The 144,179-nt window shown below is 41.1% G+C and overlaps 7 protein-coding genes across 7 annotated transcripts in view; all 7 read right to left on the bottom strand.

Moving 5' to 3' along the window:
- Positions 1–10,763: 10,763 nt before the first annotated feature.
- LOC134614951 (keratin, type I cytoskeletal 19-like) lies at positions 10,764–19,921 on the bottom strand. Its single transcript, XM_063459236.1, has 8 exons — positions 19,334–19,921; positions 16,674–16,756; positions 14,953–15,109; positions 14,340–14,501; positions 14,082–14,207; positions 13,598–13,818; positions 13,001–13,074; positions 10,764–11,308 (listed from the first exon to the last, which is right to left on the bottom strand). The coding sequence occupies exons 1-8, from the start codon at positions 19,865–19,867 to the stop codon at positions 11,214–11,216; spliced, it is 1,452 nt and encodes a 483-aa protein (XP_063315306.1). The 5' UTR covers positions 19,868–19,921; the 3' UTR covers positions 10,764–11,213.
- Positions 19,922–33,564: 13,643 nt separating this feature from the next.
- Positions 33,565–39,907, bottom strand: LOC134566180 (keratin, type I cytoskeletal 19-like). The gene is made up of 7 exons (XM_063425883.1): positions 39,350–39,907; positions 37,243–37,325; positions 35,522–35,678; positions 34,909–35,070; positions 34,651–34,776; positions 34,167–34,387; positions 33,565–33,643 (listed from the first exon to the last, which is right to left on the bottom strand). The coding sequence occupies exons 1-7, from the start codon at positions 39,881–39,883 to the stop codon at positions 33,565–33,567; spliced, it is 1,362 nt and encodes a 453-aa protein (XP_063281953.1). The 5' UTR covers positions 39,884–39,907.
- A 5,618-nt stretch (positions 39,908–45,525) lies between these two features.
- LOC134566181 (keratin, type I cytoskeletal 19-like) lies at positions 45,526–60,734 on the bottom strand. Its single transcript, XM_063425885.1, has 9 exons — positions 60,177–60,734; positions 58,069–58,151; positions 56,458–56,614; positions 55,853–56,014; positions 55,595–55,720; positions 55,111–55,331; positions 54,507–54,584; positions 48,903–49,076; positions 45,526–45,652 (listed from the first exon to the last, which is right to left on the bottom strand). The coding sequence occupies exons 1-9, from the start codon at positions 60,708–60,710 to the stop codon at positions 45,526–45,528; spliced, it is 1,662 nt and encodes a 553-aa protein (XP_063281955.1). The 5' UTR covers positions 60,711–60,734.
- Positions 60,735–66,349: 5,615 nt separating this feature from the next.
- LOC134566182 (keratin, type I cytoskeletal 19-like) lies at positions 66,350–82,164 on the bottom strand. The gene is made up of 9 exons (XM_063425886.1): positions 81,562–82,164; positions 78,894–78,976; positions 77,283–77,439; positions 76,678–76,839; positions 76,420–76,545; positions 75,936–76,156; positions 75,332–75,409; positions 69,728–69,901; positions 66,350–66,476 (listed from the first exon to the last, which is right to left on the bottom strand). The coding sequence occupies exons 1-9, from the start codon at positions 82,108–82,110 to the stop codon at positions 66,350–66,352; spliced, it is 1,677 nt and encodes a 558-aa protein (XP_063281956.1). The 5' UTR covers positions 82,111–82,164.
- A 20,227-nt stretch (positions 82,165–102,391) lies between these two features.
- Positions 102,392–109,316, bottom strand: LOC134566183 (keratin, type I cytoskeletal 19-like). Its single transcript, XM_063425887.1, has 7 exons — positions 108,728–109,316; positions 106,138–106,220; positions 104,353–104,509; positions 103,740–103,901; positions 103,481–103,606; positions 102,997–103,217; positions 102,392–102,473 (listed from the first exon to the last, which is right to left on the bottom strand). The coding sequence occupies exons 1-7, from the start codon at positions 109,259–109,261 to the stop codon at positions 102,392–102,394; spliced, it is 1,365 nt and encodes a 454-aa protein (XP_063281957.1). The 5' UTR covers positions 109,262–109,316.
- A 5,617-nt stretch (positions 109,317–114,933) lies between these two features.
- Positions 114,934–129,954, bottom strand: LOC134566184 (keratin, type I cytoskeletal 19-like). The gene is made up of 10 exons (XM_063425888.1): positions 129,366–129,954; positions 127,243–127,325; positions 125,523–125,679; positions 124,910–125,071; positions 124,652–124,777; positions 124,168–124,388; positions 123,574–123,644; positions 119,292–119,379; positions 117,992–118,165; positions 114,934–115,060 (listed from the first exon to the last, which is right to left on the bottom strand). The coding sequence occupies exons 1-10, from the start codon at positions 129,897–129,899 to the stop codon at positions 114,934–114,936; spliced, it is 1,743 nt and encodes a 580-aa protein (XP_063281958.1). The 5' UTR covers positions 129,900–129,954.
- Positions 129,955–143,595: 13,641 nt separating this feature from the next.
- Positions 143,596–144,179, bottom strand: part of LOC134566185 (keratin, type I cytoskeletal 19-like) — a 6,380-nt gene continuing 5,796 nt past the window's right edge. Inside the window, exon 7 of the mRNA XM_063425889.1 lies at positions 143,596–143,674. Coding sequence (XP_063281959.1) covers positions 143,596–143,674 — 79 coding nt within the window. The remainder of the gene's footprint in view (positions 143,675–144,179) is intronic.

Consider the following 144,179-nt stretch of genomic DNA (forward strand, 5'->3'; position numbering starts at 1 on the left):
CATGTGCGCTGGCGGGTCTGGGCCTCCTGAAGGTTTTCCCGTACCGTCTTGGTCAACGCTTCTAGGCGGTCCCGAAAGGCCAACACATATGGTAGGATGGGAGTGCCATCTGTGCTCCGGTCTCCCTCCCAATGCTCTCTAATAAGATCCAATGGGCCTCGGACCCTCCTTCCAAACAATAATTCAAACGGGGAGAACCCTGTGGATTCCTGCGGCACCTCCCGGTATGCAAATAGGAGGTGCGGCAGGAATCGTTCCCAGTCCTTGTGGGTCTCTGCGAAGGTTCGGAGCATCTGCTTCAAGGTACCATTGAATCGTTCGCAGAGCCCGTTCGTCTGGGGGTGGTAAGGGGCGCTGATAATAGGTTTAATGCCACAGATCCTCCAGAGGTGTTGGGTGAATTCTGCGGTAAACTGGGTACCCTGATCCGAGATAATCTCCCTGGGTAATCCCATCCGGGAGAATATCCGCATGAGGGCATCCGCGACCGTCTCAGCGTGGATGTTGGTCAGAGCCACTGCTTCTGGATACCTGGTGGCATAATCTACGACCGTTAAAATATACCGTTTTCCTGACGGGCTAACTTTATTGAGGGGGCCTATCAGATCCACCGCTATTCGGCTAAAAGGTTCCTCTATTATGGGTAAGGGGTGAAGTTTAACCTTCCTGCGATCCCCCCTTTTTCCCACTCTCTGGCAGGTATCGCAAGTCGTGCAATATCTGCGTACTTCCTGGCTAATCCCTGGCCAGAAGAAACTCTGGGTTAGTCTGTACCTGGTGCGACTAACCCCTAGATGTCCGGATAGCGGAATATCATGCGCTATCCGGAGTAATTCAGCCCGGTACCGCTGTGGTACCACTAATTGTCTCCTCGCTATCGGGTCTAACCCCGTAATCTGTTTGGTTGTTTCCCTGTATAAAAGTTGTTTATCCCAGATAAACTTCTCTCCCTCCGCCCCGGGGGAACCCGTGCCAACCTTGTCCCTATACACCTGAAGCGTGGGGTCTGTTGCGACTTCAGCTACAAATTCATTAGGTGGAGCCCAGGGGACACATTCTAGAGGGGGGGTAGGGTTGCTTACCTGGACCTCCGGCAGTGTGTTGTGGTCCTGGGTGCGGGCCTGTTGTCGGGTGACTACAGGGTTGACCTCTCCTGTGGTGGGTGACTGGGGCTCAAAAGCAGAAGTGAGCCTCCCCAGATCGTTCCCCAATAAAACCTCCGCCGGTAAATGTGGCATCAACCCCACCTCCACTTCCCCTGCCCCCGCTCCCCAATGTAAATGTACCCTTGCTGTAGGTAGCCGATACACTGCTCCCCCAGCTACCCGGACGGCAACAGTTTTGTTCAGTTTTGCCTGATCTGAAATCAGGTGGCTCTGTACCAAAGTGATGGTGGCTCCCGAATCTCGTAATCCCCGGACTGCTGTACCATTCAGATATACCGTCTGTCGATGGTGCCGTAGATTATCCACATTGGCCTGGACCGGATCTGCCTCGTGCAGTACCTCCCATTGTTCCACAGTAGTAATGGGGATTGCGGAACCATATGGGGTGGTGACTAGGTCCTGGTAGTGGTGGACTGCGGCCGCCCTGGGTGGAGGTGGGCCTGGACGAATCCAGGTGGAACGGTCCCGTAGCTGTGGGCATTCCCTTTTATAATGTCCCCACTTCTGGCAGTGATGACAGGGGCCAGCGGTGGGTTGTCGGAACCGGGGCTGTGCAGCGGGTGGTGGAGGTGGTGGTAGCGGTCTCGGTGGAGCTGGGGTGTAGTTGTTTCCCCCGAATGTTTTAAAGGTTGCTTTTGGAGCTGCAGGTTTTTGTGACCTGCGTGCATCCAGGTAGTCATCCGCTTTCCTAGCCGCCTCGGTAAGGGAAGTAGGGTTTCTGTCCCTTACCCATTCCTGGACCTCATTGGTTACTCCCTCATAGAACTGCTCCATCAGCAACATTTGTATTACATCCTCCATAGAACGTGCCTTGCTAGCTTGCACCCACCCGAGCGCTGCCCCCTGTAATCGGCATGCCCACTCTGCGTGCGAGTCCTTCTCTGTTTTCTTTAGATCCCGGAACCTCCGCCGGTATGCCTCGGGTGTTATAGCATACCTGGCGAGTATAATTTCTTTCACTTTACTGTAATTCCTTATTTCGTCATTAGGTACAGTCCGATATGCCTCTGCTGCCCTCCCGGTTAACCTTCCAGCCAAAATAGGTACCCAGTCCTCTGCGTTAATTTTATGCAGTGCACACAGTCTTTCAAAGTCTTGCAGGAAAGCGTCTATATCTTCCTCTGCCTCCACATATGTTTTAAAAGCCTGGTATGGTATTTTAGGCTTACCTTCCTGTGGCACATTAATTGCAGAGCTTTGTTCTGGTGCCTGTGTCCTTAGGATGAATTCTTGTACCTCGGCCATTGTCCTGGTAACAATTTCTGTTGGGGGGTTTTCCCCATAAAAGGATAGCCTGAACTGAACCTGCCTCTGGAATTCCGATCCTTGTGGTGTTCCTCCCGGCTCCCTCTGTGCCGGAACTGAATCGCCCTCCATTCTGTACTCTGCCATGAGTTCTGTAACAAGTACTGCTTTCTTCTTATTGCTGGCTTGTATACCCCTTGCCTCTAGGAGGTCCTTTAGCGTGGAGCGTTTTAGCGCAGAAAAATCAATCTCCATCCGTACTCCATTTACGCTTGTTCCTCTGTGAGTTTGGATCCCAGCGCTGCCAACCAATGTAGCGGAGAGCCGATCTTGCACAGCTATTCTCCACTAGAGATTCCAGTGAGGCTCAGGAACAAGGTGATGTTAAGTCCATAGGCAAGGTTTCCAGCAGGTAAAGTAATACAGCAGTATCCCCATCGCAATCCCAATAACTGGACGACACACAGTTTCAGGAGTAGTCTGACAAGCTTTATTCCACAGTTCCTTATAAAGCCCTCTCCCATGCAAGGGAGGAGGTTCTATCACTTAAGACATTATCCAATCTCTAAGTAGTAACCTCCCACAGATCTCCTCCCCTCCTCTAGCATCATAATCCCCTTATTGTGTACACAGTTTTCCCCGAGTTTTGGATGTACCCTAAATACTTGGGGTACATCCACAAATCCAACATCCCCAGATAGCTCTATTCTGGGGGACCAACATACTTAAAAATTAGCCCATTCGGATGAATGGTTCGTGAGATATGGGGTTCCAAAGATTTGACCGACCGCATGGGTAAAGTATCCGAAAACAGTTCCATGCATTTTGGCCCTGCGGTCGGTCACAAACAAGGGAATGAAAACAGGCGAATTGCCTGTGTTATAGAGCCTGGAGAGGGTTTGAATGAATTCCCTTGTTTATGGGGCTCTTTCTACCGAACGGCGGGTCATTCGGTAGTTTCCATACGAATTTCTGGAAGTATGGAGGTCTCAGCGGTGTTTGCCTAGTCAAGTGTCCGATTTTAGTTCCAGACACTCGACGGCAAAACACCGCTGTTCGGTAGTTTAAGATGGCCGCCGCCACGTGTTTGTTTCCCGAATGGCGGCCACCCAGAGGACAAAGACCACACTGCACTGATTGCCAATTACCTGTTTGCAACATTGTTGCAAATGGTAATTGGAGGCACACTCATTCCTGGGTGGTCTGGTTGTTCGGTAGTTTCATTCCCTTGTTTTATTTGAATGATTCTACCGAACAACTAGAGGAATACAATTCTTTACATACATTTAACTCTCATTATACCCGGATACCATGCTTTCTATACATGTACATACACATTAAACCAGCCATATGACCAAATACACTTATTCTCATACATGTCGTGGGACAGCCCGGTACCAATCCGCTACACTTCCCCTGCGCCAGCGCCCCCCAAACCCGACCCCGTTATACCGGAGTACTCACCTGCAGGAGCTGAATTGGAAGGTAGCAGCGGGACTTCAACATGCCCACCAGGCTGCAACGGCCCCAAGGCAACTGCGACCGCATGAAGCACTGCACCAGTCACAGCATCAGGGAACCGACTTGTCAGCCGACCAGGGGTGACCTGTGAAGACAGGACAGGTGAAAAAGAACCCTGCCCACCCAGCCCAGGTAATTGGGGACCCGCAGAAGTGGTAAAAACTGTGTGTGAATCTGGCATGGCAGAAAGAGCCCCAGAGGGGGCAGCATGGGCCGTAGTTAACGGTGGGGCAGCTGCAGAGGGCATCAGACCCATAGGGAGGGGTCCAAGGGGGGTAGGATGGGCAGGAGAGAGTGTTGGGAGAGCTTGATGGGCGGCTGAGGTTGATGAGAGTGCAGGATGGACGGATGAGGTTGATGGAAGTGCATGCTGGCCGGATGAGGTTGATGGGAGTGCATGCTGGCCGGATGAGGCTGATGGGAGTGCCTGCTGAACGGATGAGGCTGATGGGAGTGTGGTAGTGGCCGGGCCAGGGGAGACAGAGCGGGGAGGATGAGAAGGGGGGGGCTGTGCCCACGAGTAGCCGGACCTGGCTCTATACCCCGACCCCCCGAACTCCCCAACCCCCTACTGGTTGCCCTGCCGCCTCGCGGCCTACTCACCACTCCTGAAGAAGGGCCGGCCGCCGACCTAACTTGCTCGCGCTCCGCCTGAGATCCGCCATGAGCCGAGCGCCTGTCAGGTGCCCGGGTCGCCGCCAACGTTGTGCTGGAAAGTGATCTCGCGGCCGACCTCCTGGAGGCCCGCGAGATCACAGGAGCAGGAACCGGCGCGGGACGGCCATCACCTCCCCGAGAAGCGGCAGCCGCACGGGTAGCTCTAGACCGCCTCGGGGAGGAGGCGACAGACTGCAATGACTCGCTGCCGCCCGCGGCCGCGGGGGAACCTGGCGCGCGGGCCGGCAACGGGGCTCCTGCTCCTACCCCTCACCCGACCCTCCCGCGAGGGGCTGTAACGGGTAGGGGGACGCGCCCGGCGGCGCGGAGTACCCTGGCTGCCGACAGAGGGAGCAGCTACCAAGGAGGCACCCTGCAGCCTTACCAGCTGGGCCTGCAGGTGCCGGCCACCGTCCTGGAGGGCCTCAGCCCGAAGAGCAGCAAGGATTCCATCGATATCCATGCTCCTGGCCGTGGGGTAAGCAAAAGCAACAATAAATGATAGGAAACAGGGGAGAAATTGTCACCTTGCCGTTATTTTTAAGATGGCTGAGGTGAAGGGGACAAAATGTCCGTTATTTATACAACCCCACCCAAACCCCTAACCTAAATGCCACACCCATTTTACACCCACACCCACCACACCCACACATGCCTCCTATCCGGCTAGCTTTCAGCCCGCCTCCTCTGGGCCTCGTTTATAAATTAAACTTGTTACACCCTCCTGACTTTATCTCATCTCAGTTGAGCTAAACTCAAGAGGCAGCAACTGCCTAAAGCAACTGCTTTGCAAAGACTTCTCATTGAGCTGCATTGGGAAGTCTGTGATTGGACAGCTGCAGAAAGTCTGGGCGGGGTTAGAAGGGGAGGGCTTGCAAAGACTGCAGACAAGGGATCTGCAACTTTTGCAGACTGTTTTCACATATACAATCAATTAAAAATGCATAATTAAATGCATGCATGTTTTCATGTTTATATATATATATATATATATATATATATATATATACTAAACAGTGATTTAAAAAAAAAAAAGGGGGGTGAGGGGTGGCAGAGGAGTGTCCCTTTTAAAGTAAAAGTAGCCAAACTAAAAGCATTCCTGACTTAGACTAGTTTTCTAATTCTACTGTGTTGAACTTCAATTTTAAATTTACTTTAAATTCTCTCTTATGTGAACAACCCTGCAAATGAGACTTTGTGGTTAATTTTCATTGTTCATTGTCTTACACAGACATATATGTTATTGTGTTTGCAGAACGTCTCGTAAAGGAAAAAAAAATCATGAATCACCATCATATACGACACACAATGTGCATTCACAATTTACATTGAATCCTAACACTCAGGATTCTTAGACAGAAACAAAGTAACAGTGGACCCTATTAATACGTCAAAACAGATTCAATGCTAAAGCTAAATTTTATGGTCGTTCCACTCTCTTTTTTTCTTTTTGTGTGTGAATGAAGTTTGTGAATATTGTTTAGTTTAAGGGATTTATATGGACAGCAGTTAAATAAATAAAAGGCTGTCACTCAGAGACCTTTTCACAATTTTGCAATGGGCTTAGTTGGGAACTCTCTGTCGGATAAAATTGGAGATATTAGAGATATTGCTCTTTTCATGAGCAATGATGACTTATTCTAGTACTACACCTCCAGGGCTTTTGACAACATGATAAAACAGGTTCCACACAATCAGACACAATAGCATCTTTCATGGAATGAAATCCTATGCAAGTATGACCCGATCGCCTTTTAGCACCTCCGCCCCAACATCTAATCCCAAAATGTGTCTCCCTAAAGCGTTTTGGGTGCAAGGTTATCATTTCTGATCCTGTGCTAGCTATGAGAAAATAATTTTGAAACAAAATGTATACTTGTTGTAGATTCATACTAGACCCCACATAAAGGACAGATAATTTATTTTACTTCTCCAAACTTTGCGTCTGTATATGTGCATCGGTTGTGAAAAGGTGTATTTATTAAAGGGTATAAAGCTATTGACTTAAAATCAGGATTATTAAAAAAAATCTGCTTTATATGGCGAGGCTGCAATACAGCTGCATCATCAGCTTAAATCTATGGTGACATTCATGTAAAAAAAAATAACAATAATTGGCTTCCTTAGATATTAGCTCAATAAGATTCATGTATGAGCTAAAAATTTTGCTGTTCATCTGATGTTAATACTCATAGTCATCATGAATGTGGAAGGATTGCCCCAATTGCCCCAAAAAGTCTGTTTGAAAGCCACCTGTCACAGCTATGGAATTCCCAAAGAGACCCTCCTCTCCAAAGGGTGGGCATAGTCAAGTGAACTGTCTAATTTTTCATATATGATGCTCATCATTATTATTTTTTTTTTCACAATTTGCCTTTTTCATCCACTCGGCGCCGATCGAGCAGAGGAATCCTATTAGCGCAGCGTGTCCAGCACTCGCAGCAGATGCCTATAAATACTGGGAGGATACAATACGTCACTTCTGGTTCACGGAATCATCATCCCTGGAGCCTCATTCTCACATGTTTTGGGCTCACAGGAATGACGTGAACCAATCAGTGGATCCCATATTTTTACATAGCTTTTCCAGCCGCAGTGTCAGTGCCCTGTCGTGGTTTCCCTTAAGTTCCCAATTTGGACAGGGACATAGGACATTTAGGGTTAAAGTTAGGGTTAAAATTAGGGTTTTTTTATTTAGAAATTTGTGAAACCTAGGGAAAAAAAACATGACGTAAAATTATGTTTAGTGTTAATTTTAAACTTACTTCTAGGGCTAGGGTTAGAGCAATGAGTGAGAGAGGCTGAATTAGTTCCTAACCTCATGTAACTGTAAATGCCCCATGTCCATGTGCTTTAGTGAAGGCCCTGTGTGCAGGTAGTGGGTACCGTGTACTGCGACCAACTCTCTTTTCCATCCACCCTTCTCAAATGAAACCTGAGACATATTTGTAATATAAATAGGCCACGGCTTTATTTATAATTTAACAATTATTATTAACCAATAAATAACAAATTAATAAACATATCAACATGATGTACAATTTAACCGCAGACTTGTCCTTGCCAACCCATTCCAGCACCAATCACGAATAATCCTGGGCGCCTTCCCTCCCCCCTCGTCCTAACCACCAACTGGTCTCCAACTTGGCCTTACCTTACCACCATGCTAACCACTTGCCGGCCTTTTGGCTCGGTGGGCACGTTCACTTGTTCAAACCATTTACAAGAACTTGCGGGAGGGATCAGCCCCGTCCTTTCTTCATGTACTCTTGCTCCAACCCGGATTGGCAAGGACCTTACCCACCAGCTGCCACAAGAACAAAGAGGTAAGATGGCAAAATGCCCACCTACATATAGTACAGCCCCTATTCCCCTATCCTATCACTCCCCCCATATTACACCTACACTTCCCCACACCCACACATGCCCTTTATCCGGCTAGCTTTCCGCCTGCCTCCTCAGGATCTTAACTATAATCTGAGTGTGACACTAGCTTTACTTAACTTGCTGGACCTCGCTAAGCAGCGTTTTCAGACCCAGAGATCCTGAGGGAGGAGGAGTTACAATGCCAACAAAACAGATTTCTGGACATATCACTGGACATGATGTGGCTGCACAGGACAGGACAAGGGTCTTGATTACTGACGTCCAGATTTCTAAGAGAACACCGGCCACCGGGTTATGACATCATGCTATATCACAGCGGCCATAATCTCTGAAAATTACAAGGAACGACTGCTGCTTCTAGCGATGTATCCCCATTGCCCAGCCAGCTCTAGGCTATGGCGGACAGTCCTTTCACCACAAAAAGTACCCCTTTGCAACCCTGCCACTAGCTCGCAGCAGGATACAAGAATAGAAAAAGTGCATGTCCTGGTGGTCGGGCGATTCCACATCCCTTTTTACATTTTTATAAGTTGGATAGCGGTGTGCATAGAGATGATTGGGTCACAGCACTTTTTGTCTGGGTTGAAATATATTGTTTAAATATAATATTATTGTCAGGATTATGAGTAGATCCAGCACACAGAATTATATCACACCTAGGACTAAAGGTAACGTCTTTCCCGGGCCTTAACGTCCCAGAGAATAGTCAGAATACTTGCCGAGGTCAGGGACACAGAAGGAGACACAACGATAAGGGAAAGCCAAAAGTCAAGGATACCAGAATTTTGGAAAGTCAAAACCAGAAATAAACGCTCAGGAATACACTCTTGGATAACCTATTAAGGGAAACCACGACAGGGCAATGAGTAGAAGTAAAAATGCGTTTAAATAAGCCTTCGATTGGCCGTAGCTGGCCTTTGACCCCAGAACATGCGTGCGCGTCTCTTGCACGATGTCACGCACGTTGACATCGTCATTACCGTGGGCGGACGTAGGGCTATCATTTGGTGTGGATCCGCAGCCGGCGTCCACCTACATGTTGCAGGAGTCAGGTATACTGGCGTACTTCCGTTATTGTCAGGAAGGCTATTATCACTGCAGATACCACAAGGTGAGGATGAATATGTTATAATTATCATTGGTCACATTAAAGTTTTCTGCAGTTAGGCCACTGAAATCAGCACCTGAAGTGTTCATATCTTGTTAAATTCTTTAAATATATAGGAATCTTTCTGAGAAGAATGGTCTTGTAATGGGTCCACAACAGTAAAGGTTCTTGCAGGAAATGTGCAGTGAACTTAACACAGTGTAACACCTGAAGGTATGTCAAGGATAGACAACCTAACTCACTAACAGTGAGGCAAGTACACAGAAAAAACGTATTGCCAGACCTTAGAGTGACCGGGCTTAGCGTGTATAGGAGGTATAGGATATAGAATAGTCAGATACAGGCCTAGATCAGCAGTGGAGACAGACGGATAAACTAGTATAACAAAGCTAAGGGTCAGAAATACCAGAATACAGAATAAACAATGAAACAAAGCCAAGTCAGGTTCTAGAAATACTAAATATAAAGGAACGCACTTTCTGGCTACGTCATGTTTGACGCCAAAATGAACACAACCCCTGCTGTGTGGGTTAGAAGTACTGGCAGGGTTCCCATACAAGACGCGTTCCGCAACTTGAATAAAGGAAGAGATAGGTGGAGCATTTGCGCGCCATCACCGACGTCGGCACAAAAAACAACATTGCCTGTTGCTAGTCACATGTGCTAGCCAATGCAATTTCTGTAAGATGTGTTCGACACCTGGTCTGTACATCTACATTTTTTATTATAATTATACTATGGTATTATTACAATTGTAATTCCCACCCCTCCTCTCCTGCGGGTTATCTGGCAGCATAACCTTTGTTAGTATTTTAGTCTCCTGGAGGGGGATGAGCCCTTAGTGAGCCTACTACTCAAAGAGTGCATTTCTATTTTATGCTGTAACCTCATGCCCAGGAGGGGAAAGCTAGTTACGTAGTTATTATTTTTGACTACTCTTTTGTTTTTTATTTTATTTTATTTCTCCAACCAATAATGTGTTACCCTTGCAGGACCTATCTGCGTATTTAATATCATCTTGAAAAACTTTGTAATACTCTCACACGTTATGACCTAAATAAAGATATATTTTTTTTCAATTTGTAGTTTCGGAGAAACTGTAATTTTTACATTGCAGGGTTAAATCCACCTCTCGTTGCTGTCTTCCGTGGTACTGTTAGAGTAAAACTTAATCATGTGATGCGGAAGCATTGATTCATCAGGTTCCCAAAGTTCCTCTAGGCAGAGTATTGGAGTATTGGATTAGACCATCTCCAGAGGAGACCATGCCTCCTCCATGTCTTCATGGAAGGAGGAAAAGCCAACAGCGCTGAGTAAAAACGTAAGTAAAACGCTGTATGTTAAAATTTATTAGAAAATGGGGGGAGCTCTAAATCTATGGACATGGACACTAAAGTGTTAAGAACACACATTTATATTTCTAGTGCTTAAGTGTTTCTTTAATAAACCTCATTAGACTTTCTCAATATCCCCAGTGGATAAAACTTGGCTAAAAAAAAAACCTCTCTCTTGAACTGTCATAGCTGCGGAAGAATTAGATTAGTAGCTGCTTCTTCCAAAGTTGTCAGTATTTCTCCCACAAGGAATCTCCTAATTTCCACCATAGATGGATTTATGAAGACAGATGAATGACATGAACGAATGATATTCACACAGCGAAATAATGTCAGACAACCACATTTGCAATAAAAGTCATGTAGCTAAGCTTTAATAAAGACTTCAAATAGACCAGCGTTCGCTGACAGATAAAGTAAGCAAAAAAGAATGTTATACTGGGCACATGTTCTGAATGAAGCTTTTTACAATCCCAATTAAAAGGAAGTACAGGATTCAAGTAATATATCATATAGGTCTTCTGATAGCTAGCGATTGAATTGGATGGTTATTTTATTCTCTTGTTTTCTGTATCTGTTGCACTGGATGGCTATTTATCAGTTCTAAAATGTATTTTTTTTATCTAAACATATTTATAGACAACAGTGAGATCATAAAATTAAGACATATGGTGCAACCAGTATAGCATTTTAATTTAAACAGCAGGAGAAGGGAGGTCCGGTCATGAGACACTGTGCAAGAATATGTATCCACCGAACATTGAGCAAAAGAGTGCGTTCGAAGTTCTTAGACGCTCACTTTCTTTGAATAGAATGATATTGGTGGTCGCGGGAAGAGACCACTCGCCCATCATTGTCTTGTACTTGAGTTTTGACATAATAAGCTCCACCTATTGGTAAACCAAAAATAAAAATATATATATATATATTATAAGACAGAAAAAAAAACAGATAGGTAGATAGAGATAAATGGATAGATAGATAGATAGATTAGTACAGGGGTCCTCAAACTCCGGCACCCCAGATGTTGCTAAACTACAACTCCCATGATTCTCTGGCTATCTATGTATTTCAAAGAATCATGGGAGTTGTAGTTCAGCAACATCTGGGGGGGGCAGAGTTTGAGGACCCATGCACTAGTATTAAAGCATGGCAACGCACAATAATTCAGACCTGTCCGAGTATTCATCAAATTATTTTTTTTTCATTAAAGCTTAGCAAATTAATCAGGGAAACGAGAAAAAAAAATAACAATAGTTTGTCTCTGCGATCTCTGCGATCACTGCCCCTCCCTCCCTACACTGACAGATATTTCATTTTTCTATCCGGAAGGTATTTGAGAAAGACACAATTTTAAGAGATAGTTTTCTTTTCTTTTTCCATTTATAATTTGTCTTTCAAAATCCAGTTTTTTTTTTCCAAAGCCAGTTGCAAGAGGACATGTCAGAAAAAAAACCAAATATTGAGAAGAGGATGAATATGACACAAGCAGCTCCTTGTTGTTACTGTGCTGCTTTATCTGTTTTCAATATATATGTGTGTGCTATAAAATAGTATGCTTATGCTAACTGTGCTTGCTGATACAAATAGAATGCTCATTGGTGACACTATCATAAACTAAAGCCTGATTGGCTACCGGCAGATTAGTTCCTTCCATACCCTCTTTAAACAGTTAGCCATTTTTGTTAACCATTATTCAAACATACTATATTGTTAGCTTAGGCAATGGAAACATACCGTGGCTTGTTGTATATGATAGACAAATTTTAGTAACATTTGTTAGCCCTGACATTTCTTATATCCCAGTATTTATTCTTTTGATGAGCCTCTGTCAGCCATATCCTGTAAAAGCAGTGGTCTGCAACCCAGTCCTCATGGACCACAACCAGTTCAGGTTTTGTCAGTATCTCCGTTGGATTAAAACAGGGAGATACAGAAATCCTGGACTCTTTGTGGTCCATGAGGACTGGGTTGGAGACCACTGATGTAAAGGATTCCCAGCAGTGACAACCACCAGTTCTAGGCCACATTGTCTTACTGTATATTTTCATATAATAAGTTACCATGGCACACCACTTGTTCAGACATGTTGGTGATAGTTTGTGCCCAAAAGATAGATCCCCACATGTTTTGAAAACTACATCTTCCATGATGCTTTGCCATTCTTAAGGCATGCAAAGCATCATGGGAGTTGTGGTTGTAGTTCTACAACATATGTGGATCAACCTTTTGGGCACCCTTGGTGTAGGGGATATGTGCCATAGTGTCACTGGTGGATATACATTGATTATGGTGTATATTGGTGTTAGTTTTTGTGTGTACCGCTGTCAGTGTATGGAGAATAGCAGAAGGCAAAAAAATATAGAAATATCAGAGAGGTTGGGAACAGGGCAGAAGAGATGGGACAGAGCCTTTAAAAACATATTTCCTCCTATTATTTTAATGATGAGTAAGTATCCTGGCATCCTTATAAAAGCAGAACATACAAATAGTTGTTAGTTTACTTTGGCTCGTTTCCCTCCTACATCAAAGTTACAAAGTTACTGAACACCCACATATTATTACAGCGGACTATTACTTACCACCTTGCTTATCAGTCTGAGATCCTGATGCGCAATTGGACGAGTACGATTGATCACAGGACCCACTTGATATTCTGCAGTAAAAAGAAGGATAAATCGTCTTAAATCCATGTGCTAATGTGAGTCACAGTCAGCAAGTCAGTGTGAATAATTTCTTAATCTCATTGTAGAAGGTGTAGAAACTGAATAATGCCAATTGGGTTAATTTAATATTTTAAAGTTCAATATTATTTTTTAAAACTTTTGGAAATGTTAAAAACTTGTAAAAACCCTGTAAATTACAACAGAATTTATGAACGCATCTGAGAACTTTATAAGAATTAATTTGCACTGACTAGAGATGTCAATTAAAGAATATGAAAAAGTCCCCAATATTGATAAATGGAAAACTACTTACTGGACAGAGAGACAAATTAATATGCGGATATAAAAAAGAATTGAAATTCAAACATCCACAGAAGGATATAAAATCAAATAAGCTATGTGGGTTGGATGAATAAATTAGACAACTGCACAATTAAAAATATATATTGAGAATTATCAAAGCAGTCTCATCTCTTTCAAGACAAGTAAAGGGTTCAGATATTGTTGACTTACTGGGTTCCTGAGCCGTCCAGTAGGGTGCGGTAAGTGCAGATCTCCTGCTCCAGGCGTGATTTTATATCAAGAAGTGTCTTATATTCCTGGCTCTGGTTTTCCATTTCACAACGGATCTCTGACAGCTCAGCTTCAACTTTCTGGATCAAGGCCTGGAGCTGAGCGAGCTGACAACAATACCGTCCCTCTGTCTCTGCTAGACTTCCTTCTAGAGCAGCTTTCTGAAATTAAAAGTCACACCATGGAGATCAAATAGCAATGAATGAAACTGTTTTACTGAGTTGCAATGCTTCTCAAATTAAAAATAACCCCTTTCTGTGCCAATGGGGGTGTTAATAAAAAAAATGGATCAAAGATGGTCCTTCAGAGATAGCATGAGCAGCGCTGTTCTATAGTATTAGTGAAACATTTGTATTATTCGAATAGGTTAAATTAAGGTTCACAAAAGAAAACAATATGGAAAAGAAGAAGAAATCATATGTACCATGCTCAACTGAGACTGCAGGTCGATCTCTAAGGTCTGAATGGTACGCCTTAACTCAATAATTTCTGTCTGGACACACTGGAACTCCTGACTGCTAGAGCACATCTGCTTGGTCACCTCTTCTGTCTGAAAAAGAAAAAACACAATAACACACTATCCTCGTGCCCATCAAGGCTTACATACATTTCAAAGTATACATCCTCAGATGAAGATATTTTAATACATTTTTGTTCTCAACATTTAGCTTCACCATCTCACCTGTTCCTGGAATCTCCTTTCAATCTCCCTTTGGTTCTTGGTTACAAGTTGCTCATATTCACATCTCATTTCATCCAGAACCTTCTGCAAGTCAATGCTAGGTGCTGCATTCATATCTACATTGACTGTACCAGCCACCTGTCCTCTCAGCACCTTCATCTCCTGCACATTGAGAACAATTTATATGTTAATATTTTATAAACATGACTATGCAATCCTTCCACTAGGTGGCGCTGTTAATTTACATGTATATGAGTCACATAGCACCTCCTAGTGGTAAACTGAAGTGCCACATTTATATTTCCACGGTTCTTTCACTTTAAATAACTATAGTACGAAATGGACACAGAAGCTCTACAATGGAAAGTTTATGCAAACCAATACAGGAGAGGTTTTCACTAAACAACGAGTTATGGAAAATGCTGATTTGACATCCTTATTGTAAAATACAAGCAAAAAAACAAGTTGGAAAAATTGTGCGAGTTGGGACATTTTTGCAGCTCATATATTTTGGGTTAAATTGTGCAATTACTTGGTCATCTTACCACAACTCATAATTTAATAAAGTCTTTAGATGGTTTGTTTCAGCAGTTGCACATTTCAGTGCTCTTACCTCTTCGTGGTTTTTCTTTAGAGCAGCTAATTCCTCCCTCAGGCATTCCAGCTGCATCTCCAGGTCACATCTCCTGAGGTTCAGATCGTCCATCACTCTTCTTAAGCCGTTGATATCACTTTCTACTGACTGGCGGAGGCAGAGCTCAGTTTCATACCTATGCAACATAAGAAACGTTAGAACCCATTGAACATCTACATATATTTAGATATATATGATGAAAGCCCTTATGAAAGTTCCGTTGAGGAACTGCAACGTTGATGTTTCTGACAATAAAAGAACAACATTAATTATAAAGCCAGGAGTGACGGTATTTTCTAAATAAGGTATTTGCAATGTTATTTGGCACTGGGTTTATTTCTCTGACTGGAAGTTGGAGTGCAAAAGTTTGGATTTATTTATATATATATAATAGTTTTAATACATTGCTAAACACAAAGACACACACCAGTCAAGCCATAAGACTTGCTTTTCCCACAGAAATCTCACATTAACAGTTCTCTCACTACTGCAAGGGATTCTGGGTAGGCATATGCAAATGAGCTCAACAAAGAACCACATTTTTGCCTCAAAATAATAATAAATGTGGTTCTTTGTTGAGCACATTTGCATATGCCTACCCAGAATCCCTTGCAGTAGTAAGAGCACTGTTAAAGTGAGATTTCTGTGTATTTGTGTTTAGCAATGTATTAACTATCCACTTACTTCAGGTGGAAGGGGTTTTTATCCACCCTTTTTTGACCACCACAACTCTTTTGGTATGTATATATATATATTCCCTTCTATCAGTAGATCAATTGATCTCAACTATTTTTTCCTGCATCATCACCTAAAGGATTGTTCTTATACTTCCACTAAGAATGGAACTCATAGTTCTTCGTTCCATTGGGTATATTTGATCATGTTCTTGAAGAGCGTACTTATATATTTTGGAATGTGCTTATTTATTCACTAAGTACAATGTTTTGGTCACACTAGGTCCTATAGCAGTGGCTAATCAAGGCATCACAGATGTCTGTAGACTGCATTTCCCATGATGCCCTGCCATCCTCTAGACATGGTCTACTTGGGTTTACCATCACTGTAAGAAATGTTCCATTTACTAAGATAACTATATCTGGAATTCTCATTGAAGTTTTGCATTAATTTATCTTATCTTACTATGTTTATGAATAACTATTAACTTTTAATAATTATTAATAATTACAATTGCTCTCTGGGGGCCACCATTTTTTACTCCTCTTTGCGAGGAAGCACAATTTTCTACTAAGACCATGCATCATTTAAGTTTTGAAACCATCCCCGATTGCACTTGCTAAGTGCCCTGCTTTCATGCTGTTCGAATTCATGAGCACATATTGACTCTTGGTGTGTTTTTTGCCTGGATAAGCTGTGCTTGTGACCAAAAAGCACTTAAATATGGCTGCCACCACGGAGTAAGGATAAGCCAGGAGATGCGCTTTAAAGAGCTATTTACTTATATGTATTCAGTAAAAAATAATAAACAAACAGATTATAATACATGTGATTTTTAATTAACGAAATAATAAACAATAATGACAAATTCCCCTTTAAATTACCGAAAAAACATTTATGGATCTAATGAGAACGTCTTATAATAACATTGTGTTTGACATTTCTGACCCCCTTGATGTGTTTGTTCTCGAAGTATTGATACTGAAATAAACATTCTATCAATAGCTCAGGTTACCAGCACTCACTTGATTTTGAAATCATCTGCCGCCAACCTAGCATTGTCAATCTGCAAGACGATGCAGGCATTGTCCCGAGAGGCGTCAGCGATCTGAAAATAAAGAAGAGAGAAATATTTCTTACACTGTGCAGGTTAATGTTTTTTTTCTGGGCAATAGGAATGTGAGCTCTATCAGGCTATTTTATTTCAAATGAACTATTTAAACAATTAGCAATATAATAAAACAAGGTATTATTCAGAGACTCCATATGGTCAATACAAGTCTGACCACAGAGAAGGAGAGAGACTATATTCATGGATTTAAAAAAAAAATGTTTAAAAGCTCCTTATTTATAGAAACAAAGACATTTCCTGGAAATAAAAGATAGGCTTATATACTTTTTCCATTTCCCATTTCCAATGCAAAAGCACATGTCTTCATCTTGATTTTATGCAAATGCCATTGTAACTTTTCAAAGTTTTCTTAAACTCTTTGAATATTTTAGTTTAATAGTTTGTTTCTACCATAACTGCTGGTAGACTGTTCCATGTGTCTGTGACTCTTTCTGTAAATCCCAAGTTACTGTGAAGAAATTAGAATTCTCTAGAATTGATGGCCTTCTGTTAGACCATATCATTATTTTTGTGTATCAGTAGTGTTACAAAGATTCTCCTTACGGTAAATGTATATTATAATGCCAAATTCACTTTTAGTCATGTCTGTGTCTTTAACCCCTTAAGGACACATGACATGTGTGACATGTCATGATTCCCTTTTATTCCAGAAGTTTGGTCCTTAAGGGGTTAAAGGGACACTATAGTCACCTGAACAGCTTTAGCTTAATGAAGCAGTTTTGGTGTATAGAACATGCCCCTGCAGCCTTACTGCTCAATCTTCTGCCATTTAGGAGTTAAATCCCTTTGTTTACGAACCCTAGTCACACCTCCCTGCATGTGACTTGCACAGCCTTCCATAAACACTTCCTGTAAAGAGAGCCCTATTTAGGCTTTCTTTATTGCAAGTTCTGTTTAATTAAGATTTTCTTATCCCCTGCTATGTTAATAGCTTGCTAGACCCTGCAAGAGCCTCCTGTGTGTGATTAAAGTTCAATTTAGAGATTGAGATACAATTATTTAAGGTAAATTACATCTGTTAGAAAGTGAAACCAGTTTTTTTTTTCATGCAGGCTCTGTCAATCATAGCCAGGGGAGGTGTGGCTAGGGCTGCATAAACAGAAACAAAGTGATTTAACTCCTAAATGACAGTGAATTGAGCAGTGAAATTGCAGGGGAATGATCTATACACTAAAACTGTTTTATTTAGCTATAGTAATTTAGGTGACTATAGTGTTCCTTTAAGGGGTTAATTATTTAAAGTACAAGAAAAAAGAGAAAGGAACAAAATTGAACGAGTATTGTTGGTGGCTGGGGCTGTGTAGTTTTTTTTTTTTTTTTTTTTAAAGATTAGGAAAGATTAGTTGTGAATCAGACTGAAAGGTAGAACGATACTGCCATCTCTCGCACATCGCCTCTTACTTCAAGCCTCAGAATTAAATATAATATTTAGGTGTTTCCAAAAATGACATCAAGTAAGATTGTTAAGTTTATTTACCAAGTGTAAAACTGGCAACTGTATAATGTAAAAATGCGATTGGAAAACTAGGGCGGGGTATAGAGAATTTAGATACAGAGAACACAGCACCGATATTCTTTTAATTCTACTTGAATCTATGTTAGATGTAACGTTTATTAGAGCAATTAAAGTTTTAATAGCACTGTACCTTTAAGAAAAGACATGCCTCCATTTTGGATTTATCTAATCACCTGTTACTGTATTTAGTATGCATTAAGACTCTAAGACAAAGATAGACAATATGAGGCCTAATATTTTTGAGATTTATAATCCAGTCTTATATTTATGTCCCTAAGCATAGAATGCTGCTCTCTATCACGCGCTATTATTTGGGAGGGGGGAGGGGGGGGGGGAACCTAAGCTGTAGAAATCAAAAGTGGTACTTCGATTTTTAGACTGCTTTAAAAAATGACTGCTAAGTCATAGTATGGTGAAAGAAAAAGGCCTCTTCCTAAATTCCTACCATCAGCAGATATATATGTTTAAAACATCTTCTATGGATGAGATTGTAAACACTTTTTTAAGGGGTACAATGGGTTTTCTATAGAAAATACCTAGACAGTTAGAATTATTCACCAAACTCGCAATTTTCACATATTAAATACGAATGTAAAAACTGAGTTAAAAAAGCCGATATAGAAAAATTCTCCAACTCAACTATAGCCTCAACTTGGATATTTTGCCTCATTTTGTTCAATCAAAATTAATTCATGGAAATTCTGATCTTCTGGCTCGTATATCCTGCAGACAGAATCTCACAGGGACAGTTACATTAATTTAGTTAATGAGAATACGACAGTGCGTCTGTATCGCTTGACCACCAATATTTTTCTATACTGTTAGTCTAGCTGAACAAGAAAAAATGATTAGGATTAGAATAGGGTGTAAAATCTCTCTTTTGGAGGTACTTTACATGGACAATACAGTGGGACTTGGTCTTTTTGATGTAAAGATTACTTTTTGTGTGACTTGGAATACTTTGTAAAAAATACTTTCAAAAGTTGTTTTTGCAAAATGAAGCATATACATGTGTGCATATAGAGTTGCTATCTCACCTTTTTCTGTAAATCCTCAATTGTTCTGTAGTAGTGACTGTAGTCTTGGGCTGGCTTGGGGCAATGTGTCTCATACCAATGTCGGATCTTTTTCTCCAGTTCAGCATTCTGTTCCTCCAATTCACGTACTTTGTGTAGGTATGATGCCAAACGATCATTGAGATTCTGCATTGTTACCTTCTCATTGCCTGAGAGCAATCCATGGTCATCTCCAAATCCAAAGCCTCCTCCATGGCCAGAGTAACCACCGACACAACCACCAGTATAACATGCACCACCACCAAAGCTAGACCCACCACCAAAGCCAGACCCACCTCCAATGCAATATTCTCCACCAATACCAGCACCCACACTTCCACTACTTCCAACATGGCAACGTGTCATGCTTCCACCATAGTTACCACATGATGCTCCACCACCATACACTCCACCAGAGCTGTGCTTTCCAGAAGACACCCTAATAGTTGAAGATGAGCTAACACCCCCAACGCATCCCTTCCCCTTGCCTGATCCAGATCCGTGTCGTAAACTCATATTGAGAAGCAGTAAAAGGCTGTATGTTGTAGGCAGAGAACTCTCAAGCTAGATCTTACACAGGTCCACAGATGTACTGGCTCACTGATTCCTTTTTATATCGGTGATACTTTGGGTGTCACCACTTAATTGGAGTTCTTCTGCTTGTGCCAGCAATCTTTTAACACTTTTTTTATTTTATTTTTATGATAATGGTCACTCATTGTATGTATGTAGCATCTGGGTGTTATCTTATGTTCAGCAATAAAATGAAGTGTTTGACATCCAATATATGCACGATGAATTGTCTATAAACTAAAAGTAACCTTGTAGATCCTCAGGCAAAATTATGATAAATATTACACACATTAGGGCACTGCTAAGTATATTTTCACACAATATATTGTATTGTGGTTTATATGGTGTTATACTAGATTAGTAATTGGATTATGATAGTCAGGTATCACCAAATGCACTAACCTGAGACAGATGATAACAGAGGACAGAGCATATCACCAGTCCATAGGATGGCCAGGATGATTGCTGAATTACTAAGGAAAATAAGGAAAGGTAATAAGCCAATAAGGATCCAGAAAGCTCTACAGAAAGCAGAATAGTCAAAACAGGCCAAATGTCAATACCAAGGATGAACATGGATAAATATAAACACACTTTTGGGCACAGAAACACAGGTTAATTTCACCCCTTAAGGACGGAGCCAAATGTACAAGGTTATCAAAACTAACCTTACTTCTGATAACTTTGCATGTTACTTCACTGACAAGATTGAACAGCTGAGGAAAGAATTCTCCCCTCCTTGCCTTTCTGTTTCTCAATCACACATAGATCATGCCTTTCCTACCCTTCAGACATTCTCCCCAGTTACTGACCAAGAGGTGGCTGCTCTTCTTTGCTCCTCTCGCCCCACCACTTGCCCGCACGATCCTGTCCCATCTCACCTTATCAGATCTGTCTCCACTTGTCTCGTGCCTTCTCTAACACACATCTTCAACTGCTCGCTCTCTTCTGGCATCGTCCCTGCTGACCTTAAACATGCCACTGTAGTACCTATACTAAAAAAAACATCCCTCGACCCATCCACCCTCTCTAACTACCGTCCCATATTCCTGCTCCCTTTTTCCTCAAAGCTTCTGGAAAGACTTGTCTTTACCCGTGTGTCTCATTTCCTCAATTCCAACTCTCTCCTTGACCCCCTTCAATCTGGCTTCCACCCCACTCTACAGAGACTGCCCTTATCAAAGTCACTAACGACCTAATCGCAGCTAAATCCAAAGGCCACTACTCCATACTAATTCTTCTTGACCTCTCAGCGGCCTTTGACACCGTTGATCATGCTCTCCTTCTTCAAACTCTTCAATCGCTTGGTCTCTGTGACTCTGTCCTCTCGTGGTTTTCCTCTTATCTCTCCCAGCGCTCATTCAGTGTCTCCTTTTCTAATGATACCTCCTCCCCTCGCCCTGTCTCGGTTGGAGTCCCCCAAGGCTCCGTCCTTGGTCCCCTTCTATTTTCTCTTTATACTGCCTCTCTTGGCAAACTTATTACCTCTTTTGGATTCCACTACCACCTGTACGCTGATGACACCCAGCTATATCTCTCCTCCCCGGACCTCTCCCCTGCCATCCTGCAACGTGTCACTGCTTGCCTTTCTTCCATCTCTGACTGGATGTCCTCCCGCTTTCTGAAACTCAATCTCTCAAAAACTGAGCTCCTTGTCTTTCCTCCTCCTAATACTGATCCTCCTCTTTCGCTCTCCCTTTCATGTTTGTGGTACCAACATCAGTCCATACTTGCAAGCGCGCTGTCTTGGCGTCATACTTGACTCTGGTCTCACCTTTGAGCCTCACATCCAGCATGTTGCCAAATCCTGTAGATTCCATCTTAAAAACATAGCCCGCATCCGCCCCTTTCTTACACCAGATACTACCAAGGAGCTTGTCCATGCTCTAGTAATTTCCCGCATGGATTACTGTAACCCTCTCCTGATTGGTCTTCCCAAAAGCCGTACTGCACCCCTACAGTCCGTAATGAACGCTGCTGCTAGACTGATTTTCATCTCTAGTCGTTTCTCTCACACCTCACCCCTCTGCCAGTCCTTACATTGGCTTCCTGTATGCTATAGGAGTCAATTCAAGGTACTAACTCACACCTATAAAGCACTGAACAACTCTAGCCCCTCTTATATCTCCTCACAGATCCATAGGTATGTCCCTTCTCGGTCTCTCCGCTCTGCCCGTGACCACCTCCTGTCCATTGTCCGCACTCGTACGGCCAACTCGCGCTTGCAGGACTTCTCGCGGGCGGCTCCCTTCCTATGGAATAGCCTGCCTACCGCCATCAGACTCTCCCCTAGTCTTGCATCTTTTAAGAAGTGCCTTAAAACCCATCTCTTTAGGAAAGCTTATGGCCTCCAAGACTAACCAATACCTCACATACCTGTCTCTTGCCCTCTCCTAAAGGGCAGTCCACCTTATTTGATTGCAAATTCCTGTCCTAATGTGTTTTACACCCCACCTCCTATAGAATGTAAGCTTGATCAAGCAGGGTCCTCTTCAACCTATTGTTCCTGTAAGTTTATTTGTAATTGTCCTATTTATAGTTAAATCCCCTCTCATAATATTGTAAAGCGCTACGGAATCTGTTGGCGCTATATAAATTGCAATAATAATAATAATAATAATAAGTTGTGATCAAAACAAAACGTAAACAAACCACAGAATTTGGCTCTATGTCTGTTCAACAGTAATTTACCTCTTTCATACTAAGTGCACCCACACTTATTATATATCAGTTTGTTCAGGGGAAACAGGACTTTCATTCCATATCAAACATTCATATATAGAACTCCATTTTATATGAATAAAATCTAAAAACGTTTTAAAAATTAAGACATTTTGATATTTTTCAATTTCTGCATGTCAATTTAACTGTTAATGTCACAATACTGTTTGGTTTTACTGCAATAAAACATACATATTGGCTTCCGGTTGACGGATCGAGGTGAACAGTCGCACAACTCAGGAGCTCCGTGCTGAAATCGAAAAACCACACTTAAACCGACAAAAAACTTAACACTGCTGACTGCAGCCTGCACGCAGGTATCCCACACGACAAATGGGACGCAAACACAAAAAGAAGGCGACAGAAATGACAGCCCCGGGACTCACAATCGGGGAGATGTGGAGGCGAGCACGCGGCCCGAGCGAAGCCAATATGGCGGCGCTCCACGGAGGCTGCACGGACTTCTCGGACGAATATTCCGATGAAGCAGAAGAAGACTACTCCCTAACTCCTGACCCGAAGCCAAAGCAAACTCCAAGCACTGCAAGGAAGGACCCTGATGCCGAGCTCGTGACCACTGGGGTGCTAAAAGCCCTGCTGGCGGATCTACAACACAATATCCTCACTGATACCGCGGCCTTAAGGGGCGAACTACAAGGCCTGACAGGCCGCATCACGGTGCTAGAGGCCTCCACCCAAAAGCACGAGAGCACTATCGCCACGCTGCAGGGCGAACTGAGGGAGCTGCACCACAAACACGCATTGCTGGAACGGCGCTTAGATGTCCAGGAGGACGCGAAAAGGCGATGCAATGTTAAGATCAGAGGGCTCCCAGACGAGCTGCCGGAGACAGAAGACCCGCGCAAGATCGATCGCCTTCTAACCAGCATACTCCCTTCAGGTAACCATATCTCTGTCGTACCCACAAATATCTTCCGGATCCCAAAACCAACCAAAGCCCCTAAATCAGCCACCAGAGACACTATACTTACCTTTAAAAACGGAGCAGACAAGGCAACGGTCCTAACCGCCCTCCGGGGAAAACCCCCCTTACAATTTGAGAGCGCAAAGCTGACATTCTTCGAAGATCTGTCAGGGGGCACCCTGGCGTGGCGAAGGTCACTCCGACCCCTCACCACCACACTCTAGCAACATAACATTTCATATCGCTGGCGGTCCCCCAACTCGCTCCATGTGCAGCGTGGGGAAACAACCCACCAAATCCACGACCCACAGGATGCGGCAGACCTGCTACAGACTTTGGGCCTAACATGGGACTCACTTCTCCAGGCGGGCCCCAAAGCCACTACCACTCCGACTCACAGTTGGAACCCGGCAGCCAGCGACCCGCTCTGCGCTTCCCTCCTGCCGGTCACTCAAACCCGGCCGCCCTCACACAGCAGTGCTGCGCCGCCTGAGGCTTGCTAAAGCGCTCAGGCGGCGCAGCATGAAGAGGCGCACCGGGGACAGGGATCCGGCGCCCCCTAGTAAGTTGCGCCCTAGGCGGCTGCCTAGGTCGCCTTACAGGTGGCGCCGGCCCTGCCCGTGTGGGGTGCAATCTACCAGGGTATTAAGCAGCTTACTGCATAAGACGACCCACACCCTAGCCCACAATTCCCAGGCCGACGAGCACTTCCCAGGAACCACGGGGCCGCTGTCAATATTGCTCTCTTAGTCGTTTTAAAATTAGCATGTCACACTTATAGACACCCTCAACATACATGTCATTGGGGGTCAGTTTCCTAGGTGTTAGTTCAATAGTCACCTAGCAGGATATCTGAAGTGACTTAAACTAGCTAATGACAGTATATAATTTTCTTTTGTGACACTGGCTCTATGGCACTGTTTGGTTTGGCATGCTAGAAGAGAATAGTTTTATGCCTCACACAAGCCTGCCAACGAGCAAAGCCACAATAAACGGTAACTCGAGCCACGCTAGAAACCTGACTCGTAGCCATGCCGCAGCTCTATTAGAATATACTGAAATGTTTTAAATGATATGTGCCTTTATACGAAGAGCCAGCCGCAGTAAGACGTACAAGCTAGCAATGTACAGCTCTGCTAAACGATTGTTTTTATTGTTATATACCACCATATTGTTATTTACTGTTGTATACCTACAAAACATAAAAATGCTGATACGGTGAGAACCCTATACTGGACTATCCATGCACTTCCCACCCTTTATCTTGTATCCTACTTATTAGCCTGGATAAAAAGAGCATATTTGAGCAGGCTTACACGTTTAATGACACAACCCTAATATTCTTATGCGCATCACTACTTTAGACACAATTACTCAGCCGGTACCACACCTGATTGCTTAATACATTGCCTGACAATGCTGTATTATTATGCACACGACACATGCTGATCGAGCAATCTTTAACTACCTCCCGTAGACACACTGCATGGAACACGCTCAACCCCTTGACTATCACCTCAGCTAGTTGACAATACGCTGTCGGTCATCGATATATAATACTATAAAATGAGGCATTCATGCTATGGAAATGTATATGTCCACTGTTAGCACTGTTTTGACCCTACTATGTACAACATTTATGCATCTCCCACTCTTTCTTCTGTACCCCTCAAGTATGCCTTAATAAAAGAAAGATTGACAAAAAAAAAACAAAAAAACATACATATTTGTATTCAGAAATGTCTCATGAGTAAAACAGTAACCTCCATGTATAGGTTTTATGATGTTTTGGAAAGTTACAGGGTCAAATATACGTCTTGTCTATTTATTTATTTTTTACATAGACATTTCACAGATTGGTTTGCTGGGCCTAGGGTGCCTTTGAGACTGTATGGTAGCCAAGAAATGTAAGTTACCACATCATGGCATACCATTTGAAAAAGTAGACATCCCAAGGTATTCAAAATGGGGTATGCCCAGTCTTTTGTAGTAGCCACTTGGGCATAAACGCTAGCCAAAGTTAGTGTTCGTTTTTTTTTTTCATTTTTCAAATAAAAACTGTACTGTTACTGATAATATTATTGTCAGTGTATAGTTTATTGCCCTGAAACACTCCTAGTTCTATTCAGTGATGTCTCACTATGGTTTTTGAAAGTTACAGGGTCATATATACGGCTTATCCATATATGCTTTTTCACAATGAAATTTGTCAGATTGGCTTGCTGTGTCTAGGCTGCCTTTGAGACCGTATGGAAGCCAAGAAATGAAAATTACCATTTAATGGCATACCATTTGAAAAAGTAGACATCCCAAGGTATTCAAAATGGGGTATGGCCAATCTTTTTTAGTAGCCACTTGGGCGCAAATGCTCGCCAAAGTTAGTGTTAGGTTTTGTTTTGTTTTGCCATTTTTCACATAAAAACTGTACTTTTACTGATAATATTAACATCATTATATAGTTTACTGCCCTGAAACACTCCCAGTTCTGTTCAGTGATGTCTCACGAGCGCCACAGTACCCCCCATGTATAGGTTTTATGTTTTTTTTTTAAGTTACAGGGTCATATATACGGCTTATCCATTTATGTTTTTTCACAATGGAATTTGTCAGATTAGTTTGCTGTGTCTAGGCTGCCTTTGAGACCGTATGGCAGTCAATAAAAAAAAATTACCCCCATCATGGCATACCATTTGAAAAAGAAGACATCCCAAAGTATTCAAAATGGGGTATGGCCAGTCTTTTGTAGTAGCCACTTGGTCACAAATGCTAGCCAAAGTTAGTGTTCTTTTTTTTTTTTTTGCATTTTTCACATAAAAACTGTACTTTTACTGATAATATTATTGTCAGTGTATAGTTTACTGCCCTGATACACTCCTAGTTCTATTCATTACATGTCTCACAAGCGCCACGGTACCCCCCATGTATAGGTTTTATGGTTTTTTTTGAAAGTTACAGGGTCATATATACGGCTTATCCATATATGCTTTTATTACAATGAGATTTGTCAGATTGGTTTGCTGTGTATAGGCTTCCTTTGAGACCGTATGGAAGCCAAGAAATGAAAATTACCACTTAATGGCATACCATTTGAAAAAGTAGACATCCCAGGGTATTCAAAATGGGGTATGGCCAGTCTTTTGTAGTAGCCACTTGGTCACAAATGCTAGCCAATGTTAGTGTTCGGTTTTTTGGGGGGGTTTTTTTGCATTTTTTACATAAAAACTGTACTTTTACTGATAATATTATTGTCAGTGTATAGTTTACTGCCCTGATATTAAGGGAAACCACGACAGGGCAATGAGAAGAAGTAAAAATGCGTTTAAATAAGCCTTCGATTGGCCGTAGCTGGCCTTTGACCCCAGAACATGCGTGCGCGTCTTTTGCACGATGTGTCAGGCCTTAAGCCTCCCGATGTCTCCTCATGCTTCCGGGTTTGACGGAGCTTAGCCACACCCCCATTGCCGCGGTCTGCTATTTAATGCGACCGCACCAGCTGATAGACACTGGATTATTGAAACGCGTACCGCGCCAAACTCACCGGCTCACATACCTCGCTGAGACGACCACTCGCTACTAGACCGGACTGGAGGAATATTCAAGTCCCCCAACATCTCTCCTCATCACAGACAGATACCAGCACTCTCGGCAACCATTCACTGAAGCAACCGCCTCGGAGGAGAGCTGGGGACACAATCCCTCTACTTCTTGAAGTTAAGTAACTTACAGTCTCTGAGTTAAGAGCTAACAATGCTAAAGCTTTATTTCTTCATACTAAAGTCTGCTATCAAGTTCTCCAGCAAGCCTGCTACAGCTTTCCTCAAATCAAGTGTTATTCAAGTTCAGCTGTACCTGTCTTGCTACAGATAATCTTATTTCTACATACTAAAGTCTGCTATCAAGTTCTCCAGCAAGCCTGCTACAGCTTTCCTCAAATCAAGTGTTATTCAAGTTCAGCTGTACCTGTCTTGCTACAGATAATCTTATTTCTACATACTAAAGTCTGCTATCAAGTTCTCAAGCAAGCCTGCTACAGCTTTCCTCAAATCAAGTATTATTCAAGTTCAGCTGTACCTGTCTTGCTACAGATAGTCCTATTTCTTCATACTAAAGTCTGCTAGCAAGTTGTCCAGCAAGCCTGCTACAGCATCCCTCAAAACAAGTACTATTTAGGTTTTGCTGCACCAGTCTTGCTACTGATAATTCCAATGTATATAATCTCTCATAATTTGAACTGTTAACAAGAATAACGGACTCTAATGAATTCTGAACCTTGTCAATGCTAAATGAAACAAACCGTTTATTATTTAAAGAAACAGTAACTGTAATTCTGGAACTGAAGTCTCAGTTCCATCTACTTGTCTTAATAAAAGATCAAAGTCCTAAGAAATCTGCAGTTGTGTTCCACATCATTTACTGTGAACGTGACACGATGTCACGCACGTTGACATCGTCATTACCGTGGGCGGACGTATAGCTATCATTTGGTGTGGATCCGCAGACGGCGTCCACCAACATGTTGCAGGAGTCAGGTATACTGGCGTATGGCCGCTGAGCAGCACTTCCGTTATTGTCAGGAAGGCTATTATTACTGCAGATACCACAAGGTGAGGATGAATATGTTATAATTATCATTGGTCACATTAAAGTTTTCTGCAGTTAGGCCACTGAAATCAGCATCTGAAGTGTTCATATCTTGTTTAATTCTTTAAATATATAGGAATCTTTCTGGGAAGAATGGTCTTGTAATGGGTCCACAACAGTAAAGGTTCTTGCAGGAAATGTGCAGTGAACTAAACACAGTGTAACACCTGAAGGTATGTCAAGGATAGACAACCTAACTCACTAACAGTGAGGCAAGTACACAGAAAAAAACGTATTACCGGACCTTAGAGTGACCGGGCTTAGCGTGTATAGGAGGTATAGGATACAGAATAGTCAGATACAGGCCTAGATCAGCAGTGGAGACAGACGGATAAACTAGTATAACAAAGCTAAGGGTCAGAAATACCAGAATACAGAATAAACAATGAAACAAAGCCAAGTCAGGTTCTAGAAATACTAAATATAAAGGAACGCACTTTCTGGCTACGTCATGTTTGATGCCAAAATGAACACAACCCCTGCTGTGTGGGTTAGAAGTACTGGCAGGGTTCCCATACAAGACGCGTTCCGCGGAAGAGATAGGTGGAGCATTTGCGCGACATCACCGACGTCGGCACAAAAAACAACATTGCCTGTTGCTAGCCACATGTGCTAGCCAATGCAATTTCTGTAAGATGTGTTCGACACCTGGTCTGTACATCTACATTTTTAATTATAATTATACTATGGTATTATTACAATTGTAATTCCCACCCCTCCTCTCCTGCGGGTTATCTGGCAGCATAACCTTTGTTAGTATTTTAGTCTCCTGGAGGGGGGTGAGCCCTTAGTGAGCCTACTACTCAAAGAGTGCATTTCTATTTTATGCTGTAACCTCATGCCCAGGAGGGGAAAGCTAGTTAGTTATTATTTTTGACTACTCTTTTGTTTTTTATTTTATTTTATTTCTCCAACCAATAATGTGTTACCCTTGCGGGACCTATCTGCGTATTTAATATCATCTTGAAAAACTTTGTAATACTCTCACACGTTATGACCTAAATAAAGATATATTTTTTTAAAATTTGTAGTTTCGGAGAAACTGTAATTTTTACATTGCAGGGTTAAATCCACCTCTCGTTGCTGTCTTCCGTGGTACTGTTAGAGTAAAACTTAATCATGTGATGAGGAAGCATTGATTCATCAGGTTCCCAAAGTTCCTCTAGGCAGAGTATTGGAGTATTGGATTAGACCATTTCCAGAGGAGACCATGCCTCCTCCATGTCTTCATGGAAGGAGGAAAAGCCAACAGCGCTGAGTAAAAACGTAAGTAAAATGCTGTATGTTAAAATGTATTAGAAAATGGGGGGAGCTCTAAATCTATGGACATGGACACTAAAGTGTTAAGAACACACATTTATATTTCTAGTGCTTAAGTGTTCCTTTAATAAACCTCATTAGACTTTCTCAATATCCTCAGTGGATAAAACTTGGCTAAGGGGGGCGGGGCCGGTCCGCCATGCTGACCGGTCGCATGCAGGAGAGGCTCCGGAGCAATCTGGCCTCTCAGGCGACTAACAAAGCCCTGACACTCGCAAAGAGCCCAGGAGGCCTGCCCACGGCTGTGGACGGGGTGGCGGACCCCGAGATCGGGAGCTTCAGGACCCCTGAAGGGGGTAAGAGGCTTTGGGGGCCGCGGCCTACTCGGGGAGGAGGCGGAGTAGACGGCCGCTGCCCTGTCTCCCTTCCCGGACACCGCAAGCCGACATCCTGAGACGCCTGCCGGCCCCGTTTCCCCCCCCCTTGGACCGGGGGGGTCATCCCGGTCCCCACTACAAGGGACCCGAGAGGAGTGAAGGATGGACAAAGGAGCGCACCGGAGGCTTACCCCTTAAGATGGCGGCCGCGCTGAGTCCGGCTCCACCAGCTCCTGCACGATGGGGCTCCAGAGAAGAGCAATCAAGCCGCTCACCGAAACGAGCGACCACACACTGAACCCAACGGTGAGTTGACGACCGATCCCTGTGGGGAAGACATCAGCGTGATGGGAGCGGCAGATTCAGGCAGACATCAAGCGGGCCGAACAATGCAAGGCCTCTCGACTAACAGCCATGCAGCCACACAGAGGCACCGTTAAAATGGCGGCAGAGGGCCCAGAGGGTATACACCTTACCACCTCAGAGTCTGCTGTACCAACTCTAAGTTTAACTCACCCGGACCCCAAAGCTTGGCATGCCCCAGTGTAGGCAGGGAGTGTGCCCTACCGATGTGAGACGGGGACCCCCAGCTCCCGCGGCAACGAGCAGTCTGGACCTGCCATCCGGTCCATCAATAGATAAAGCGGCTACTCCTGCCGACCTACATGACAACACAGCAATCTGACCACATCCAGCCGAGAACCGCATGACGGAATCTCATAAGGGGAGAGCACTCACCCGTCTTACCGGTGAACACGATGGACTCATTACTACCATGCCACACACTCTGCAGACCGAGGGTTGGACAAGCATGAACTGCCAAAGGGACTCTCTCTCAAGGTCTGAGCTGCACTCAGTGGGAGCAGCTCCTGTCACTTTTCAGCAGCTACAGGATGCCAGTCTTATTATGTATAGTTAGATGTGCCTTATTGCAATGTTACGCTGCTTCCTCTCTCCTATTTTACAAATCTACTTTAATGCTTATGACCTCTCTGTGGACAAACATTACTAGCCTGTATACTAATATACTCCCTGGATATATTAACAATCAGTACACTCAGACAAATGTTATGCTTACATAGGTCTACTGATTACATTAGCACGTATACAATCATATTTTCTAGTACTCAGCAACAATTAAACTTAACCTGCCACGCAGTGCATACTTATGCAGTATAGTTTACTTAACTACTAATCTATAAAAAATTGTGCAAAATATTCTACATGCCAACCAACTGTCAAATGTTTGTTTGTATGCTTGTCAAAGCTGTTGGGGCATGACGAGCCCACTTGTTATATTTTTCATGCACGTTAAAAATAAAGAATGAAAAAAAAAAAAAAAAAAAACTTGGCTAAAAAAAAAAACTATCTCTTGAACTGTCATAGCTGCGGAAGAATTAGATTAGTAGCTGCTTCTTCCAAAGTTGTCAGTATTTCTCCTACAAGGAGTCTCCTAATTTCCACCATAGATGGATTTATGAAGACAGATGAATGACATGAACGAATGATATTCACACAGCGAAATAATGTCAGACAACCACATTTGCAATAAATGTCATAGAGCTAAGCTTTAATAAAGACTTCAAATAGACCAGCGTTCGCTGACAGATAAAGTAAGCAAAAAAGAATGTTATACTGGGCACATGTTCTGAATGAAGCTTTTTACAATCTCAATTAAAAGGAAGTACAGGATTCAAGTAATATATCATATAGGTCTTCTGATAGCTAGCGATTGCATTGGATGGTTATTTTATTCTCTTGTTTTCTGTATCTGTTGCACTGGATGGCTATTTATCAGTTCTAAAATGTATTTTTTTATCTAAACATATTTATAGACAACAGTGAGATCATAAAATTAAGACATATGGTGCAACCAGTATAGCATTTTAATTTAAACAGCAGGAGAAGGAAGGTCCGGTCATGAGACACTGTGCAAGAATATGTATCCACCGAACATTGAGCAAAAGAGTGCGTTCGAAGTTCTTAGACGCTCACTTTCTTTGAATAGAATGATATTGGTGGTCGCGGGAAGAGACTCCACCTATTGGTAAACCAAAAATACAAAAAAATATATATATTATAAGACAGAAAAAAAACCCAGATAGGTAGATAGAGATAAATGGATAGATAGATAGATAGATTAGTACAGGGGTCCTCAAACTCCGGCACCCCAGATGTTGCTAAACTACAACTCCCATGATTCTCTGGCTATCTATGTATTTCAAAGAATCATGGGAGTTGTAGTTCAGCAACATCTGGGGGGGGGCAGAGTTTGAGGACCCATGCACTAGTATTAAAGCATGGCAACGCACAATAATTCAGACCTGTCCGAGTATTCATCAAATTATTTTTTTTTCATTAAAGCTTAGCAAATTAATCAGGGAAACGAGAAAAAAAAATAACAATAGTTTGTCTCTGCGATCACTGCCCCTCCCTCCCTACGCTGACAGATATTTCATTTTTCTATCCGGAAGGTATTTGAGAAAGACACAATTTTAAGAGATAGTTTTCTTTTCTTTTCCCATTTATAATTTGTCTTTCAAAATCCAGTTTTTTTTTTCCAAAGCCAGTTGCAAGAGGACATGTCAGAAAAAAAAACAAATATTGAGAAGAGGATGAATATGACACAAGCAGCTCCTTGTTGTTACTGTGCTGCTTTATCTGTTTTCAATATATATATGTGTGCTATAAAATAGTATGCTTATGCTAACTGTGCTTGCTGATACAAATAGAATGCTCATTGGTGACACTATCATAAACTAAAGCCTGATTGGCTACCGGCAGATTAGTTCCTTCCATACCCTCTTTAAACAGTTAGCCATTTTTGTTAACCATTATTCAAACATACTATATTGTTAGCTTAGGCAATGGAAACATACCGTGGCTTGTTGTATATGATAGACAAATTTTAGTAACATTTGTTAGCCCTGACATTTCTTATATCCCAGTATTTATTCTTTTGATGAGCCTCTGTCAGCCATATCCTGTAAAAGCAGTGGTCTGCAACCCAGTCCTCATGGACCACAACCAGTTCAGGTTTTGTCAGTATCTCCGTTGGATTAAAACAGGGAGATACATAAATCCTGGACTCTTTGTGGTCCATGAGGACTGGGTTGGAGACCACTGATGTAAAGGATTCCCAGCAGTGACAACCACCAGTTCTAGGCCACATTGTCTTACTGTATATTTTCATATAATAAGTTACCATGGCACACCACTTGTTCAGACATGTTGGTGATAGTTTGTGCCCAAAAGATAGATCCCCACATGTTTTGAAAACTACATCTTCCATGATGCTTTGCCATTCTTAAGGCATGCAAAGCATTATGGGAGTTGTGGTTGTAGTTCTACAACATATGTGGATCAACCTTTTGGGCACCCTTGGTGTAGGGGATAGGTGCCATAGTGTGACTGGTGGATATACATTGATTATTGTGTATATTGGTGTTAGTTTTTGTGTGTACTGCTATCAGTGTATGGAGAATAGCAGAAGGCAAAAAAATATAGAAATATCAGAGAGGTTGGGAACAGGGCAGAAGAGATGGGACAGAGCCTTTAAAAACATATTTCCTCCTATTATTTTAATGATGAGTAAGTATCCTGGCATCCATATAAAAGCAGAACATACAAATAGTTGTTAGTTTACTTTGGCTCGTTTCCCTCCTACATCAAAGTTACAAAGTTACTGAACACCCACATATTATTACAGCGGACTATTACTTACCACCTTGCTTATCAGTCTGAGATCCTGATGCGCAGGACGAGTACGATTGATCACAGGACCCACTTGATATTCTGCAGTAAAAAGAAGGATAAATCGTCTTAAATCCATGTGCTAATGTGAGTCACAGTCAGCAAGTCAGTGTGAATAATTTCTTAATCTCATTGTAGAAGGTGTAGAAACTGAATAATGCCAATTGGGTTAATTTAATATTTTAAAGTTCAATATTATTTTTTAAAACTTTTGGAAATTTTAAAAACTTGTAAAAACCCTGTAAATTACAACAGAATTTATGAACGCATCTGAGAACTTTATAAGAATTAATCTGCACTGACTAGAGATGTCCATTAAAGAATATGAAAAAGTCCCCAATATTGATAAATGGAAAACTACTTACTGGACAGAGAGACAAAGTAATATGCGGATATAAAAAAGAATTGAAATTCAAACATCCACAGAAGGATATAAAATCAAATAAGCTATGTGGGTTGGATGAATAAATTAGACAACTGCACAATTAAAAAGATATATTGAGAATTATCAAAGCAGTCTCATCTCTTTCAAGACAAGTAAAGGGTTCAGATATTGTTGACTTACTGGGTTCCTGAGCCGTCCAGTAGGGTGCGGTAAGTGCAGATCTCCTGCTCCAGGCGTGATTTTATATCAAGAAGTGTCTTATATTCCTGGCTCTGGTTTTCCATTTCACAACGGATCTCTGACAGCTCAGCTTCAACTTTCTGGATCAAGGCCTGGAGCTGAGCGAGCTGACAACAATACCGTCCCTCTGTCTCTGCTAGACTTCCTTCTAGAGCAGCTTTCTGAAATTAAAAGTCACACCATGGAGATCAAATAGCAATGAATGAAACTGTTTTACTGAGTGGCAATGCTTCTCAAATTAAAGATAACCCCTTTCTGTGCCAATGGGGGTGTTAATAAAAAAACTGGATCAAAGATGGTCCTTCAGAGATAGCATGAGCAGCGCTGTTCTATAGTATTAGTGAAACATTTGTATTATTCGAATAGGTTAAATTAAGGTTCACAAAAGAAAACAATATGGAAAAGAAGAAGAAATCATATGTACCATGCTCAACTGAGACTGCAGGTCGATCTCTAAGGTCTGAATGGTACGCCTTAACTCAATAATTTCTGTCTGGACACACTGGAACTCCTGACTGCTAGAGCACATCTGCTTGGTCACCTCTTCTGTCTGAAAAAGAAAAAACACAATAACACACTATCCTCGTGCCCATCAAGGCTTACATACATTTCAAAGTATACATCCTCAGATGAAGATATTTTAATACATTTTTCTTCTCAACATTTAGCTTCACCATCTCACCTGTTCCTGGAATCTCCTTTCAATCTCCCTTTGGTTCTTGGTTACAAGTTGCTCATATTCACATCTCATTTCATCCAGAACCTTCTGCAAGTCAATGCTAGGTGCTGCATTCATATCTACATTGACTGTACCAGCCACCTGTCCTCTCAGCACCTTCATCTCCTGCACATTGAGAACAATTTATATGTTAATATTTTATAAACATGACTATGCAATCCTTCCACTAGGTGGCGCTGTTAATTTACATGTATATGAGTCACATAGCACCTCCTAGTGGTAAACTGAAGTGCCACATTTATATTTCCACGGTTCTTTCACTTTAAATAACTATAGTACGAAATGGACACAGAAGCTCTACAATGGAAAGTTTATGCAAACCAATACAGGAGAGGTTTTCACTAAACAACGAGTTATGGAAAATGCTGATTTGACATCCTTATTGTAAAATACAAGCAAAAAAACAAGTTGGAAAAATTGTGCGAGTTGGGACATTTTTGCAGCTCATATATTTTGGGTTAAATTGTGCAATTACTTGGTCATCTTACCACAACTCATAATTTAATAAAGTCTTTAGATGGTTTGTTTCAGCAGTTGCACATTTCAGTGCTCTTACCTCTTCGTGGTTTTTCTTTAGAGCAGCTAATTCCTCCCTCAGGCATTCCAGCTGCATCTCCAGGTCACATCTCCTGAGGTTCAGATCGTCCATCACTCTTCTTAAGCCGTTGATATCACTTTCTACTGACTGGCGGAGGCAGAGCTCAGTTTCATACCTATGCAACATAAGAAACGTTAGAACCCATTGAACATCTACATATATTTAGATATATATGATGAAAGCCCTTATGAAAGTTCCGTTGAGGAACTGCAACGTTGATGTTTCTGACAATAAAAGAACAACATTAATTATAAAGCCAGGAGTGACGGTATTTTCTAAATAAGGTATTTGCAATGTTATTTGGCACTGGGTTTATTTCTCTGACTGGAAGTTGGAGTGCAAAAGTTTGGATTTATTTATATATATATAATAGTTTTAATACATTGCTAAACACAAAGACACACACCAGTCAAGCCATAAGACTTGCTTTTCCCACAGAAATCTCACATTAACAGTTCTCTCACTACTGCAAGGGATTCTGGGTAGGCATATGCAAATGAGCTCAACAAAGAACCACATTTTTGCCTCAAAATAATAATAAATGTGGTTCTTTGTTGAGCACATTTGCATATGCCTACCCAGAATCCCTTGCAGTAGTAAGAGCACTGTTAAAGTGAGATTTCTGTGTATTTGTGTTTAGCAATGTATTAACTATCCACTTACTTCAGGTGGAAGGGGTTTTTATCCACCCTTTTTTGACCACCACAACTCTTTTGGTATGTATATATATATATTCCCTTCTATCAGTAGATCAATTGATCTCAACTATTTTTTCCTGCATCATCACCTAAAGGATTGTTCTTATACTTCCACTAAGAATGGAACTCATAGTTCTTCGTTCCATTGGGTATATTTGATCATGTTCTTGAAGAGCGTACTTATATATTTTGGAATGTGCTTATTTATTCACTAAGTACAATGTTTTGGTCACACTAGGTCCTATAGCAGTGGCTAATCAAGGCATCACAGATGTCTGTAGACTGCATTTCCCATGATGCCCTGCCATCCTCTAGACATGGTCTACTTGGGTTTACCATCACTGTAAGAAATGTTCCATTTACTAAGATAACTATATCTGGAATTCTCATTGAAGTTTTGCATTAATTTATGTTATCTTACTATGTTTATGAATAACTATTAACTTTTAATAATTATTAATAATTACAATTGCTCTCTGGGGGCCACCATTTTTTACTCCTCTTTGCGAGGAAGCACAATTTTCTACTAAGACCATGCATCATTTAAGTTTTGAAACCATCCCGGATTGCACTTGCTAAGTGCCCTGCTTTCATGCTGTTCGAATTCATGAGCACATATTGACTCTTGGTGTGTTTTTTGCCTGGATAAGCTGTGCTTGTGACCAAAAAGCACTTAAATATGGCTGCCACCACGGAGTAAGGATAAGCCAGGAGATGCGCTTTAAAGAGCTATTTACTTATATGTATTCAGTAAAAAATAATAAACAAACAGATTATAATACATGTGATTTTTAATTAACGAAATAATAAACAATAATGACAAATTCCCCTTTAAATTACCGAAAAAACATTTATGGATCTAATGAGAACGTCTTATAATAACATTGTGTTTGACATTTCTGACCCCCTTGATGTGTTTGTTCTCGAAGTATTGATACTGAAATAAACATTCTATCAATAGCTCAGGTTACCAGCACTCACTTGATTTTGAAATCATCTGCCGCCAACCTAGCATTGTCAATCTGCAAGACGATGCAGGCATTGTCCCGAGAGGCGTCAGCGATCTGAAAATAAAGAAGAGAGAAATATTTCTTACACTGTGCAGGTTAATGTTTTTTTTCTGGGCAATAGGAATGTGAGCTCTATCAGGCTATTTTATTTCAAATGAACTATTTAAACAATTAGCAATATAATAAAACAAGGTATTATTCAGAGACTCCATATGGTCAATACAAGTCTGACCACAGAGAAGGAGAGAGACTATATTCATGGATTTAAAAAAAAAATGTTTAAAAGCTCCTTATTTATAGAAACAAAGACATTTCCTGGAAATAAAAGATAGGCTTATATACTTTTTCCATTTCCCATTTCCAATGCAAAAGCACATGTCTTCATCTTGATTTTATGCAAATGCCATTGTAACTTTTCAAAGTTTTCTTAAACTCTTTGAATATTTTAGTTTAATAGTTTGTTTCTACCATAACTGCTGGTAGACTGTTCCATGTGTCTGTGACTCTTTCTGTAAATCCCAAGTTACTGTGAAGAAATTAGAATTCTCTAGAATTGATGGCCTTCTGTTAGACCATATCATTATTTTTGTGTATCAGTAGTGTTACAAAGATTCTCCTTACGGTAAATGTATATTATAATGACAAATTCACTTTTAGTCATGTCTGTGTCTTTAACCCCTTAAGGACACATGACATGTGTGACATGTCATGATTCCCCTTTATTCCAGAAGTTTGGTCCTTAAGGGGTTAAATATTTAAAGTATAATAAAAAAGAGAAAGGAAAAAAATTGAACGAGTATTGTTGGTGGCTGGGGCTGTGTAGATTTTTTTTTAGATTTTTTTAGATTTTTTTAAAGATTAGGAAAGATTAGTTGTGAATCAGACTGAAAGGTAGAACGATACTGCCATCTCTCGCACATCGCCTCTTACTTCAAGCCTCAAAATTAAATATAATATTTAGGTGTTTCCAAAAATGACATCAAGTAAGATTGTTAAGTTTATTTACCAAGTGTAAAACTGGCGACTGTATAATGTAAAAATGCGATTGGAAAACTAGGGCGGGGTATAGAGAATTTAGATACAGAGAACACAGCACCGATATTCTTTTAATTCTAATTGAATCTATGTTAGATGTAACCTTTATTAGAGCAATTAAAGTTTTAATAGCACTGTACCTTTAAGAAAATACATGCCTCCATTTTGGATTTATCTAATCACCTGTTACTATGCATTAAGACTCTAAGACAAAGATAGACAATATGAGGCCTAATATTTTTGAGATTTATAATCCAGTCTTATATTTATGTCCCTAAGCATAGAATCACTGCTCTCTATCACGCGCTATTATTTGGGAGGGGGGAGGGGGGGGGGGGGGGAACCTAAGCTGTAGCAATCAAAAGTGGTACTTCGATTTTTAGACTGCTTTAAAAATGACTGCTAAGTCATAGTATGGTGAAAGAAAAAGGCCTCTTCCTAAATTCCTACCATCAGCAGATATATATGTTTAAAACATCTTCTATGGATGAGATTGTAAACACATTTTTAAGGGGTACAATGGGTTTTCTATAGAAAATACCTAGACAGTTAGAATTATTCACCAAACTCGCAATTTTCACATATTAAATACGAATGTAAAAACTGAGTTAAAAAAGCCGATATAGAAAAATTCTCCAACTCAACTATAGCCTCAACTTGGATATTTTGCCTCATTTTGTTCAATCAAAATTAATTCATGGAAATTCTGATCTTCTGGCTCGTATATCATGCAGACAGAATCTCACAGGGACAGTTACATTAATTTAGTTAATGAGAATACGACAGTGTGTCTGTATCGCTTGACCACCAATATTTTTCTATACTGTTAATCTAGCTGAACAAGAAAAAATGATTAGGATTAGAATATGCTTTAAAATCTGTGTTTTGGAGGTACTTTACATGGACAATACAGTGGGACTTGGTCTTTTTGATGTAAAGATTACTTTTTGTGTGACTTGGACTACTTTGTAAAAAAATACTTTCAAAAGTTGTTTTTGCAAAATGAAGCATATACAGGTGTGCATATAGAGTTGCTATCTCACCTTTTTCTGTAAATCCTCAATTGTTCTGTAGTAGTGACTGTAATCTTGGGCTGGCTTGGGGCAATGTGTCTCATACCAATGTCGGATCTTTTTCTCCAGTTCAGCATTCTGTTCCTCCAATTCACGTACTTTGTGTAGGTATGATGCCAAACGATCATTGAGATTCTGCATTGTTACCTTCTCATTGCCTGAGAGCAATCCATGGTCATCTCCAAATCCAAAGCCTCCTCCATGGCCAGAGTAACCACCGACACAACCACCAGTATAACATGCACCACCACCAAAGCTAGACCCACCACCAAAGCCAGACCCACCTCCAATGCAATATTCTCCACCAATACCAGCACCCACACTTCCACTACTTCCAACATGACAACGTGTCATGCTTCCACCATAGTTACCACATGATGCTCCACCACCATACACTCCACCAGAGCTGTGCTTTCCAGAAGACACCCTAATAGTTGAAGATGAGCTAACACCCCCAACGCATCCCTTCCCCTTGCCTGATCCAGATCCGTGTCGTAAACTCATATTGAGAAGCAGTAAAAGGCTGTATGTTGTTGGAAGAGAACTCTCAAGCTAGATCTTACACAGGTCCACAGATGTACTGTCTCACTGATTCCTTTTTATATCGGTGATACTTTGGGTGTCACCACTTAATTGGAGTTCTTCTGCTTGTGCCAGCAATCTTTTAACACTTTTTTAATTATTTTTTTATGATAATGGACACTCATTGTATGTATGTAGCATCTGGGTGTTATCTTATGTTCAGCAATAAAATGAAGTGTTTGACATCCAATATATGCACGGTGAATTGTCTATAAACTAAAAGTAACCTTGTAGATCCTCAGGCAAAATTATGATAAATATTACACACATTAGGGCACTGCTAAGTATATTTTCACACAATATATTGTATTGTGGTTTATATGGTGTTATACTAGATTAGTAAATTGAGTTATTGGATTATGATAGTCAGGTATCACCAAATGCACTAACCTGAGACAGATGATAACAGAGGACAGAGCATATCACCAGTCCATAGGATGGCCAGGATGATTGCTGAATTACTAAGGAAAATAAGGAAAGGTAATAAGCCAATAAGGATCCAGAAAGCTCTACAGAAAGCAGAATAGTCAAAACAGGCCAAAGGTCAATACCAAGGACGAACATGGATAAATATAAACACACTTTTGGGCACAGAAACACAGGTTAATTTCACCCCTTAAGGACGGAGCCAAATGTGCAAGGTTATCAAAACTAACCTTACTTCTGATAACTTTGCATGTTACTTCACTGACAAGATTGAACAGCTAAGGAAAGAATTCTCCCCTCCTTGCCTTTCTGTTTCTCAATCACACATAGATCATGCCTTTCCTACCCTTCAGACATTCTCCCCAGCTACTGACCAAGAGGTGGCTGCTCTTCTTTGCTCCTCTCGCCCCACCACTTGCCCGCACGATCCTGTCCCATCTCACCTTATCAGATCTGTCTCCACTTGTCTCGTGCCTTCTCTAACACACATCTTCAACTGCTCGCTCTCTTCTGGCATCGTCCCTGCTGACCTTAAACATGCCACTGTAGTACCTATACTAAAAAAACCATCCCTCGACCCATCCACCCTCTCTAACTACTGTCCCATATTCCTGCTCCCTTTTTCCTCAAAGCTTCTGGAAAGACTTGTCTTTACCCGTGTGTCTCATTTCCTCAATTCCAACTCTCTCCTTGACCCCCTTCAATCTGGCTTCCGCCCTCTCCACTCTACAGAGACTGCCCTTATCAAAGTCACTAACGACCTAATCGCAGCTAAATCCAAAGGCCACTACTCCATACTAATTCTTCTTGACCTCTCAGCGGCCTTTGACACCGTTGATCATGCTCTCCTTCTTCAAACTCTTCAATCGCTTGGTCTCTGTGACTCTGTCCTCTCGTGGTTTTCCTCTTATCTCTCCCAACGCTCATTCAGTGTCTCCTTTTCTAATGATACCTCCTCCCCTCGCCCTGTCTCGGTTGGAGTCCCCCAAGGCTCCGTCCTTGGTCCCCTTCTATTTTCTCTTTATACTGCCTCTCTTGGCAAACTTATTACCTCTTTTGGATTCCACTACCACCTGTACGCTGATGACACCCAGCTATATCTCTCCTCCCCGGACCTCTCCCCTGCCATCCTGCAACGTGTCACTGCTTGCCTTTCTTCCATCTCTGACTGGATGTCCTCCCGCTTTCTGAAACTCAATCTCTCAAAAACTGAGCTCCTTGTCTTTCCTCCTCCTAATACTGATCCTCCTCTTTCGCTCTCCCTTCAAGTTTGTGGTACCAACATCAGTCCATCCTTGCAAGCGCGCTGTCTTGGCGTCATACTTGACTCTGGTCTCACCTTTGAGCCTCACATCCAGCATGTTGCCAAATCCTGTAGATTCCATCTTAAAAACATAGCCCGCATCCGCCCCTTTCTTACACCAGATACTACCAAGGAGCACTGTAACCCTCTCCTGATTGGTCTTCCCAAAAGCCGTACTGCACCCCTACAGTCCGTAATGAACGCTGCTGCTAGACTGATTTTCATCTCTAGTCGTTTCTCTCACACCTCACCCCTCTGCCAGTCCTTACATTGGCTTCCTGTATGCTATAGGAGTCAATTCAAGGTACTAACTCACACCTATAAAGCACTGAACAACTCTAGCCCCTCTTATATCTCCTCACAGATCCATAGGTATGTCCCTTCTCGGTCTCTCCGCTCTGCCCGTGACCACCTCCTGTCCATTGTCCGCACTCGTACGGCCAACTCGCGCTTGCAGGACTTCTCGCGGGCGGCTCCCTTCCTATGGAATAGCCTGCCTACCGCCATCAGACTCTCCCCTAGTCTTGCATCTTTTAAGAAGTGCCTTAAAACCCATCTCTTTAGGAAAGCTTATGGCCTCCAAGACTAACCAATACCTCACATACCTGTCTCTTGCCCTCTCCTAAAGGGCAGTCCACCTTATTTGATTGCAAATTCCTGTCCTAATGTGTTTTACACCCCACCTCCTATAGAATGTAAGCTCGATCAAGCAGGGTCCTCTTCAACCTATTGTTCCTGTAAGTTTATTTGTAATTGTCCTATTTATAGTTAAATCCCCTCTCATAATATTGTAAAGCGCTACGGAATCTGTTGGCGCTATATAAATTGCAATAATAATAATAATAATAATAATAATAATAATAATAAGTTGTGATCAAAACAAAACGTAAACAAACCACAGAATTTGGCTCTATGTCTGTTCAACAGTAATTTACCTCTTTCATACTAAGTGCACCCACACTTATTATATATCAGTTTGTTCAGGGGAAACAGGGCTTTCATTCCATATCAAACATTCATATATAGAACTCCATTTTATATGAATAAAATCTAAAAACGTTTTAAAAATTAAGACATTTTGATATTTTTCAATTTCTGCATGTCAATTTAACTGTTAATGTCACAATACTGTTTGGTTTTACTGCAATAAAACATACATATTGGCTTCCGGTTGACGGATCGAGGTGAACAGTCGCACAACTCAGGAGCTCCGTGCTGAAATCGAAAAACCACACTTAAACCGACAAAAAACTTAACACTGCTGACTGCAGCCTGCACGCAGGTATCCCACACGACAAATGGGACGCAAACACAAAAAGAAGGCGACAGAAATGACAGCCCCGGGACTCACAATCGGGGAGATGTGGAGGCGAGCACGCGGCCCGAGCGAAGCCAATATGGCGGCGCTCCACGGAGGCTGCACGGACTTCTCGGACGAATATTCCGATGAAGCAGAAGAAGACTACTCCCTAACTCCTGACCCGAAGCCAAAGCAAACTCCAAGCACTGCAAGGAAGGACCCTGATGCCGAGCTCGTGACCACTGGGGTGCTAAAAGCCCTGCTGGCGGATCTACAACACAATATCCTCACTGATACCGCGGCCTTAAGGGGCGAACTACAAGGCCTGACAGGCCGCATCACGGTGCTAGAGGCCTCCACCCAAAAGCACGAGAGCACTATCGCCACGCTGCAGGGCGAACTAAGGGAGCTGCACCACAAACACGCATTGCTGGAACGGCGCTTAGATGTCCAGGAGGACGCGAAAAGGCGATGCAATGTTAAGATCAGAGGGCTCCCAGACGAGCTGCCGGAGACAGAAGACCCGCGCAAGATCGATCGCCTTCTAACCAGCATACTCCCTTCAGGTAACCATATCTCTGTCGTACCCACAAATATCTTCCGGATCCCAAAACCAACCAAAGCCCCTAAATCAGCCACCAGAGACACTATACTTACCTTTAAAAACGGAGCAGACAAGGCAACGGTCCTAACCGCCCTCCGGGGAAAACCCCCCTTACAATTTGAGAGCGCAAAGCTGACATTCTTCGAAGATCTGTCAGGGGGCACCCTGGCGTGGCGAAGGTCACTCCGACCCCTCACCACAACACTCCAGCATCATAACATTTCATATCGCTGGCGGTCCCCCAACTCGCTCCATGTGCAGCGTGGGGAAACAACCCACCAAATCCACGACCCACAGGATAGACCTGCTACAGACTTTGGGCCTAACATGGGACTCACTTCTCCAGGCGGGCCCCAAAGCCACTACCACTCCGACTCACAGTTGGAACCCGGCAGCCAGCGCCCCGTTTGTTCCTCGGAACCTCACGCCAGTCACATATGCCGCGGTCACCACCTAAACAGACACGAGGCACCTTCACACTCAACTGGATGTCGCCATCGGCTGACTTTACCGGATCACGCCACTCACTCATACCGAGCACCCTATAACTCCCGGGACTTTACTAACCATCTACCGAATGACTGTATTACTGTTTGCTGGGCACCAACACGGCCCTCAGAGGATGGTACCTCAGGCCAGTCAACCAGCCAGAGACTTTCACACGGGGAAAAGATTTCTATGGATGGTCGTGACAACCCGGTTTACCAACCAAGTCTCCATCTGCGAGCTCCTGGGGAATCTTATACGACCCTGACGCAGACTGCCAGCCAGTCTACCCCAATACCGGGACACTATGTGATGTATATAACCCCTACTGCTTACAATATTGTAGCTCACCCCTGTGCCTTTCTACCAGGCTTCTAAATAGGGTCTTGACTGTTGACGAGCAATGACACACTGGCATGTGGATCACCCAATATCGGCACGTAGTTTAAACAACTCCTCGCACACAACCATTACACACTGGAATAATGAATTGGCTCTACCCACTACAACGCTACTAGAGCCTGACTTTGACTTAAGTCACCTGCCCCCTCCCCCCCTACCACCCACGAGTCACCCTAACCGAAGCCAAGCTGTACACCCAGACGCCCCACGCTAGACACATACCCCCATGAACACAGACTCTTCTAACTCACACGACTTCACATATACCCATGCCACACTTGAAGAACGAGCTTAACAGCCCCCACACTTAACCACTAGTCCCATTCCTTCATAATTTTGTGCTACCCCCCACGCCTGCCTTAAGTAAATACACTAGTATGACTCTGCCTTCGAGACACGCGGGACCAAAGCAACTGAGCAACGTATTTTCTCGTAAATGACGTTTATCCTTGATGTTTACCCTGCCTAGCCTGCATATAACCAACGTTACTTTTATAGTTGCCCAAAGACTGCATACGGTGGCCCAATGTTCAGTGAGACCGGGACAGCCCTGTCACACGGGCATCCAACTCTCATTAACTCTAGCTATGTGTAACCTGTGTGGGGTGCAATCTACCAGGGTATTAAGCAGCTTACTGCATAAGACGACCCACACCCTAGCCCACAATTCCCAGGCCGACGAGCACTTCCCAGGAACCACGGGGCCGCTTTCAATATTGCTCTCTTAGTCGTTTTAAAATTAGCATGTCACACTTATAGACACCCTCATCATACATGTCATTGGGGGTCAGTTTCCTAGGTGTTAGTTCAATAGTCACCTAGCAGGATATCTGAAGTGACTTAAACTAGCTAACGACAGTATATAATTTTCTTTTGTGACACTGGCTCTATGGCACTGTTTGGTTTGGCATGCTAGAAGAGAATAGTTTTATGCCTCACACAAGCCTGCCAACGAGCAAAGCCACAATAAACGGTAACTCGAGCCACGCTAGAAACCTGACTCGTAGCCATGCCGCAGCTCTATTAGAATATACTGAAATGTTTTAAATGATATGTGCCTTTATACGAAGAGCCAGCCGCAGTAAGACGTACAAGCTAGCAATGTACAGCTCTGCTAAACGATTGTTTTTATTGTTATATACCACCATATTGTTATTTACTGTTGTATACCTACAAAACATAAAAATGAGGCACCAAGAAACTGGAAATGTACTCGACAATGCTGATACGGTGAGAACCCTATACTGGACTATCCATGCACTTCCCACCCTTTATCTTGTATCCTACTTATTAGCCTGGATAAAAAGAGCATATTTGAGCAGGCTTACACGTTTAATGACACAACCCTAATATTCTTATGCGCATCACTACTTCAGACACAATTACTCAGCCGGTACCACACCTGATTGCTTAATACATTGCCTGACAATGCTGTATTATTATGCACACGACACATGCTGATCGAGCAATCTTTAACTACCTCCCGTAGACACACTGCATGGAACACGCTCAACCCCTTGACTATCACCTCAGCTAGTTGACAATACGCTGTCGGTCATCGATATATAATACTATAAAATGAGGCATTCATGCTATGGAAATGTATATGTCCACTGTTAGCACTGTTTTGACCCTACTATGTACAACATTTATGCATCTCCCACTCTTTCTTCTGTACCCCTCAAGTATGCCTTAATAAAAGAAAGATTGACAAAAAAAAAAAAACCATACATATTTGTATTCAGAAATGTCTCATGAGTAAAACAGTAACCTCCATGTATAGGTTTTATGGTGTTTTGGAAAGTTACAGGGTCAAATATACGTCTTGTCTATTTATTTATTTTTTACATAGAAATTTCACAGATTGGTTTGCTGGGCCTAGGGTGCCTTTGAGACTGTATGGTAGCCAAGAAATGTAAGTTACCCCATCATGGCATACCATTTGAAAAAGTAGACATCCCAAGGTATTCAAAATGGGTTATGCCCAGTCTTTTGTAGTAGCCACTTGGGCATAAACGCTAGCCAAAGTTAGTGTTCGTTTTTTTTTTTTTTTCATTTTTCAAATAAAAACTGTACTGTTACTGATAATATTATTGTCAGTGTATAGTTTATTGCCCTGAAACACTCCTAGTTCTATTCAGTGATGTCTCACTAGGGTTTTTGAAAGTTACAGGGTCATATATACAGCTTATCCATATATGCTTTTTCACAATTAAATTTGTCAGATTGGCTTGCTGTGTCTAGGCTGCCTTTGAGACCGTATGGAAGCCAAGAAATGAAAATTACCATTTAATGGCATACCATTTGAAAAAGTAGACATCCCAAGGTATTCAAAATGGGGTATGGCCAATCTTTTTTAGTAGCCACTTGGGCACAAATGCTCGCCAAAGTTAGTGTTAGGTTTTTTTTTTTTGGCATTTTTCACATAAAAACTGTACTTTTACTGATAATATTGATAATATTAACATCAGTATATAGTTTACTGCCCTGAAACACTCCCAGTTCTGTTCAGTGATGTCTCACGAGCGCCACAGTACCCCCCATGTATAGGTTTTATGGTTTTTTTTTTTAGTTACAGGGTCATATATACGGCTTATTCATTTATGTTTTTTCACAATGGAATTTGTCAGATTAGTTTGCTGTGTCTAGGCTGCCTTTGAGACCGTATGGCAGTCAAGAAAAAAAAATTACCCCCATCATGGCATACCATTTGAAAAAGAAGACATCCCAAAGTATTCAAAATGGGGTATGGCCAGTCTTTTGTAGTAGCCACTTGGTCACAAATGCTAGCCAAAGTTAGTGTTTGTTTTTTTTTTTTTTGCATTTTTCACATAAAAACTGTACATTTACTGATAATATTATTGTCAGTGTATAGTTTACTGCCCTGATACACTCCTAGTTCTATTCATTACATGTCTCACAAGCGCCACGGTACCCCCCATGTATAGGTTTTATGTTTTTTTTGAAAGTTACAGGGTCATATATACGGCTTATCCATATATGCTTTTATTACAATGAGATTTGTCAGATTGGTTTGCTGTGTATAGGCTTCCTTTGAGACCGTATGGAAGCCAAGAAATGAAAATTACCACTTAATGGCATACCATTTGAAAAAGTAGACATCCCAGGGTATTCAAAATGGGGTATGGCCAGTCTTTTGTAGTAGCCACTTGGTCACAAATGCTAGCCAATGTTAGTGTTCGTTTTTTTGTTGTTTTTTTTGCATTTTTCACATAAAAACTGTACTTTTACTGATAATATTATTGTCAGTGTATAGTTTACTGCCCTGATATTAAGGGAAACCACGACAGGGCAATGAGAAGAAGTAAAAATGCGTTTAAATAAGCCTTCGATTGGCCGTAGCTGGCCTTTGACCCCAGAACATGCGTGCGCGTCTTTTGCACGATGTGTCAGGCCTTAAGCCTCCCGATGTCTCCTCATGCTTCCGGGTTTGACGGAGCTTAGCCACACCCCCATTGCCGCGGTCTGCTATTTAATGCGACCGCACCAGCTGATAGACGCTGGATTATTGAAACGCGTACCGCGCCAAACTCACCGGCTCACATACCTCGCTGAGACGACCACTCGCTACTAGACCGGACTGGAGGAATATTCAAGTCCCCCAACATCTCTCCTCATCACAGACAGATACCAGCACTCTCGGCAACCATTCACTGAAGCAACCGCCTCGGAGGAGAGCTGGGGACACAATCCCTCTACTTCTTGAAGTTAAGTCTCTGAGTTAAGAGCTAACAATGCTAAAGCTTTATTTCTTCATACTAAAGTCTGCTATCAAGTTCTCCAGCAAGCCTGCTACAGCTTTCCTCAAATCAAGTGTTATTCAAGTTCAGCTGTACCTGTCTTGCTACAGATAATCTTATTTCTACATACTAAAGTCTGCTATCAAGTTCTCCAGCAAGCCTGCTACAGCTTTCCTCAAATCAAGTGTTATTCAAGTTCAGCTGTACCTCTTGCTACAGATAATCTTATTTCTACATACTAAAGTCTGCTATCAAGTTCTCAAGCAAGCCTCCTACAGCTTTCCTCAAATCAAGTATTATTCAAGTTCAGCTGTACCTGTCTTGCTACAGATAGTCCTATTTCTTCATACTAAAGTCTGCTATCAAGTTGTCCAGCAAGCCTGCTACAGCATCCCTCAAAACAAGTACTATTTAGGTTTTGCTGCACCAGTCTTGCTTCTGATAATTCCAATGTATATAATCTCTCATAATTTGAACTGTTAACAAGAATAACGGACTCTAATGAATTCTGAACCTTGTCAATGCTAAATGAAACAAACCGTTTATTATTTAAAGAAACAGTAACTGTAATTCTGGAACTGAAGTCTCGGTTCCATCTACTTGTCTTAATAAAAGATCAAAGTCCTAAGAAATCTGCAGTTGTGTTCCACATCATTTACTGTGAACGTGACACGATGTCACGCACGTTGACATCGTCATTACCGTGGGCGGACGTATAGCTATCATTTGGTGTGGATCCGCAGACGGCGTCCACCAACATGTTGCAGGCGTCAGGTATACTGGCGTATGGCCGCTGAGCAGCACTTCCGTTATTGTCAGGAAGGCTATTATTACTGCAGATACCACAAGGTGAGGATGAATATGTTATAATTATCATTGGTCACATTAAAGTTTTCTGCAGTTAGGCCACTGAAATCAGCACCTGAAGTGTTCATATCTTGTTTAATTCTTTAAATATAGAGGAATCTTTCTGGGAAGAATGGTCTTGTAATGGGTCCACAACAGTAAAGGTTCTTGCAGGAAATGTGCAGTGAACTAAACACAGTGTAACACCTGAAGGTATGTCAAGGATAGACAACCTAACTCACTAACAGTGAGGCAAGTACACAGAAAAAACGTATTACCGGACCTTAGAGTGACCGGGCTTAGCGTGTATAGGAGGTATAGGATATAGAATAGTCAGATACAGGCCTAGATCAGCAGTGGAGACAGACGGATAAACTAGTATAACAAAGCTAAGGGTCAGAAATACCAGAATACAGAATAAACAATGAAACAAAGCCAAGTCAGGTTCTAGAAATACTAAATATAAAGGAACGCACTTTCTGGCTACGTCATGTTTGATGCCAAAATGAACACAACCCCTGCTGTGTGGGTTAGAAGTACTGGCAGGGTTCCCATACAAGACGCGTTCCGCGACTTGAATAAAGGAAGAGATAGGTGGAGCATTTGCGCGACATCACCGACGTCGGCACAAAAAACAACATTGCCTGTTGCTAGCCACATGTGCTAGCCAATGCAATTTCTGTAAGATGTGTTCGACACCTGGTCTGTACATCTACATTTTTAATTATAATTATACTATGGTATTATTACAATTGTAATTCCCACCCCTCCTCTCCTGTGGGTTATCTGGCAGCATAACCTTTGTTAGTATTTTAGTCTCCTGGAGGGGGGTGAGCCCTTAGTGAGCCTACTACTCAAAGAGTGCATTTCTATTTTATGCTGTAACCTCATGCCCAGGAGGGGAAAGCTAGTTAGTTATTATTTTTGACTACTCTTTTGTTTTTTATTTTATTTTATTTCTCCAACCAATAATGTGTTAGTTACCCTTGCGGGACCTATCTGCGTATTTAATATCATCTTGAAAAACCTTGTAATACTCTCACACGTTATGACCTAAATAAAGATATATTTTTTTTAAATTTGTAGTTTCGGAGAAACTGTAATTTTTACATTGCAGGGTTAAATCCACCTCTCGTTGCTGTCTTCCGTGGTACTGTTAGAGTAAAACTTAATCATGTGATGTGGAAGCATTGATTCATCAGGTTCCCAAAGTTCCTCTAGGCACAGTATTGGAGTATTGGATTAGACCATCTCCAGAGGAGACCATGCCTCCTCCATGTCTTCATGGAAGGAGGAAAAGCCAACAGCGCTGAGTAAAAACGTAAGTAAAACGCTGTATGTTAAAATTTATTAGAAAATGGGGGGAGCTCTAAATCTATGGACATGGACACTAAAGTGTTAAGAACACACATTTATATTTCTAGTGCTTAAGTGTTCCTTTAATAAACCTCATTACAGGGAGTGCAGAATTATTAGGCAAATTAGTATTTTGACCACATCATCCTCTTTATGAATGTTGTCTTACTCCAAGCTGTATAGGCTCGAAAGCCTACTACCAATTAAGCATATTAGGTGATGGGCATCTCTGTAATGAGAAGGGGTGTGGTCTAATGACATCAACACCCTATATCAGGTGTGCATAATTATTAGGCAACTTCCTTTCCTTTGGCAAAATGGGTCAAAAGAAGGACTTGACATGATCAGAAAAGTCAAAAATAGTGAGATATCTTGCAGAGGGATGCAGCACTCTTAAAATTGCAAAGCTTCTGAAGCGTGATCATCGAACAATCAAGCGTTTCATTCAAAATAGTCAACAGGGTCGCAAGAAGCATGTGGAGAAACCAAGGCGCAAAATAACTGCCCATGAACTGAGAAAAGTCAAGCGTGCAGCTGCCAAGATGCCACTTGCCACCAGTTTGGCCATATTTCAGAGCTGCAACATCACTGGAGTGCCCAAAAGCACAAGGTGTGCAATACTCAGAGACATGGCCAAGGTAAGAAAGGCTGAAAGACGACCACATCTGAACAAGACACAAAAGCTGAAACGTCAAGACTGGGCCAAGAAATATCTCAAGACTGATTTTTCTAAGGTTTTATGGACTGATGAAATGAGAGTGAGTCTTGATGGGCCAGATGGATGGATTGGTAAAGGGCAGAGAGCTCCAGTCCGACTTAGACGCCAGCAAGGTGGAGGTGGAGTACTGGTTTGGGCTGGTATCATCAAAGATGAGCTTGTGGGGCCTTTTCGGGTTGAGGATGGAGTCAAGCTCAACTCCCAGTCCTACTGCCAGTTTCTGGAAGACACCTTCTTCAAGCAGTGGTACAGGAAGAAGTCTGCATCCTTCAAGAAAAACATGATTTTCATGCAGGACAATGCTCCATCACACGCGTCCAAGTACCCCACAGCGTGGCTGGCAAGAAAGGGTATAAAAGAAGAAAATCTACTGACATGGCCTCCTTGTTCACCTGATCTGAACCCCATTGAGAACCTGTGGTCCATCATCAAATGTGAGATTTACAAGGAGGGAAAACTGTACACCTCTCTGAACAGTGTCTGGGAGGCTGTGGTTGCTGCTGCACGCAATGTTGATGGTGAACAGATCAAAACACTGACAGAATCCATGGATGGCAGGCTTTTGAGTGTCCTTGCAAAGAAAGGTGGCTATATTGGTCACTGATTTGTTTTTGTTATGTTTTTGAATGTCAGAAATTTATATTTGTGAATGTTGAGATGTTATATTGGTTTCACTGGTAAAAATAAATAATTGAAATGGGTATATATTTGTTTTTTGTTAAGTTGCCTACTAATTATGCTCAGTAATAGTCACCTGCACACACAGATATCCCCCTAAAATAGCTAAAACTAAAAAACAAACTAAAAATTACTTCCAAAAATATTCAGCTTTGATATTAATGAGTTTTTTGGGTTCATGGAGAACATGGTTGTTGTTCAATAATAAAATTAATCCTCAAAAATACAACTTGCCTAATAATTCTGCACTCCCTGTAGACTTTCTCAATATCCCCAGTGGATAAAACTTGACAAAAAAAAAAAAAACCTCTCTCTTGAACTATCATAGCTGCGGAAGAATTAGATTAGTAGCTGCTTCTTCCAAAGTTGTCAGTATTTCTCCCACAAGGAATCTCCTAATTTCCACCATAGATGGATTTATGAAGACAGATGAATGACATGAACGAATGATATTCACACAGCGAAATAATGTCAGACAACCACATTTGCAATAAAAGTCATGGAGCTAAGCTTTAATAAAGACTTCAAATAGACCAGCGTTCGCTGACAGATAAAGTAAGCAAAAAAGAATGTTATACTGGGCACATGTTCTGAATGAAGCTTTTTACAATCTCAATTAAAAGGAAGTACAGGATTCAAGTAATATATCATATAGGTCTTCTGATAGCTAGCGATTGAATTGGATGGTTATTTTATTCTCTTGTTTTCTGTATCTGTTGCACTGGATGGCTATTTATCAGTTCTAAAATATATTTGTTTTATCTAAACAGATTTATAGACAACAGTGAGATCATAAAATTAAGACATATGGTGCAACCAGTATAGCATTTTAATTTAAACAGCAGGAGAAGGGAGGTCCGGTCATGAGACACTGTGCAAGAATATGTATCCACCGAACATTGAGCAAAAGAGTGCGTTCGAAGTTCTTAGACGCTCACTTTCTTTGAATAGAATGATATTGGTGGTCGCGGGAAGAGACTCCACCTATTGGTAAACCAAAAATACAAAAAAATATATATATTATAAGACAGAAAAAAAAAACAGATAGGTAGATAGAGATAAATGGATAGATAGATAGATAGATAGATTAGTACAGGGGTCCTCAAACTCCGGCACCCCAGATGTTGCTAAACTACAACTCCCATGATTCTCTGGCTATCTATGTATTTCAAAGAATCATGGGAGTTGTAGTTCAGCAACATCTGGGGGGGCCAGAGTTTGAGGACCCATGCACTAGTATTAAAGAATGGCAACGCACAATAATTCAGACCTGTCCGAGTATTCATTAAATTATATTTTTTTCATTAAAGCTTAGCAAATTAATCAGGGAAACGAGAAAAAAAAATAACAATAGTTTGTCTCTGCGATCACTGCCCCTCCCTCCCTACGCTGACAGATATTTCATTTTTCTATCCGGAAGGTATTTGAGAAAGACACAATTTTAAGAGATAGTTTTCTTTTCTTTTTCCATTTATAATTTGTCTTTCAAAATCCAGTTTTTTTTTCCAAAGCCAGTTGCAAGAGGACATGTCAGAAAAAAAAACTAATATTGAGAAGAGGATGAATATGACACAAGCAGCTCCTTGTTGTTACTGTGCTGCTTTATCTGTTTTCAATATATATATATGTGCTATAAAATAGTATGCTTATGCTAACTGTGCTTGCTGATACAAATAGAATGCTCATTGGTGACACTATCATAAACTAAAGCCTGATTGGCTACCGGCAGATTAGTTCCTTCCATACCCTCTTTAAACAGTTAGCCATTTTTGTTAACCATTATTCAAACATACTATATTGTTAGCTTAGGCAATGGAAACATACCGTGGCTTGTTGTATATGATAGACAAATTTTAGTAACATTTGTTAGCCCTGACATTTCTTATATCCCAGTATTTATTCTTTTGATGAGCCTCTGTCAGCCATATCCTGTAAAAGCAGTGGTCTGCAACCCAGTCCTCATGGACCACAACCAGTTCAGGTTTTGTCAGTATCTCCGTTGGATTAAAACAGGGAGATACATAAATCCTGGACTCTTTGTGGTCCATGAGGACTGGGTTGGAGACCACTGATGTAAAGGATTCCCAGCAGTGACAACCACCAGTTCTAGGCCACATTGTCTTACTGTATATTTTCATATAATAAGTTACCATGGCACACCACTTGTTCAGACATGTTGGTGATAGTTTGTGCCCAAAAGATAAATCCCCACATGTTTTGAAAACTACATCTTCCATGATGCTTTGCCATTCTTAAGGCATGCAAAGGATCATGGGAGTTGTGGTTGTAGTTCTACAACATATGTGGATCAACCTTTTGGGCACCCTTGGTGTAGGGGATAGGTGCCATAGTGTGACTGGTGGATATACATTGATTATGGTGTATATTGGTGTTAGTTTTTGTGTGTACCGCTGTCAGTGTATGGAGAATAGCAGAAGGCAAAAAAATATAGAAATATCAGAGAGGTTGGGAACAGGGCAGAAGAGATGGGACAGAGCCTTTAAAAACATATTTCCTCCTATTATTTTAATGATGAGTAAGTATCCTGGCATCCTTATAAAAGCAGAACATACAAATAGTTGTTAGTTTACTTTGGCTCGTTTCCCTCCTACATCAAAGTTACAAAGTTACTGAACACCCACATATTATTACAGCGGACTATTACTTACCACCTTGCTTATCAGTCTGAGATCCTGATGCGCAATTGGACGAGTACGATTGATCACAGGACCCACTTGATATTCTGCAGTAAAAAGAAGGATAAATCGTCTTAAATCCATGTGCTAATGTGAGTCACAGTCAGCAAGTCAGTGTGAATAATTTCTTAATCTCATTGTAGAAGGTGTAGAAACTGAATAATGTCAATTGGGTTAATTTAATATTTTAAAGTTCAATATTATTTTTTAAAACTTTTGGAAATTTTAAAAACTTGTAAAAACCCTGTAAATTACAACGGAATTTATGAACGCATCTGAGAACTTTATAAGAATTAATTTGCACTGACTAGAGATGTCCATTAAAGAATATGAAAAAGTCCCCAATATTGATAAATGGAAAACTACTTACTGGACAGAGAGACAAAGTAATATGCGGATATATAAAAAAAGAATTGAAATTCAAACATCCACAGAAGGATATAAAATCAAATAAGCTATGTGGGTTGGATGAATAAATTAGACAACTGCACAATTAAAAAGATATATTGAGAATTATCAAAGCAGTCTCATCTCTTTCAAGACAAGTAAAGGGTTCAGATATTGTTGACTTACTGGGTTCCTGAGCCGTCCAGTAGGGTGCGGTAAGTGCAGATCTCCTGCTCCAGGCGTGATTTTATATCAAGAAGTGTCTTATATTCCTGGCTCTGGTTTTCCATTTCACAACGGATCTCTGACAGCTCAGCTTCAACTTTCTGGATCAAGGCCTGGAGCTGAGCGAGCTGACAACAATACCGTCCCTCTGTCTCTGCTAGACTTCCTTCTAGAGCAGCTTTCTGAAATTAAAAGTCACACCATGGAGATCAAATAGCAATGAATGAAACTGTTTTACTGAGTGGCAATGCTTCTCAACTTAAAGATAACCCCTTTCTGTGCCAATGGGGGTGTTAATAAAAAAACTGGATCAAAGATGGTCGTTCAGAGATAGCATGAGCAGCGCTGTTCTATAGTATTAGTGAAACATTTGTATTATTCGAATAGGTTAAATTAAGGTTCACAAAAGAAAACAATATGGAAAAGAAGAAGAAATCATATGTACCATGCTCAACTGAGACTGCAGGTCGATCTCTAAGGTCTGAATGGTACGCCTTAACTCAATAATTTCTGTCTGGACACACTGGAACTCCTGACTGCTAGAGCACATCTGCTTGGTCACCTCTTCTGTCTGAAAAAGAAAAAACACAATAACACACTATCCTCGTGCCCATCAAGGCTTACATACATTTCAAAGTATACATCCTCAGATGAAGATATTTTAATACATTTTTCTTCTCAACATTTAGCTTCACCATCTCACCTGTTCCTGGAATCTCCTTTCAATCTCCCTTTGGTTCTTGGTTACAAGTTGCTCATATTCACATCTCATTTCATCCAGAACCTTCTGCAAGTCAATGCTAGGTGCTGCATTCATATCTACATTGACTGTACCAGCCACCTGTCCTCTCAGCACCTTCATCTCCTGCACATTGAGAACAATTTATATGTTAATATTTTATAAACATGACTATGCAATCCTTCCACTAGGTGGCACTGTTAATTTACATGTATATGAGTCACATAGCACCTCCTAGTGGTAAACTGAAGTGCCACATTTATATTTCCACGGTTCTTTCACTTTAAATAACTATAGTACGAAATGGACACAGAAGCTCTACAATGGAAAGTTTATGCAAACTAATACAGGAGAGGTTTTCACTAAACAACAAGTTATGGAAAATGCTGATTTGACATCCTTATTGTAAAATACAAGCAAGTTGGAAAAGTAGTGCGAGTTGGGACATTCTTGCAGCTCATATATTTTGCGTTAAATTGTGCAATTACTTGGTCATCTTACCACAACTTATAATTTAATAAAGTCTTTAGATGGTTTGTTTCAGCAGTTGCACATTTCAGTGCTCTTACCTCTTCGTGGTTTTTCTTTAGAGCAGCTAATTCCTCCCTCAGGCATTCCAGCTGCATCTCCAGGTCACATCTCCTGAGGTTCAGATCGTCCATCACTCTTCTTAGGCCGTTGATATCACTTTCTACTGACTGGCGGAGGCAGAGCTCAGTTTCATACCTATGCAACATAAGAAACGTTAGAACCCATTGAACATCTACATATATTTAGATATATATGATGAAAGCCCTTATGAAAGTTCCGTTGAGGAACTGCAACGTTGATGTTTCTGACAATAAAAGAACAACATTAATTATAAACATTGCTAAACACAAATACACACACCAGTCAAGCCATAAGACTTGCTTTTCCCACAGAAATCTCACATTAACAGTTCTCTCACTACTGCAAGGGATTCTGGGTAGGCGTATGCAAATGAGCTCAACAAAGAACCACATTTGTGCCTCAAAATAATAATAAATGTGGTTCTTTGTTGAGCTCATTTGCATACACCTACCCAGAATCCCTTGCAGTAGGAAGAGCACTGTTAAAGTGAGATTCCTGTGTATTTGTGTTTAGCAATGTATTAACTATCCACTTACTTCAGGTGGAAGGGGTTTTTATCCACCCTTTTTTAACCACCACAACTCTTTTGGTATGTATATATAAGAGAATCCCGCTATATATATTCCCTTCTATCAGTAGATCAATTGATCTCAACTATTTTTTCCTGCATCATCACCTAAAGGATTGTTCTTATACTTCCACTAAGAATGGAACTCATAGTTCTTCGTTCCATTGGGTATATTTGATCATGTTCTTGAAGAGCGTACTTATATATTTTGGAATGTGCTTATTTATTCACTAAGTACAATGTTTTGGTCACACTAGGTCCTATAGCAGTGGCTAATCAAGGCATCACAGATGTCTGTACACTGAATTTCCCAAGATGCCCTGCCATCCTCTAGACATGGTCTACTTGGGTTTACCATCACTGTAAGAAATGTTCCATTTACTAAGATAACTATATCTGGAATTCTCATTGAAGTTTTGCATTAATTTATCTTATCTTACTATGTTTATGAATAACTATTAACTTTTAATAATTATTAATAATTACAATTGCTCTCTGGGGGCCACCATTTTTTACTCCTCTTTGCGAGGAAGCACAATTTTCTACTAAGACCATGCATCATTTAAGTTTTGAAACCATCCCCGATTGCACTTGCTAAGTGCCCTGCTTTCATGCTGTTCGAATTCATGAGCACATATTGACTCTTGGTGTGTTTTTTGCCTGGATAAGCTGTGCTTGTGACCAAAAAGCACTTAAATATGGCTGCCACCACGGAGTAAGGATAAGCCAGGAGATGCGCTTTAAAGAGCTATTTACTTATATGTATTCAGTAAAAAATAATAAACAAACAGATTATAATACATGTGATTTTTAATTAACGAAATAATAAACAATAATGACAAATTCCCCTTTAAATTACCGAAAAAACATTTATGGATCTAATGAGAACGTCTTATAATAACATTGTGTTTGACATTTCTGACCCCCTTGATGTGTTTGTTCTCGAAGTATTGATACTGAAATAAACATTCTATCAATAGCTCAGGTTACCAGCACTCACTTGATTTTGAAATCATCTGCCGCCAACCTAGCATTGTCAATCTGCAAGACGATGCAGGCATTGTCCCGAGAGGCGTCAGCGATCTGAAAATAAAGAAGAGAGAAATATTTCTTACACTGTGCAGGTTAATGTTTTTTTTCTGGGCAATAGGAATGTGAGCTCTATCAGGCTATTTTATTTCAAATGAACTATTTAAACAATTAGCAATATAATAAAACAAGGTATTATTCAGAGACTCCATATGGTCAATACAAGTCTGACCACAGAGAAGGAGAGAGACTATATTCATGGATTTAAAAAAAAAATGTTTAAAAGCTCCTTATTTATAGAAACAAAGACATTTCCTGGAAATAAAAGATAGGCTTATATACTTTTTCCATTTCCCATTTCCAATGCAAAAGCACATGTCTTCATCTTGATTTTATGCAAATGCCATTGTAACTTTTCAAAGTTTTCTTAAACTCTTTGAATATTTTAGTTTAATAGTTTGTTTCTACCATAACTGCTGGTAGACTGTTCCATGTGTCTGTGACTCTTTCTGTAAATCCCAAGTTACTGTGAAGAAATTAGAATTCTCTAGAATTGATGGCCTTCTGTTAGACCATATCATTATTTTTGTGTATCAGTAGTGTTACAAAGATTCTCCTTACGGTAAATGTATATTATAATGACAAATTCACTTTTAGTCATGTCTGTGTCTTTAACCCCTTAAGGACACATGACATGTGTGACATGTCATGATTCCCCTTTATTCCAGAAGTTTGGTCCTTAAGGGGTTAAATATTTAAAGTATAATAAAAAAGAGAAAGGAAAAAAATTGAACGAGTATTGTTGGTGGCTGGGGCTGTGTAGATTTTTTTTTAGATTTTTTTAGATTTTTTTAAAGATTAGGAAAGATTAGTTGTGAATCAGACTGAAAGGTAGAACGATACTGCCATCTCTCGCACATCGCCTCTTACTTCAAGCCTCAAAATTAAATATAATATTTAGGTGTTTCCAAAAATGACATCAAGTAAGATTGTTAAGTTTATTTACCAAGTGTAAAACTGGCGACTGTATAATGTAAAAATGCGATTGGAAAACTAGGGCGGGGTATAGAGAATTTAGATACAGAGAACACAGCACCGATATTCTTTTAATTCTAATTGAATCTATGTTAGATGTAACCTTTATTAGAGCAATTAAAGTTTTAATAGCACTGTACCTTTAAGAAAATACATGCCTCCATTTTGGATTTATCTAATCACCTGTTACTATGCATTAAGACTCTAAGACAAAGATAGACAATATGAGGCCTAATATTTTTGAGATTTATAATCCAGTCTTATATTTATGTCCCTAAGCATAGAATCACTGCTCTCTATCACGCGCTATTATTTGGGAGGGGGGAGGGGGGGGGGGGGGGGAACCTAAGCTGTAGCAATCAAAAGTGGTACTTCGATTTTTAGACTGCTTTAAAAATGACTGCTAAGTCATAGTATGGTGAAAGAAAAAGGCCTCTTCCTAAATTCCTACCATCAGCAGATATATATGTTTAAAACATCTTCTATGGATGAGATTGTAAACACATTTTTAAGGGGTACAATGGGTTTTCTATAGAAAATACCTAGACAGTTAGAATTATTCACCAAACTCGCAATTTTCACATATTAAATACGAATGTAAAAACTGAGTTACAAAAGCCGATATAGAAAAATTCTCCAACTCAACTATAGCCTCAACTTGGATATTTTGCCTCATTTTGTTCAATCAAAATTAATTCATGGAAATTCTGATCTTCTGGCTCGTATATCATGCAGACAGAATCTCACAGGGACAGTTACATTAATTTAGTTAATGAGAATACGACAGTGTGTCTGTATCGCTTGACCACCAATATTTTTCTATACTGTTAATCTAGCTGAACAAGAAAAAATGATTAGGATTAGAATATGCTTTAAAATCTGTGTTTTGGAGGTACTTTACATGGACAATACAGTGGGACTTGGTCTTTTTGATGTAAAGATTACTTTTTGTGTGACTTGGACTACTTTGTAAAAAAATACTTTCAAAAGTTGTTTTTGCAAAATGAAGCATATACAGGTGTGCATATAGAGTTGCTATCTCACCTTTTTCTGTAAATCCTCAATTGTTCTGTAGTAGTGACTGTAATCTTGGGCTGGCTTGGGGCAATGTGTCTCATACCAATGTCGGATCTTTTTCTCCAGTTCAGCATTCTGTTCCTCCAATTCACGTACTTTGTGTAGGTATGATGCCAAACGATCATTGAGATTCTGCATTGTTACCTTCTCATTGCCTGAGAGCAATCCATGGTCATCTCCAAATCCAAAGCCTCCTCCATGGCCAGAGTAACCACCGACACAACCACCAGTATAACATGCACCACCACCAAAGCTAGACCCACCACCAAAGCCAGACCCACCTCCAATGCAATATTCTCCACCAATACCAGCACCCACACTTCCACTACTTCCAACATGACAACGTGTCATGCTTCCACCATAGTTACCACATGATGCTCCACCACCATACACTCCACCAGAGCTGTGCTTTCCAGAAGACACCCTAATAGTTGAAGATGAGCTAACACCCCCAACGCATCCCTTCCCCTTGCCTGATCCAGATCCGTGTCGTAAACTCATATTGAGAAGCAGTAAAAGGCTGTATGTTGTTGGAAGAGAACTCTCAAGCTAGATCTTACACAGGTCCACAGATGTACTGTCTCACTGATTCCTTTTTATATCGGTGATACTTTGGGTGTCACCACTTAATTGGAGTTCTTCTGCTTGTGCCAGCAATCTTTTAACACTTTTTTAATTATTTTTTTATGATAATGGACACTCATTGTATGTATGTAGCATCTGGGTGTTATCTTATGTTCAGCAATAAAATGAAGTGTTTGACATCCAATATATGCACGGTGAATTGTCTATAAACTAAAAGTAACCTTGTAGATCCTCAGGCAAAATTATGATAAATATTACACACATTAGGGCACTGCTAAGTATATTTTCACACAATATATTGTATTGTGGTTTATATGGTGTTATACTAGATTAGTAAATTGAGTTATTGGATTATGATAGTCAGGTATCACCAAATGCACTAACCTGAGACAGATGATAACAGAGGACAGAGCATATCACCAGTCCATAGGATGGCCAGGATGATTGCTGAATTACTAAGGAAAATAAGGAAAGGTAATAAGCCAATAAGGATCCAGAAAGCTCTACAGAAAGCAGAATAGTCAAAACAGGCCAAAGGTCAATACCAAGGACGAACATGGATAAATATAAACACACTTTTGGGCACAGAAACACAGGTTAATTTCACCCCTTAAGGACGGAGCCAAATGTGCAAGGTTATCAAAACTAACCTTACTTCTGATAACTTTGCATGTTACTTCACTGACAAGATTGAACAGCTAAGGAAAGAATTCTCCCCTCCTTGCCTTTCTGTTTCTCAATCACACATAGATCATGCCTTTCCTACCCTTCAGACATTCTCCCCAGCTACTGACCAAGAGGTGGCTGCTCTTCTTTGCTCCTCTCGCCCCACCACTTGCCCGCACGATCCTGTCCCATCTCACCTTATCAGATCTGTCTCCACTTGTCTCGTGCCTTCTCTAACACACATCTTCAACTGCTCGCTCTCTTCTGGCATCGTCCCTGCTGACCTTAAACATGCCACTGTAGTACCTATACTAAAAAAACCATCCCTCGACCCATCCACCCTCTCTAACTACTGTCCCATATTCCTGCTCCCTTTTTCCTCAAAGCTTCTGGAAAGACTTGTCTTTACCCGTGTGTCTCATTTCCTCAATTCCAACTCTCTCCTTGACCCCCTTCAATCTGGCTTCCGCCCTCTCCACTCTACAGAGACTGCCCTTATCAAAGTCACTAACGACCTAATCGCAGCTAAATCCAAAGGCCACTACTCCATACTAATTCTTCTTGACCTCTCAGCGGCCTTTGACACCGTTGATCATGCTCTCCTTCTTCAAACTCTTCAATCGCTTGGTCTCTGTGACTCTGTCCTCTCGTGGTTTTCCTCTTATCTCTCCCAACGCTCATTCAGTGTCTCCTTTTCTAATGATACCTCCTCCCCTCGCCCTGTCTCGGTTGGAGTCCCCCAAGGCTCCGTCCTTGGTCCCCTTCTATTTTCTCTTTATACTGCCTCTCTTGGCAAACTTATTACCTCTTTTGGATTCCACTACCACCTGTACGCTGATGACACCCAGCTATATCTCTCCTCCCCGGACCTCTCCCCTGCCATCCTGCAACGTGTCACTGCTTGCCTTTCTTCCATCTCTGACTGGATGTCCTCCCGCTTTCTGAAACTCAATCTCTCAAAAACTGAGCTCCTTGTCTTTCCTCCTCCTAATACTGATCCTCCTCTTTCGCTCTCCCTTCAAGTTTGTGGTACCAACATCAGTCCATCCTTGCAAGCGCGCTGTCTTGGCGTCATACTTGACTCTGGTCTCACCTTTGAGCCTCACATCCAGCATGTTGCCAAATCCTGTAGATTCCATCTTAAAAACATAGCCCGCATCCGCCCCTTTCTTACACCAGATACTACCAAGGAGCACTGTAACCCTCTCCTGATTGGTCTTCCCAAAAGCCGTACTGCACCCCTACAGTCCGTAATGAACGCTGCTGCTAGACTGATTTTCATCTCTAGTCGTTTCTCTCACACCTCACCCCTCTGCCAGTCCTTACATTGGCTTCCTGTATGCTATAGGAGTCAATTCAAGGTACTAACTCACACCTATAAAGCACTGAACAACTCTAGCCCCTCTTATATCTCCTCACAGATCCATAGGTATGTCCCTTCTCGGTCTCTCCGCTCTGCCCGTGACCACCTCCTGTCCATTGTCCGCACTCGTACGGCCAACTCGCGCTTGCAGGACTTCTCGCGGGCGGCTCCCTTCCTATGGAATAGCCTGCCTACCGCCATCAGACTCTCCCCTAGTCTTGCATCTTTTAAGAAGTGCCTTAAAACCCATCTCTTTAGGAAAGCTTATGGCCTCCAAGACTAACCAATACCTCACATACCTGTCTCTTGCCCTCTCCTAAAGGGCAGTCCACCTTATTTGATTGCAAATTCCTGTCCTAATGTGTTTTACACCCCACCTCCTATAGAATGTAAGCTCGATCAAGCAGGGTCCTCTTCAACCTATTGTTCCTGTAAGTTTATTTGTAATTGTCCTATTTATAGTTAAATCCCCTCTCATAATATTGTAAAGCGCTACGGAATCTGTTGGCGCTATATAAATTGCAATAATAATAATAATAATAATAATAATAATAATAAGTTGTGATCAAAACAAAACGTAAACAAACCACAGAATTTGGCTCTATGTCTGTTCAACAGTAATTTACCTCTTTCATACTAAGTGCACCCACACTTATTATATATCAGTTTGTTCAGGGGAAACAGGGCTTTCATTCCATATCAAACATTCATATATAGAACTCCATTTTATATGAATAAAATCTAAAAACGTTTTAAAAATTAAGACATTTTGATATTTTTCAATTTCTGCATGTCAATTTAACTGTTAATGTCACAATACTGTTTGGTTTTACTGCAATAAAACATACATATTGGCTTCCGGTTGACGGATCGAGGTGAACAGTCGCACAACTCAGGAGCTCCGTGCTGAAATCGAAAAACCACACTTAAACCGACAAAAAACTTAACACTGCTGACTGCAGCCTGCACGCAGGTATCCCACACGACAAATGGGACGCAAACACAAAAAGAAGGCGACAGAAATGACAGCCCCGGGACTCACAATCGGGGAGATGTGGAGGCGAGCACGCGGCCCGAGCGAAGCCAATATGGCGGCGCTCCACGGAGGCTGCACGGACTTCTCGGACGAATATTCCGATGAAGCAGAAGAAGACTACTCCCTAACTCCTGACCCAAAGCCAAAGCAAACTCCAAGCACTGCAAGGAAGGACCCTGATGCCGAGCTCGTGACCACTGGGGTGCTAAAAGCCCTGCTGGCGGATCTACAACACAATATCCTCACTGATACCGCGGCCTTAAGGGGCGAACTACAAGGCCTGACAGGCCGCATCACGGTGCTAGAGGCCTCCACCCAAAAGCACGAGAGCACTATCGCCACGCTGCAGGGCGAACTAAGGGAGCTGCACCACAAACACGCATTGCTGGAACGGCGCTTAGATGTCCAGGAGGACGCGAAAAGGCGATGCAATGTTAAGATCAGAGGGCTCCCAGACGAGCTGCCGGAGACAGAAGACCCGCGCAAGATCGATCGCCTTCTAACCAGCATACTCCCTTCAGGTAACCATATCTCTGTCGTACCCACAAATATCTTCCGGATCCCAAAACCAACCAAAGCCCCTAAATCAGCCACCAGAGACACTATACTTACCTTTAAAAACGGAGCAGACAAGGCAACGGTCCTAACCGCCCTCCGGGGAAAACCCCCCTTACAATTTGAGAGCGCAAAGCTGACATTCTTCGAAGATCTGTCAGGGGGCACCCTGGCGTGGCGAAGGTCACTCCGACCCCTCACCACAACACTCCAGCATCATAACATTTCATATCGCTGGCGGTCCCCCAACTCGCTCCATGTGCAGCGTGGGGAAACAACCCACCAAATCCACGACCCACAGGATAGACCTGCTACAGACTTTGGGCCTAACATGGGACTCACTTCTCCAGGCGGGCCCCAAAGCCACTACCACTCCGACTCACAGTTGGAACCCGGCAGCCAGCGCCCCGTTTGTTCCTCGGAACCTCACGCCAGTCACATATGCCGCGGTCACCACCTAAACAGACACGAGGCACCTTCACACTCAACTGGATGTCGCCATCGGCTGACTTTACCGGATCACGCCACTCACTCATACCGAGCACCCTATAACTCCCGGGACTTTACTAACCATCTACCGAATGACTGTATTACTGTTTGCTGGGCACCAACACGGCCCTCAGAGGATGGTACCTCAGGCCAGTCAACCAGCCAGAGACTTTCACACGGGGAAAAGATTTCTATGGATGGTCGTGACAACCCGGTTTACCAACCAAGTCTCCATCTGCGAGCTCCTGGGGAATCTTATACGACCCTGACGCAGACTGCCAGCCAGTCTACCCCAATACCGGGACACTATGTGATGTATATAACCCCTACTGCTTACAATATTGTAGCTCACCCCTGTGCCTTTCTACCAGGCTTCTAAATAGGGTCTTGACTGTTGACGAGCAATGACACACTGGCATGTGGATCACCCAATATCGGCACGTAGTTTAAACAACTCCTCGCACACAACCATTACACACTGGAATAATGAATTGGCTCTACCCACTACAACGCTACTAGAGCCTGACTTTGACTTAAGTCACCTGCCCCCTCCCCCCCTACCACCCACGAGTCACCCTAACCGAAGCCAAGCTGTACACCCAGACGCCCCACGCTAGACACATACCCCCATGAACACAGACTCTTCTAACTCACACGACTTCACATATACCCATGCCACACTTGAAGAACGAGCTTAACAGCCCCCACACTTAACCACTAGTCCCATTCCTTCATAATTTTGTGCTACCCCCCACGCCTGCCTTAAGTAAATACACTAGTATGACTCTGCCTTCGAGACACGCGGGACCAAAGCAACTGAGCAACGTATTTTCTCGTAAATGACGTTTATCCTTGATGTTTACCCTGCCTAGCCTGCATATAACCAACGTTACTTTTATAGTTGCCCAAAGACTGCATACGGTGGCCCAATGTTCAGTGAGACCGGGACAGCCCTGTCACACGGGCATCCAACTCTCATTAACTCTAGCTATGTGTAACCTGTGTGGGGTGCAATCTACCAGGGTATTAAGCAGCTTACTGCATAAGACGACCCACACCCTAGCCCACAATTCCCAGGCCGACGAGCACTTCCCAGGAACCACGGGGCCGCTTTCAATATTGCTCTCTTAGTCGTTTTAAAATTAGCATGTCACACTTATAGACACCCTCATCATACATGTCATTGGGGGTCAGTTTCCTAGGTGTTAGTTCAATAGTCACCTAGCAGGATATCTGAAGTGACTTAAACTAGCTAACGACAGTATATAATTTTCTTTTGTGACACTGGCTCTATGGCACTGTTTGGTTTGGCATGCTAGAAGAGAATAGTTTTATGCCTCACACAAGCCTGCCAACGAGCAAAGCCACAATAAACGGTAACTCGAGCCACGCTAGAAACCTGACTCGTAGCCATGCCGCAGCTCTATTAGAATATACTGAAATGTTTTAAATGATATGTGCCTTTATACGAAGAGCCAGCCGCAGTAAGACGTACAAGCTAGCAATGTACAGCTCTGCTAAACGATTGTTTTTATTGTTATATACCACCATATTGTTATTTACTGTTGTATACCTACAAAACATAAAAATGAGGCACCAAGAAACTGGAAATGTACTCGACAATGCTGATACGGTGAGAACCCTATACTGGACTATCCATGCACTTCCCACCCTTTATCTTGTATCCTACTTATTAGCCTGGATAAAAAGAGCATATTTGAGCAGGCTTACACGTTTAATGACACAACCCTAATATTCTTATGCGCATCACTACTTCAGACACAATTACTCAGCCGGTACCACACCTGATTGCTTAATACATTGCCTGACAATGCTGTATTATTATGCACACGACACATGCTGATCGAGCAATCTTTAACTACCTCCCGTAGACACACTGCATGGAACACGCTCAACCCCTTGACTATCACCTCAGCTAGTTGACAATACGCTGTCGGTCATCGATATATAATACTATAAAATGAGGCATTCATGCTATGGAAATGTATATGTCCACTGTTAGCACTGTTTTGACCCTACTATGTACAACATTTATGCATCTCCCACTCTTTCTTCTGTACCCCTCAAGTATGCCTTAATAAAAGAAAGATTGACAAAAAAAAAAAAACCATACATATTTGTATTCAGAAATGTCTCATGAGTAAAACAGTAACCTCCATGTATAGGTTTTATGGTGTTTTGGAAAGTTACAGGGTCAAATATACGTCTTGTCTATTTATTTATTTTTTACATAGAAATTTCACAGATTGGTTTGCTGGGCCTAGGGTGCCTTTGAGACTGTATGGTAGCCAAGAAATGTAAGTTACCCCATCATGGCATACCATTTGAAAAAGTAGACATCCCAAGGTATTCAAAATGGGTTATGCCCAGTCTTTTGTAGTAGCCACTTGGGCATAAACGCTAGCCAAAGTTAGTGTTCGTTTTTTTTTTTTTTTTCATTTTTCAAATAAAAACTGTACTGTTACTGATAATATTATTGTCAGTGTATAGTTTATTGCCCTGAAACACTCCTAGTTCTATTCAGTGATGTCTCACTAGGGTTTTTGAAAGTTACAGGGTCATATATACAGCTTATCCATATATGCTTTTTCACAATTAAATTTGTCAGATTGGCTTGCTGTGTCTAGGCTGCCTTTGAGACCGTATGGAAGCCAAGAAATGAAAATTACCATTTAATGGCATACCATTTGAAAAAGTAGACATCCCAAGGTATTCAAAATGGGGTATGGCCAATCTTTTTTAGTAGCCACTTGGGCACAAATGCTCGCCAAAGTTAGTGTTAGGTTTTTTTTTTTTGGCATTTTTCACATAAAAACTGTACTTTTACTGATAATATTGATAATATTAACATCAGTATATAGTTTACTGCCCTGAAACACTCCCAGTTCTGTTCAGTGATGTCTCACGAGCGCCACAGTACCCCCCATGTATAGGTTTTATGGTTTTTTTTTTTAGTTACAGGGTCATATATACGGCTTATTCATTTATGTTTTTTCACAATGGAATTTGTCAGATTAGTTTGCTGTGTCTAGGCTGCCTTTGAGACCGTATGGCAGTCAAGAAAAAAAAATTACCCCCATCATGGCATACCATTTGAAAAAGAAGACATCCCAAAGTATTCAAAATGGGGTATGGCCAGTCTTTTGTAGTAGCCACTTGGTCACAAATGCTAGCCAAAGTTAGTGTTTGTTTTTTTTTTTTTTGCATTTTTCACATAAAAACTGTACATTTACTGATAATATTATTGTCAGTGTATAGTTTACTGCCCTGATACACTCCTAGTTCTATTCATTACATGTCTCACAAGCGCCACGGTACCCCCCATGTATAGGTTTTATGTTTTTTTTGAAAGTTACAGGGTCATATATACGGCTTATCCATATATGCTTTTATTACAATGAGATTTGTCAGATTGGTTTGCTGTGTATAGGCTTCCTTTGAGACCGTATGGAAGCCAAGAAATGAAAATTACCACTTAATGGCATACCATTTGAAAAAGTAGACATCCCAGGGTATTCAAAATGGGGTATGGCCAGTCTTTTGTAGTAGCCACTTGGTCACAAATGCTAGCCAATGTTAGTGTTCGTTTTTTTGTTGTTTTTTTTGCATTTTTCACATAAAAACTGTACTTTTACTGATAATATTATTGTCAGTGTATAGTTTACTGCCCTGATATTAAGGGAAACCACGACAGGGCAATGAGAAGAAGTAAAAATGCGTTTAAATAAGCCTTCGATTGGCCGTAGCTGGCCTTTGACCCCAGAACATGCGTGCGCGTCTTTTGCACGATGTGTCAGGCCTTAAGCCTCCCGATGTCTCCTCATGCTTCCGGGTTTGACGGAGCTTAGCCACACCCCCATTGCCGCGGTCTGCTATTTAATGCGACCGCACCAGCTGATAGACGCTGGATTATTGAAACGCGTACCGCGCCAAACTCACCGGCTCACATACCTCGCTGAGACGACCACTCGCTACTAGACCGGACTGGAGGAATATTCAAGTCCCCCAACATCTCTCCTCATCACAGACAGATACCAGCACTCTCGGCAACCATTCACTGAAGCAACCGCCTCGGAGGAGAGCTGGGGACACAATCCCTCTACTTCTTGAAGTTAAGTCTCTGAGTTAAGAGCTAACAATGCTAAAGCTTTATTTCTTCATACTAAAGTCTGCTATCAAGTTCTCCAGCAAGCCTGCTACAGCTTTCCTCAAATCAAGTGTTATTCAAGTTCAGCTGTACCTGTCTTGCTACAGATAATCTTATTTCTACATACTAAAGTCTGCTATCAAGTTCTCCAGCAAGCCTGCTACAGCTTTCCTCAAATCAAGTGTTATTCAAGTTCAGCTGTACCTCTTGCTACAGATAATCTTATTTCTACATACTAAAGTCTGCTATCAAGTTCTCAAGCAAGCCTCCTACAGCTTTCCTCAAATCAAGTATTATTCAAGTTCAGCTGTACCTGTCTTGCTACAGATAGTCCTATTTCTTCATACTAAAGTCTGCTATCAAGTTGTCCAGCAAGCCTGCTACAGCATCCCTCAAAACAAGTACTATTTAGGTTTTGCTGCACCAGTCTTGCTTCTGATAATTCCAATGTATATAATCTCTCATAATTTGAACTGTTAACAAGAATAACGGACTCTAATGAATTCTGAACCTTGTCAATGCTAAATGAAACAAACCGTTTATTATTTAAAGAAACAGTAACTGTAATTCTGGAACTGAAGTCTCGGTTCCATCTACTTGTCTTAATAAAAGATCAAAGTCCTAAGAAATCTGCAGTTGTGTTCCACATCATTTACTGTGAACGTGACACGATGTCACGCACGTTGACATCGTCATTACCGTGGGCGGACGTATAGCTATCATTTGGTGTGGATCCGCAGACGGCGTCCACCAACATGTTGCAGGCGTCAGGTATACTGGCGTATGGCCGCTGAGCAGCACTTCCGTTATTGTCAGGAAGGCTATTATTACTGCAGATACCACAAGGTGAGGATGAATATGTTATAATTATCATTGGTCACATTAAAGTTTTCTGCAGTTAGGCCACTGAAATCAGCACCTGAAGTGTTCATATCTTGTTTAATTCTTTAAATATAGAGGAATCTTTCTGGGAAGAATGGTCTTGTAATGGGTCCACAACAGTAAAGGTTCTTGCAGGAAATGTGCAGTGAACTAAACACAGTGTAACACCTGAAGGTATGTCAAGGATAGACAACCTAACTCACTAACAGTGAGGCAAGTACACAGAAAAAACGTATTACCGGACCTTAGAGTGACCGGGCTTAGCGTGTATAGGAGGTATAGGATATAGAATAGTCAGATACAGGCCTAGATCAGCAGTGGAGACAGACGGATAAACTAGTATAACAAAGCTAAGGGTCAGAAATACCAGAATACAGAATAAACAATGAAACAAAGCCAAGTCAGGTTCTAGAAATACTAAATATAAAGGAACGCACTTTCTGGCTACGTCATGTTTGATGCCAAAATGAACACAACCCCTGCTGTGTGGGTTAGAAGTACTGGCAGGGTTCCCATACAAGACGCGTTCCGCGACTTGAATAAAGGAAGAGATAGGTGGAGCATTTGCGCGACATCACCGACGTCGGCACAAAAAACAACATTGCCTGTTGCTAGCCACATGTGCTAGCCAATGCAATTTCTGTAAGATGTGTTCGACACCTGGTCTGTACATCTACATTTTTAATTATAATTATACTATGGTATTATTACAATTGTAATTCCCACCCCTCCTCTCCTGTGGGTTATCTGGCAGCATAACCTTTGTTAGTATTTTAGTCTCCTGGAGGGGGGTGAGCCCTTAGTGAGCCTACTACTCAAAGAGTGCATTTCTATTTTATGCTGTAACCTCATGCCCAGGAGGGGAAAGCTAGTTAGTTATTATTTTTGACTACTCTTTTGTTTTTTATTTTATTTTATTTCTCCAACCAATAATGTGTTAGTTACCCTTGCGGGACCTATCTGCGTATTTAATATCATCTTGAAAAACCTTGTAATACTCTCACACGTTATGACCTAAATAAAGATATATTTTTTTTAAATTTGTAGTTTCGGAGAAACTGTAATTTTTACATTGCAGGGTTAAATCCACCTCTCGTTGCTGTCTTCCGTGGTACTGTTAGAGTAAAACTTAATCATGTGATGTGGAAGCATTGATTCATCAGGTTCCCAAAGTTCCTCTAGGCACAGTATTGGAGTATTGGATTAGACCATCTCCAGAGGAGACCATGCCTCCTCCATGTCTTCATGGAAGGAGGAAAAGCCAACAGCGCTGAGTAAAAACGTAAGTAAAACGCTGTATGTTAAAATTTATTAGAAAATGGGGGGAGCTCTAAATCTATGGACATGGACACTAAAGTGTTAAGAACACACATTTATATTTCTAGTGCTTAAGTGTTCCTTTAATAAACCTCATTACAGGGAGTGCAGAATTATTAGGCAAATTAGTATTTTGACCACATCATCCTCTTTATGAATGTTGTCTTACTCCAAGCTGTATAGGCTCGAAAGCCTACTACCAATTAAGCATATTAGGTGATGGGCATCTCTGTAATGAGAAGGGGTGTGGTCTAATGACATCAACACCCTATATCAGGTGTGCATAATTATTAGGCAACTTCCTTTCCTTTGGCAAAATGGGTCAAAAGAAGGACTTGACATGATCAGAAAAGTCAAAAATAGTGAGATATCTTGCAGAGGGATGCAGCACTCTTAAAATTGCAAAGCTTCTGAAGCGTGATCATCGAACAATCAAGCGTTTCATTCAAAATAGTCAACAGGGTCGCAAGAAGCATGTGGAGAAACCAAGGCGCAAAATAACTGCCCATGAACTGAGAAAAGTCAAGCGTGCAGCTGCCAAGATGCCACTTGCCACCAGTTTGGCCATATTTCAGAGCTGCAACATCACTGGAGTGCCCAAAAGCACAAGGTGTGCAATACTCAGAGACATGGCCAAGGTAAGAAAGGCTGAAAGACGACCACATCTGAACAAGACACAAAAGCTGAAACGTCAAGACTGGGCCAAGAAATATCTCAAGACTGATTTTTCTAAGGTTTTATGGACTGATGAAATGAGAGTGAGTCTTGATGGGCCAGATGGATGGATTGGTAAAGGGCAGAGAGCTCCAGTCCGACTTAGACGCCAGCAAGGTGGAGGTGGAGTACTGGTTTGGGCTGGTATCATCAAAGATGAGCTTGTGGGGCCTTTTCGGGTTGAGGATGGAGTCAAGCTCAACTCCCAGTCCTACTGCCAGTTTCTGGAAGACACCTTCTTCAAGCAGTGGTACAGGAAGAAGTCTGCATCCTTCAAGAAAAACATGATTTTCATGCAGGACAATGCTCCATCACACGCGTCCAAGTACCCCACAGCGTGGCTGGCAAGAAAGGGTATAAAAGAAGAAAATCTACTGACATGGCCTCCTTGTTCACCTGATCTGAACCCCATTGAGAACCTGTGGTCCATCATCAAATGTGAGATTTACAAGGAGGGAAAACTGTACACCTCTCTGAACAGTGTCTGGGAGGCTGTGGTTGCTGCTGCACGCAATGTTGATGGTGAACAGATCAAAACACTGACAGAATCCATGGATGGCAGGCTTTTGAGTGTCCTTGCAAAGAAAGGTGGCTATATTGGTCACTGATTTGTTTTTGTTATGTTTTTGAATGTCAGAAATTTATATTTGTGAATGTTGAGATGTTATATTGGTTTCACTGGTAAAAATAAATAATTGAAATGGGTATATATTTGTTTTTTGTTAAGTTGCCTACTAATTATGCTCAGTAATAGTCACCTGCACACACAGATATCCCCCTAAAATAGCTAAAACTAAAAAACAAACTAAAAATTACTTCCAAAAATATTCAGCTTTGATATTAATGAGTTTTTTGGGTTCATGGAGAACATGGTTGTTGTTCAATAATAAAATTAATCCTCAAAAATACAACTTGCCTAATAATTCTGCACTCCCTGTAGACTTTCTCAATATCCCCAGTGGATAAAACTTGACAAAAAAAAAAAAAACCTCTCTCTTGAACTATCATAGCTGCGGAAGAATTAGATTAGTAGCTGCTTCTTCCAAAGTTGTCAGTATTTCTCCCACAAGGAATCTCCTAATTTCCACCATAGATGGATTTATGAAGACAGATGAATGACATGAACGAATGATATTCACACAGCGAAATAATGTCAGACAACCACATTTGCAATAAAAGTCATGGAGCTAAGCTTTAATAAAGACTTCAAATAGACCAGCGTTCGCTGACAGATAAAGTAAGCAAAAAAGAATGTTATACTGGGCACATGTTCTGAATGAAGCTTTTTACAATCTCAATTAAAAGGAAGTACAGGATTCAAGTAATATATCATATAGGTCTTCTGATAGCTAGCGATTGAATTGGATGGTTATTTTATTCTCTTGTTTTCTGTATCTGTTGCACTGGATGGCTATTTATCAGTTCTAAAATATATTTGTTTTATCTAAACAGATTTATAGACAACAGTGAGATCATAAAATTAAGACATATGGTGCAACCAGTATAGCATTTTAATTTAAACAGCAGGAGAAGGGAGGTCCGGTCATGAGACACTGTGCAAGAATATGTATCCACCGAACATTGAGCAAAAGAGTGCGTTCGAAGTTCTTAGACGCTCACTTTCTTTGAATAGAATGATATTGGTGGTCGCGGGAAGAGACTCCACCTATTGGTAAACCAAAAATACAAAAAAATATATATATTATAAGACAGAAAAAAAAAACAGATAGGTAGATAGAGATAAATGGATAGATAGATAGATAGATAGATTAGTACAGGGGTCCTCAAACTCCGGCACCCCAGATGTTGCTAAACTACAACTCCCATGATTCTCTGGCTATCTATGTATTTCAAAGAATCATGGGAGTTGTAGTTCAGCAACATCTGGGGGGGCCAGAGTTTGAGGACCCATGCACTAGTATTAAAGAATGGCAACGCACAATAATTCAGACCTGTCCGAGTATTCATCAAATTATATTTTTTTCATTAAAGCTTAGCAAATTAATCAGGGAAACGAGAAAAAAAAATAACAATAGTTTGTCTCTGCGATCACTGCCCCTCCCTCCCTACGCTGACAGATATTTCATTTTTCTATCCGGAAGGTATTTGAGAAAGACACAATTTTAAGAGATAGTTTTCTTTTCTTTTTCCATTTATAATTTGTCTTTCAAAATCCAGTTTTTTTTTCCAAAGCCAGTTGCAAGAGGACATGTCAGAAAAAAAAACTAATATTGAGAAGAGGATGAATATGACACAAGCAGCTCCTTGTTGTTACTGTGCTGCTTTATCTGTTTTCAATATATATATATGTGCTATAAAATAGTATGCTTATGCTAACTGTGCTTGCTGATACAAATAGAATGCTCATTGGTGACACTATCATAAACTAAAGCCTGATTGGCTACCGGCAGATTAGTTCCTTCCATACCCTCTTTAAACAGTTAGCCATTTTTGTTAACCATTATTCAAACATACTATATTGTTAGCTTAGGCAATGGAAACATACCGTGGCTTGTTGTATATGATAGACAAATTTTAGTAACATTTGTTAGCCCTGACATTTCTTATATCCCAGTATTTATTCTTTTGATGAGCCTCTGTCAGCCATATCCTGTAAAAGCAGTGGTCTGCAACCCAGTCCTCATGGACCACAACCAGTTCAGGTTTTGTCAGTATCTCCGTTGGATTAAAACAGGGAGATACATAAATCCTGGACTCTTTGTGGTCCATGAGGACTGGGTTGGAGACCACTGATGTAAAGGATTCCCAGCAGTGACAACCACCAGTTCTAGGCCACATTGTCTTACTGTATATTTTCATATAATAAGTTACCATGGCACACCACTTGTTCAGACATGTTGGTGATAGTTTGTGCCCAAAAGATAAATCCCCACATGTTTTGAAAACTACATCTTCCATGATGCTTTGCCATTCTTAAGGCATGCAAAGGATCATGGGAGTTGTGGTTGTAGTTCTACAACATATGTGGATCAACCTTTTGGGCACCCTTGGTGTAGGGGATAGGTGCCATAGTGTGACTGGTGGATATACATTGATTATGGTGTATATTGGTGTTAGTTTTTGTGTGTACCGCTGTCAGTGTATGGAGAATAGCAGAAGGCAAAAAAATATAGAAATATCAGAGAGGTTGGGAACAGGGCAGAAGAGATGGGACAGAGCCTTTAAAAACATATTTCCTCCTATTATTTTAATGATGAGTAAGTATCCTGGCATCCTTATAAAAGCAGAACATACAAATAGTTGTTAGTTTACTTTGGCTCGTTTCCCTCCTACATCAAAGTTACAAAGTTACTGAACACCCACATATTATTACAGCGGACTATTACTTACCACCTTGCTTATCAGTCTGAGATCCTGATGCGCAATTGGACGAGTACGATTGATCACAGGACCCACTTGATATTCTGCAGTAAAAAGAAGGATAAATCGTCTTAAATCCATGTGCTAATGTGAGTCACAGTCAGCAAGTCAGTGTGAATAATTTCTTAATCTCATTGTAGAAGGTGTAGAAACTGAATAATGTCAATTGGGTTAATTTAATATTTTAAAGTTCAATATTATTTTTTAAAACTTTTGGAAATTTTAAAAACTTGTAAAAACCCTGTAAATTACAACGGAATTTATGAACGCATCTGAGAACTTTATAAGAATTAATTTGCACTGACTAGAGATGTCCATTAAAGAATATGAAAAAGTCCCCAATATTGATAAATGGAAAACTACTTACTGGACAGAGAGACAAAGTAATATGCGGATATATAAAAAAAGAATTGAAATTCAAACATCCACAGAAGGATATAAAATCAAATAAGCTATGTGGGTTGGATGAATAAATTAGACAACTGCACAATTAAAAAGATATATTGAGAATTATCAAAGCAGTCTCATCTCTTTCAAGACAAGTAAAGGGTTCAGATATTGTTGACTTACTGGGTTCCTGAGCCGTCCAGTAGGGTGCGGTAAGTGCAGATCTCCTGCTCCAGGCGTGATTTTATATCAAGAAGTGTCTTATATTCCTGGCTCTGGTTTTCCATTTCACAACGGATCTCTGACAGCTCAGCTTCAACTTTCTGGATCAAGGCCTGGAGCTGAGCGAGCTGACAACAATACCGTCCCTCTGTCTCTGCTAGACTTCCTTCTAGAGCAGCTTTCTGAAATTAAAAGTCACACCATGGAGATCAAATAGCAATGAATGAAACTGTTTTACTGAGTGGCAATGCTTCTCAACTTAAAGATAACCCCTTTCTGTGCCAATGGGGGTGTTAATAAAAAAACTGGATCAAAGATGGTCGTTCAGAGATAGCATGAGCAGCGCTGTTCTATAGTATTAGTGAAACATTTGTATTATTCGAATAGGTTAAATTAAGGTTCACAAAAGAAAACAATATGGAAAAGAAGAAGAAATCATATGTACCATGCTCAACTGAGACTGCAGGTCGATCTCTAAGGTCTGAATGGTACGCCTTAACTCAATAATTTCTGTCTGGACACACTGGAACTCCTGACTGCTAGAGCACATCTGCTTGGTCACCTCTTCTGTCTGAAAAAGAAAAAACACAATAACACACTATCCTCGTGCCCATCAAGGCTTACATACATTTCAAAGTATACATCCTCAGATGAAGATATTTTAATACATTTTTGTTCTCAACATTTAGCTTCACCATCTCACCTGTTCCTGGAATCTCCTTTCAATCTCCCTTTGGTTCTTGGTTACAAGTTGCTCATATTCACATCTCATTTCATCCAGAACCTTCTGCAAGTCAATGCTAGGTGCTGCATTCATATCTACATTGACTGTACCAGCCACCTGTCCTCTCAGCACCTTCATCTCCTGCACATTGAGAACAATTTATATGTTAATATTTTATAAACATGACTATGCAATCCTTCCACTAGGTGGCACTGTTAATTTACATGTATATGAGTCACATAGCACCTCCTAGTGGTAAACTGAAGTGCCACATTTATATTTCCACGGTTCTTTCACTTTAAATAACTATAGTACGAAATGGACACAGAAGCTCTACAATGGAAAGTTTATGCAAACCAATACAGGAGAGGTTTTCACTAAACAACAAGTTATGGAAAATGCTGATTTGACATCCTTATTGTAAAATACAAGCAAGTTGGAAAAGTAGTGCGAGTTGGGACATTCTTGCAGCTCATATATTTTGCGTTAAATTGTGCAATTACTTGGTCATCTTACCACAACTTATAATTTAATAAAGTCTTTAGATGGTTTGTTTCAGCAGTTGCACATTTCAGTGCTCTTACCTCTTCGTGGTTTTTCTTTAGAGCAGCTAATTCCTCCCTCAGGCATTCCAGCTGCATCTCCAGGTCACATCTCCTGAGGTTCAGATCGTCCATCACTCTTCTTAGGCCGTTGATATCACTTTCTACTGACTGGCGGAGGCAGAGCTCAGTTTCATACCTATGCAACATAAGAAACGTTAGAACCCATTGAACATCTACATATATTTAGATATATATGATGAAAGCCCTTATGAAAGTTCCGTTGAGGAACTGCAACGTTGATGTTTCTGACAATAAAAGAACAACATTAATTATAAACATTGCTAAACACAAATACACACACCAGTCAAGCCATAAGACTTGCTTTTCCCACAGAAATCTCACATTAACAGTTCTCTCACTACTGCAAGGGATTCTGGGTAGGCGTATGCAAATGAGCTCAACAAAGAACCACATTTGTGCCTCAAAATAATAATAAATGTGGTTCTTTGTTGAGCTCATTTGCATACACCTACCCAGAATCCCTTGCAGTAGGAAGAGCACTGTTAAAGTGAGATTCCTGTGTATTTGTGTTTAGCAATATATTAACTATCCACTTACTTCAGGTGGAAGGGGTTTTTATCCACCCTTTTTTAACCACCACAACTCTTTTGGTATGTATATATAAGAGAATCCCGCTATATATATTCCCTTCTATCAGTAGATCAATTGATCTCAACTATTTTTTCCTGCATCATCACCTAAAGGATTGTTCTTATACTTCCACTAAGAATGGAACTCATAGTTCTTCGTTCCATTGGGTATATTTGATCATGTTCTTGAAGAGCGTACTTATATATTTTGGAATGTGCTTATTTATTCACTAAGTACAATGTTTTGGTCACACTAGGTCCTATAGCAGTGGCTAATCAAGGCATCACAGATGTCTGTACACTGAATTTCCCAAGATGCCCTGCCATCCTCTAGACATGGTCTACTTGGGTTTACCATCACTGTAAGAAATGTTCCATTTACTAAGATAACTATATCTGGAATTCTCATTGAAGTTTTGCATTAATTTATGTTATCTTACTATGTTTATGAATAACTATTAACTTTTAATAATTATTAATAATTACAATTGCTCTCTGGGGGCCACCATTTTTTACTCCTCTTTGCGAGGAAGCACAATTTTCTACTAAGACCATGCATCATTTAAGTTTTGAAACCATCCCCGATTGCACTTGCTAAGTGCCCTGCTTTCATGCTGTTCGAATTCATGAGCACATATTGACTCTTGGTGTGTTTTTTGCCTGGATAAGCTGTGCTTGTGACCAAAAAGCACTTAAATATGGCTGCCACCACGGAGTAAGGATAAGCCAGGAGATGCGCTTTAAAGAGCTATTTACTTATATGTATTCAGTAAAAAATAATAAACAAACAGATTATAATACATGTGATTTTTAATTAACGAAATAATAAACAATAATGACAAATTCCCCTTTAAATTACCGAAAAAACATTTATGGATCTAATGAGAACGTCTTATAATAACATTGTGTTTGACATTTCTGACCCCCTTGATGTGTTTGTTCTCGAAGTATTGATACTGAAATAAACATTCTATCAATAGCTCAGGTTACCAGCACTCACTTGATTTTGAAATCATCTGCCGCCAACCTAGCATTGTCAATCTGCAAGACGATGCAGGCATTGTCCCGAGAGGCGTCAGCGATCTGAAAATAAAGAAGAGAGAAATATTTCTTACACTGTGCAGGTTAATGTTTTTTTTCTGGGCAATAGGAATGTGAGCTCTATCAGGCTATTTTATTTCAAATGAACTATTTAAACAATTAGCAATATAATAAAACAAGGTATTATTCAGAGACTCCATATGGTCAATACAAGTCTGACCACAGAGAAGGAGAGAGACTATATTCATGGATTTAAAAAAAAAATGTTTAAAAGCTCCTTATTTATAGAAACAAAGACATTTCCTGGAAATAAAAGATAGGCTTATATACTTTTTCCATTTCCCATTTCCAATGCAAAAGCACATGTCTTCATCTTGATTTTATGCAAATGCCATTGTAACTTTTCAAAGTTTTCTTAAACTCTTTGAATATTTTAGTTTAATAGTTTGTTTCTACCATAACTGCTGGTAGACTGTTCCATGTGTCTGTGACTCTTTCTGTAAATCCCAAGTTACTGTGAAGAAATTAGAATTCTCTAGAATTGATGGCCTTCTGTTAGACCATATCATTATTTTTGTGTATCAGTAGTGTTACAAAGATTCTCCTTACGGTAAATGTATATTATAATGCCAAATTCACTTTTAGTCATGTCTGTGTCTTTAACCCCTTAAGGACACATGACATGTGTGACATGTCATGATTCCCTTTTATTCCAGAAGTTTGGTCCTTAAGGGGTTAAAGGGACACTATAGTCACCTGAACAGCTTTAGCTTAATGAAGCAGTTTTGGTGTATAGAACATGCCCCTGCAGCCTTACTGCTCAATCGTCTGCCATTTAGGAGTTAAATCCCTTTGTTTATGAACCCTAGTCACACCTCCCTGCATGTGACTTGCACAGCCTTCCATAAACACTTCCTGTAAAGAGAGCCCTATTTAGGCTTTCTTTATTGCAAGTTCTGTTTAATTAAGATTTTCTTATCCCCTGCTATGTTAATAGCTTGCTAGACCCTGCAAGAGCCTCCTGTGTGTGATTAAAGTTCAATTTAGAGATTGAGATACAATTATTTAAGGTAAATTACATCTGTTAGAAAGTGAAACCAGTTTTTTTTTTCATGCAGGCTCTGTCAATCATAGCCAGGGGAGGTGTGGCTAGGGCTGCATAAACAGAAACAAAGTGATTTAACTCCTAAATGACAGTGAATTGAGCAGTGAAATTGCAGGGGAATGATCTATACACTAAAACTGTTTTATTTAGCTATAGTAATTTAGGTGACTATAGTGTTCCTTTAAGGGGTTAATTATTTAAAGTACAAGAAAAAAGAGAAAGGAACAAAATTGAACGAGTATTGTTGGTGGCTGGGGCTGTGTAGTTTTTTTTTTTTTTTTTTTAAAGATTAGGAAAGATTAGTTGTGAATCAGACTGAAAGGTAGAACGATACTGCCATCTCTCGCACATCGCCTCTTACTTCAAGCCTCAGAATTAAATATAATATTTAGGTGTTTCCAAAAATGACATCAAGTAAGATTGTTAAGTTTATTTACCAAGTGTAAAACTGGCAACTGTATAATGTAAAAATGCGATTGGAAAACTAGGGCGGGGTATAGAGAATTTAGATACAGAGAACACAGCACCGATATTCTTTTAATTCTACTTGAATCTATGTTAGATGTAACGTTTATTAGAGCAATTAAAGTTTTAATAGCACTGTACCTTTAAGAAAAGACATGCCTCCATTTTGGATTTATCTAATCACCTGTTACTGTATTTAGTATGCATTAAGACTCTAAGACAAAGATAGACAATATGAGGCCTAATATTTTTGAGATTTATAATCCAGTCTTATATTTATGTCCCTAAGCATAGAATGCTGCTCTCTATCACGCGCTATTATTTGGGAGGGGGGAGGGGGGGGGGGGGGGAACCTAAGCTGTAGCAATCAAAAGTGGTACTTCGATTTTTAGACTGCTTTAAAAAATGACTGCTAAGTCATAATATGGTGAAAGAAAAAGGCCTCTTCCTAAATTCCTACCATCAGCAGATATATATGTTTAAAACATCTTCTATGGATGAGATTGTAAACACTTTTTTAAGGGGTACAATGGGTTTTCTATAGAAAATACCTAGAGAGTTAGAATTATTCACCAAACTCGCAATTTTCACATATTAAATACGAATGTAAAAATTTAGTCAAAAAAGCTGATATAGAAAAATTCTCCAACTCAACTATAGCCTCAACTTGGATATTTTGCCCCATTTTGTTCAATCAAAATTAATTCATGGAAATTCTGATCTTCTGGCTCGTATATCCTGCAGACAGAATCTCACAGGGACAGTTACATTAATTTAGTTAATGAGAATACGACAGTGCGTCTGTATCGCTTGACCACCAATATTTTTCTATACTGTTAGTCTAGCTGAACAAGAAAAAAATGATTAGGATTAGAATAGGGTGTAAAATCTCTCTTTTGGAGGTACTTTACATGGACAATATAGTGGGACTTGGTCTTTTTGATGTAAAGATTACTTTTTGTGTGACTTGGAATACTTTGTAAAAAATACTTTCAAAAGTTGTTTATGCAAAATAAAGCATATACAGGTGTGCATATACTCTGAGTTGCTATCTCACCTTTTTCTGTAAATCCTCAATTGTTCTGTAGTAGTGACTGTAGTCTTGGGCTGGCTTGGGGCAATGTGTCTCATACCAATGTCGGATCTTTTTCTCCAGTTCAGCATTCTGTTCCTCCAATTCACGTACTTTGTGTAGGTATGATGCCAAACGATCATTGAGATTCTGCATTGTTACCTTCTCATTGCATGAGAGCAATCCATGGTCATCTCCAAACCCAAAGCCTCCTCCATGGCCAGAGTAACCACCGACACAACCACCAAAGCCAGCTCCACCAGTATAACATGCACCACCACCAAAGCTAGACCCACCACCAAAGCCAGACCCACCTCCAATGCAATATTCTCCACCAATACCAGCACCCACACTTCCACTACTTCCAACCTGGCAACGTGTCATGCTTCCACCATAGTTACCACATGATGCTCCACCACCATACACTCCACCAGAGCTGTGCTTTCCAGAAGACACCCTAATAGTTGAAGATGAGCTAACACCCCCAACGCATCCCTTCCCCTTGCCTGATCCAGATCCGTGTCGTAAACTCATATTGAGAAGCAGTAAAAGGCTGTATGTTGTAGGCAGAGAACTCTCAAGCTAGATCTTACACAGGTCCACAGATGTACTGGCTCACTGATTCCTTTTTATATCGGTGATACTTTGGGTGTCACCACTTAATTGGAGTTCTTCTGCTTGTGCCAGCAATCTTTTAACACTTTTTTTTATTTTATTTTTATGATAATGGACACTCATTGTATGTATGTAGCATCTGGGTGTTATCTTATGTTCAGCAATAAAATGAAGTGTTTGACATCCAATATATGCACGATGAATTGTCTATAAACTAAAAGTAACCTTGTAGATCCTCAGGCAAAATTATGATAAATATTACACACATTAGGGCACTGCTAAGTATATTTTCACACAATATATTGTATTGTGATTTATATGGTGTTATACTAGATTAGTAAATTGAGTTATTGGATTATGATAGTCAGGTATCACCAAATGCACTAACCTGAGACAGATGATAACAGAGGACAGAGCATATCACCAGTCCATAGGATGGCCAGGATGATTGCTGAATTACTGTCACGTTTAAACATTTGTTATGAAGGAACACAACTGCAGATTTCTTATAGCTTGAATATTTATTATAACAATTAGAAGATATTGTGACTTGAGTCCAGAATTACAGGCACTGTAGCTTTAAATAATAAACGGTTTCTTAAGTCCAGAATTACAGGCACTGTAGCTTTAAATAATAAACGATTGCTTAAGTCCGGAATTACAGGCACTGTAGCTTTAACTAATAAACGGTTGCTTAAGTCCAGAATTACAGGCACTGTAGCTTTAACTAATAAACGGTTGTATTTAGCAGGTTCTGAATCAATTAGAGTCAGCAAGTGAGTTAACAAGTTAGGTGATAAGCAATTACAATAGTTGTTCCATAGCATTTATCTGAAGCAAGGCAGGTGCAGCTAACTTGAATGGTGGATAAGTTGAAGATAGCTGTAGCTGGGTTGGTTTATAGTAAAACTTTGGTAACAGGCAAAAAAGGCTTTTGATATGTAACTCTTATCACAGAGGTTTTACTTAGCTTCCGGCAATTAGAAAACAGGTTCCCGAGTTCTCCTCAGAGGCGGTTATATCAAATGAGGTATGTGAAGAGTTCAGCTTTAGTCGTGGATGAGGAGAGGTGAAGGGAACGTGAAGAGTCTTCCAGTCCGGTCCGGTAACAGATGGCTTTCACAACGAAGTTTGTAGCCGGTTCGTGAGTACGGAACGTAGTTCAATAATCCAGCGTCTGTCAGCTGGTGCGGTCGCATTAAGTAAGGAGACCGTGTCATAAGGGGGTGTGGCTAAGCTCCGTGGAACCCGGAAGTAAGAGGATACCAGACTTAAGGCATGACAGTACCCTCTCCGTAATGAGCAACCTCTGGGTGCTATTAACATGGTTTAGAAGGGTAGCGTTTGTGGAAAGCGGAAATTAATTTGTCAGCATGAATGACAGAGGAGTTTTCCCAAGTATCTTCATCAATTCCATATCCTTTCCATCTAATGAGATATTGTAAAGAGCCACGATGAATCCTTGAATCCAGAATTCTTTGAATTTCGTATTCTTCTTCACGCTGGACTAATACAGAATCAGGAGAAGTAGTGACATCTCTATGGAAAGGGTCAGGATTATGAGGTTTAAGCAAGGACACATGGAAAACAGGATGGAGGTTCAAAGTAGATGGAAGCTTCAATTTAACAACATTACGGTTGATAATCGATATTATTGGAAAAGGACCAAGAAAAAGGGAACTTAACTTCTCTGATGGACGGATTGTGGAGAAGTTTTTTGAGGAAAGCCAGACAAGATCACCAATTACATAAGCGGGAGGAGGTTGTCTTTTTGTATCAAAAAACTTATTTTGATTGGATGACGCCAATTCCAGATTTTCATGTAATTTCTTGAGTAAAGAGGACGTGAGAGATTTGATTCGAAACGGAGGGGTTAGATGAAGAAACTGTCTGAGCAGGAAATGAGGAGGGATGAATTCCATAATTGGAGAAAAATTGAGTCATTTTGCTACTGGTATGAAAAGAGTTGTTGTATGAAATTTCTGCCATGGGTAACCATGTTATCCAATCATCTTGTAAGTGAGAACAATAACATCGTAGATATTGCTCTAAGCATTGGTTGACTCTTTCAGTTTGTCCATCAGTTTGAGGATGATATGCGGATGACAGTTTACGTTGGATATGAAGAGAAGCACATAATGCGTTCCAAAATTTGGAGATAAACTGAGTTCCTCGGTCTGAAATGATTTCGTCTGGCAGTCCATGAAGTTTCACTATATTGTCGAGGAATATTTTTGAGAGTTCAGAGGATGAGGGTAACTTCTTTAAAGGAATACAATGAGACAATTTCGTGAAGCGGTCCACTACCACTAAAATGGTGGTATGATGTTGAGAAGGGGGTAGTTCCACCAAGAAGTCCATAGAAATGGATTGCCAAGGCCTTTCAGGAATCGGTAGATTCAATAATTGACCGAATGGGTGATGATGTTCATGTTTGGATCTTTGGCAGGTAGAACAAGATTTAACATAAGATTCAATGGTTTTGTCTTGGCGAGGCCACCAATAGTATCTCTTAGACAATTCAAGGGTCTTTTTTATACCTGGATGACCTGCCAGAGGAGAATCATGAATAAATTCGAGTATTTTAGTTCTGAAAGCGGGAGGTACATAAATTCGGTCTTTGAAATAGTAGAGACCGTCTTTCTTCGATAGTTTAACTGATGTAGGAAGATTAAGAGTATCTTTACTGAGTCCTTTTATGTCGTCGAGAAGGGAAGATAAAGTCCCAACGACTGTAGGAGGAGGAAACTCCAGTTCAGTGTCAGAACAACACGAGGTTTTAGCTGGTTCTTTAGTAGACTGAAGAATTGGAATATGTTGCAAGCATGTTTTCTTGCAATAATCGGAATTAAAGGCAAGAGAAAAGGGAAACCATGAGATTTGAGGGTTGTGGTTCCTTAACCAGTTGATCCCTAATATAATAGGAAAAAATGGTGATGAGATAACATCAAATATAAGACTTTCAGTATGAGTATGATTGATGGTTACTTTTAGAGGGATGGATTCATGAAGTATTGGTCCCGATGAAATGAGGGACCCGTCAATCACTTTAACAGGCACAGAAGTTCTTTTACGAACACAAGGAATTTTATTCTTTGTTACAAAGGCTGAGTCGATGAATACTCCATTTGCACCGGAATCGATAACAGCCTTGGTTATAATTCTTTTATTGTCCCACTGTAATACAAGAATGATAGGGGACATTTGAGTATTTGCTGTAGAGGGAAGTACACTTAGGATGGAAGAGGCATGAGACTGCCTACTGACTTTTATCCGTTTCAATAAAGGACAATCAGAGACTAAATGAACTTGAGAGGCACAATACATGCAGAGGTTTAATATACGTCTTCGAATTTTCTCTTCAGGAGTGAGGGGACTTCTTATTATCCCTATTTCCATAGGTTCGATTGGTTCGGATGGGTTGTCAGGAGGCTTTGGAGGATGAAATGATTTTTTCCCAGTTGAAGTTGAGAGAGCCTTTTCGGCCTTTCTTTCTCTAAGCCTTCTGTCAATGCTGATCGATAGATGAATCAGAGCATTCAAAGTAGGAGGGAGTTCTATTCTGGATAGTTCATCTTTTACAGCTTCAGATAAGCCGATTCGAAACTGGTTGCGCAATGCGATGTCATTCCATTGCGTTTCTACTGCCCATCTTTTAAATTCAGCAATATAATCTTCAACGGGTCTATGGTTTTGTAGCAAGGTTCTAATTGTTAATTCAGCAGTATTTTGTTTGTATGGATCTTCATAGAGAAGAGACATGGCTTTAAGGAATTCCTCCAGTGAATCTAAGATGGGGTCATCATTGTCCAAAAAGGAATGGGCCCAGGACATAGGTTCACCTCTCAGAAATGAGATAACTGAATAAACCTTAGATCTTTCTGTGGGATAAGATCTAGGTTTTAAAGCAATCAATAATTTGCAGGAATAAAAAAACTCCTTATATTTGGAACGATCACCATAGAATTTTTCAGGGTTACATACAGCAGGATCGCTAAGTGAGTGCAGAACAGTATGAGGAGTATGAGTTTGTAAATCTCTGACATAAGTGAGAATTCTTTCATTAGTAACTTGCAGGTCTTGCACACCTTGGACTAGTGTATCGACTCGTTGATTCAGCGTAGTTATCGTAGAATCGAAATCTGCTGGATCCATTACAAGGGCTGGATTATTCTGTCACGTTTAAACATTTGTTATGAAGGAACACAACTGCAGATTTCTTATAGCTTGAATATTTATTATAACAATTAGAAGATATTGTGACTTGAGTCCAGAATTACAGGCACTGTAGCTTTAAATAATAAACGGTTTCTTAAGTCCAGAATTACAGGCACTGTAGCTTTAAATAATAAACGATTGCTTAAGTCCGGAATTACAGGCACTGTAGCTTTAACTAATAAACGGTTGCTTAAGTCCAGAATTACAGGCACTGTAGCTTTAACTAATAAACGGTTTCTTAAGTCCAGAATTACAGGCACTGTAGCTTTAACTAATAAACGGTTGTATTTAGCAGGTTCTGAATCAATTAGAGTCAGCAAGTGAGTTAACAAGTTAGGTGATAAGCAATTACAATAGTTGTTCCATAGCATTTATCTGAAGCAAGGCAGGTGCAGCTAACTTGAATGGTGGATAAGTTGAAGATAGCTGTAGCTGGGTTGGTTTATAGTAAAACTTTGGTAACAGGCAAAAAAGGCTTTTGATATGTAACTCTTATCACAGAGGTTTTACTTAGCTTCCGGCAATTAGAAAACAGGTTCCCGAGTTCTCCTCAGAGGCGGTTATATCAAATGAGGTATGTGAAGAGTTCAGCTTTAGTCGTGGATGAGGAGAGGTGAAGGGAACGTGAAGAGTCTTCCAGTCCGGTCCGGTAACAGATGGCTTTCACAACGAAGTTTGTAGCCGGTTCGTGAGTACGGAACGTAGTTCAATAATCCAGCGTCTGTCAGCTGGTGCGGTCGCATTAAGTAAGGAGACCGTGTCATAAGGGGGTGTGGCTAAGCTCCGTGGAACCCGGAAGTAAGAGGATACCAGACTTAAGGCATGACAATTACTAAGGAAAATAAGGAAAGGTAATAAGCCAATAAGGATCCAGAAAGATCTACAGAAAGCAGAATAGTCAAAACAGGCCAAAGGTCAATACCAAGGACGAACATGGATAAATATAAACACACTTTTGGGCACAGAAACACAGGTTAATTTCACCCCTTAAGGACGGAGCCAAATGTACAAGGTTATCAAAACTAACCTTACTTCTGATAACTTTGCATGTTACTTCACTGACAAGATTGAACAGCTAAGGAAAGAATTCTCCCCTCCTTGCCTTTCTGTTTTTCAATCACACATAGATCATGCATTTCCTACCCTTCAGACATTCTCCCCAGCTACTGACCAAGAGGTGGCTGCTCTTCTTTGCTCCTCTCGCCCCACCACTTGCCCGCACGATCCTGTCCCATCTCACCTTATCAGATCTGTCTCCACTTCTCTCGTGCCTTCTCTAACACACATCTTCAACTGCTCGCTCTCTTCTGGCATCGTCCCTGCTGACCTTAACCCCTTAAGGACACATGACGTGTCTGACATGTCATGATTCCCTTTTATTCTAGAAGTTTGGTCCTTAAGGGGTTAAACATGCCACTGTAGTACCTATACTAAAAAAAACATCCCTCGACCCATCCACCCTCTCTAACTACCGTCCCATATTCCTGCTCCCTTTTTCCTCAAAGCTTCTGGAAAGACTTGTCTTTACCCGTGTGTCTCATTTCCTCAATTCCAACTCTCTCCTTGACCCCCTTCAATCTGGCTTCTGCCCTCTCCACTCTACAGAGACTGCCCTTATCAAAGTCACTAACGACCTAATCGCAGCTAAATCCAAAGGCCACTACTCCATACTAATTCTTCTTGACCTCTCAGCGGCCTTTGACACCGTTGATCATGCTCTCCTTCTTCAAACTCTTCAATCGCTTGGTCTCTGTGACTCTGTCCTCTCGTGGTTTTCCTCTTATCTCTCCCAACGCTCATTCAGTGTCTCCTTTTCTAATGATACCTCCTCCCCTCGCCCTGTCTCGGTTGGGGTCCCCCAAGGCTCCGTCCTTGGTCCCCTTCTATTTTCTCTTTATACTGCCTCTCTTGGCAAACTTATTACCTCTTTTGGATTCCACTACCACCTGTACGCTGATGACACCCAGCTATATCTCTCCTCCCCGGACCTCTCCCCTGCCATCCTGCAAAGTGTCACTGCTTGCCTTTCTTCCATCTCTGACTGGATGTCCTCCCGCTTTCTGAAACTCAATCTCTCAAAAACTGAGCTCCTTGTCTTTCCTCCTCCTAATACTGATCCTCCTCTTTCGCTCTCCCTTCAAGTTTGTGGTACCAACATCAGTCCATCCTTGCAAGCGCGCTGTCTTGGCGTCATACTTGACTCTGGTCTCACCTTTGAGCCTCACATCCAGCATGTTGCCAAATCCTGTAGATTCCATCTTAAAAACATAGCCCGCATCCGCCCCTTTCTTACACCAGATACTACCAAGGAGCTTGTCCATGCTCTAGTAATTTCCCGCATGGATTACTGTAACCCTCTCCTGATTGGTCTTCCCAAAAGCCGTACTGCACCCCTACAGTCCGTAATGAACGCTGCTGCTAGACTGATTTTCATCTCTAGTCGTTTCTCTCACACCTCACCCCTCTGCCAGTCCTTACATTGGCTTCCTGTATGCTATAGGAGTCAATTCAAGGTACTAACTCACACCTATAAAGCACTGAACAACTCTAGCCCCTCTTATATCTCCTCACAGATCCATAGGTATGTCCCTTCTCGGTCTCTCCGCTCTGCCCGTGACCACCTCCTGTCCATTGTCCGCACTCGTACGGCCAACTCGCGCTTGCAGGACTTCTCGCGGGCGGCTCCCTTCCTATGGAATAGCCTGCCTACCGCCATCAGACTCTCCCCTAGTCTTGCATCTTTTAAGAAGTGCCTTAAAACCCATCTCTTTAGGAAAGCTTATGGCCTCCAAGACTAACCAATACCTCACATACCTGTCTCTTGCCCTCTCCTAAAGGGCAGTCCACCTTATTTGATTGCAAATTCCTGTCCTAATGTGTTTTACACCCCACCTCCTATAGAATGTAAGCTCGATCAAGCAGGGTCCTCTTCAACCTATTGTTCCTGTAAGTTTATTTGTAATTGTCCTATTTATAGTTAAATCCCCTCTCATAATATTGTAAAGCGCTACGGAATCTGTTGGCGCTATATAAATTGCAATAATAATAATAATAATAATAATAATAATAATAATAATAATAATAATAAGTTGTGATCAAAACAAAACGTAAACAAACCACAGAATTTGGCTCTATTCAACAGTAATTTACCTCTTTCATACTAAGTGCACCCACACTTATTATATATCAGTTTGTTCAGGGGAAACCGGGCTTTCATTCCATATCAAACATTCATATATAGAACTCCATTTTATATGAATAAAATCTAAAAACTTTTAAAAATTAAGACATTTTGATATTTTTCAATTTCTGCATGTCAATTTAACTGTTAATCTCAAATCAACAGCACATGGAGAGACAAAACAATATAAAAACAGCCAGGTGCAAACCATATAAGCACTCCCTCAAGTGCTTTAAATATTCAAATGTATATAGGATATAGAATGCACACCATAACAATCTCAAAAAAATATTTAAATTTTATTATGTACAAAAAAGTACCAGAATGTAAACATAGAAGAAAAAATAAATATAAACAAAGTAACAGAAGTAAAGGCAGATACAATAAAATAATAGTAATAAATTACCACAAAAATCCTTACAAGCCTCAGACAGAAACACGAGTCACCAAACCCCCCCAACGTTTCGGCACCAACTGGCTGCCTTTATCAAGGGTACCTTTAACTGTTAATGTCACAAAACTGTTTGGTTTTACTGCAATAAAACATACATATTGGCTTCCGGTTGACGGATCGAGGTGAACAGTCGCACAACTCAGGAGCTCCGTGCTGAAATCGAAAAACCACACTTAAACCGACAAAAAACTTAACATTGCTGACTGCAGCCTGCACGCAGGTATCCCACACGACAAATGGGACGCAAACACAAAAAGAAGGCGACAGAAATGACAGCCTCGGGACTCACAATCGGGGAGATGTGGAGGCGAGCACGCGGCCCGAGCGAGGCCAATATGGCGGCGCTCCACGGAGGCTGCACGGACTTCTCGGACGAATATTTCGATGAAGCAGAAGAAGACTACTCCCTAACTCCTGACCCGAAGCCAAAGCAAACTCCAAGCACTGCAAGGAAGGACCCTGATGCCGAGCTCGTGACCACTGGGGTGCTAAAAGCCCTGCTGGCGGATCTACAACACAATATCCTCACTGATACCGCGGCCTTAAGGGGCGAACTACAAGGCCTGACAGGCCGCATCACGGTGCTAGAGGCCTCCACCCAAAAGCACGAGAGCACTATCGCCACGCTGCAGGGCGAACTGAGGGAGCTGCACCACAAACACGCATTGCTGGAACGGCGCTTAGATGTCCAGGAGGACGCGAAAAGGCGATGCAATGTTAAGATCAGAGGGCTCCCAGACGAGTTGCCGGAGACAGAAGTCCCGCGCAAGATCGATCGCCTTCTAACCAGCATACTCCCTTCAGGTAACCATATCTCTGTCGTACCCACAAATATCTTCCGGATCCCAAAACCAACCAAAGCCCCTAAATCAGCCACCAGAGACACTATACTTACCTTTAAAAATGGAGCAGACAAGGCAACGGTCCTAACCGCCCTCCGGGGAAAACCCCCCTTACAATTTGAGAGCGCAAAGCTGACATTCTTCAAAGATCTGTCACGGGCACCCTGGCGTGGCGAAGGTCACTCCGACCCCTCACCACCACCTCCAGCAACATAACATTTCATATCGCTGGCGGTCCCCCAACTCGCTCCATGTGCAGCGTGGGGAAACAACCTACCAAATCCACGACCCACAGGATGCGGCAGACCTGCTACAGACTTTGGGCCTAACATGGGACTCACTTCTCCAGGCGGGCCCCAAAGCCACTACCACTCCGACTCACAGTTGGAACCCGGCAGCCAGCGCCCCGTTTGTACCTCGGAACCTCACGCCAGTCACATATGCCGCGGTCACCACCTAAACAGACACGAGGCACCTTCACACTCAACTGGATGTCGCCATCGGCTGACTTTACCGGATCACGCCACTCACCCATACCGAGCACCCTATAACTCCCGGGACTTTACTAACCATCTACCGAATGACTGTATTACTGTTTGCTGGGCACCAACACGGCCCTCAGAGGACGGTACCTCAGGCCAGTCAACCAGCCAGAGACTTTCACACGGGGAAAAGATTTCTATGGATGGTCGTGACAACCCGGTTTACCAACCAAGTCTCCATCTGCGAGCTCCTGGGGAATCTTATACGACCCTGACGCAGACTGCCAGCCAGTCTACCCCAATACCGGGACACTATGTGATGTATATAACCCCTACTGCTTACAATATTGTAGCTCACCCCTGTGCCTTTCTCCCAGGCTTCTAAATAGGGTGTTGACTGTTGACGAGCAATGACACACTGGCATGTGGATCACCCAATATCGGCACGTAGTTTAAACAACTCCTCGCACACAACCATTACACACTGGAATAATGAATTGGCTCTACCCACTACAACGCTACTAGAGCCTGACTTTGACTTAAGTCACCTGCCCCCTCCCCCCCTACCACCCACGAGTCACCCTAACCGAAGCCAAGCTGTACACCCAGACGCCCCACGCTAGACACATACCCCCATGAACACAGACTCTTCTAACTCACACGACTTCACATATACCCATGCCACACTTGAAGAACGAGCTTAACAGCCCCCACACTTAACCACTAGTCCCATTCCTTCATAATTTTGTGCTACCCCCCACGCCTGCCTTAAGTAAATACACTAGTATGACTCTGCCTTCGAGACACGCGGGACCAAAGCAACTGAGCAACGTATTTTCTCGTAAATGACGTTTATCCTTGATGTTTACCCTGCCTAGCCTGCATATAACCAACGTTACTTTTATAGTTGCCCAACGACTGCATACGGTGGCCCAATGTTCAGTGAGACCGGGACAGCTCTGTCACACGGGCATCCAACTCTCATTAACTCTAGCTATGTGTAACCCGTTGTCAGGGTACCTGTTGTCTCTACCTCTGTGGAGGTGAGACACTTGGACGTTCTTCCTCGCAAAGGGGTTGAATCACTCGTTCCTCGCGGTTCCCTCGGTCGTTTACACACCGGCCGCGAGGGATCCACTTCCTTTTATGACGCGGCATTCAGTAGCCGACGTCATGACGACAACCCAACCCGATCTGTCAATCAAGCCCCAAGCACGAATGAGGATTCGTCGGGGGCGTGATTACCTGTTTGGAACCAGGGTATAAAATAGGGCTTTCTACATTTGTTCATTGCCCTGTCGTGGTTCTAGCTTGTCTAGTCACTCAGTGCTCTTGTATTCTGTTAGTTTCTTTGGTTTTGACCCGGCTTGTCTGTTCTACCTCGTTTACCTCTATTACCCTTTGACTCGGCTTGTCTCTCGCTTACCTGCTCTCTCGTTCCCTCGACCTCGGCTTGTCTCTAGACCATTCTTTACTTACTACTTACGTTAGTCCGGCCATTCTAAGGTCCGGTATACGTACCCTGTACCTGTTTGTACTCTGCGTGTTGGATCCCTGTCCCGATCCTGACACCCGTGTGGGGTGCAATCTACCAGGGTATTAAGCAGCTTACTGCATAAGACGACACACACCCTAGCCCACAATTCCCAGGCCGACGAGCACTTCCCAGGAACCACGGGGCCGCTGTCAATATTGCTCTCTTAGTCGTTTTAAAATTAGCATGTCACACTTATAGACACCCTCAACATACATGTCATTGGGGGTCAGTTTCCTAGGTGTTAGTTCAATAGTCACCTAGCAGGATATCTGAAGGGACTTAAACTAGCTAACGACAGTATATAATTTTCTTTTGTGACACTGGCTCTATGGCACTGTTTGGTTTGGCATGCTAGAAGAGAATAGTTTTATGCCTCACACAAGCCTGCCAACGAGCAAAGACACAATAAACGGTAACTCGAGCCACGCTAGAAACCTGACTCGTAGCCATGCCGCAGCTCTATTAGAATATACTGAAATGTTTTAAATGATATGTGCCTTTATACGAAGAGCCAGCCGCAGTAAGACGTACAAGCTAGCAATGTACAGCTCTGCTAAACAATTGTTTTTATTGTTATATACCACCATATTGTTATTTACCGTTGTATACCTACAAAACATAAAAATGAGGCACCAAGAAACTGGAAATGTACTCGACAATGCTGATACGGTGAGAACCCTATACTGGACTATCCATGCACTTCCCACCCTTTATCTTGTATCCTACTTATTAGCCTGGATAAAAAGAGCATATTTGAGCAGGCTTACACGTTTAATGACACAACCCTAATATTCTTATGCGCATCACTACTTTAGACACAATTACTCAGCCGGTACCACACCTGATTGCTTAATACATTGCCTGACAATGCTGTATTATTATGCACACGACACATGCTGATCGAGCAATCTTTAACTACCTCCCGTAGACACACTGCATGGAACACGCTCAACCCCTTGACTATCACCTCAGCTAGTTGACAATACGCTGTCGGTCATCGATATATAATACTATAAAATGAGGCATTCATGCTATGGAAATGTATATGTCCACTGTTAGCACTGTTTTGACCCTACTATGTACAACATTTATGCATCTCCCACTCTTTCTTCTGTACCCCTCAAGTATGCCTTAATAAAAGAAAGATTGACAAAAAAAAAAAAAAAAAACATACATATTTGTATTCAGAAATGTCTCATGAGTAAAACAGTAACCTCCATGTATAGGTTTTATGGTGTTTTGGAAAGTTACAGGGTCAAATATACGTCTTGTCTATTTATTTATTTTTTACATAGAAATTTCACAGATTGGTTTGCTGGGCCTAGGGTGCCTTTGAGACTGTATGGTAGCCAAGAAATGTAAGTTACCCCATCATGGCATACCATTTGAAAAAGTAGACATCCCAAGGTATTCAAAATGGGGTATGCCCAGTCTTTTGTAGTAGCCACTTGGGCATAAACGCTAGCCAAAGTTAGTGTTCGTTTTTTTTTTTTTTTCATTTTTCAAATAAAAACTGTACTGTTACTGATAATATTATTGTCAGTGTATAGTTTATTGCCCTGAAACACTCCTAGTTCTATTCAGTGATGTCTCACTATGGTTTTTGAAAGTTACAGGGTCATATATACGGCTTATCCATATATGCTTTTTCACAATGAAATTTGTCAGATTGGCTTGCTGTGTCTAGGCTGCCTTTGAGACCGTATGGAAGCCAAGAAATGAAAATTACCATTTAATGGCATACCATTTGAAAAAGTAGACATCCCAAGGTATTCAAAATGGGGTATGGCCAATCTTTTTTAGTAGCCACTTGGGCACAAATGCTCGCCAAAGTTAGTGTTAGGTTTTTTTTTTTGGCATTTTTCACATAAAAACTGTACTTTTACTGATAATATTAACATCAGTATATAGTTTACTGCCCTGAAACACTCCCAGTTCTGTTCAGTGATGTCTCACGAGCGCCACAGTACCCCCCATGTATATGTTTTATGGTTTTTTTTTAAGTTACAGGGTCATATATACGGCTTATCCATTTATGTTTTTTCACAATGGAATTTGTCAGATTAGTTTGCTGTGTCTAGGCTGCCTTTGAGACCGTATGGCAGTCAAGAAAAAAAAATTACCCCCATCATGGCATACCATTTGAAAAAGAAGACATCCCAAAGTATTCAAAATGGGGTATGGCCAGTCTTTTGTAGTAGCCACTTGGTCACAAATGCTAGCCAAAGTTAGTGTTTGTTTGTTTTTTTTTTGCATTTTTCACATAAAAACTGTACTTTTACTGATAATATTATTGTCAGTGTATAGTTTACTGCCCTGATACACTCCTAGTTCTATTCATTACATGTCTCACAAGCGCCACGGTACCCCCCATGTATAGGTTTTATGGGTTTTTTGAAAGTTACAGGGTCATATATACGGCTTATCCATATATGCTTTTATTACAATGAGATTTGTCAGATTGGTTTGCTGTGTATAGGCTTCCTTTGAGACCGTATGGAAGCCAAGAAATGAAAATTACCACTTAATGGCATACCATTTGAAAAAGTAGACATCCCAGGGTATTCAAAATGGGGTATGGCCAGTCTTTTGTAGTAGCCACTTGGTCACAAATGCTAGCCAATGTTAGTGTTCGTTTTTTTGGTTTTTTTTTTTGCCTTTTTCACATAAAAACTGTACTTTTACTGATAATATTATTGTCAGTGTATAGTTTACTGCCCTGATATTAAGGGAAACCACGACAGGGCAATGAGAAGAAGTAAAAATGCGTTTAAATAAGCCTTCGATTGGCCGTAGCTGGCCTTTGACCCCAGAACATGCGTGCGCGTCTTTTGCACGATGTGTCAGGCCTTAAGCCTCCCGATGTCTCCTCATGCTTCCGGGTTTGACGGAGCTTAGCCACACCCCCATTGCCGCGGTCTGCTATTTAATGCGACCGCACCAGCTGATAGACGCTGGATTATTGAAACCCGTACCGCGCCAAACTCACCGGCTCACATACCTCGCTGAGACGACCACTCGCTACTAGACCGGACTGGAGGAATATTCAAGTCCCCCAACATCTCTCCTCATCACAGACAGATACCAGCACTCTCGGCAACCATTCACTGAAGCAACCGCCTCGGAGGAGAGCTGGGGACACAATCCCTCTACTTCTTGAAGTTAAGTAACTTACAGTCTCTGAGTTAAGAGCTAACAATGCTAAAGCTTTATTTCTTCATACTAAAGTCTGCTATCAAGTTCTCCAGCAAGCCTGCTACAGCTTTCCTCAAATCAAGTGTTATTCAAGTTCAGCTGTACCTGTCTTGCTACAGATAATCTTATTTCTACATACTAAAGTCTGCTATCAAGTTCTCCAGCAAGCCTGCTACAGCTTTCCTCAAATCAAGTGTTATTCAAGTTCAGCTGTACCTGTCTTGCTACAGATAATCTTATTTCTACATACTAAAGTCTGCTATCAAGTTCTCAAGCAAGCCTCCTACAGCTTTCCTCAAATCAAGTATTATTCAAGTTCAGCTGTACCTGTCTTGCTACAGATAGTCCTATTTCTTCATACTAAAGTCTGCTATCAAGTTGTCCAGCAAGCCTGCTACAGCATCCCTCAAAACAAGTACTATTTAGGTTTTGCTGCACCAGTCTTGCTTCTGATAATTCCAATGTATATAATCTCTCATAATTTGAACTGTTAACAAGAATAACGGACTTTAATGAATTCTGAACCTTGTCAATGCTAAATGAAACAAACCGTTTATTATTTAAAGAAACAGTAACTGTAATTCTGGAACTGAAGTCTCGGTTCCATCTACTTGTCTTAATAAAAGATCAAAGTCCTAAGAAATCTGCAGTTGTGTTCCACATCATTTACTGTGAACGTGACACGATGTCACGCACGTTGACATCGTCATTACCGTGGGCGGACGTAGGGCTATCATTTGGTGTGGATCCGCAGCCGGCATCCACCAACATGTTGCAGGAGTCAGGTATACTGGCGTATGGCCGCTGAGCAGCACTTCCGTTATTGTCAGGAAGGCTATTATTACTGCAGATACCACAAGGTGAGGATGAATATGTTATAATTATCATTGGTCACATTAAAGTTTTCTGCAGTTAGGCCACTGAAATCAGCACCTGAAGTGTTCATATCTTGTTTAATTCTTTAAATATATAGGAATCTTTCTGGGAAGAATGGTCTTGTAATGGGTCCACAACAGTAAAGGTTCTTGCAGGAAATGTGCAGTGAACTAAACACAGTGTAACACCTGAAGGTATGTCAAGGATAGACAACCTAACTCACTAACAGTGAGGCAAGTACACAGAAAAAACGTATTACCGGACCTTAGAGTGACCGGGCTTAGCGTGTATAGGAGGTATAGGATATAGAATAGTCAGATACAGGCCTAGATCAGCAGTGGAGACAGACGGATAAACTAGTATAACAAATCTAAGGGTCAGAAATACCAGAATACAGAATAAACAATGAAACAAAGCCAAGTCAGGTTCTAGAAATACTAAATATAAAGGAACGCACTTTCTGGCTACGTCATGTTTGATGCCAAAATGAACACAACCCCTGCTGTGTGGGTTAGAAGTACTGGCAGGGTTCCCATACAAGACGCGTTCCGCGACTTGAATAAAGGAAGAGATAGGTGGAGCATTTGCGCGACATCACCGACGTCGGCACAAAAAACAACATTGCCTGTTGCTAGCCACATGTGCTAGCCAATGCAATTTCTGTAAGATGTGTTCGACACCTGGTCTGTACATCTACATTTTTAATTATAATTATACTATGGTATTATTACAATTGTAATTCCCACCCCTCCTCTCCTGCGGGTTATCTGGCAGCATAACCTTTGTTAGTATTTTAGTCTCCTGGAGGGGGGTGAGCCCTTAGTGAGCCTACTACTCAAAGAGTGCATTTCTATTTTATGCTGTAACCTCATGCCCAGGAGGGGAAAGCTAGTTAGTTATTATTTTTGACTACTCTTTTGTTTTTTATTTTATTTTATTTCTCCAACCAATAATGTGTTACCCTTGCGGGACCTATCTGCGTATTTAATATCATCTTGAAAAACTTTGTAATACTCTCACACGTTATGACCTAAATAAAGATATATTTTTTTTAAATTTGTAGTTTCGGAGAAACTGTAATTTTTACATTGCAGGGTTAAATCCACCTCTCGTTGCTGTCTTCCGTGGTACTGTTAGAGTAAAACTTAATCATGTGATGCGGAAGCATTGATTCATCAGGTTCCCAAAGTTCCTCTAGGCACAGTATTGGAGTATTGGATTAGACCATCTCCAGAGGAGACCATGCCTCCTCCATGTCTTCATGGAAGGAGGAAAAGCCAACAGCGCTGAGTAAAAACGTAAGTAAAACGCTATATGTTAAAATTTATTAGAAAATGGGGGGAGCTCTAAATCTATGGACATGGACACTAAAGTGTTAAGAACACACATTTATATTTCTAGTGCTTAAGTGTTCCTTTAATAAACCTCATTACAGGGAGTGCAGAATTATTAGGCAAATTAGTATTTTGACCACATCATCCTCTTTATGAATGTTGTCTTACTCCAAGCTGTATAGGCTCGAAAGCCTACTACCAATTAAGCATATTAGGTGATGGGCATCTCTGTAATGAGAAGGGGTGTGGTCTAATGACATCAACACCCTATATCAGGTGTGCATAATTATTAGGCAACTTCCTTTCCTTTGGCAAAATGGGTCAAAAGAAGGACTTGACATGATCAGAAAAGTCAAAAATAGTGAGATATCTTGCAGAGGGATGCAGCACTCTTAAAATTGCAAAGCTTCTGAAGCGTGATCATCGAACAATCAAGCGTTTCATTCAAAATAGTCAACAGGGTCGCAAGAAGCATGTGGAGAAACCAAGGCGCAAAATAACTGCCCATGAACTGAGAAAAGTCAAGCGTGCAGCTGCCAAGATGCCACTTGCCACCAGTTTGGCCATATTTCAGAGCTGCAACATCACTGGAGTGCCCAAAAGCACAAGGTGTGCAATACTCAGAGACATGGCCAAGGTAAGAAAGGCTGAAAGACGACCACATCTGAACAAGACACACAAGCTGAAACGTCAAGACTGGGCCAAGAAATATCTCAAGACTGATTTTTCTAAGGTTTTATGGACTGATGAAATGAGAGTGAGTCTTGATGGGCCAGATGGATGGATTGGTAAAGGGCAGAGAGCTCCAGTCCGACTTAGACGCCAGCAAGGTGGAGGTGGAGTACTGGTTTGGGCTGGTATCATCAAAGATGAGCTTGTGGGGCCTTTTCGGGTTGAGGATGGAGTCAAGCTCAACTCCCAGTCCTACTGCCAGTTTCTGGAAGACACCTTCTTCAAGCAGTGGTACAGGAAGAAGTCTGCATCCTTCAAGAAAAACATGATTTTCATGCAGGACAATGCTCCATCACACGCGTCCAAGTACCCCACAGCGTGGCTGGCAAGAAAGGGTATAAAAGAAGAAAATCTACTGACGTGGCCTCCTTGTTCACCTGATCTGAACCCCATTGAGAACCTGTGGTCCATCATCAAATGTGAGATTTACAAGGAGGGAAAACTGTACACCTCTCTGAACAGTGTCTGGGAGGCTGTGGTTGCTGCTGCACGCAATGTTGATGGTGAACAGATCAAAACACTGACAGAATCCATGGATGGCAGGCTTTTGAGTGTCCTTGCAAAGAAAGGTGGCTATATTGGTCACTGATTTGTTTTTGTTATGTTTTTGAATGTCAGAAATGTATATTTGTGAATGTTGAGATGTTATATTGGTTTCACTGGTAAAAATAAATAATTGAAATGGGTATATATTTGTTTTTTGTTAAGTTGCCTACTAATTATGCTCAGTAATAGTCACCTGCACACACAGATATCCCCCTAAAATAGCTAAAACTAAAAAACAAACTAAAAATTACTTCCAAAAATATTCAGCTTTGATATTAATGAGTTTTTTGGGTTCATGGAGAACATGGTTGTTGTTCAATAATAAAATTAATCCTCAAAAATACAACTTGCCTAATAATTCTGCACTCCCTGTAGACTTTCTCAATATCCCCAGTGGATAAAACTTGACAAAAAAAAAAAAAACCTCTCTCTTGAACTGTCATAGCTGCGGAAGAATTAGATTAGTAGCTGCTTCTCCCAAAGTTGTCAGTATTTCTCCCACAAGGAATCTCCTAATTTCCACCATAGATGGATTTATGAAGACAGATGAATGACATGAACGAATGATATTCACACAGCGAAATAATGTCAGACAACCACATTTGCAATAAAAGTCATGGAGCTAAGCTTTAATAAAGACTTCAAATAGACCAGCGTTCGCTGACAGATAAAGTAAGCAAAAAAGAATGTTATACTGGGCACATGTTCTGAATGAAGCTTTTTACAATCTCAATTAAAAGGAAGTACAGGATTCAAGTAATATATCATATAGGTCTTCTGATAGCTAGCGATTGAATTGGATGGTTATTTTATTCTCTTGTTTTCTGTATCTGTTGCACTGGATGGCTATTTATCAGTTCTAAAATATATTTGTTTTATCTAAACAGATTTATAGACAACAGTGAGATCATAAAATTAAGACATATGGTGCAACCAGTATAGCATTTTAATTTAAACAGCAGGAGAAGGGAGGTCCGGTCATGAGACACTGTGCAAGAATATGTATCCACCGAACATTGAGCAAAAGAGTGCGTTCGAAGTTCTTAGACGCTCACTTTCTTTGAATAGAATGATATTGGTGGTCGCGGGAAGAGACTCCACCTATTGGTAAACCAAAAATACAAAAAAATATATATATTATAAGACAGAAAAAAAAACCAGATAGGTAGATAGAGATAAATGGATAGATAGATAGATAGATAGATAGATAGATAGATAGATAGATAGATAGATAGATTAGTAAAGGGGTCCTCAAACTCCGGCACCCCAGATGTTGCTAAACTACAACTCCCATGATTCTCTGGCTATCTATGTATTTCAAAGAATCATGGGAGTTGTAGTTCAGCAACATCTGGGGGGGCCAGAGTTTGAGGACCCATGCACTAGTATTAAAGCATGGCAACGCACAATAATTCAGACCTGTCCGAGTATTCATCAAATTATATTTTTTTCATTAAAGCTTAGCAAATTAATCAGGGAAACGAGAAAAAAAAATAACAATAGTTTGTCTCTGCGATCACTGCCCCTCCCTCCCTACGCTGACAGATATTTCATTTTTCTATCCGGAAGGTATTTGAGAAAGACATAATTTTAAGAGATAGTTTTCTTTTCTTTTTCCATTTATAATTTGTCTTTCAAAATCCAGTTTTTTTTTTCCAAAGCCAGTTGCAAGAGGACATGTCAGAAAAAAAAACAAATATTGAGAAGAGGATGAATATGACACAAGCAGCTCCTTGTTGTTACTGTGCTGCTTTATCTGTTTTCAATATATATATATGTGCTATAAAATAGTATGCTTATGCTAACTGTGCTTGCTGATACAAATAGAATGCTCATTGGTGACACTATCATAAACTAAAGCCTGATTGGCTACCGGCAGATTAGTTCCTTCCATACCCTCTTTAAACAGTTAGCCATTTTTGTTAACCATTATTCAAACATACTATATTGTTAGCTTAGGCAATGGAAACATACCGTGGCTTGTTGTATATGATAGACAAATTTTAGTAACATTTGTTAGCCCTGACATTTCTTATATCCCAGTATTTATTCTTTTGATGAGCCTCTGTCAGCCATATCCTGTAAAAGCAGTGGTCTGCAACCCAGTCCTCATGGACCACAACCAGTTCAGGTTTTGTCAGATTAAAACAGGGAGATACATAAATCCTGGACTCTTTGTGGTCCATGAGGACTGGGTTGGAGACCACTGATGTAAAGGATTCCCAGCAGTGACAACCACCAGTTCTAGGCCACATTGTCTTACTGTATATTTTCATATAATAAGTTACCATGGCACACCACTTGTTCAGACATGTTGGTGATAGTTTGTGCCCAAAAGATAGATTGTGCCCCACATGTTTTGAAAACTACATCTTCCATGATGCTTTGCCATTCTTAAGGCATGCAAAGCATCATGGGAGTTGTGGTTGTAGTTCTACAACATATGTGGATCAACCTTTTGGGCACCCTTGGTGTAGGGGATAGGTGCCATAGTGTGACTCGTGGATAAACATTGATTATGGTGTATAGCGGTGTTAGTTTTTGTGTGTACCGCTGTCAGTGTATGGCGAAAAGCAAAAGGCAAAAAAATATAGAAATATCAGAGAGGTTGGGAACAGGGCAGAAGAGATGGGACAGAGCCTTTAAAAACATATTTCCTCCTATTATTTTAATGATGAGTAAGTATCCTGGCATCCTTATAAAAGCAGAACATACAAATAGTTGTTAGTTTACTTTGGCTCGTTTCCCTTCTACATCAAAGTTACAAAGTTACTGAACACCCACATATTATTACAGCGGACTATTACTTACCACCTTGCTTATCAGTCTGAGATCCTGATGCGCAATTGGACGAGTACGATTGATCACAGGACCCACTTGATATTCTGCAGTAAAAAGAAGGATAAATCGTCTTAAATCCATGTGTTAATGTGAGTCACAGTCAGCAAGTCAGTGTGAATAATTTCTTAATCTCATTGTAGAAGGTGTAGAAACTGAATAATGTCAATTGGGTTAATTTAATATTTTAAAGTTCAATATTATTTTTTAAAACTTTTGGAAATTTTAAAAACTTGTAAAAACCCTGTAAATTACAACAGAATTTATGAACGCATCTGAGAACTTTATAAGAATTAATTTGCACTGACTAGAGATGTCAATTAAAGAATATGAAAAAGTCCCCAATATTGATGAATGGAAAACTACTTACTGGACAGAGAGACAAAGTAATATGCGGATATAAAAAAGAATTGAAATTCAAACATCCACAGAAGGATATAAAATCAAATAAGCTATGTGGGTTGGATGAATACATTAAACAACTGCACAATTAAAAAGATATATTGAGAATTATCAAAGCAGTCTCATCTCTTTCAAGACAAGTAAAGGGTTCAGATATTGTTGACTTACTGGGTTCCTGAGCCGTCCAGTAGGGTGCGGTAAGTGCAGATCTCCTGCTCCAGGCGTGATTTTATATCAAGAAGTGTCTTATATTCCTGGCTCTGGTTTTCCATTTCACAACGGATCTCTGACAGCTCAGCTTCAACTTTCTGGATCAAGGCCTGGAGCTGAGCGAGCTGACAACAATACCGTCCCTCTGTCTCTGCTAGACTTCCTTCTAGAGCAGCTTTCTGAAATTAAAAGTCACACCATGGAGATCAAATAGCAATGAATGAAACTGTTTTACTGAGTGGCAATGCTTCTCAAATTAAAAATAACCCCTTTCTGTGCCAATGGGGGTGTTAATAAAAAAAATGGATCAAAGATGGTCCTTCAGACATAGCATGAGCAGCGCTGTTCTATAGTATTAGTGAAACATTTTTATTATTCGATTAGGTTAAATTAAGGTTCACAAAAGAAAACAATATGGAAAAGAAGAAGAAATCATATGTACCATGCTCAACTGAGACTGCAGGTCGATCTCTAAGGTCTGAATGGTACGCCTTAACTCAATAATTTCTGTCTGGACACACTGGAACTCCTGACTGCTAGAGCACATCTGCTTGGTCACCTCTTCTGTCTGAAAAAGAAAAAACACAATAACACACTATCCTCATGCCCATCAAGGCTTACATACATTTCAAAGTATACATCCTCAGATGAAGATATTTTAATACATTTTTTGTTCTCAACATTTAGCTTCACCATCTCACCTGTTCCTGGAATCTCCTTTCAATCTCCCTTTGGTTCTTGGTTACAAGTTGCTCATATTCACATCTCATTTCATCCAGAACCTTCTGCAAGTCAATGCTAGGTGCTGCATTCATATCTACATTGACTGTACCAGCCACCTGTCCTCTCAGCACCTTCATCTCCTGCACATTGAGAACAATTTATATGTTAATATTTTATAAACATGACTATGCAATCCTTCCACTAGGTGGCGCTGTTAATTTACATGTATATGAGTCACATAGCACCTCCTAGTGGTAAACTGAAGTGCCACATTTATATTTCCACGGTTCTTTCACTTTAAATAACTATAGTACGAAATGGACACAGAAGCTCTACAATGGAAAGTTTATGCAAACCAATACAGGAGAGGTTTTCACTAAACAACGAGTTATGGAAAATGCTGATTTGACATCCTTATTGTAAAATACAAGCAAAAAAACAAGTTGGAAAAATAGTGCGAGTTGGGACATTTTTGCAGCTCATATATTTTGGGTTAAATTGTGCAATTACTTGGTCATCTTACCACAACTCATAATTTAATAAAGTCTTTAGATGGTTTGTTTCAGCAGTTGCACATTTCAGTGCTCTTACCTCTTCGTGGTTTTTCTTTAGAGCAGCTAATTCCTCCCTCAGGCATTCCAGCTGCATCTCCAGGTCACATCTCCTGAGGTTCAGATCGTCCATCACTCTTCTTAGGCCGTTGATATCACTTTCTACTGACTGGCGGAGGCAGAGCTCAGTTTCATACCTATGCAACATAAGAAACGTTAGAACCCATTGAACATCTACATATATTTAGATATATATGATGAAAGCCCTGATGAAAGTTCAGTTGAGGAACTGCAACGTTGATGTTTCTGACAATAAAAGAACAACATTAATTATAAAGCCAGGAGTGACGGTATTTTCTAAATAAGGTATTTGCAATGTTATTTGGCACTGGGTTTATTTCTCTGACTGGAAGTTGGAGTGCAAAAGTTTGGATTTATTTATATATATATAATAGTTTTAATACATTGCTAAACACAAATACACACACCAGTCAAGCCATAAGACTTGCTTTTCCCACAGAAATCTCACATTAACAGTTCTCTCACTACTGCAAGGGATTCTGGGTAGGCATATGCAAATGAGCTCAACAAAGAACCACATATTTGCCTCAAAATAATAAGAAATGTGGTTCTTTGTTGAGCTCATTTGCATATGCCTACCCAGAATCCCTTGCAGTAGTAAGAGCACTGTTAAAGTGAGATTTCTGTGTATTTGTGTTTAGCAATGTATTAACTATCCACTTACTTCAGGTGGAAGGGGTTTTTATCCACCATTTTTTAACCACCACAAATCTTTTGGTATGTATATATATATATATATATATATATATATATATATATATAGAAGAGAATCCCGCTATATATATTCCCTTCTATCAGTAGATCAATTGATCTCAACTATTTTTTCCTGCATCATCACCTAAAGGATTGTTATTATACTTCCACTAAGAATGGAACTCATAGTTCTTCGTTCCATTGGGTATATTTGATCATGTTCTTGAAGAGCGTACTTATATATTTTGGAATGTGCTTATTTATTCACTAAGTACAATGTTTTGGTCACACTAGGTCCTATAGCAGTGGCTAATCAAGGCATCACAGATGTCTGTACACTGCATTTCCCAAGATGCCCTGCCATCCTCTAGACATGGTCTACTTGGGTTTACCATCACTGTAAGAAATGTTCCATTTACTAAGATAACTATATCTGGAATTCTCATTGAAGTTTTGCATTAATTTATTTATCTTAATTTATGTTATCTTACTATGTTTATGAATAACTATTAACTTTTAATAATTATTAATAATTACAATTGCTCTCTGGGGGCCACCATTTTTTACTCCTCTTTGCGAGGAAGCACAATTTTCTACTAAGACCATGCATCATTTAAGTTTTGAAACCATCCCCGATTGCACTTGCTAAGTGCCCTGCTTTCATGCTGTTCGAATTCATGAGCACATATTGACTCTTGGTGTGTTTTTTGCCTGGATAAGCTGTGCTTGTGACCAAAAAGCACTTAAATATGGCTGCCACCACGGAGTAAGGATAAGCCAGGAGATGCGCTTTAAAGAGCTATTTACTTATATGTATTCAGTAAAAAATAATAAACAAACAGATTATAATACATGTGATTTTTAATTAACGAAATAATAAACAATAATGACAAATTCCCCTTTAAATTACAGAAAAAACATTTATGGATCTAATGAGAACGTCTTATAATAACATTGTGTTTGACATTTCTGACCCCCTTGATGTGTTTGTTCTCGAAGTATTGATACTGAAATAAACATTCTATCAATAGCTCAGGTTACCAGCACTCACTTGATTTTGAAATCATCTGCCGCCAACCTAGCATTGTCAATCTGCAAGACGATGCAGGCATTGTCCCGAGAGGCGTCAGCGATCTGAAAATAAAGAAGAGAGAAATATTTCTTACACTGTGCAGGTTAATGTTTTTTTTCTGGGCAATAGGAATGTGAGCTCTATCAGGCTATTTTATTTCAAATGAACTATTTAAACAATTAGCAATATAATAAAACAAGGTATTATTCAGAGACTCCATATGGTCAATACAAGTCTGACCACAGAGAAGGAGAGAGACTATATTCATGGATTTAAAAAAAAAAAATGTTTAAAAGCTCCTTATTTATAGAAACAAAGACTTTTCCTGGAAATAAAAGATAGGCTTATATACTTTTTCCATTTCCCATTTCCAATGCAAAAGCACATGTCTTCATCTTGATTTTATGCAAATGCCATTGTAACTTTCCAAAGTTTTCTTAAACTCTTTGAATATTTTAGTTTAATAGTTTGTTTCTACCATAACTGCTGGTAGACTGTTCCATGTGTCTGTGACTCTTTCTGTAAATCCCAAGTTACTGTGAAGAAATTAGAATTCTCTAGAATTGATGGCCTTCTGTTAGACCATATCATTATTTTTGTGTATCAGTAGTGTTACAAAGATTCTCCTTACGGTAAATGTATATTATAATGACAAATTCACTTTTAGTCATGTCTGTGTCATTAAAGGGACACTATAGTCACCTGAACAACTTTAGCTTAATGAAGCAGTTTTGGTGTATAGAACATGCCCCTGCAGCCTCACTGCTCAATCCTCTGCCATTTAGGAGTTAAATCCACTTTTTACGAACCCTAGTCACACCTCCCTGCATGTGACTTGCACAGCCTTCCATAAACACTTCCTGTAAAGAGAGCCCTATTTAGGCTTTCTTTATTGCAAGTTCTGTTTAATTAAGATTTTCTTATCCCCTGCTATGTTAATAGCTTGCTAGACCCTGCAAGAGCCTCCTGTATGTGATTAAAGTTCAATTTAGAGATTGAGATACAATTATTTAAGGTAAATTACATCTGTTTGGAAGTGAAACCAGTTTTTTTTTTCATGCAGGCTCTGTCACTCATAACCAGGGGAGGTGTGGCTAGGGCTGCATAAACAGAAACAAAGTGATTTAACTCCTAAATGACAGTGAATTGAGCAGTGAAATTGCAGGGGAATGATCTATACACTAAAACTGCTTTATTTAGCTATAGCAATTTAGGTGACTATAGTGTTCCTTTAAGGGGTTAATTATTTAAAGTATAATAAAAAAGAGAAAGGAACAAAATTGAACGAGTATTGTTGGTGGCTGGGGCTGTGTAGTTTTTTTTTGTTTTTTTTTAAAGATTAGGAAAGATTAGTTGTGAATCAGACTGAAAGGTAGAACGATACTGCCATCTCTCGCACATCGCCTCTTACTTCAAGCCTCAGAATGAAATATAATATTTAGGTGTTTCCAAAAATGACATCAAGTAAGATTGTTATGTTTATTTACCAAGTGTAAAACTGGCGACTGTATAATGTAAAAATGCGATTGGAAAACTAGGGCGGGGTATAGAGAATTTAGATACAGAGAACACAGCACCGATATTCTTTTAATTCTAATTGAATCTATGTTAGATGTAACCTTTATTAGAGCAATTAAAGTTTTAATAGCACTGTACCTTTAAGAAAATACATGCCTCCATTTTGGATTTATCTAATCACCTGTTACTGTATTTAGTATGCATTAAGACTCTAAGACAAAGATAGACAATATGAGGCCTAATATTTTTGAGATTTATAATCCAGTCTTATATTTATGTCCCTAAGCATAGAATCACTGCTCTCTATCACGCGCTATTATTTGGGAGGGGGGGGGGGGGGGGGGGAACCTAAGCTGTAGCAATCAAAAGTGGTACTTCGATTTTTAGACTGCTTTAAAAATGACTGCTAAGTCATAGTATGGTGAAAGAAAAAGGCCTCTTCCTAAATTCCTACCATCAGCAGATATATATGTTTAAAACATCTTCTATGGATGAGATTGTAAACACTTTTTTAAGGGGTACAATGGGTTTTCTATAGAAAATACCTAGAGAGTTAGAATTATTCACCAAACTCGCAATTTTCACATATTAAATACGAATGTAAAAATTTAGTCAAAAAAGCTGATATAGAAAAATTCTCCAACTTAACTATAGCCTCAACTTGGATATTTTGCCCCATTTTGTTCAATCAAAATTAATTCATGGAAATTCTGATCTTCTGGCTCGTATATCCTGCAGACAGAATCTCACAGGGACAGTTACATTAATTTAGTTAATGAGAATACGACAGTGTGTCTGTATCGCTTGACCACCAATATTTTTCTATACTGTTAATCTAGCTGAACAAGAAAAAAATGATTAGGATTAGAATAGGGTGTAAAATCTCTCTTTTGGAGGTACTTTACATGGACAATATAGTGGGACTTGGTCTTTCTGATGTTAAGATTACTTTTTGTGTGACTTGGAATACTTTGTAAAAAATACTTTCAAAAGTTGTTTTTGCAAAATAAAGCATATACAGGTGTGCATATACTCTGAGTTGCTATCTCACCTTTTTCTGTAAATCCTCAATTGTTCTGTAGTAGTGACTGTAGTCTTGGGCTGGCTTGGGGCAATGTGTCTCATACCAATGTCGGATCTTTTTCTCCAGTTCAGCATTCTGTTCCTCCAATTCACGTACTTTGTGTAGGTATGATGCCAAACGATCATTGAGATTCTGCATTGTTACCTTCTCATTGCCTGAGAGCAATCCATGGTCATCTCCAAACCCAAAGCCTCCTCCATGGCCAGAGTAACCACCGACACAACCACCAGTATAACATGCACCACCACCAAAGCTAGACCCACCACCAAAGCCAGACCCACCTCCAATGCAATATTCTCCACCAATACCAGCACCCACACTTCCACTACTTCCAACATGGCAACGTGTCATGCTTCCACCATAGTTACCACATGATGCTCCACCACCATACACTCCACCAGAGCTGTGCTTTCCAGAAGACACCCTAATAGTTGAAGATGAGCTAACACCCCCAACGCATCCCTTCCCCTTGCCTGATCCAGATCCGTGTCGTAAACTCATATTGAGAAGCAGTAAAAGGCTGTATGTTGTAGGCAGAGAACTCTCAAGCTAGATCTTACACAGGTCCACAGATGTACTGTCTCACTGATTCCTTTTTATATCGGTGATACTTTGGGTGTCACCACTTAATTGGAGTTCTTCTGCTTGTGCCAGCAATCTTTTAACACTTTTTTTTATTTTATTTTTATGATAATGGACACTCATTGTATGTATGTAGCATCTGGGTGTTATCTTATGTTCAGCAATAAAATGAAGTGTTTGACATCCAATATATGCACGATGAAATGTCTATAAACTAAAAGTAACCTTGTAGATCCTCAGGCAAAATTATGATAAATATTACACACATTAGGGCACTGCTAAGTATATTTTCACACAATATAATGTATTGTGGTTTATATGGTGTTATACTAGATTAGTAAATTGAGTTATTGGATTATGATAGTCAGGTATCACCAAATGCACTTACCTGAGACAGATGATAACAGAGGACAGAGCATATCACCAGTCCATAGGATGGCCAGGATGATTGCTGAATTACTAAGGAAAATAAGGAAAGGTAATAAGCCAATAAGGATCCAGAAAGCTCTACAGAAAGCAGAATAGTCAAAACAGGCCAAATGTCAATACCAAGGATGAACATGGATAAATATAAACACACTTTTGGGCACAGAAACACAGGTTAATTTCACCCCTTAAGGACGGAGCCAAATGTACAAGGTTATCAAAACTAACCTTACTTCTGATAACTTTGCATGTTACTTCACTGACAAGATTGAACAGCTGAGGAAAGAATTCTCCCCTCCTTGCCTTTCTATTTCTCAATCACACATAGATCATGCCTTTCCTACCCTTCAGACATTCTCCCCAGCTACTGACCAAGAGGTGGCTGCTCTTCTTTGCTCCTCTCGCCCCACCACTTGCCCGCACGATCCTGTCCCATCTCACCTTATCAGATCTGTCTCCACTTGTCTCGTGCCTTCTCTAACACACATCTTCAACTGCTCGCTCTCTTCTGGCATCGTCCCTGCTGACCTTAAACATGCCACTGTAGTACCTATACTAAAAAAACCATCCCTCGACCCATCCACCCTCTCTAACTACCGTCCCATATTCCTGCTCCCTTTTTCCTCAAAGCTTCTGGAAAGACTTGTCTTTACCCGTGTGTCTCATTTCCTCAATTCCAACTCTCTCCTTGACCCCCTTCAATCTGGCTTCCACCCCACTCTACAGAGACTGCCCTTATCAAAGTCACTAACGACCTAATCGCAGCTAAATCCAAAGGCCACTACTCCATACTAATTCTTCTTGACCTCTCAGCGGCCTTTGACACCGTTGATCATGCTCTCCTTCTTCAAACTCTTCAATCGCTTGGTCTCTGTGACTCTGTCCTCTCGTGGTTTTCCTCTTATCTCTCCCAGCGCTCATTCAGTGTCTCCTTTTCTAATGATACCTCCTCCCCTCGCCCTGTCTCGGTTGGAGTCCCCCAAGGCTCCGTCTTTGGTCCCCTTCTATTTTCTCTTTATACTGCCTCTCTTGGCAAACTTATTACCTCTTTTGGATTCCACTACCACCTGTACGCTGATGACACCCAGCTATATCTCTCCTCCCCGGACCTCTCCCCTGCCATCCTGCAACGTGTCACTGCTTGCCTTTCTTCCATCTCTGACTGGATGTCCTCCCGCTTTCTGAAACTCAATCTCTCAAAAACTGAGCTCCTTGTCTTTCCTCCTCCTAATACTGATCCTCCTCTTTCGCTCTCCCTTCAAGTTTGTGGTACCAACATCAGTCCATACTTGCAAGCGCGCTGTCTTGGCGTCATACTTGACTCTGGTCTCACCTTTGAGCCTCACATCCAGCATGTTGCCAAATCCTGTAGATTCCATCTTAAAAACATAGCCCGCATCCGCCCCTTTCTTACACCAGATACTACCAAGGAGCTTGTCCATGCTCTAGTAATTTCCCGCATGGATTACTGTAACCCTCTCCTGATTGGTCTTCCCAAAAGCCGTACTGCACCCCTACAGTCCGTAATGAACGCTGCTGCTAGACTGATTTTCATCTCTAGTCGTTTCTCTCACACCTCACCCCTCTGCCAGTCCTTACATTGGCTTCCTGTATGCTATAGGAGTCAATTCAAGGTACTAACTCACACCTATAAAGCACTGAACAACTCTAGCCCCTCTTATATCTCCTCACAGATCCATAGGTATGTCCCTTCTCGGTCTCTCCGCTCTGCCCGTGACCACCTCCTGTCCATTGTCCGCACTCGTACGGCCAACTCGCGCTTGCAGGACTTCTCGCGGGCGGCTCCCTTCCTATGGAATAGCCTGCCTACCGCCATCAGACTCTCCCCTAGTCTTGCATCTTTTAAGAAGTGCCTTAAAACCCATCTCTTTAGGAAAGCTTATGGCCTCCAAGACTAACCAATACCTCACATACCTGTCTCTTGCCCTCTCCTAAAGGGCAGTCCACCTTATTTGATTGCAAATTCCTGTCCTAATGTGTTTTACACCCCACCTCCTATAGAATGTAAGCTTGATCAAGCAGGGTCCTCTTCAACCTATTGTTCCTGTAAGTTTATTTGTAATTGTCCTATTTATAGTTAAATCCCCTCTCATAATATTGTAAAGCGCTACGGAATCTGTTGGCGCTATATAAATTGCAATAATAATAATAATAATAATAATAAGTTGTGATCAAAACAAAACGTAAACAAACCACAGAATTTGGCTCTATGTCTGTTCAACAGTAATTTACCTCTTTCATACTAAGTGCACCCACACTTATTATATATCAGTTTGTTCAGGGGAAACAGGACTTTCATTCCATATCAAACATTCATATATAGAACTCCATTTTATATGAATAAAATCTAAAAACGTTTTAAAAATTAAGACATTTTGATATTTTTCAATTTCTGCATGTCAATTTAACTGTTAATGTCACAATACTGTTTGGTTTTACTGCAATAAAACATACATATTGGCTTCCGGTTGACGGATCGAGGTGAACAGTCGCACAACTCAGGAGCTCCGTGCTGAAATCGAAAAACCACACTTAAACCGACAAAAAACTTAACACTGCTGACTGCAGCCTGCACGCAGGTATCCCACACGACAAATGGGACGCAAACACAAAAAGAAGGCGACAGAAATGACAGCCCCGGGACTCACAATCGGGGAGATGTGGAGGCGAGCACGCGGCCCGAGCGAAGCCAATATGGCGGCGCTCCACGGAGGCTGCACGGACTTCTCGGACGAATATTCCGATGAAGCAGAAGAAGACTACTCCCTAACTCCTGACCCGAAGCCAAAGCAAACTCCAAGCACTGCAAGGAAGGACCCTGATGCCGAGCTCGTGACCACTGGGGTGCTAAAAGCCCTGCTGGCGGATCTACAACACAATATCCTCACTGATACCGCGGCCTTAAGGGGCGAACTACAAGGCCTGACAGGCCGCATCACGGTGCTAGAGGCCTCCACCCAAAAGCACGAGAGCACTATCGGCACGCTGCAGGGCGAACTGAGGGAGCTGCACCACAAACACGCATTGCTGGAACGGCGCTTAGATGTCCAGGAGGACGCGAAAAGGCGATGCAATGTTAAGATCAGAGGGCTCCCAGACGAGCTGCCGGAGACAGAAGTCCCGCGCAAGATCGATCGCCTTCTAACCAGCATACTCACTTCAGGTAACCATATCTCTGTCGTACCCACAAATATCTTCCGGATCCCAAAACCAACCAAAGCCCCTAAATCAGCCACCAGAGACACTATACTTACCTTTAAAAACGGAGCAGACAAGGCAACGGTCCTAACCGCCCTCCGGGGAAAACCCCCCTTACAATTTGAGAGCGCAAAGCTGACATTCTTCGAAGATCTGTCAGGGGGCACCCTGGCGTGGCGAAGGTCACTCCGACCCCTCACCACCACACTCTAGCAACATAACATTTCATATCGCTGGCGGTCCCCCAACTCGCTCCATGTGCAGCGTGGGGAAACAACCCACCAAATCCACGACCCACAGGATGCGGCAGACCTGCTACAGACTTTGGGCCTAACATGGGACTCACTTCTCCAGGCGGGCCCCAAAGCCACTACCACTCCGACTCACAGTTGGAACCCGGCAGCCAGCGCCCCGTTTGTACCTCGGAACCTCACGCCAGTCACATATGCCGCGGTCACCACCTAAACAGACACGAGGCACCTTCACACTCAACTGGATGTCGCCATCGGCTGACTTTACCGGATCACGCCACTCACCCATACCGAGCACCCTATAACTCCCGGGACTTTACTAACCATCTACCGAATGACTGTATTACTGTTTGCTGGGCACCAACACGGCCCTCAGAGGACGGTACCTCGGGCCAGTCAACCAGCCAGAGACTTTCACACGGGGAAAAGATTTCTATGGATGGTCGTGACAACCCGGTTTACCAACCAAGTCTCCATCTGCGAGCTCCTGGGGAATCTTATACGACCCTGACGCAGACTGCCAGCCAGTCTACCCCAATACCGGGACACTATGTGATGTATATAACCCCTACTGCTTACAATATTGTAGCTCACCACGGTGCCTTTCTACCAGGCTTCTAAATAGGGTCTTGACTGTTGACGAGCAATGACACACTGGCATGTGGATCACCCAATATCGGCACGTAGTTTAAACAACTCCTCGCACACAACCATTACACACTGGAATAATGAATTGGCTCTACCCACTACAACGCTACTAGAGCCTGACTTTGACTTAAGTCACCTGCCCCCTCCCCCCCTACCACCCACGAGTCACCCTAACCGAAGCCAAGCTGTACACCCAGACGCCCCACGCTAGACACATACCCCCATGAACACAGACTCTTCTAACTCACACGACTTCACATATACCCATGCCACACTTGAAGAACGAGCTTAACAGCCCCCACACTTAACCACTAGTCCCATTCCTTCATAATTTTGTGCTACCCCTCACGCCTGCCTTAAGTAAATACACTAGGATGACTCTGCCTTCGAGACACGCGGGACCAAAGCAACTGAGCAACGTATTTTCTCGTAAATGACGTTTATCCTTGATGTTTACCCTGCCTAGCCTGCATATAACCAACGTTACTTTTATAGTTGCCCAACGACTGCATACGGTGGCCCAATGTTCAGTGAGACCGGGACAGCCCTGTCACACGGGCATCCAACTCTCATTAACTCTAGCTATGTGTAACCCGTGTGGGGTGCAATCTACCAGGGTATTAAGCAGCTTACTGCATAAGACGACCCACACCCTAGCCCACAATTCCCAGGCCGACGAGCACTTCCCAGGAACCACGGGGCCGCTGTCAATAGTCAATATTGCTCTCTTAGTCGTTTTAAAATTAGCATGTCACACTTATAGACACCCTCAACATACATGTCATTGGGGGTCAGTTTCCTAGGTGTTAGTTCAATAGTCACCTAGCAGGATATCTGAAGTGACTTAAACTAGCTAACGACAGTATATAATTTTCTTTTGTGACACTGGCTCTATGGCACTGTTTGGTTTGGCATGCTAGAAGAGAAAAGTTTTATGCCTCACACAAGCCTGCCAACGAGCAAAGCCACAATAAACGGTAACTCGAGCCACGCTAGAAACCTGACTCGTAGCCATGCCGCAGCTCTATTAGAATATACTGAAATGTTTTAAATGATATGTGCCTTTATATGAAGAGCCAGCCGCAGTAAGACGTACAAGCTAGCAATGTACAGCTCTGCTAAACGATTGTTTTTATTGTTATATACCACCATATTGTTATTTACTGTTGTATACCTACAAAACATAAAAATGAGGCACCAAGAAACTGGAAATGTACTCGACAATGCTGATACGGTGAGAACCCTATACTGGACTATCCATGCACTTCCCACCCTTTATCTTGTATCCTACTTATTAGCCTGGATAAAAAGAGCATATTTGAGCAGGCTTACACGTTTAATGACACAACCCTAATATTCTTATGCGCATCACTACTTTAGACACAATTACTCAGCCGGTACCACACCTGATTGCTTAATACATTGCCTGACAATGCTGTATTATTATGCACACGACACATGCTGATCGAGCAATCTTTAACTACCTCCCGTAGACACACTGCATGGAACACGCTCAACCCCTTGACTATCACCTCAGCTAGTTGACAATACGCTGTCGGGCATCGATATATAATACTATAAAATGAGGCATTCATGCTATGGAAATATATATGTCCACTGTTAGCACTGTTTTGACCCTACTATGTACAACATTTATGCATCTCCCACTCTTTCTTCTGTACCCCTCAAGTATGCCTTAATAAAAGAAAGATTGACAAAAAAAAAAAAAAAAAACATACATATTTGTATTCAGAAATGTCTCATGAGTAAAACAGTAACCTCCATGTATAGGTTTTATGGTGTTTTGGAAAGTTACAGGGTCAAATATACGTCTTGTCTATTTATTTATTTTTTACATAGAAATTTCACAGATTGGTTTGCTGGGCCTAGGGTGCCTTTGAGACTGTATGGTAGCCAAGAAATGTAAGTTACCCCATCATGGCATACCATTTGAAAAAGTAGACATCCCAAGGTATTCAAAATGGGGTATGCCCAGTCTTTTGTAGTAGCCACTTGGGCATAAACGCTAGCCAAAGTTAGTGTTCGTTTTTTTTGTTTTTTTTTTTCAAATAAAAACTGTACTGTTACTGATAATATTATTGTCAGTGTATAGTTTATTGCCCTGAAACACTCCTAGTTCTATTCAGTGATGTCTCACTAGGGTTTTTGAAAGTTACAGGGTCATATATACGGCTTATCCATATATGCTTTTTCACAATGAAATTTGTCAGATTGGCTTGCTGTGTCTAGGCTGCCTTTGAGACCGTATGGAAGCCAAGAAATGAAAATTACCATTTAATGGCATACCATTTGAAAAAGTAGACATCCCAAGGTATTCAAAATGGGGTATGGCCAATCTTTTTTAATAGCCACTTGGGCACAAATGCTCGCCAAAGTTAGTGTTAGTTTTTTTTTTGGGCATTTTTCACATAAAAACTGTACTTTTACTGATAATATTAACATCAGTATATAGTTTACTGCCCTGAAACACTCCCAGTTCTGTTCAGTGATGTCTCACGAGCGCCACAGTACCCCCCATGTATAGGTTTTATGTTTTTTTTTTAAGTTACAGGGTCATATATACGGCTTATCCATTTATGTTTTTTCACAATGGAATTTGTCAGATTAGTTTGCTGTGTCTAGGCTGCCTTTGAGACCGTATGGCAGTCAAGAAAAAAAAATTACCCCCATCATGGCATACCATTTGAAAAAGAAGACATCCCAAAGTATTCAAAATGGGGTATGGCCAGTCTTTTGTAGTAGCCACTTGGTCACAAATGCTAGCCAAAGTTAGTGTTCGTTTTTTTTTTTTTTGCATTTTTCACATAAAAACTGTACTTTTACTGATAATATTATTGTCAGTGTATAGTTTACTGCCCTGATACACTCCTAGTTCTATTCATTACATGTCTCACAAGCGCCACGGTACCCCCCATGTATAGGTTTTATGGGTTTTTTGAAAGTTACAGGGTCATATATACGGCTTATCCATATATGCTTTTATTACAATGAGATTTGTCAGATTGGTTTGCTGTGTATAGGCTTCCTTTGGGACCGTATAGAAGCCAAGAAATGAAAATTACCACTTAATGGCATACCATTTGAAAAAGTAGACATCCCAGGGTATTCAAAATGGGGTATGGCCAGTCTTTTGTAGTAGCCACTTGGTCACAAATGCTAGCCAATGTTAGTGTTCGTTTTTTTTTGTTTTTTTTTGCATTTTTCACATAAAAACTGTACTTTTACTGATAATATTATTGTCAGTGTATAGTTTACTGCCCTGATATTAAGGGAAACCACGACAGGGCAATGAGAAGAAGTAAAAATGCGTTTAAATAAGCCATTCACTGAAGCAACCGCCTCGGAGGAGAGCTGGGGACACAATCCCTCTACTTCTTGAAGTTAAGTAACTTACAGTCTCTGAGTTAAGAGCTAACAATGCTAAAGCTTTAGTTCTTCATACTAAAGTCTGCTATCAAGTTCTCCAGCAAGCCTGCTACAGCTTTCCTCAAATCAAGTGTTATTCAAGTTCAGCTGTACCTGTCTTGCTACAGATAATCTTATTTCTACATACTAAAGTCTGCTATCAAGTTCTCCAGCAAGCCTGCTACAGCTTTCCTCAAATGAAGTGTTATTCAAGTTCAGCTGTACCTGTCTTGCTACAGATAATCTTATTTCTACATACTAAAGTCTGCTATCAAGTTCTCAAGCAAGCCTGCTACAGCTTTCCTCAAATCAAGTATTATACAAGTTCAGCTGTACCTGTCTTGCTACAGATAGTCCTATTTCTTCATACTAAAGTCTGCTATCAAGTTGTCCAGCAAGCCTGCTACAGCATCCCTCAAAACAAGTACTATTTAGGTTTTGCTGCACCAGTCTTGCTACTGATAATTCCAATGTATATAATCTCTCATAATTTGAACTGTTAACAAGAATAACGGACTCTAATGAATTCTGAACCTTGTCAATGCTAAATGAAACAAACCGTTTATTATTTAAAGAAACAGTAACTGTAATTCTGGAACTGAAGTATCAGTTCCATCTACTTGTCTTAATAAAAGATCAAAGTCCTAAGAAATCTGCAGTTGTGTTCCACATCATTTACTGTGAACGTGACACGATGTCACGCACGTTGACATCGTCATTACCGTGGGCGGACGTAGGGCTATCATTTGGTGTGGAGCCGCAGCCGGCGTCCACCAACATGTTGCAGGAGTCAGGTATACTGGCGTATGGCCGCTGAGCAGCACTTCCGTTATTGTCAGGAAGGCTATTATTACTGCAGATACCACAAGGTGAGGATGAATATGTTATAATTATCATTGGTCACATTAAAGTTTTCTGCAGTTAGGCCACTGAAATCCGCACCTGAAGTGTTCATATCTTGTTTAATTCTTTAAATATATAGGAATCTTTCTGGGAAGAATGGTCTTGTAATGGGTCCACAACAGTAAAGGTTCTTGCAGGAAATGTGCAGTGAACTAAACACAGTGTAACACCTGAAGGTATGTCAAGGATAGACAACCTAACTCACTAACAGTGAGGCAAGTACACAGAAAAAACGTATTACCGGACCTTAGAGTGACCGGGCTTAACGTGTATAGGAGGTATAGGATATAGAATAGTCAGATACAGGCCTAGATCAGCAGTGGAGACAGACGGATAAACTAGTATAACAAAGCTAAGGGTCAGAAATACCAGAATACAGAATAAACAATGAAACAAAGCCAAGTCAGGTTCTAGAAATACTAAATATAAAGGAACGCACTTTCTGGCTACGTCATGTTTGATGCCAAAATGAACACAACCCCTGCTGTGTGGGTTAGAAGTACTGGCAGGGTTCCCATACAAGACGCGTTCCGCGGAAGAGATAGGTGGAGCATTTGCGCGACATCACCGACGTCGGCACAAAAAACAACATTGCCTGTTGCTAGCCACATGTGCTAGCCAATGCAATTTCTGTAAGATGTGTTCGACACCTGGTCTGTACATCTACATTTTTAATTATAATTATACTATGGTATTATTACAATTGTAATTCCCACCCCTCCTCTCCTGCGGGTTATCTGGCAGCATAACCTTTGTTAGTATTTTAGTCTCCTGGAGGGGGGTGAGCCCTTAGTGAGCCTACTACTCAAAGAGTGCATTTCTATTTTATGCTGTAACCTCATGCCCAGGAGGGGAAAGCTAGTTAGTTATTATTTTTGACTACTCTTTTGTTTTTTATTTTATTTTATTTCTCCAACCAATAATGTGTTACCCTTGCGGGACCTATCTGCGTATTTAATATCATCTTGAAAAACTTTGTAATACTCTCACACGTTATGACCTAAATAAAGATATATTTTTTTAAAATTTGTAGTTTCGGAGAAACTGTAATTTTTACATTGCAGGGTTAAATCCACCTCTCGTTGCTGTCTTCCGTGGTACTGTTAGAGTAAAACTTAATCATGTGATGAGGAAGCATTGATTCATCAGGTTCCCAAAGTTCCTCTAGGCAGAGTATTGGAGTATTGGATTAGACCATTTCCAGAGGAGACCATGCCTCCTCCATGTCTTCATGGAAGGAGGAAAAGCCAACAGCGCTGAGTAAAAACGTAAGTAAAATGCTGTATGTTAAAATGTATTAGAAAATGGGGGGAGCTCTAAATCTATGGACATGGACACTAAAGTGTTAAGAACACACATTTATATTTCTAGTGCTTAAGTGTTCCTTTAATAAACCTCATTAGACTTTCTCAATATCCTCAGTGGATAAAACTTGGCTAAGGGGGGCGGGGCCGGTCCGCCATGCTGACCGGTCGCATGCAGGAGAGGCTCCGGAGCAATCTGGCCTCTCAGGCGACTAACAAAGCCCTGACACTCGCAAAGAGCCCAGGAGGCCTGCCCACGGCTGTGGACGGGGTGGCGGACCCCGAGATCGGGAGCTTCAGGACCCCTGAAGGGGGTAAGAGGCTTTGGGGGCCGCGGCCTACTCGGGGAGGAGGCGGAGTAGACGGCCGCTGCCCTGTCTCCCTTCCCGGACACCGCAAGCCGACATCCTGAGACGCCTGCCGGCCCCGTTTCCCCCCCCCTTGGACCGGGGGGGTCATCCCGGTCCCCACTACAAGGGACCCGAGAGGAGTGAAGGATGGACAAAGGAGCGCACCGGAGGCTTACCCCTTAAGATGGCGGCCGCGCTGAGTCCGGCTCCACCAGCTCCTGCACGATGGGGCTCCAGAGAAGAGCAATCAAGCCGCTCACCGAAACGAGCGACCACACACTGAACCCAACGGTGAGTTGACGACCGATCCCTGTGGGGAAGACATCAGCGTGATGGGAGCGGCAGATTCAGGCAGACATCAAGCGGGCCGAACAATGCAAGGCCTCTCGACTAACAGCCATGCAGCCACACAGAGGCACCGTTAAAATGGCGGCAGAGGGCCCAGAGGGTATACACCTTACCACCTCAGAGTCTGCTGTACCAACTCTAAGTTTAACTCACCCGGACCCCAAAGCTTGGCATGCCCCAGTGTAGGCAGGGAGTGTGCCCTACCGATGTGAGACGGGGACCCCCAGCTCCCGCGGCAACGAGCAGTCTGGACCTGCCATCCGGTCCATCAATAGATAAAGCGGCTACTCCTGCCGACCTACATGACAACACAGCAATCTGACCACATCCAGCCGAGAACCGCATGACGGAATCTCATAAGGGGAGAGCACTCACCCGTCTTACCGGTGAACACGATGGACTCATTACTACCATGCCACACACTCTGCAGACCGAGGGTTGGACAAGCATGAACTGCCAAAGGGACTCTCTCTCAAGGTCTGAGCTGCACTCAGTGGGAGCAGCTCCTGTCACTTTTCAGCAGCTACAGGATGCCAGTCTTATTATGTATAGTTAGATGTGCCTTATTGCAATGTTACGCTGCTTCCTCTCTCCTATTTTACAAATCTACTTTAATGCTTATGACCTCTCTGTGGACAAACATTACTAGCCTGTATACTAATATACTCCCTGGATATATTAACAATCAGTACACTCAGACAAATGTTATGCTTACATAGGTCTACTGATTACATTAGCACGTATACAATCATATTTTCTAGTACTCAGCAACAATTAAACTTAACCTGCCACGCAGTGCATACTTATGCAGTATAGTTTACTTAACTACTAATCTATAAAAAATTGTGCAAAATATTCTACATGCCAACCAACTGTCAAATGTTTGTTTGTATGCTTGTCAAAGCTGTTGGGGCATGACGAGCCCACTTGTTATATTTTTCATGCACGTTAAAAATAAAGAATTAAAAAAAAAAAAAAAACTTGGCTAAAAAAAAAAACTATCTCTTGAACTGTCATAGCTGCGGAAGAATTAGATTAGTAGCTGCTTCTTCCAAAGTTGTCAGTATTTCTCCTACAAGGAGTCTCCTAATTTCCACCATAGATGGATTTATGAAGACAGATGAATGACATGAACGAATGATATTCACACAGCGAAATAATGTCAGACAACCACATTTGCAATAAATGTCATAGAGCTAAGCTTTAATAAAGACTTCAAATAGACCAGCGTTCGCTGACAGATAGAGTAAGCAAAAAAGAATGTTATACTGGGCACATGTTCTGAATGAAGCTTTTTACAATCTCAATTAAAAGGAAGTACAGGATTCAAGTAATATATCATATAGGTCTTCTGATAGCTAGCGATTGCATTGGATGGTTATTTTATTCTCTTGTTTTCTGTATCTGTTGCACTGGATGGCTATTTATCAGTTCTAAAATGTATTTTTTTATCTAAACATATTTATAGACAACAGTGAGATCATAAAATTAAGACATATGGTGCAACCAGTATAGCATTTTAATTTAAACAGCAGGAGAAGGAAGGTCCGGTCATGAGACACTGTGCAAGAATATGTATCCACCGAACATTGAGCAAAAGAGTGCGTTCGAAGTTCTTAGACGCTCACTTTCTTTGAATAGAATGATATTGGTGGTCGCGGGAAGAGACTCCACCTATTGGTAAACCAAAAATACAAAAAAATATATATATTATAAGACAGAAAAAAAAACCAGATAGGTAGATAGAGATAAATGGATAGATAGATAGATAGATTAGTACAGGGGTCCTCAAACTCCGGCACCCCAGATGTTGCTAAACTACAACTCCCATGATTCTCTGGCTATCTATGTATTTCAAAGAATCATGGGAGTTGTAGTTCAGCAACATCTGGGGGGGGGCAGAGTTTGAGGACCCATGCACTAGTATTAAAGCATGGCAACGCACAATAATTCAGACCTGTCCGAGTATTCATCAAATTATTTTTTTTTCATTAAAGCTTAGCAAATTAATCAGGGAAACGAGAAAAAAAAATAACAATAGTTTGTCTCTGCGATCACTGCCCCTCCCTCCCTACGCTGACAGATATTTCATTTTTCTATCCGGAAGGTATTTGAGAAAGACACAATTTTAAGAGATAGTTTTCTTTTCATTTCCCATTTATAATTTGTCTTTCAAAATCCAGTTTTTTTTTTCCAAAGCCAGTTGCAAGAGGACATGTCAGAAAAAAAACAAATATTGAGAAGAGGATGAATATGACACAAGCAGCTCCTTGTTGTTACTGTGCTGCTTTATCTGTTTTCAATATATATATGTGTGCTATAAAATAGTATGCTTATGCTAACTGTGCTTGCTGATACAAATAGAATGCTCATTGGTGACACTATCATAAACTAAAGCCTGATTGGCTACCGGCAGATTAGTTCCTTCCATACCCTCTTTAAACAGTTAGCCATTTTTGTTAACCATTATTCAAACATACTATATTGTTAGCTTAGGCAATGGAAACATACCGTGGCTTGTTGTATATGATAGACAAATTTTAGTAACATTTGTTAGCCCTGACATTTCTTATATCCCAGTATTTATTCTTTTGATGAGCCTCTGTCAGCCATATCCTGTAAAAGCAGTGGTCTGCAACCCAGTCCTCATGGACCACAACCAGTTCAGGTTTTGTCAGTATCTCCGTTGGATTAAAACAGGGAGATACAGAAATCCTGGACTCTTTGTGGTCCATGAGGACTGGGTTGGAGACCACTGATGTAAAGGATTCCCAGCAGTGACAACCACCAGTTCTAGGCCACATTGTCTTACTGTATATTTTCATATAATAAGTTACCATGGCACACCACTTGTTCAGACATGTTGGTGATAGTTTGTGCCCAAAAGATAGATCCCCACATGTTTTGAAAACTACATCTTCCATGATGCTTTGCCATTCTTAAGGCATGCAAAGCATTATGGGAGTTGTGGTTGTAGTTCTACAACATATGTGGATCAACCTTTTGGGCACCCTTGGTGTAGGGGATAGGTGCCATAGTGTGACTGGTGGATATACATTGATTATGGTGTATATTGGTGTTAGTTTTTGTGTGTACTGCTATCAGTGTATGGAGAATAGCAGAAGGCAAAAAAATATAGAAATATCAGAGAGGTTGGGAACAGGGCAGAAGAGATGGGACAGAGCCTTTAAAAACATATTTCCTCCTATTATTTTAATGATGAGTAAGTATCCTGGCATCCATATAAAAGCAGAACATACAAATAGTTGTTAGTTTACTTTGGCTCGTTTCCCTCCTACATCAAAGTTACAAAGTTACTGAACACCCACATATTATTACAGCGGACTATTACTTACCACCTTGCTTATCAGTCTGAGATCCTGATGCGCAGGACGAGTACGATTGATCACAGGACCCACTTGATATTCTGCAGTAAAAAGAAGGATAAATCGTCTTAAATCCATGTGCTAATGTGAGTCACAGTCAGCAAGTCAGTGTGAATAATTTCTTAATCTCATTGTAGAAGGTGTAAAAACTGAATAATGTCAATTGGGTTAATTTAATATTTTAAAGTTCAATATTATTTTTTAAAACTTTTGGAAATTTTAAAAACTTGTAAAAACCCTGTAAATTACAACAGAATTTATGAACGCATCTGAGAACTTTATAAGAATTAATCTGCACTGACTAGAGATGTCCATTAAAGAATATGAAAAAGTCCCCAATATTGATAAATGGAAAACTACTTACTGGACAGAGAGACAAAGTAATATGCGGATATAAAAAAGAATTGAAATTCAAACATCCACAGAAGGATATAAAATCAAATAAGCTATGTGGGTTGGATGAATAAATTAGACAACTGCACAATTAAAAAGATATATTGAGAATTATCAAAGCAGTCTCATCTCTTTCAAGACAAGTAAAGGGTTCAGATATTGTTGACTTACTGGGTTCCTGAGCCGTCCAGTAGGGTGCGGTAAGTGCAGATCTCCTGCTCCAGGCGTGATTTTATATCAAGAAGTGTCTTATATTCCTGGCTCTGGTTTTCCATTTCACAACGGATCTCTGACAGCTCAGCTTCAACTTTCTGGATCAAGGCCTGGAGCTGAGCGAGCTGACAACAATACCGTCCCTCTGTCTCTGCTAGACTTCCTTCTAGAGCAGCTTTCTGAAATTAAAAGTCACACCATGGAGATCAAATAGCAATGAATGAAACTGTTTTACTGAGTGGCAATGCTTCTCAAATTAAAGATAACCCCTTTCTGTGCCAATGGGGGTGTTAATAAAAAAACTGGATCAAAGATGGTCCTTCAGAGATAGCATGAGCAGCGCTGTTCTATAATATTAGTGAAACATTTGTATTATTCGAATAGGTTAAATTAAGGTTCACAAAAGAAAACAATATGGAAAAGAAGAAGAAATCATATGTACCATGCTCAACTGAGACTGCAGGTCGATCTCTAAGGTCTGAATGGTACGCCTTAACTCAATAATTTCTGTCTGGACACACTGGAACTCCTGACTGCTAGAGCACATCTGCTTGGTCACCTCTTCTGTCTGAAAAAGAAAAAACACAATAACACACTATCCTCGTGCCCATCAAGGCTTACATACATTTCAAAGTATACATCCTCAGATGAAGATATTTTAATACATTTTTGTTCTCAACATTTAGCTTCACCATCTCACCTGTTCCTGGAATCTCCTTTCAATCTCCCTTTGGTTCTTGGTTACAAGTTGCTCATATTCACATCTCATTTCATCCAGAACCTTCTGCAAGTCAATGCTAGGTGCTGCATTCATATCTACATTGACTGTACCAGCCACCTGTCCTCTCAGCACCTTCATCTCCTGCACATTGAGAACAATTTATATGTTAATATTTTATAAACATGACTATGCAATCCTTCCACTAGGTGGCGCTGTTAATTTACATGTATATGAGTCACATAGCACCTCCTAGTGGTAAACTGAAGTGCCACATTTATATTTCCACGGTTCTTTCACTTTAAATAACTATAGTACGAAATGGACACAGAAGCTCTACAATGGAAAGTTTATGCAAACCAATACAGGAGAGGTTTTCACTAAACAACGAGTTATGGAAAATGCTGATTTGACATCCTTATTGTAAAATACAAGCAAAAAAACAAGTTGGAAAAATTGTGCGAGTTGGGACATTTTTGCAGCTCATATATTTTGGGTTAAATTGTGCAATTACTTGGTCATCTTACCACAACTCATAATTTAATAAAGTCTTTAGATGGTTTGTTTCAGCAGTTGCACATTTCAGTGCTCTTACCTCTTCGTGGTTTTTCTTTAGAGCAGCTAATTCCTCCCTCAGGCATTCCAGCTGCATCTCCAGGTCACATCTCCTGAGGTTCAGATCGTCCATCACTCTTCTTAAGCCGTTGATATCACTTTCTACTGACTGGCGGAGGCAGAGCTCAGTTTCATACCTATGCAACATAAGAAACGTTAGAACCCATTGAACATCTACATATATTTAGATATATATGATGAAAGCCCTTATGAAAGTTCCGTTGAGGAACTGCAACGTTGATGTTTCTGACAATAAAAGAACAACATTAATTATAAAGCCAGGAGTGACGGTATTTTCTAAATAAGGTATTTGCAATGTTATTTGGCACTGGGTTTATTTCTCTGACTGGAAGTTGGAGTGCAAAAGTTTGGATTTATTTATATATATATAATAGTTTTAATACATTGCTAAACACAAATACACACACCAGTCAAGCCATAAGACTTGCTTTTCCCACAGAAATCTCACATTAACAGTTCTCTCACTACTGCAAGGGATTCTGGGTAGGCATATGCAAATGAGCTCAACAAAGAACCACATTTTTGCCTCAAAATAATAATAAATGTGGTTCTTTGTTGAGCACATTTGCATATGCCTACCCAGAATCCCTTGCAGTAGTAAGAGCACTGTTAAAGTGAGATTTCTGTGTATTTGTGTTTAGCAATGTATTAACTATCCACTTACTTCAGCTGGAAGGGGTTTTTATCCACCCTTTTTTGACCACCACAACTCTTTTGGTATGTATATATATATATTCCCTTCTATCAGTAGATCAATTGATCTCAACTATTTTTTCCTGCATCATCACCTAAAGGATTGTTCTTATACTTCCACTAAGAATGGAACTCATAGTTCTTCGTTCCATTGGGTATATTTGATCATGTTCTTGAAGAGCGTACTTATATATTTTGGAATGTGCTTATTTATTCACTAAGTACAATGTTTTGGTCACACTAGGTCCTATAGCAGTGGCTAATCAAGGCATCACAGATGTCTGTAGACTGCATTTCCCATGATGCCCTGCCATCCTCTAGACATGGTCTACTTGGGTTTACCATCACTGTAAGAAATGTTCCATTTACTAAGATAACTATATCTGGAATTCTCATTGAAGTTTTGCATTAATTTATGTTATCTTACTATGTTTATGAATAACTATTAACTTTTAATAATTATTAATAATTACAATTGCTCTCTGGGGGCCACCATTTTTTACTCCTATTTGCGAGGAAGCACAATTTTCTACTAAGACCATGCATCATTTAAGTTTTGAAACCATCCCCGATTGCACTTGCTAAGTGCCCTGCTTTCATGCTGTTCGAATTCATGAGCACATGGTTTTGACGATTGTGTTTTTGCCTGGATAAGCTGTGCTTGTGACCAAAAAGCACTTAAATATGGCTGCCACCACGGAGTAAGGATAAGCCAGGAGATGCGCTTTAAAGAGCTATTTACTTATATGTATTCAGTAAAAAATAATAAACAAACAGATTATAATACATGTGATTTTTAATTAACGAAATAATAAACAATAATGACAAATTCCCCTTTAAATTACCGAAAAAACATTTATGGATCTAATGAGAACGTCTTATAATAACATTGTGTTTGACATTTCTGACCCCCTTGATGTGTTTGTTCTCGAAGTATTGATACTGAAATAAACATTCTATCAATAGCTCAGGTTACCAGCACTCACTTGATTTTGAAATCATCTGCCGCCAACCTAGCATTGTCAATCTGCAAGACGATGCAGGCATTGTCCCGAGAGGCGTCAGCGATCTGAAAATAAAGAAGAGAGAAATATTTCTTACACTGTGCAGGTTAATGTTTTTTTTCTGGGCAATAGGAATGTGAGCTCTATCAGGCTATTTTATTTCAAATGAACTATTTAAACAATTAGCAATATAATAAAACAAGGTATTATTCAGAGACTCCATATGGTCAATACAAGTCTGACCACAGAGAAGGAGAGAGACTATATTCATGGATTTAAAAAAAAAATGTTTAAAAGCTCCTTATTTATAGAAACAAAGACATTTCCTGGAAATAAAAGATAGGCTTATATACTTTTTCCATTTCCCATTTCCAATGCAAAAGCACATGTCTTCATCTTGATTTTATGCAAATGCCATTGTAACTTTTCAAAGTTTTCTTAAACTCTTTGAATATTTTAGTTTAATAGTTTGTTTCTACCATAACTGCTGGTAGACTGTTCCATGTGTCTGTGACTCTTTCTGTAAATCCCAAGTTACTGTGAAGAAATTAGAATTCTCTAGAATTGATGGCCTTCTGTTAGACCATATCATTATTTTTGTGTATCAGTAGTGTTACAAAGATTCTCCTTACGGTAAATGTATATTATAATGACAAATTCACTTTTAGTCATGTCTGTGTCTTTAACCCCTTAAGGACACATGACATGTGTGACATGTCATGATTCCCCTTTATTCCAGAAGTTTGGTCCTTAAGGGGTTAAATATTTAAAGTATAATAAAAAAGAGAAAGGAAAAAAATTGAACGAGTATTGTTGGTGGCTGGGGCTGTGTAGATTTTTTTTTAGATTTTTTTAGATTTTTTTAAAGATTAGGAAAGATTAGTTGTGAATCAGACTGAAAGGTAGAACGATACTGCCATCTCTCACACATCTCCTCTTACTTCAAGCCTCAAAATTAAATATAATATTTAGGTGTTTCCAAAAAATGACATCAAGTAAGATTGTTAAGTTTATTTACCAAGTGTAAAACTGGCAACTGTATAATGTAAAAATGCGATTGGAAAACTAGGGCGGGGTATAGAGAATTTAGATACAGAGAACACAGCACCGATATTCTTTTAATTCTACTTGAATCTATGTTAGATGTAACCTTTATTAGAGCAATTAAAGTTTTAATAGCACTGTACCTTTAAGAAAAGACATGCCTCCATTTTGGATTTATCTAATCACCTGTTACTGTATTTAGTATGCATTAAGACTCTAAGACAAAGATAGACAATATGAGGCCTAATATTTTTGAGATTTATAATCCAGTCTTATATTTATGTCCCTAAGCATAGAATCACTGCTCTCTATCACGCGCTATTATTTGGGAGGGGGGAGGGGGGGGGGGGGGGGGAACCTAAGCTGTAGCAATCAAAAGTGGTACTTCGATTTTTAGACTGCTTTAAAAAATGACTGCTATGTCATAATATGGTGAAAGAAAAAGGCCTCTTCCTAAATTCCTACCATCAGCAGATATATATGTTTAAAACATCTTCTATGGATGAGATTGTAAACACTTTTTTAAGGGGTACAATGGGTTTTCTATAGAAAATACCTAGACAGTTAGAATTATTCACCAAACTCGCAATTTTCACATATTAAATACGAATGTAAAAACTGAGTTAAAAAAGCCGATATAGAAAAATTCTCCAACTCAACTATAGCCTCAACTTGGATATTTTGCCTCATTTTGTTCAATCAAAATTAATTCATGGAAATTCTGATCTTCTGGCTCGTATATCATGCAGACAGAATCTCACAGGGACAGTTACATTAATTTAGTTAATGAGAATACGACAGTGTGTCTGTATCGCTTGACCACCAATATTTTTCTATACTGTTAGTCTAGCTGAACAAGAAAAAATGATTAGGATTAGAATAGGGTGTAAAATCTCTCTTTTGGAGGTACTTTACATGGACAATATAGCGGGACTTGGTCTTTTTGATGTAAAGATTACTTTTTGTGTGACTTGGAATACTTTGTAAAAAATACTTTCAAAAGTTGTTTTTGCAAAATGAAGCATATACATGTGTGCATATACTCTGAGTTGCTATCTCACCTTTTTCTGTAAATCCTCAATTGTTCTGTAGTAGTGACTGTAGTCTTGGGCTGGCTTGGGGCAATGTGTCTCATACCAATGTCGGATCTTTTTCTCCAGTTCAGCATTCTGTTCCTCCAATTCACGTACTTTGTGTAGGTATGATGCCAAACGATCATTGAGATTCTGCATTGTTACCTTCTCATTGCCTGAGAGCAATCCATGGTCATCTCCAAACCCAAAGCCTCCTCCATGGCCAGAGTAACCACCGACACAACCACCAGTATAACATGCACCACCACCAAAGCTAGACCCACCACCAAAGCCAGACCCACCTCCAATGCAATATTCTCCACCAATACCAGCACCCACACTTCCACTACTTCCAACATGGCAACGTGTCATGCTTCCACCATAGTTACCACATGATGCTCCACCACCATACACTCCACCAGAGCTGTGCTTTCCAGAAGACACCCTAATAGTTGAAGATGAGCTAACACCCCCAACGCATCCCTTCCCCTTGCCTGATCCAGATCCGTGTCGTAAACTCATATTGAGAAGCAGTAAAAGGCTGTATGTTGTAGGCAGAGAACTCTCAAGCTAGATCTTACACAGGTCCACAGATGTACTGGCTCACTGATTCCTTTTTATATCGGTGATACTTTGGGTGTCACCACTTAATTGGAGTTCTTCTGCTTGTGCCAGCAATCTTTTAACACTTTTTTTATTTTATTTTTATGATAATGGTCACTCATTGTATGTATGTAGCATCTGGGTGTTATCTTATGTTCAGCAATAAAATGAAGTGTTTGACATCCAATATATGCACGATGAATTGTCTATAAACTAAAAGTAACCTTGTAGATCCTCAGGCAAAATTATGATAAATATTACACACATTAGGGCACTGCTAAGTATATTTTCACACAATATATTGTATTGTGGTTTATATGGTGTTATACTAGATTAGTAATTGGATTATGATAGTCAGGTATCACCAAATGCACTAACCTGAGACAGATGATAACAGAGGACAGAGCATATCACCAGTCCATAGGATGGCCAGGATGATTGCTGAATTACTAAGGAAAATAAGGAAAGGTAATAAGCCAATAAGGATCCAGAAAGCTCTACAGAAAGCAGAATAGTCAAAACAGGCCAAATGTCAATACCAAGGATGAACATGGATAAATATAAACACACTTTTGGGCACAGAAACACAGGTTAATTTCACCCCTTAAGGACGGAGCCAAATGTACAAGGTTATCAAAACTAACCTTACTTCTGATAACTTTGCATGTTACTTCACTGACAAGATTGAACAGCTGAGGAAAGAATTCTCCCCTCCTTGCCTTTCTGTTTCTCAATCACACATAGATCATGCCTTTCCTACCCTTCAGACATTCTCCCCAGTTACTGACCAAGAGGTGGCTGCTCTTCTTTGCTCCTCTCGCCCCACCACTTGCCCGCACGATCCTGTCCCATCTCACCTTATCAGATCTGTCTCCACTTGTCTCGTGCCTTCTCTAACACACATCTTCAACTGCTCGCTCTCTTCTGGCATCGTCCCTGCTGACCTTAAACATGCCACTGTAGTACCTATACTAAAAAAAACATCCCTCGACCCATCCACCCTCTCTAACTACCGTCCCATATTCCTGCTCCCTTTTTCCTCAAAGCTTCTGGAAAGACTTGTCTTTACCCGTGTGTCTCATTTCCTCAATTCCAACTCTCTCCTTGACCCCCTTCAATCTGGCTTCCACCCCACTCTACAGAGACTGCCCTTATCAAAGTCACTAACGACCTAATCGCAGCTAAATCCAAAGGCCACTACTCCATACTAATTCTTCTTGACCTCTCAGCGGCCTTTGACACCGTTGATCATGCTCTCCTTCTTCAAACTCTTCAATCGCTTGGTCTCTGTGACTCTGTCCTCTCGTGGTTTTCCTCTTATCTCTCCCAGCGCTCATTCAGTGTCTCCTTTTCTAATGATACCTCCTCCCCTCGCCCTGTCTCGGTTGGAGTCCCCCAAGGCTCCGTCCTTGGTCCCCTTCTATTTTCTCTTTATACTGCCTCTCTTGGCAAACTTATTACCTCTTTTGGATTCCACTACCACCTGTACGCTGATGACACCCAGCTATATCTCTCCTCCCCGGACCTCTCCCCTGCCATCCTGCAACGTGTCACTGCTTGCCTTTCTTCCATCTCTGACTGGATGTCCTCCCGCTTTCTGAAACTCAATCTCTCAAAAACTGAGCTCCTTGTCTTTCCTCCTCCTAATACTGATCCTCCTCTTTCGCTCTCCCTTTCATGTTTGTGGTACCAACATCAGTCCATACTTGCAAGCGCGCTGTCTTGGCGTCATACTTGACTCTGGTCTCACCTTTGAGCCTCACATCCAGCATGTTGCCAAATCCTGTAGATTCCATCTTAAAAACATAGCCCGCATCCGCCCCTTTCTTACACCAGATACTACCAAGGAGCTTGTCCATGCTCTAGTAATTTCCCGCATGGATTACTGTAACCCTCTCCTGATTGGTCTTCCCAAAAGCCGTACTGCACCCCTACAGTCCGTAATGAACGCTGCTGCTAGACTGATTTTCATCTCTAGTCGTTTCTCTCACACCTCACCCCTCTGCCAGTCCTTACATTGGCTTCCTGTATGCTATAGGAGTCAATTCAAGGTACTAACTCACACCTATAAAGCACTGAACAACTCTAGCCCCTCTTATATCTCCTCACAGATCCATAGGTATGTCCCTTCTCGGTCTCTCCGCTCTGCCCGTGACCACCTCCTGTCCATTGTCCGCACTCGTACGGCCAACTCGCGCTTGCAGGACTTCTCGCGGGCGGCTCCCTTCCTATGGAATAGCCTGCCTACCGCCATCAGACTCTCCCCTAGTCTTGCATCTTTTAAGAAGTGCCTTAAAACCCATCTCTTTAGGAAAGCTTATGGCCTCCAAGACTAACCAATACCTCACATACCTGTCTCTTGCCCTCTCCTAAAGGGCAGTCCACCTTATTTGATTGCAAATTCCTGTCCTAATGTGTTTTACACCCCACCTCCTATAGAATGTAAGCTTGATCAAGCAGGGTCCTCTTCAACCTATTGTTCCTGTAAGTTTATTTGTAATTGTCCTATTTATAGTTAAATCCCCTCTCATAATATTGTAAAGCGCTACGGAATCTGTTGGCGCTATATAAATTGCAATAATAATAATAATAATAATAATAAGTTGTGATCAAAACAAAACGTAAACAAACCACAGAATTTGGCTCTATGTCTGTTCAACAGTAATTTACCTCTTTCATACTAAGTGCACCCACACTTATTATATATCAGTTTGTTCAGGGGAAACAGGACTTTCATTCCATATCAAACATTCATATATAGAACTCCATTTTATATGAATAAAATCTAAAAACGTTTTAAAAATTAAGACATTTTGATATTTTTCAATTTCTGCATGTCAATTTAACTGTTAATGTCACAATACTGTTTGGTTTTACTGCAATAAAACATACATATTGGCTTCCGGTTGACGGATCGAGGTGAACAGTCGCACAACTCAGGAGCTCCGTGCTGAAATCGAAAAACCACACTTAAACCGACAAAAAACTTAACACTGCTGACTGCAGCCTGCACGCAGGTATCCCACACGACAAATGGGACGCAAACACAAAAAGAAGGCGACAGAAATGACAGCCCCGGGACTCACAATCGGGGAGATGTGGAGGCGAGCACGCGGCCCGAGCGAAGCCAATATGGCGGCGCTCCACGGAGGCTGCACGGACTTCTCGGACGAATATTCCGATGAAGCAGAAGAAGACTACTCCCTAACTCCTGACCCGAAGCCAAAGCAAACTCCAAGCACTGCAAGGAAGGACCCTGATGCCGAGCTCGTGACCACTGGGGTGCTAAAAGCCCTGCTGGCGGATCTACAACACAATATCCCCACTGATACCGCGGCCTTAAGGGGCGAACTACAAGGCCTGACAGGCCGCATCACGGTGCTAGAGGCCTCCACCCAAAAGCACGAGAGCACTATCGCCACGCTGCAGGGCGAACTGAGGGAGCTGCACCACAAACACGCATTGCTGGAACGGCGCTTAGATGTCCAGGAGGACGCGAAAAGGCGATGCAATGTTAAGATCAGAGGGCTCCCAGACGAGCTGCCGGAGACAGAAGACCCGCGCAAGATCGATCGCCTTCTAACCAGCATACTCCCTTCAGGTAACCATATCTCTGTCGTACCCACAAATATCTTCCGGATCCCAAAACCAACCAAAGCCCCTAAATCAGCCACCAGAGACACTATACTTACCTTTAAAAACGGAGCAGACAAGGCAACGGTCCTAACCGCCCTCCGGGGAAAACCCCCCTTACAATTTGAGAGCGCAAAGCTGACATTCTTCGAAGATCTGTCAGGGGGCACCCTGGCGTGGCGAAGGTCACTCCGACCCCTCACCACCACACTCTAGCAACATAACATTTCATATCGCTGGCGGTCCCCCAACTCGCTCCATGTGCAGCGTGGGGAAACAACCCACCAAATCCACGACCCACAGGATGCGGCAGACCTGCTACAGACTTTGGGCCTAACATGGGACTCACTTCTCCAGGCGGGCCCCAAAGCCACTACCACTCCGACTCACAGTTGGAACCCGGCAGCCAGCGACCCGCTCTGCGCTTCCCTCCTGCCGGTCACTCAAACCCGGCCGCCCTCACACAGCAGTGCTGCGCCGCCTGGGGCTTGCTAAAGCGCTCAGGCGGCGCAGCATGAAGAGGCGCACCGGGGACAGGGATCCGGCGCCCCCTAGTAAGTTGCGCCCTAGGCGGCTGCCTAGGTCGCCTTACAGGTGGCGCCGGCCCTGCCCGTGTGGGGTGCAATCTACCAGGGTATTAAGCAGCTTACTGCATAAGACGACCCACACCCTAGCCCACAATTCCCAGGCCGACGAGCACTTCCCAGGAACCACGGGGCCGCTGTCAATATTGCTCTCTTAGTCGTTTTAAAATTAGCATGTCACACTTATAGACACCCTCAACATACATGTCATTGGGGGTCAGTTTCCTAGGTGTTAGTTCAATAGTCACCTAGCAGGATATCTGAAGTGACTTAAACTAGCTAATGACAGTATATAATTTTCTTTTGTGACACTGGCTCTATGGCACTGTTTGGTTTGGCATGCTAGAAGAGAATAGTTTTATGCCTCACACAAGCCTGCCAACGAGCAAAGCCACAATAAACGGTAACTCGAGCCACGCTAGAAACCTGACTCGTAGCCATGCCGCAGCTCTATTAGAATATACTGAAATGTTTTAAATGATATGTGCCTTTATACGAAGAGCCAGCCGCAGTAAGACGTACAAGCTAGCAATGTACAGCTCTGCTAAACGATTGTTTTTATTGTTATATACCACCATATTGTTATTTACTGTTGTATACCTACAAAACATAAAAATGCTGATACGGTGAGAACCCTATACTGGACTATCCATGCACTTCCCACCCTTTATCTTGTATCCTACTTATTAGCCTGGATAAAAAGAGCATATTTGAGCAGGCTTACACGTTTAATGACACAACCCTAATATTCTTATGCGCATCACTACTTTAGACACAATTACTCAGCCGGTACCACACCTGATTGCTTAATACATTGCCTGACAATGCTGTATTATTATGCACACGACACATGCTGATCGAGCAATCTTTAACTACCTCCCGTAGACACACTGCATGGAACACGCTCAACCCCTTGACTATCACCTCAGCTAGTTGACAATACGCTGTCGGTCATCGATATATAATACTATAAAATGAGGCATTCATGCTATGGAAATGTATATGTCCACTGTTAGCACTGTTTTGACCCTACTATGTACAACATTTATGCATCTCCCACTCTTTCTTCTGTACCCCTCAAGTATGCCTTAATAAAAGAAAGATTGACAAAAAAAAAACAAAAAAACATACATATTTGTATTCAGAAATGTCTCATGAGTAAAACAGTAACCTCCATGTATAGGTTTTATGATGTTTTGGAAAGTTACAGGGTCAAATATACGTCTTGTCTATTTATTTATTTTTTACATAGACATTTCACAGATTGGTTTGCTGGGCCTAGGGTGCCTTTGAGACTGTATGGTAGCCAAGAAATGTAAGTTACCACATCATGGCATACCATTTGAAAAAGTAGACATCCCAAGGTATTCAAAATGGGGTATGCCCAGTCTTTTGTAGTAGCCACTTGGGCATAAACGCTAGCCAAAGTTAGTGTTCGTTTTTTTTTTTCATTTTTCAAATAAAAACTGTACTGTTACTGATAATATTATTGTCAGTGTATAGTTTATTGCCCTGAAACACTCCTAGTTCTATTCAGTGATGTCTCACTATGGTTTTTGAAAGTTACAGGGTCATATATACGGCTTATCCATATATGCTTTTTCACAATGAAATTTGTCAGATTGGCTTGCTGTGTCTAGGCTGCCTTTGAGACCGTATGGAAGCCAAGAAATGAAAATTACCATTTAATGGCATACCATTTGAAAAAGTAGACATCCCAAGGTATTCAAAATGGGGTATGGCCAATCTTTTTTAGTAGCCACTTGGGCGCAAATGCTCGCCAAAGTTAGTGTTAGGTTTTGTTTTGTTTTGCCATTTTTCACATAAAAACTGTACTTTTACTGATAATATTAACATCATTATATAGTTTACTGCCCTGAAACACTCCCAGTTCTGTTCAGTGATGTCTCACGAGCGCCACAGTACCCCCCATGTATAGGTTTTATGGTTTTTTTTTTAAGTTACAGGGTCATATATACGGCTTATCCATTTATGTTTTTTCACAATGGAATTTGTCAGATTAGTTTGCTGTGTCTAGGCTGCCTTTGAGACCGTATGGCAGTCAATAAAAAAAAATTACCCCCATCATGGCATACCATTTGAAAAAGAAGACATCCCAAAGTATTCAAAATGGGGTATGGCCAGTCTTTTGTAGTAGCCACTTGGTCACAAATGCTAGCCAAAGTTAGTGTTCTTTTTTTTTTTTTTGCATTTTTCACATAAAAACTGTACTTTTACTGATAATATTATTGTCAGTGTATAGTTTACTGCCCTGATACACTCCTAGTTCTATTCATTACATGTCTCACAAGCGCCACGGTACCCCCCATGTATAGGTTTTATGGTTTTTTTTGAAAGTTACAGGGTCATATATACGGCTTATCCATATATGCTTTTATTACAATGAGATTTGTCAGATTGGTTTGCTGTGTATAGGCTTCCTTTGAGACCGTATGGAAGCCAAGAAATGAAAATTACCACTTAATGGCATACCATTTGAAAAAGTAGACATCCCAGGGTATTCAAAATGGGGTATGGCCAGTCTTTTGTAGTAGCCACTTGGTCACAAATGCTAGCCAATGTTAGTGTTCGGTTTTTTGGGGGGGTTTTTTTGCATTTTTTACATAAAAACTGTACTTTTACTGATAATATTATTGTCAGTGTATAGTTTACTGCCCTGATATTAAGGGAAACCACGACAGGGCAATGAGAAGAAGTAAAAATGCGTTTAAATAAGCCTTCGATTGGCCGTAGCTGGCCTTTGACCCCAGAACATGCGTGCGCGTCTTTTGCACGATGTGTCAGGCCTTAAGCCTCCCGATGTCTCCTCATGCTTCCGGGTTTGACGGAGCTTAGCCACACCCCCATTGCCGCGGTCTGCTATTTAATGCGACCGCACCAGCTGATAGACACTGGATTATTGAAACGCGTACCGCGCCAAACTCACCGGCTCACATACCTCGCTGAGACGACCACTCGCTACTAGACCGGACTGGAGGAATATTCAAGTCCCCCAACATCTCTCCTCATCACAGACAGATACCAGCACTCTCGGCAACCATTCACTGAAGCAACCGCCTCGGAGGAGAGCTGGGGACACAATCCCTCTACTTCTTGAAGTTAAGTAACTTACAGTCTCTGAGTTAAGAGCTAACAATGCTAAAGCTTTATTTCTTCATACTAAAGTCTGCTATCAAGTTCTCCAGCAAGCCTGCTACAGCTTTCCTCAAATCAAGTGTTATTCAAGTTCAGCTGTACCTGTCTTGCTACAGATAATCTTATTTCTACATACTAAAGTCTGCTATCAAGTTCTCCAGCAAGCCTGCTACAGCTTTCCTCAAATCAAGTGTTATTCAAGTTCAGCTGTACCTGTCTTGCTACAGATAATCTTATTTCTACATACTAAAGTCTGCTATCAAGTTCTCAAGCAAGCCTGCTACAGCTTTCCTCAAATCAAGTATTATTCAAGTTCAGCTGTACCTGTCTTGCTACAGATAGTCCTATTTCTTCATACTAAAGTCTGCTAGCAAGTTGTCCAGCAAGCCTGCTACAGCATCCCTCAAAACAAGTACTATTTAGGTTTTGCTGCACCAGTCTTGCTACTGATAATTCCAATGTATATAATCTCTCATAATTTGAACTGTTAACAAGAATAACGGACTCTAATGAATTCTGAACCTTGTCAATGCTAAATGAAACAAACCGTTTATTATTTAAAGAAACAGTAACTGTAATTCTGGAACTGAAGTCTCAGTTCCATCTACTTGTCTTAATAAAAGATCAAAGTCCTAAGAAATCTGCAGTTGTGTTCCACATCATTTACTGTGAATGTGACACGATGTCACGCACGTTGACATCGTCATTACCGTGGGCGGACGTATAGCTATCATTTGGTGTGGATCCGCAGACGGCGTCCACCAACATGTTGCAGGAGTCAGGTATACTGGCGTATGGCCGCTGAGCAGCACTTCCGTTATTGTCAGGAAGGCTATTATTACTGCAGATACCACAAGGTGAGGATGAATATGTTATAATTATCATTGGTCACATTAAAGTTTTCTGCAGTTAGGCCACTGAAATCAGCATCTGAAGTGTTCATATCTTGTTTAATTCTTTAAATATATAGGAATCTTTCTGGGAAGAATGGTCTTGTAATGGGTCCACAACAGTAAAGGTTCTTGCAGGAAATGTGCAGTGAACTAAACACAGTGTAACACCTGAAGGTATGTCAAGGATAGACAACCTAACTCACTAACAGTGAGGCAAGTACACAGAAAAAAACGTATTACCGGACCTTAGAGTGACCGGGCTTAGCGTGTATAGGAGGTATAGGATACAGAATAGTCAGATACAGGCCTAGATCAGCAGTGGAGACAGACGGATAAACTAGTATAACAAAGCTAAGGGTCAGAAATACCAGAATACAGAATAAACAATGAAACAAAGCCAAGTCAGGTTCTAGAAATACTAAATATAAAGGAACGCACTTTCTGGCTACGTCATGTTTGATGCCAAAATGAACACAACCCCTGCTGTGTGGGTTAGAAGTACTGGCAGGGTTCCCATACAAGACGCGTTCCGCGGAAGAGATAGGTGGAGCATTTGCGCGACATCACCGACGTCGGCACAAAAAACAACATTGCCTGTTGCTAGCCACATGTGCTAGCCAATGCAATTTCTGTAAGATGTGTTCGACACCTGGTCTGTACATCTACATTTTTAATTATAATTATACTATGGTATTATTACAATTGTAATTCCCACCCCTCCTCTCCTGCGGGTTATCTGGCAGCATAACCTTTGTTAGTATTTTAGTCTCCTGGAGGGGGGTGAGCCCTTAGTGAGCCTACTACTCAAAGAGTGCATTTCTATTTTATGCTGTAACCTCATGCCCAGGAGGGGAAAGCTAGTTAGTTATTATTTTTGACTACTCTTTTGTTTTTTATTTTATTTTATTTCTCCAACCAATAATGTGTTACCCTTGCGGGACCTATCTGCGTATTTAATATCATCTTGAAAAACTTTGTAATACTCTCACACGTTATGACCTAAATAAAGATATATTTTTTTAAAATTTGTAGTTTCGGAGAAACTGTAATTTTTACATTGCAGGGTTAAATCCACCTCTCGTTGCTGTCTTCCGTGGTACTGTTAGAGTAAAACTTAATCATGTGATGAGGAAGCATTGATTCATCAGGTTCCCAAAGTTCCTCTAGGCAGAGTATTGGAGTATTGGATTAGACCATTTCCAGAGGAGACCATGCCTCCTCCATGTCTTCATGGAAGGAGGAAAAGCCAACAGCGCTGAGTAAAAACGTAAGTAAAATGCTGTATGTTAAAATGTATTAGAAAATGGGGGGAGCTCTAAATCTATGGACATGGACACTAAAGTGTTAAGAACACACATTTATATTTCTAGTGCTTAAGTGTTCCTTTAATAAACCTCATTAGACTTTCTCAATATCCTCAGTGGATAAAACTTGGCTAAGGGGGGCGGGGCCGGTCCGCCATGCTGACCGGTCGCATGCAGGAGAGGCTCCGGAGCAATCTGGCCTCTCAGGCGACTAACAAAGCTCTGACACTCGCAAAGAGCCCAGGAGGCCTGCCCACGGCTGTGGACGGGGTGGCGGACCCCGAGATCGGGAGCTTCAGGACCCCTGAAGGGGGTAAGAGGCTTTGGGGGCCGCGGCCTACTCGGGGAGGAGGCGGAGTAGACGGCCGCTGCCCTGTCTCCCTTCCCGGACACCGCAAGCCGACATCCTGAGACGCCTGCCGGCCCCGTTTCCCCCCCCCTTGGACCGGGGGGGTCATCCCGGTCCCCACTACAAGGGACCCGAGAGGAGTGAAGGATGGACAAAGGAGCGCACCGGAGGCTTACCCCTTAAGATGGCGGCCGCGCTGAGTCCGGCTCCACCAGCACCTGCACGATGGGGCTCCAGAGAAGAGCAATCAAGCCGCTCACCGAAACGAGCGACCACACACTGAACCCAACGGTGAGTTGACGACCGATCCCTGTGGGGAAGACATCAGCGTGATGGGAGCGGCAGATTCAGGCAGACATCAAGCGGGCCGAACAATGCAAGGCCTCTCGACTAACAGCCATGCAGCCACACAGAGGCACCGTTAAAATGGCGGCAGAGGGCCCAGAGGGTATACACCTTACCACCTCAGAGTCTGCTGTACCAACTCTAAGTTTAACTCACCCGGACCCCAAAGCTTGGCATGCCCCAGTGTAGGCAGGGAGTGTGCCCTACCGATGTGAGACGGGGACCCCCAGCTCCCGCGGCAACGAGCAGTCTGGACCTGCCATCCGGTCCATCAATAGATAAAGCGGCTACTCCTGCCGACCTACATGACAACACAGCAATCTGACCACATCCAGCCGAGAACCGCATGACGGAATCTCATAAGGGGAGAGCACTCACCCGTCTTACCGGTGAACACGATGGACTCATTACTACCATGCCACACACTCTGCAGACCGAGGGTTGGACAAGCATGAACTGCCAAAGGGACTCTCTCTCAAGGTCTGCACTCAGTGGGAGCAGCTCCTGTCACTTTTCAGCAGCTACAGGATGCCAGTCTTATTATGTATAGTTAGATGTGCCTTATTGCAATGTTACGCTGCTTCCTCTCTCCTATTTTACAAATCTACTTTAATGCTTATGACCTCTCTGTGGACAAACATTACTAGCCTGTATACTAATATACTCCCTGGATATATTAACAATCAGTACACTCAGACAAATGTTATGCTTACATAGGTCTACTGATTACATTAGCACGTATACAATCATATTTTCTAGTACTCAGCAACAATTAAACTTAACCTGCCACGCAGTGCATACTTATGCAGTATAGTTTACTTAACTACTAATCTATAAAAAATTGTGCAAAATATTCTACATGCCAACCAACTGTCAAATGTTTGTTTGTATGCTTGTCAAAGCTGTTGGGGCATGACGAGCCCACTTGTTATATTTTTCATGCACGTTAAAAATAAAGAATGAAAAAAAAAAAAAAAAAAAACTTGGCTAAAAAAAAAAACTATCTCTTGAACTGTCATAGCTGCGGAAGAATTAGATTAGTAGCTGCTTCTTCCAAAGTTGTCAGTATTTCTCCTACAAGGAGTCTCCTAATTTCCACCATAGATGGATTTATGAAGACAGATGAATGACATGAACGAATGATATTCACACAGCGAAATAATGTCAGACAACCACATTTGCAATAAATGTCATAGAGCTAAGCTTTAATAAAGACTTCAAATAGACCAGCGTTCGCTGACAGATAAAGTAAGCAAAAAAGAATGTTATACTGGGCACATGTTCTGAATGAAGCTTTTTACAATCTCAATTAAAAGGAAGTACAGGATTCAAGTAATATATCATATAGGTCTTCTGATAGCTAGCGATTGCATTGGATGGTTATTTTATTCTCTTGTTTTCTGTATCTGTTGCACTGGATGGCTATTTATCAGTTCTAAAATGTATTTTTTTATCTAAACATATTTATAGACAACAGTGAGATCATAAAATTAAGACATATGGTGCAACCAGTATAGCATTTTAATTTAAACAGCAGGAGAAGGAAGGTCCGGTCATGAGACACTGTGCAAGAATATGTATCCACCGAACATTGAGCAAAAGAGTGCGTTCGAAGTTCTTAGACGCTCACTTTCTTTGAATAGAATGATATTGGTGGTCGCGGGAAGAGACTCCACCTATTGGTAAACCAAAAATACAAAAAAATATATATATTATAAGACAGAAAAAAAACCCAGATAGGTAGATAGAGATAAATGGATAGATAGATAGATAGATTAGTACAGGGGTCCTCAAACTCCGGCACCCCAGATGTTGCTAAACTACAACTCCCATGATTCTCTGGCTATCTATGTATTTCAAAGAATCATGGGAGTTGTAGTTCAGCAACATCTGGGGGGGGGCAGAGTTTGAGGACCCATGCACTAGTATTAAAGCATGGCAACGCACAATAATTCAGACCTGTCCGAGTATTCATCAAATTATTTTTTTTTCATTAAAGCTTAGCAAATTAATCAGGGAAACGAGAAAAAAAAATAACAATAGTTTGTCTCTGCGATCACTGCCCCTCCCTCCCTACGCTGACAGATATTTCATTTTTCTATCCGGAAGGTATTTGAGAAAGACACAATTTTAAGAGATAGTTTTCTTTTCTTTTCCCATTTATAATTTGTCTTTCAAAATCCAGTTTTTTTTTTCCAAAGCCAGTTGCAAGAGGACATGTCAGAAAAAAAAACAAATATTGAGAAGAGGATGAATATGACACAAGCAGCTCCTTGTTGTTACTGTGCTGCTTTATCTGTTTTCAATATATATATGTGTGCTATAAAATAGTATGCTTATGCTAACTGTGCTTGCTGATACAAATAGAATGCTCATTGGTGACACTATCATAAACTAAAGCCTGATTGGCTACCGGCAGATTAGTTCCTTCCATACCCTCTTTAAACAGTTAGCCATTTTTGTTAACCATTATTCAAACATACTATATTGTTAGCTTAGGCAATGGAAACATACCGTGGCTTGTTGTATATGATAGACAAATTTTAGTAACATTTGTTAGCCCTGACATTTCTTATATCCCAGTATTTATTCTTTTGATGAGCCTCTGTCAGCCATATCCTGTAAAAGCAGTGGTCTGCAACCCAGTCCTCATGGACCACAACCAGTTCAGGTTTTGTCAGTATCTCCGTTGGATTAAAACAGGGAGATACATAAATCCTGGACTCTTTGTGGTCCATGAGGACTGGGTTGGAGACCACTGATGTAAAGGATTCCCAGCAGTGACAACCACCAGTTCTAGGCCACATTGTCTTACTGTATATTTTCATATAATAAGTTACCATGGCACACCACTTGTTCAGACATGTTGGTGATAGTTTGTGCCCAAAAGATAGATCCCCACATGTTTTGAAAACTACATCTTCCATGATGCTTTGCCATTCTTAAGGCATGCAAAGCATTATGGGAGTTGTGGTTGTAGTTCTACAACATATGTGGATCAACCTTTTGGGCACCCTTGGTGTAGGGGATAGGTGCCATAGTGTGACTGGTGGATATACATTGATTATTGTGTATATTGGTGTTAGTTTTTGTGTGTACTGCTATCAGTGTATGGAGAATAGCAGAAGGCAAAAAAATATAGAAATATCAGAGAGGTTGGGAACAGGGCAGAAGAGATGGGACAGAGCCTTTAAAAACATATTTCCTCCTATTATTTTAATGATGAGTAAGTATCCTGGCATCCATATAAAAGCAGAACATACAAATAGTTGTTAGTTTACTTTGGCTCGTTTCCCTCCTACATCAAAGTTACAAAGTTACTGAACACCCACATATTATTACAGCGGACTATTACTTACCACCTTGCTTATCAGTCTGAGATCCTGATGCGCAGGACGAGTACGATTGATCACAGGACCCACTTGATATTCTGCAGTAAAAAGAAGGATAAATCGTCTTAAATTCATGTGCTAATGTGAGTCACAGTCAGCAAGTCAGTGTGAATAATTTCTTAATCTCATTGTAGAAGGTGTAGAAACTGAATAATGCCAATTGGGTTAATTTAATATTTTAAAGTTCAATATTATTTTTTAAAACTTTTGGAAATTTTAAAAACTTGTAAAAACCCTGTAAATTACAACAGAATTTATGAACGCATCTGAGAACTTTATAAGAATTAATCTGCACTGACTAGAGATGTCCATTAAAGAATATGAAAAAGTCCCCAATATTGATAAATGGAAAACTACTTACTGGACAGAGAGACAAAGTAATATGCGGATATAAAAAAGAATTGAAATTCAAACATCCACAGAAGGATATAAAATCAAATAAGCTATGTGGGTTGGATGAATAAATTAGACAACTGCACAATTAAAAAGATATATTGAGAATTATCAAAGCAGTCTCATCTCTTTCAAGACAAGTAAAGGGTT

Source organism: Pelobates fuscus, chromosome 6 (genome assembly GCF_036172605.1).
Source record: "Pelobates fuscus isolate aPelFus1 chromosome 6, aPelFus1.pri, whole genome shotgun sequence".
Taxonomy (NCBI): Eukaryota; Metazoa; Chordata; class Amphibia; order Anura; family Pelobatidae; genus Pelobates; species Pelobates fuscus.

Bases quoted from the DNA above. Each gene is read 5' to 3' on its own strand.
- LOC134614951 (XM_063459236.1), bottom strand. From the start codon at position 19,867: ATGAGTTTACGACACGGATCTGGATCAGGCAAGGGGAAGGGATGCGTT. The intron at 14,208-14,339 runs GTGAGATGGTGA...TTTCTTTTTCAG, and splicing joins AAAGGAGATTCCAGGAACAG to ACAGAAGAGGTGACCAAGCA. The intron at 13,075-13,597 runs GTAAGTCAACAA...TTTTTACTGCAG, and splicing joins CTGGACGGCTCAGGAACCCA to AATATCAAGTGGGTCCTGTG.
- LOC134566180 (XM_063425883.1), bottom strand. From the start codon at position 39,883: ATGAGTTTACGACACGGATCTGGATCAGGCAAGGGGAAGGGATGCGTT. The intron at 35,071-35,521 runs GTAAGAGCACTG...CTCAATGTGCAG, and splicing joins TAAAGAAAAACCACGAAGAG to GAGATGAAGGTGCTGAGAGG. The intron at 34,777-34,908 runs GTGAGATGGTGA...TTTCTTTTTCAG, and splicing joins AAAGGAGATTCCAGGAACAG to ACAGAAGAGGTGACCAAGCA.
- LOC134566181 (XM_063425885.1), bottom strand. From the start codon at position 60,710: ATGAGTTTACGACACGGATCTGGATCAGGCAAGGGGAAGGGATGCGTT. The intron at 55,721-55,852 runs GTGAGATGGTGA...TTTCTTTTTCAG, and splicing joins AAAGGAGATTCCAGGAACAG to ACAGAAGAGGTGACCAAGCA. The intron at 45,653-48,902 runs GTAAATGATGTG...TATGTTTTGTAG, and splicing joins GACATCGTGTCACGTTCACA to GTATACAACAGTAAATAACA.
- LOC134566182 (XM_063425886.1), bottom strand. From the start codon at position 82,110: ATGAGTTTACGACACGGATCTGGATCAGGCAAGGGGAAGGGATGCGTT. The intron at 77,440-78,893 runs GTGAGTGCTGGT...TATGTTGCATAG, and splicing joins GCAGATGATTTCAAAATCAA to GTATGAAACTGAGCTCTGCC. The intron at 75,410-75,935 runs GTAAGTCAACAA...TTTTTACTGCAG, and splicing joins CTGGACGGCTCAGGAACCCA to AATATCAAGTGGGTCCTGTG.
- LOC134566183 (XM_063425887.1), bottom strand. From the start codon at position 109,261: ATGAGTTTACGACACGGATCTGGATCAGGCAAGGGGAAGGGATGCGTT. The intron at 104,510-106,137 runs GTGAGTGCTGGT...TATGTTGCATAG, and splicing joins GCAGATGATTTCAAAATCAA to GTATGAAACTGAGCTCTGCC. The intron at 103,218-103,480 runs GTACATATGATT...TTTTAATTTCAG, and splicing joins TGCAGTCTCAGTTGAGCATG to AAAGCTGCTCTAGAAGGAAG.
- LOC134566184 (XM_063425888.1), bottom strand. From the start codon at position 129,899: ATGAGTTTACGACACGGATCTGGATCAGGCAAGGGGAAGGGATGCGTT. The intron at 127,326-129,365 runs GTGAGATAGCAA...CTTTATTTTCAG, and splicing joins TTGAGGATTTACAGAAAAAG to ATCGCTGACGCCTCTCGGGA. The intron at 115,061-117,991 runs GTAAATGATGTG...TATGTTTTGTAG, and splicing joins GACATCGTGTCACGTTCACA to GTATACAACAGTAAATAACA.